General features: G+C 42.5%; 2 protein-coding genes across 2 annotated transcripts in view; one reads left to right on the top strand and one right to left on the bottom strand.

Moving 5' to 3' along the window:
- The window catches only part of BCL2 (BCL2 apoptosis regulator), a 258,110-nt gene extending 251,436 nt beyond the window's left edge, over nucleotides 1-6,674 (top strand). The window contains exon 3 of the mRNA XM_040353606.1: nucleotides 5,392-6,674. Within this exon, the coding sequence (XP_040209540.1) occupies nucleotides 5,392-5,526 (135 nt within the window). The 3' untranslated portion in view covers nucleotides 5,527-6,674. The remainder of the gene's footprint in view (nucleotides 1-5,391) is intronic.
- A 30,706-nt stretch (nucleotides 6,675-37,380) lies between these two features.
- On the bottom strand, nucleotides 37,381-136,363 carry LOC120940634. Its single transcript, XM_040353605.1, has 5 exons — nucleotides 136,346-136,363; nucleotides 123,523-123,610; nucleotides 103,102-103,272; nucleotides 102,267-102,401; nucleotides 37,381-37,577 (listed from the first exon to the last, which is right to left on the bottom strand). The coding sequence occupies exons 2-5, from the start codon at nucleotides 123,608-123,610 to the stop codon at nucleotides 37,441-37,443; spliced, it is 531 nt and encodes a 176-aa protein (XP_040209539.1). The 5' UTR covers nucleotides 136,346-136,363; the 3' UTR covers nucleotides 37,381-37,440.
- Nucleotides 136,364-144,179: the final 7,816 nt, after the last annotated feature.

The raw sequence follows: 144,179 nt of genomic DNA, 5'->3' as shown, positions 1-144,179 counted from the left end.
GGCTTTGGCCAATTATGGCTCTTCGTTTTTTGAGCGCTGTGATTGGGCAAGCATGCGGGACATACAGCATGCTTGGCCAATCATCAGCGCTCAACGCCCCAGTGAATTATGGGACGTTTAGTGTCATTCGAATTTGGCGCGAACGACCCGTTTTGTTCGATTTTCGACGAACGATCGAACGACCGATGTTCGATTCGAACATACGTTCAAATCGAACGCGGAGCTCATCCCTAGTCACCAGGCTAACTGTGCTTGTGGTAGGTCTATGTAAATCTACAACTTGAAGGAAGACATATGTATTTCAACCATGTTTTTAGCTCTTTATCTGGAGTTGAGCCTAAAGTAGCTAAATGGAGTCATATAAAGTTCTTGTTTATTACACTAGTTATCTAATCAAGAATTCTATACATTTTATTAAAGTTTTCCTGCAGACATAACATCTAAGATCTTCTTCTGTTACTTGGTCATCTCATTATATATCATCATAAAATTTAAACATGGAAAATAAATGTTTGATCTATTTACCCCAAGCAATGTACAGAATATTAATTTGCCTTATGGTATGGTTGTTAATATGAATAATATAGCTTATGCTGCTCATTAAGTGCTGGAGATCTGAGGTTAGTATCAGCTATAGAATGATTATGGTTGTATGATTATTTTTCCATATGAGTTTTCAAGTATTCCGCTGTAGGCAAACATAGCTTGCCACATGCTGTGATCTAAGATATTTTAAATACATTTCCTTCAAATTATAGCAAATAACAAGCAAGGACAATATTCGGTGTGTACATATCATATATACAGTGATGGACACCAGACTTCTGTAATAACATGGAAACAAGGATCACGTGGGGGGGGGGGGGGGGTGCATAGTCCTTCTTGGCCTGAATTTTTTTTCTAAGCTATGCGTTTTTATCCACAGAAGCTTCTGCAGGAAGAGGGGCACATAGTATATAATAACATATGGTATGTACCGTTGTCCTGCACTCAGCAGATGCCCAGAAGTCCCAGGAAATGTCATGAAACCTTTAGGCTGGGTTCACACTATTGCAAATTTGATTGGATGTGGGTTTCCCCGCATCCAATCACTCCGGTTCAAATTGCTTAGGAACCCTTTGCATCTATTGGTCCATTTCATGTCTGAATTCAGCCAAAAATTCGGGCTTAAATCAGACCTGAAATGATGAATGGATATGCACTGGACTCCTGCCGCGAGCCGCTGCGATCTCTAGTGTGAACCCAGCCTTAGAAATGCTTACTAAGCCTAATATGTCCATAGGTCATGGTGTTTGGATTTATTTTTGTGTTAGTGTTAAAGCAGTATTAAAAATATAATATTTTATGGCATACTAATCCTTAAATGGTGGTTGCGTTTTTTAAGTATTTTTGTCTTCTTTAGTTTTACCTGAAAAATCAGCACAAAGGACATAACTTATAGCTAGTAGTATGTGTCCATTGTGCTGATCCCTTTTCACACCTCCCACCCCCACCACCGTAGTCTTCTGGTGCGACAGAGGTTAAAAGAACTAAGGAGCTATCACAGGTTCTCATCAAGAGTGCCAGACTATGGTCACCTTTTCCACCCAGTTGCTCCATTCATGGAAGCCATACTACTGCTTCTATGAATGAAACAAGATCTATGAATAGAGGGATTGACAGCTTTACCCCCTCCATTTGTGAACATGATTCATTCATAGATGCTGTGGTACAGCTACCGTGAATGAAGGAGTTGGGCGGACAGGTGGGCATAGTCAGGTTCTCTTGAAAGGCCTTTAGATGTGTTTACCCCTTCTGCAGAGGAGAAGAGGAGGAATCAGCAAAAGGGACACATCCTACCGACTGTACGTTATGTCCTTTGTGATAATTTTTCTGTTTTTTATTTTAGCTAAACTATTTTAAAGGGAGAGACAGTTAGGACCACTGTCAAGTCTGTGTTCCATTCCCTTACTTCCTTTGTATTAGACAGAACAGGAAGTGAAGGGCAATCTCCTTGAATAGGATAAAAACAGCATTTTAATTTTGAGTTCTAAGGGCACGTTCACACCAGTGGGTTGCAGTAATGACTTTTACCACAATGGACGGTGCAATTTGTGCTTTGCCATTCAATTTGAATGTTGAACAGCTATTGCATTCACTTACTGCAGTGTTGGCCGTGGTGTTTTTTCATTTTGAATGGCACTCCAACACATGTATATACATAACATACCTGCACCATAGTACACTTCAGTTAACCATAACACATAATGTGCGATGTGCTGTGGTAAAAAAAAAATATATATATATTTTTTTGTATTTGGGACCCATTTAAAGAGAATATACTGTGATAATGCAGCGTGAGGAGAAGCATGATATAGAGTGTTATAGCGCATGCTTTACCACATTAATTTCTATTGTAAATAGGTCCCCTTTTCCGCTTTCTCCAAAACAAAACCTTGCCTGGAGTTTGTAAAAATGCTGTACTCTGAGTTGCTCACAAACCACTGTGCTCTTTTTTTCATCTTGTTGAATATATAGTCCTTAACCTCATTTCCATGACACATTAGAAATCAATTTTTTTTACATTAAACGTAATGGAAACTCTGCCACAATATGTTATAGCATTTTAACCTTTTGAGCCAGGTTGATCTCAGAGACTCTATTGAGGGGAACTCCCTTAACTTCCTGTCCAGTCGGTGACCTCACAGGAAGTATGTTGACATTACTCCAGTAGGGACGGACAGTAATAAAAATCTTAGAAATGTTAACCCCTCCCCTCACTAACTTTCTGTCCTGTGACCATACAGGCAGTGATGAGAAATCTCCCTAAAAGGAATACATCAGTTAAAACGCGAGAGCAGCCAAAACGAATGAGAAATTTTGTCTGCAGTTCTCCATTAAAAATGTAATTAAAGTTTAGAAAATGTATTTAATCGAGGGAATGCAAAGGTAAGTAAGTCGGATTGGATGTGCTAGCAACTACAGTTTTCCAGTCTTTGTAGTATCTGTAAACAAACTGATTTCATTACAGCAAACCAGTCATTGTCATCCTCCTGGCTTAATACAGAAAATAGTAAACTTAGCGCTTTCATTTTTTTTTGTGCCACGCTTTAAATTATTTTAGTCGTAACGGGAAATGTCTAATTATAATAAGGCGTCCAGATGTGGTTGGAATGATAACCCGGTACAACATTATCTGGAAATACTGCAGACATGCAATTAATTAGACAGGAAAGAGGAGGCCAATGATATTGCAAGTTTCCATTTTCATAATAATCAGGTCTCAGAGTGTTGAGTAAAGCAGTCAGTGTAGCAGATTCTCCTTTGTATAAGTATCTGTAGCCATGTTAGGGATTTACCTTTTAACTAAGACAGTTCTTTTACACCCTCTGCTGGCAACTTTGTGATTTAGATTTGTTAAAGCTGGAACCCGATGAAAGGTGCTTAAAATAGGATGGCATTTGTTTTATGCTTTACCGCTGACACCTCATATAAGTAAACGTAATGCAAGAGAACATCTGACCTTTGAATTATATATTCACTTGGTTCAGGCTTATCTTTGATCTTATAAGGCTGACATGAGAACTTTGTTTGTTGTCGTTGTTTGGCAGTCTTTGCCATAGTAGCCTGTTCACCAGAACACCTCTTTTAGAAAATGCACAGTGGGCCAGATTCACAAAGGAGATACGACGGAGTATCTCAGATACTCCGTCTTATCTCTCAGAGTATCAATGCGACTGATTCATAGAATCAGTTACGCATAGATATCTCTAAGATCCGACAGGTGTAATTGTTTTACACTGTCGGATCTTAGGATGCAGTACCGCGGCCGCCGCTGGGGGGAGTTTGCGTCGTAAACCAGCGTCGGGTATGCAAATTAGGAGTTACGGTCTACGATACGTTACGCCGCCGCACTTCTAGTATATAAGAAAGAAGTATATTATTACGATCAATATAATTTATGCTTCATAGGAAATAGATATTGTCCAGTGTTTTTTCTGTTAACTTGGTACTTGATATTATTTTCATCGAGTAACAGTTTGTCATAAAAACAAAAAATGACCGAAGTACCAACTCTTACTGTTCCTTGCAACTCTGGGCCTAATAAGAGCTGTTTTAAGGATGACTGTACTTTTAATTAAATTCCTGCCAACCACCTTCTCCTCCAGGACTCCTAGGCTAATATTCACGTATGCCAAGCTTTTTGAATACCCCGGTGAAAGCAGTGCCACGGTGCTACGTAAGCAGATGGAGTGGGAAGAATGGCTTGAGATCTGGAAGGGGAGGGGGGCAAGGGAGTATCTATATTTTAGGAAGTGGAGCTGTACTTTAAAAGGAAAATAGCTATTATGCCTATGGAGACCTGTGAAGCACTTTTTTTAGAGCCGGCTCCATTGACAACTAGAAAAAAACTCAAAAGCTAGGCACCAGCTGTAAATTTTAGGAAGCATTGTTTACCTGGCTTTTTGGTTTTACTCAACCCTGTTATATATATATAACCCTGCTCGTTAGAACTTACAATCTAGAAATATAATTTTAATGCAGCTTTTTAATTGACTGCTGTGCAGTTTGCAGGAACGTCTAAGACCTGGCTGTGGTGTCTGGCTAAGATGTCTGGATCCCAGGACTAGCTAAACTGAACAAATATTACATATTTTGGATGTGCAAAAGTGATTTACAGTCTAATTACCAAGAATACAATTGGTTGTTACATAAATTTTATCTTGATGAATAATTTATATTTCATGTTTTATTTCATTATTTATATTTCATACTACTATTTTTAAATGTGACGCTAAGGCCCCGTACACACGACCAGACATGTATGCTGAAACTGGTCCGCGGACCAGTTTCAGCATACATGTTCGGTCATGTGTAGGCGCGAGCGGGCAGAATTCCAGCAAACATTTGCCCGCCGGGCCTTTTCCCAGCGGGCAAATATTCCTGGACTTGTTTTAAAACCGTCCGCTGGAATCCTGCCCGCTCGGACATGTATGGTCGTCAGTACAGACCTACCGTACATGTCCGAGCGCCCGCCGTCCCTCGCATGCGTCGAATGACTTTGACGCATGCGTGGAAGCATTTAAAAGGCAGGCCCACCCACGTCGCCGCGGCAACGGCGCAGACACGCCCCGCGTAAACGCGCGGACTTCTGTACGATGGTTAGTACAGCCATCGTACAGAAGTCCCCGGGCAGACATGTACGGTGAAAACGGTCCGACGGACCGGTTTCATCGTACATGTTTGCCCGTGTGTACCCGGCCTAATGTGTAGTCATGTGTTTAATTCTGTAGAAATGTATAACCTATACTAAATTATGCAGAAAGATGTATATTTTTTAACATTTTATATATTCACACCTTTTTTTCTGTTAGTATATTAAACAAAATGTTTTGTTTTGCTGTTTTGCAGGAGGCTTTTGTTGAACTGTATGGCAGCAGTGTCCGGCCACCATTTGATCCTTCATGGCTGTCCATCAAGACCATCCTAAGTATTGCCGTCGTTGGAGCATGCATCACTCTAGGTGCCTATTTGGGACACAAGTGATAATGTGCACGGCCTCTAATCTAACGTCACGTATTTAAAGGGACACTTCTACGTATAAGACTAATGGACCAACTGTCAAATCAGCTATGACTGCCAAAGGAGGATTTGTTTCTTTCTTTTAGATGTGTTTTCTTTTTGTAGTTATATTTATTAAATTTGTTTGCATTTCATGTTAAGCCTCACCATCAGAGTATCATACCTGTTGTGCTAGAAAAGTAACTAGTTGCTTGTCACTTTAATTTTTTTTTCTACCTTTCACCTCCATTACCAGGCTGGTCTGGTTGCCAGAATATTTAGTAAAATGCAAATCTGTATCTAAATCAAACAAGTTTAGCCAGAACATGAAAAGAATACAGACTAAAACTCTATCTGACTATTTTGGCTATGGCTGTCATAATGGTTTTATTGGATCATCGCTTTTAAGAACATCAGTGTTTTTTAAAGGAAGCCATGATTAAATCCAGGATTCAACACTGTTTAAAGAACAGCAAAATAAATATAGACATAGGCATATTCTAATCAAAATGAATGACCTTTTCAGTACCTAAAGGACAGTTTTGGTAAGAACCGTTAAGTGGAGTAGAACAGATGAGTACGATTGGCCAATTTGCACATGTGTCTAAGAGATCAATGGGCCTTAAAGGGCAAAGAAAGGCACAGATTACATGACAATTAACAGAAAAACCCCTCTGCCCACTCCTCTGATTGAGTCTTACTGAAGTTGCCTTAACTATGCCATATTTATCATATGTAAACAGCATATTTTCTAAACGCCTTTCATTTCCAATTGGATATTAAGATATTATTAGCCCAATTAAAGCAATGATGTCAGTATAGTGTTCACGTGCAACGCAACTTTGTTGAGCTCTTTCAGACAAAGCTGTGACCCTTGTGATTCCATCCAGTTACCAAAATAAATTGTTTGTAAAGAATGTCAAACCTCTGAGACCTCTGCCTTTAGCATCGTTAACATGGAGGTAATTGTTTCTATAATGATCACATTCAAAATGGGATCATAACTTTGTGTCAAACTTTGTGGTGCTGTCAGCTCCAGTTGGATTTATGCACAGGGTTTTTTGAGTTGTAGTATCCAAATCTCTGGCTTTGGTAGGAAAGCCAGGCATATCTGGCAACCAGACAAAAAAAAATAAGCTTATGTTTTGTTGTATTACATCAGTACATCATTTTAGGGTTTTTAGAAGTTATTTTTGAACTCTTTCTTTTACGTTTGCATTATCCATTAATGTTTGATTGCTAGTTAGTCTATATTTGCAGTGAAAATGCAATTTATTTTAATATAGGTCCAATCGTTCTTTAAAACTGATTCTGACTGAGATTAGCTGTTTAGCTAAAAAAAAATGCACCTTGTTTGTTGAAGGGGGTTTCCATTTTTCATATTATGATCTGGACTCTAGAACAACAACTTTCCAAGTAGCAGTATTGTGGGTTTCTTCTCCCCTAAGTTCCTCTTATCTGTTGCAACAATACAATGCTTGCAGAGGTCATCTAGCAGGCCTGCTGTGGTGATATAATGAGGCACCTGCCAGTGCTATATACATAGCTCCCCTTGTCTAATATAAACAATTTACTAAAACTGCAGCGTGGAAAATCTGGTGCAGCTGTGCATAGAAACCAATCAGCTTCAAGTTTTTATTATCAAAGCTTAACTGAACAAGCTGAATTTAGAAACTGATTGGCTACCTTAGACATCTGCACCAGATTTTGCACTCTCTGGTTTTAGTAAATCAACTCCGAAGTGTCCAAAGGATGCTACGAGAAGGTAGCGATTTGTTGCTACACAGAGAGATGTTATTCAAGTTCATTTCTAATAGAAGGTGGAACTTCCTTAAAGGGACACTATCATAAAAAAAATGTTGCTTTTTGTAAACTAACACATTTCCAATAACTATATATTATATATTTTTGTTATTTGTTTAAAGATGACTCTGCTAAAAACTGATATTTCAACTGTAGTGGATGTTGGAAGGCTGTATCACCTGCCATCTTCTTTTACCTTGCTGGGATGCCTCTAGGAGAACTTCCTATTGCCATCTCTGTCTCCATTTTCTAACTTGGCCAGCAAACAAGCCCTGCTATAGTCTATATTGTTTACTGTATATAATCCATTAGCTTGAGAGTGACAACCCCACTCTACCTAAGGCTGAAGTAATTAATGATGTTTTTAGTAAGGGTTTGAGCTGGGAACACCAGTGGGAAAAGTAAGAAAGAGGGTGGCAGCTGATTTTACATAAGAATTTCAATATTCCTTATGGTATCACTGTAGATTTCATTCAACAGGATCATTTTTTGTCACTGTATTGCAAAGTAAATGTCCATTGTTGTCTCAGATCCTCTCATGATGCTTCCTTTAACTCAGGCAGACTTTACTAAAATAGTTGAGTGGAAAATATAAACAACATCACAAAGTCAGAGTTAGCTGCTGGTTTATGAAAAGTCAGCGTCTGCATGGAGTGATTACATTCACTGATTTAATATTTAGACCTTGTGTAGAATGTAAATCAACATGTAACAGCACATGCCATATAACCAAATGATGGTGTCCCTACAATTTTATGTCAAACATGGGGATCAATGTGTTTCTTATATACTACGGTACAGTAATTTACCTAGGGGCAAGAAGAACACATCAGGTCCATAGATCTTGATGTATACTAGCCCTGGACATTAGATTTATTTCAGTTAATAAATACTATGCTCCACTTTACGCATACAGTATTTAGAGAAATTCCTAGACTGTATGTGTCTGTGTGGTTTGTAAGGACTGACACAGGGAAATTCTGAATTAGAACATAACGTTGAGATTTTTGAATTGTTAATGAGAATACAATGTTTTTTTCTTTGTTCTTATATTTGTAACATTTAGAAAAACAATTGTGCAATAGGACAGATTGTATGCGCTCAAGTGGCAGTTTTCCACAGAAAGTATTTGTTCTTTTTGTATGTCAAGGCATACACATTGGCCAATGCTTCTGCTGCCCCATTTACTCTCTCGTCCTAATAGAAGACCTTACTTATTTTACTCTGAAGCATACTATTTTTCTTTCCAAAACTAGTATACATATATTTTTTTAAGAAAAAGCATATTTTTGTTAAAAGCCTTTAGTTGTGCCCTTCGCGAGTAGTAGGGTCTAAATAGCTTTCATTTATGAAAGTCTAGGTTCTAACTAAAGTTGACTTAGCACTCACTGTAAAAAAAAATTCGCCTGACGCCATCTCTAATACACATGGAATGTAGTCACGTGTAGAAGAGAATTAACCAAAAATTCAAGAAGCAATAAGGACTTGGAAGAGTAACCGAAATGTTCAGTCCGCATACATAAAATTAATCTTCTACATTCAAAAGATTACTAGACATAAATCTGGGTAAACTATAGTAGCTCAAAGAAGCATACAGATTACCTATCTTATATACTTTGCTATGTACAAAATAAAAAAATACCAGTGGTTCATTCTGAAATATGGTGTAAGAATCCATTTGGTTGAATTAATGACTAATAATGCAAATATATTTGTGCATGACTGAACACCACTAAAAGTTTGTCCTCGTTGTATTGTTATGTTATACTAATGGTAACCACAGGTAAGAAAGGGGCTGTGAATCCAATGTATGTGCATGCTATCTTTGTATGATATAGTAGCCAAAGGTTGCAATGTTTCTCAGGTTCCAGTCATAGAGAACCATTGGCATGCAGTAGTAAAGAGAGCACTATATGTACTACACAGCCCCTAACAAGCATGTACTAATTTTGTGATGGTGTTGGCATTGTAAGTATAACAATCAAAAAATGTAAAGGACCTTGTTTTAGCTATGTAGAAACAATGCTGCTTCCTTCCTACCAGTGTGCATCTCAGCATTTATGTTGCTTTCGATTGTTCCAAGATTTCACTATATGTATTACATTTGTACTATAGAGTGGCAGTTTTTTTTTTATTTGTAAAGAATGTTGTGTGTTCTGGAGGTGTGGGAATGAAGTGTACATACTGTTTTCAGAATTGGGCAATTTATTATATTTTAACTGTTAGAAGAAAAGTGAATATTGGGATGGCTGGTAATCATGTTGATTGTAATTTTCTGTAGGTCTCATATATAGAGATCCGAATATGTACCTGAAATGTAACCACAACCCATACTGGTGTTTACCCCAATATTAAACGCTTATCGGCCATAATAATATATTTTAGTGGATTATACAATTTGCATAATATTCCATAGGTAGAGGTTGAGCTGTAGGGGTAAAATATGGTCGCATAACTCTTGCTACCATACCAAGTTAGAAAAATGCTTGTTGCCTGATATGAAAGGGCTACTATTGATGTTTGCAGACTTCAGAATTGTTGAACACTTGTTGCAAGCTGGATTTGCGACCCTAACTACATATAACTGACAGTACTTGTGCAGTTGTTGAAACCCAAATCCATTGGCTCACTGTCCATTATATAGGGCTGACAGCATATGCAATGCGCAGAGTGTACCATAGAACCCTTTATGCAAGTCTCTTACAATATGTCAACAACTTCCATTTTCCCCTATAGTATATATTAAAAGTATTTTAAGGGGTTAGCCATTTTGGGGCTTTTGGTAAAATATCTTTGGGTCTGAACAGCACATTAAGCAAGCCATATGTTTTGTTTTTTCGTCATCAAAGATAATAGGTGGTAAGAAAATTGCCAGTGTTTTTTGTGTTTTCAGAATACTGGGATATTCCATTATTTTTATCTTTAAACAGACTGAGTTGCAATTCAGGCGCAGTAAAAATCTTGTTTTCTCTTTTAAAGAGAATTTAGAGAGCAATCGCAGAAAGTAAAAAAACATGTGTTTACGGTAAAAAGAGTTCCTAATGGCTCTTTCACACCACAGCATTTGTGCCACAGCATGTAAAACATGTGCATTTTTTTTTTTTTTTACATTTTTTAGTGTATGATATGTATTTTTCCAGACTTAAGCACATGGGGTCACTGTTACGTGTGCTTTGGGACAATACTGTGTCCTTTAGTGACGTTGAGGTCAGCTGGAGGAACCAGTGAGCACAGTGGGGGCTCAGGAGATCGCCACTTATGGAAGCGTTGGTTTCTGCAGAGACTTCAGGGACCATGTCTCCTCTTTGTAGTGGTGATCGATGACTTTTAGCAGTGGGAAAAGAATTAGCTTTTTCTCTGGGAAACCTTTTATCCTGGTATTTATTTTTTTCTAGAGTCGCTTTAATAATCTATGCATGTAACCTTTAATTTATGCCACTTTTATTTGCCTTTTAAATGTAAATTGAACTTAAGTAGTGAACTAAATATTACTAGCTTTTGAGCTGTGAAAAGAAAAGTTCCATTTCCTATCTCTGACAGTCTTTTGTACATGTTCACTATTTGTCAAACTAAACCCAGCCCTGTATGATATCATTAGAAACTGTTATATAAGGCAACAAGCATTTTAGAACAGACAAGTGACTGAGATGTGATTTTTTTTTCCCCCATCGTTCCACTTTCCACTTGAAGAAGAGATAATGATCAGGCAGAAGCTATTCAGTTTTGGAGAAAATTAAGCATCATTATGTACACACCAAATGGGCAATAAGGGGAGACGGGGAGCTGGATGAAATTACAAAATTTCAAAAGACCCTTGTGGCTTTAGTTAAAGTGTTACTAAACCCAGAACCTGCATTCACTATAACTGGTCTCCCACAGTACATAGAACATTGAAATGCAACCATTTTAGTAAATATAAACTGCTAAATACCTTGTGACTTATATTGGTGCCTGGTAAAGTTTGTAGGAGGAAGTTTCATACTGCATTAGCTGTCCTATAAGGATGCAGGACCCCTGGCCCTCTGTCTGGACAGTGCTGATTGGCCCTGTGCTGATCACATGCACTCTCCCAAGAAACAAAAACTCTCTAGCAATACACACCAAACTAACCATGTGCAGCCTGACTCTACTAACTCTGTCTTATCCAGACTTGTTTTGAAGTCAGTGGAAGAAGAGAGGATCTGTGCATACAGGATCAAACAGCCTGTTTACACAATGCAGAGGCTTAATCCCTTTGGTTTCACAGTGAGTATAACCAGCTTTAATGCATATACAGACTGATTTTACTGTTTAGTAACACTTTAATACTAAAGCCATGAACTTTACTTCAAAACATCAATATAGCCTAATTATCCACTAAAACAATCATAATTCTTATTTCACTTAACATTAGGATGGGTTAATATGATATGGCAATAGATTGTATAAGCCTTCCTATTCTTACAAAAATAAAACCAAAACACCTTACCCCAGCTTGTTTTACTTGAGAAAGCTGCATATGAACTGTTGATTTAAACAGGAACAGTCTGAGACCCATGCCATTATTCAAACTTCTTATTGGTTAGCTACCTTACCTTATTATCTGTTTGGTGTATGTACCAGCTTTATCAGACTGAATGCTGTCTACCTTTTATGCATCTTTTTTTGTGGTTAGAGGGTAGGATGACAGATGGGAAAACATATCACAACCATTAATGTGCACAGTACCTTAGTGACCATGAAGAAGAAGGTGAACTGATAAACCTGTACATCGCATAACTGAATATAGGTTTGCTGCTCTTTCACCATTAGGAACTGGATTTGTGTTTTGGTAATATAAAGTGAACGGTTCACCACAGTATAGCGTAAACTGGTGATCTTTCACATTAAGTTGTAGAAGATTTTTGTAAGGGGTAATGTAGGAGAATATACTGTATATGTTCCAGCAGTATCACTGAGGCTGCAGTACATAACCAAAAAGAGATTTCTAATAGACTCTTACTTGGCTGGTCTTCCACGTCTTACTGGGGGGCCAGGATCTTGGCGGCCCACTCGTATCAGTGTCTGGTAACTTAAAATAATTATTTATCTTTCAGTTGTTCTAATATCAGAGTATTCTTTATTTTGTTACGTTTTTATAGCTAAAGATTTGTAAACTGTGCTGCTAAACTGCCAATATAATTTGAATTTATACTGATGTATATTTTTAGGGACAGCCAAGGAAGCTGCTGAAATTGGTTAGTGTGAAGTACATTACTCTCTTGTCATGGATGCAAGGCAACCATCTTGTTTAGGTTTAACAGTTGTCGTGTCATTAACTGAAAATTTTGACTAAATCACTTTTTTTTTATTTGACACCTTCTATTTGAGTCTCATAGTATAGCACACCGAAAATTATAACTTAATTCAGATCCATTATTATACATTTTATGTATTTTGGTTTTAATTAGCACCAGTGTTTATGAAAGGAGAATTTCACAAAGAGATTATTGGTGGAGCGGTTCTAAGTTACAGTTAGTGTTATGTCAGGACAAAAAACATATAGGCCCAGATTCTCGTAGAATGGCGTAAATGTCGGCGGGCGAAACGTATCTCATTTACGTTACGCCGCCGCAAGTTTTACAGGCAAGTGCTTTATTCACAAAGCACTTGCGTGTAAAGTTGCGGCGGCGTAGCGTAAATCACCCGGCGCAAGCCCGCCTAATTCAAATTAGGCGGGTAGGGGGCGTGTAACATTTAAATTAAGCGCGTTCCCGCGCCGAACGTACTGCGCATGCGCCGTCCGAAAAATATCCCAGGGTGCATTGCTCCAAATGACGTCGCAAGGACGTCATTGGTTTCGACGTGAACGTAAATGGCGTCCAGACCCATTCACGGACGACTTACGCAAACGACGTAAATTTATAAATTTCGATGCGGGAACGACGGCCATACTTAACATTGGTTGCCCCTCATATAGCAGGGGCAACTTTAAGTCGGAAAAACCTAACGTAAACGTCGTAACTTCACTGCGTCGGCCGCGCGTACGTTGGGGAATTCGTGTATCTAGCTAATTTGCGGGGAAAACGACTGAGGCGACACCTAGCGGACAAAAAAAATTGCATTTGAGATCCGACAGCGTAAGAGCCTTACGCCTGTCGGATCTAATGGATATCTATGCGTAACTGATTCTAAGAAACAGTTGCATAGATACGACGGCCCAGATTAGGACTTACGACGGCGTATATGGCGTTGCGCCGTCGTAAGCCCTTTGAGAATCTGGGCCATAGAGATTTGTAAAATAACAATACTTGGATTCTCAGAATGTGAAGAAAATCAACTAACCGCCAATTAGTGTTTCTGAAATGTATTCAGCTATACTGTTATACAGTTATTAAGGCCAGTATTATTTAAAATGAACATTTACACTGAAAAAAAACATTCACCCTCTCAATCCAACACTCCGCTACATGAAAACCCCCCTTTCTTTTTCATTGTTTGCCTTCTTCTTTTTTACATATTCCATTGCAGGGGCCCACTTGTATACTGTAATCTTTCACTTGGGCCACATATTGCATGTACTCATATACATACAGTATTCTAGCCTAAACCTTTCCAAGGGTAGCCACGGCTCTCTATGTTTAAAGTAAATGCCTAGGTGCTCACCCACAAAGAAATCCATATAAATGGCAAGACTTCAGAAAGATTGACTGAGCTTCATCGAAGCATTGACAATAAAAACACTACTGCTTTTGATCTTCCTCCTCTGCAAAACCCACAAGTGCCTCCAGTTTTAGCCTACACCCTTTCATATTGCCATGCATTTACACTTTAAAACAAAGCTGGTTTACTATAGAAATCACTTCTCTTACCTCTGTTCCCCCCTTCCTCATGCTCATTTACCATTATAAACCCTAATTCTAATGCCCTGTACACACGAGAGGATATCCGTTGGAAACGGTCCGCCGGACCGTTAACAGCGGACATTTCTGCTCCCGATTTTGATCTGATGGGCTGTACACACCATCAGATCAAAATCCCCGCGGAAAACATACGCGGTGACGTGCCGCGCCGTCGCCGCGACGATGACGCGGCGACGTGCGCGACCCTGGAAGGTTAATACTTCCACGCATGCGTCGAATCACTTTGACGCATGCGAGGGATGGGGATCGCTTGGACTTATCCGGTGAGTCTGTACAGACGACCGGATCAGTCCGACGGACAGGTTTCCAGCGGATAGATTTCTTAGCATGCTAAGAAATTTTTATCCGCTTGAAAACCGTCGGCTGGAGAAATCTCCGCCGAAAAATGTCCGCTAGGCCGTACACACGACCGGATTTGTCTGCTGGAACTGATCCGCCGCGGATAAATCCCAACGGACAGATCCGGTCGTGTGTACGAGGCCTAATATATGCTCAGAGTCTGAAACATCTCACTGACTGGGTTTTAGAAATTTCTTAATGAGCTTATATGGCACTGAAAACCTATGATGAGATATACCTATATACTAAAGTATTGTTAAAATGCTCAAGAAATAACAACTTAGTAGCAGATCAATAGATTGGGTATGGTGAGTATATAAAGCACTTTGCTCACAACCAATAGTTTTTATGGCGTTCTCCTCTAAAAAGCACCATTACATATTTTCATACACAATGTTTTTTTAAATTACCCTGGTTCAGCTGTGGGTTTAGGACTGGTCAGTCCTACTATAAATGTAATGGATCACACCCCAGTGTCCACATGCCATCACAGATAAAAACTTCAATAGGTAGATCATAAGGTCCTTATGTCTGGTTGTACGACTAATTCAGGAGAGCTGAAGCTAGGGTAAGAAAAACAATACCTGTTCTTCTGGAAGACTTGCTGAAATTAACATTAGGAACATTTTGAATTATTTATAAAAATGCACAGGAAAGAAGTGTCCATGTCAACAGTAACAACCAATCATATTCCTTGCAGACAACACCATATGCTTTATTTCCTCCCATTTTTTATGAACCATTCCCATTGTCAGGTACTCCACTGTGCATTTGATGTTCTTGCTTTCAAACCAAATGCAATCAGTTCCTCATTACAGAAACAGATAATGATATACTGGTCTACTGTTAAACCTGAACAAATAATGTTTCCCTGTAGCCATAAACCTCTCTGCTTAATAAAACCATGTATTTTAACACAGTGCAGGATGATAGGTTTGTGTTTGTCTATGTCTATCAATCATTGTTGTATTATATACTGATATTATCTCTTTCTAGTAGAGAATAAATATTCTGGTGTATGTAACAGCATCCTTACAGTTATATTGCCTGTTTCTGACACAAGTTAAAAGCACTTATTTTTCCAAATGTGGATCTGTCAGGCTCAGCTTTTTAATGTACCATACCGTCTTTTTCTCATGATCATTTTACATTTGTTAAAGAAAAATGTAATCTTTAGCTTCATTGTGGACTACCTGCTTATGGCATATTTCTTTTACTGAAACATGTTATTGATCTTTTAACTGACAAAGGTAGTAACCTGACTCTGTTGTTTTCTAAGGTATATATATTAAAATAGCTCAACCCTTGTATCTGTTCAGCACCTAGCACTGGCTCTCAATCTAGTAGGTGGTGAATCTTAATAATTGGCTTTTTCACTTGAGAGATAATGAAGCAGTAATGTATGAAACGCCTGGGGATAAATTCATTAAAACATAATTATTATGCAATTTATGTTTAGGATAAGTTTACACTAAATTATCTGTGTACAGTTGTTAGTTTACAATGACCATAACTGACTAATTTGCTATCATCGTTCTGCTCCAACAGGAGCCGCATAGTTTAAACATGATGGACATGGATTTTTATTTAACCTTGTTTTGTAATAGATGCGTGCTAAAAAATGTCACTTTGCAAATTGATAACCCTAATTCTGGCAATGCACTTGGAGATGTGTCTATTCTAAAAGTTTTCAGTTGACTTTTGTTTAAAAGTACAATTTCATGAACTTCAACTGTTCTCAGCCATTTGCAATTCATGGCTTTGGCCTTTTCCCAGAGTGACCACATAATCGAAATAAGAATATATTTAACAATTAAAAAAATATGCTTAACATACCTTTCAACTGCCATTGCAATCGCTTTGATTAAAAACCACTGTTTATCATTTCATCACTTAAAATTGGGGAACAATTGAAACAGTGGGTGAAGGACTTCTCTTTTAACCATTAGCTCCAAAATTGTCATGAAAAACGCTGTGTGGGGATTGGTACATGCTTATTATAGTTAAATTATCACTGTGTTGAACCCCCATAAGATCAGTCATCTTAAATTTGTTGCAGTTAATGATAATTGATGATAATTCAATGCATTGGTATGGCAGCAACCACTATGGAAATAAATTAATTAAGAACTCCACTAGGACCAATTTGTTTCTAAACTGAAAATTAGGACTTTTGTTTGGCCACATAACCACAACATGTCATATCTGAGTGGTCAACTCCTTCAATGCAGTAGGCGCCTCTACTCTTTTGCTCATTTTAATTGTGAATTACAATTTTTCTAACAGGTATGAGAAGATGAATGACATTTAATGGAGATTAATGATTGTGTTCATACAATGTGACTGTCACATGCAGAGACCACCAGAGAGCTTTTTTAGAGTCATACAATGACAACTCACACTACAACCCAATCATATGTAAGGAAGCATTTCTGACTAGTTCAACCACTTTTCATCCCTGGCAAACACAATGCTGTATTGTATATTTTCACTGACATATTGAATTTTCCGATCTAGTACATGATCTGGTTATTATAAATGTGGACAACTTAGCATTTCATGTTTGCCTTTTTATTTTTTATACACATGCACTAAGAAAATACCTTTTGTGGTCACTTCGTTTTAAGTCTCAGCTTGCATTTGTTTTTTCTTTGATATTTTGTATATTAATTTTAATACCATAGACGTGCTTACATATAAATGTGGTCACCTGTCCAGGCAATTCATTTCTAAACATGGATTTGTTGCTGCTTGGAATAATGTAATTAACTTCAAAGTGTGCCTACAGAACCAGTAATCACTCTTACTGAAATGTTACATCAACAGGCATAGTTTACATTTCTGCTTCATTGTTCAATTTTTGTAGTCTAGTCCCCTTTCAGTGAGTCTGTGACACCAGACCTGGTCCTGTGTTTGCAGGGGGAAACACCATTTCATTTATGTTTAACCATGTTAATTATAGTAAGTCATTAATAGGATAACATTTGCAATGCAAACTGAACTGAGAAGCAGGTTGTTTGACAAAATGACAAAATAAATAGCCCACTCTCCTTTCAAAGCCAGTGCCTTTATTAGGTTGTGTGCCTTACACGATAGTTTTAAAGCGGACCTGTCACCTAAGCTCAGTGATGGTAGCCAGTACTGTTGAGGTGAGCTAACATTTATTAAGTCCTCACAAAATTCACTGAAATGATTTGTGTTAAGTGAATCTTCTAATAATGTAAAGTCCCGTTATGCCATTTTCCAGGTCCTACCCTCCTTCAGCTTCATAACATGGTTTTCCAACATGTTGCATAATCATTTATGGGTCTGACCACCGTATAAAGGTAGACCAACTGGGGGAAGTTCACATGTGGAAGTCTTTGGCCTCCAAAATTGAACATCCCTGGAACAGGGATTCAGAAGTCATATAACTAACTTGTGTTGCAGCTTAATGCCCAGATCATTTTCTAGGAGCAGCTTATTTAACAACATAGGGCCAGATTCTCATAGAATCGGCGTTTGCGTAGTGTAAGCCATTTACACTACGCCGCCGCAAATTACTGGAGCCATTGCCGTATTCTCCAAGCACTTGCTCCGTAATTTGCGGCGGCGTAGTGTAAATGGCCCGGCGTAAGGCCGTGTAATTCAAAGGGGGCGGCTTGTATTTAAATTAAGCGCGCCCCCGCAACGATCGAACTGCGCATGCGATGGGCATAAAAATAGCCCAGTGCGCATGCTCCAGCTCACGAAGGAAAACGTCAATGACGCCGACGTGAGCGTCATTGATGTAAAGTCGTTTTCACGAACGACTTACGAAAACGATGTAAACGACGGAAAACGACGACGCTGACCCGACGCCATACTTAACATGCATACGACGGACCTTCATAAACTTGCCCCTCATATAGCAGGGGCAAGTTTACGCTTACGGAAACATTGTAAATTCACTGCGTCGTCCGCGCGTACGTTCGGGGATCGGCGTAAATAGCTAATTTGCATAGACGACGGGGAAAACGACGAGGCGACACCTAGCGGCGGGAAAAAAAATTGCATTTAAGATCTGACAGCGTAAGAGCCTTACGCCTGTCAGATCTAAGGGATATCTATGCGTAACTGATTCTAAGAATCAGTCACATAGATACGCCGGGCCAGATTAGGACTTACGATGGCGCAAATGGCATTGCGCCGTCGTAAGCCTTTTAAGAATCTGGCCCATAATATCTAGGTGGATTTTTTATTGATAGCATTTTCTTTGGGTATTATATTTGAGCATATTTTATTTCAGAACTATGGTAAGCTCATCAGGAGGTGTTACAGTTGCTGGCTTCTTTCTGACAATAGCAGTTGCCTTACTGTAATGCTAATCCACGGCCTTCAATACTTTTCTGGGCCACTGACCATTCTGAGTTAATGGTTCAACATTCTGTAATAAGCCAAGCATGTTGACAGCTATACTAGTTATACAGCTATACTGGCTATCTAGTATTCCCAGAAAGAAAGGTCAGCAAGAGCAGCCTTATGTTTATCCCAATGCCTGATTTCTTCCTAACCCAAACTACAAGAATAGAAAATGTGTTTTTGTGAAAACTCATTGCTTTCACAGCAACAAGACCCATGCTAATAAGTTTGTGGCCTCTTGAATGAAGGTGGATGGTACAATATGGCGATAACGTGACACACTCCCTGCATCACCACCCACCCAAAACAGTTCAGTAAATCCTGTGTGGCATTGTCATTTAAAAATTGATAGGTGAAATATTGGCCACCCCCAAGTATGGCTTTCTCCATTGTGTGCAGGTGACGGGTGTAAATTAAAGAAAGGAATTACCTTGTCAAGTGTTACAGGGGAAAGAATATGCAGGTTTAAGCTTATATACAAACAAAACTGATCAGTAGTAAATGTACATTGTATTGTCATCACTAACATGCTGTAACTGTGTAGCGTCACTTGTATCCTTCTATTTGTGTGTACATATTTATATATTTTTTGTAATGTATGTACTGTGTAGCTATCATTTGCATTTTAAATGTAAAGCTAGACTTTGCTTTATGAAAATGTCTGACATTACGCGCTTTGTGACCTTAAGTAGCAATATGTAGATTTTGTTTTTAAGTACACAGTCAGTTTTAAAATGAGAAAATATTTCATTAAAATTGTGTTTGATCACATAACCGTGTGTTTTGTGTACATTATTTGTGTTGATATATTTCTTATGCTTTCAGGTATGTTATTTGTGGAAGTGGATAAAATATTACTTAGTTATGGTTAATTAAACAGGACAGCTACATAACTGGAAAATTACAGGTATATGATAAATTGACCTGAAATAGCTAATAGATTCATTATCTGTATTAGTTATTGCAGTCATGTTACTTACCTGTTCTAGCTATTGTTACTATCCCCTCCATAGATGACGGCAATTGGGGCTTATGATTTATATAAGAACAATCACTCCCATGAAAGATATAGTTTTTAGTTATGCAAGAAAACTGTACATTTGTCACGTATCAGATAAGACCAGAACTGTGTGGACTTCAACAGAGTAAACCCAGACGTGTTTAAGTGAAAAATACAATTTATTAAATATAAGTGAAATAATATTAAAATAACAACCTCCAATACCACACTGCGCACAACAATCAATACCAACAGAACCCACAAGTAATAATAGTAAGAGACCAATATGTACAAGTAATGGGGAAAACCAGAATCATAACAGGGCCAGGCCAGGGTCGTCAATGGGAGGTCAGCAGCTGGGGAAAGGGAAAACAAACAGGACAAGGAGAGGACGGATGGATCACAGGGGGGACAGGTATAGGTACAAGGCACAGGGTACAGGATTTCAGGTTCAGGTAACAGACAGACAGACAGGATCAGGATCAGATGCAGAGCTAAACAGGGTCAGGGCGCATGGAGCGATACCAGGGAAAAGTCTGATTGTCACTGCCGGGTATTTGTACACATCTCCTGCAATCAGTCTCAGGTGACGCCTAATCGCAGGAGATGTCGACTCCACACTGCCAGGAACCCCCGCTGGTGGACGCCAGTACTGCGGCCCAAAGATCACATAATACCACCACCAGGGGAGAGCTCCCCTGGCAGTTCCAGACTGCCAGGAGACACCTGGTGGTGGACCACAGTACTGCACGCCAAATATCAGGCAGTGTCACCAGCGGAAGGAACCTTTCCTGACAGTACCCCCCCCTCAAAAGAGCAGCCTACGGACGCTAAAACTAGCTACTGCTGAGACAAGTCCATGGAATCAAGTCGGGCAGCGGGCAGAGTCACAATAAGCTGGGTATGAAGACAGTCCAAAGTATCAAACCAGGCGATGGGCAACTCAAGCTTGACAGCAGGCGTTTCAGGCAGGGCATCAGGCACATCAAACCGGACAGCGGGCACCTCAGGGCAGACAGCGGGCACCTCAGGGCAGACATCGGGCACCTCAGGACAGACAGCGGGCACCTCAGGGTCATCAAGTTGAGCAGCAGGCTCCGGGTCGTCGAGCTGGGCAGCAGGCTCCGGGTCGTCGAGCTGGGCAGCAGGCTCCGGGTCATCGAGCTGGGAAGCAGACAGGAACACCTCAGGCTGGGCAGAAGACAGGAACACCTCAGGCTGGGCAGCAGACAGAAGCTCATCAGGATGAGCAGCAGACAGAAGCTCATCAGGCTGGGCAGCAGACAGAAGCTCATCAGACTGGGCGGCAGGCTCCTCAGGCCAAGAAAAGGGCACCACAACCTCAAGCCGGGAAACGGGCACCACAAACTCAGGTGGGGAAACAGGCACCGAATCTTCAGGCGGGGACACCGGATCTTCAAGCTGGGACACCGGATCTTCAAGCTGGGACACTGGCTCTGGCACTTCAGGCTGGAACACTGGCATCCTGGGCAGGAACACCGGCACCTTAGACGGATCAGGCTGGAAGGCAGGCGCCAAGACATCAGGCTGGAAGGCAGGCGCCTAGACATCAGGCTGGAAGGCAGGCGCCAAGACATCAGGCTGGAAGGCAGGCACCAAGACATCAGGCTGGAAGGCAGGCGCCAAGACATCAGGCTGGAAGGCAGGCGCCAAGACATCAGGCCGGCAGACTGGCACAGGATCTTCAGGCCGGCAGACTGGCACAGGATCTTCAGGCTGGAAGGACGGCACCAGGACTTCAGGCTGGAAGGATAGCACCAGGACTTCAGGCTGGAAGGACGGCACCAGGACTTCAGGCTGGCATACAGGAACTTCAGGCTGGCATACAGGAACTTCAGGATGGTCAGCAAGTCTTGGTACATCAGACTGAGCAACAGGCACTGGTACACCAGGGACATAAGACTGGGGCACAGGAACTTCAGGCGGAGGCACTGGCTGGATAGCAGGCAGAGGTTTGGCAGAATCAGGCTGGTTATCAGGTTCAACTGGCATGCAAGCAGACTGGAGCAGGTTGATTGGTATGGAGGCAGGTTGGGTTACTGGCAGGATTGTTTTGGTTGGAAAGAACTTTTGTTTTTTCTTTGGCTTAGCCACTGAAGCTCTATAGGTAAGGGGTGCAGCAAGCTGGAAAGGAAGACAACATTGGCATATGACAGAGAAGAGGTAACAGTAGCTGGGGAAGGTTCTTGTGGGTTTGCAGGCAGCTGAGAAGAGGCAGGTGGGTAGAATGCAGGATAGGTACAGGGAGCAGAGACTGGATATGAGTATTTGGTTAGGAGCAGTGTATACTGGGTTGCAACTGAGGTTGACATGGGAGATGGGGAAACATACATTTGGGTAGGCTGGTGTCTGATGGCAGAGGTGGTTTGTTTGGCTGTGGCTGATTGCACCATGTCAGACCATGCTGAGAGTATTGGTTGTACAAACTGTCGTTTTAAATCTCCCTGTCTAACAAGAAACTGAGTAGACTCAATGCACTCAGCAATCACCTGAGGCTGAGTAGTGCTCACAAAAAACGGTGGGGTCATCTTCAAAAAGCTGTACTAGGGATACAACCTGATTCATATTGAAAGGAGGAGTGAAATCATCATGGCCCTCTGGAATACAGGGCAGGGCCAGCTCAGTACAGATCTTGATCAAAGGCTGCACCTCCCCAAACAGTATATAATCCTGATCGACCAGGGACTGAGCCAATTGTATAGCTGCAAACAACTGGTCACTAGACCATCCTTTCAAAGTCTGGCGGCAATAATCACCACTTTCAGATGCCAGCAGAGACAAATAAACAATTTCATCAGCATTCATGTTGCAAACGAGCTAAACCAAAATGTTTTTTATCCTGCCTGGACTTCCCCATCCTCCTTCTCAACTTGGTCTAACAAAGGGATAATACGAATGCACCAACGCTATTATCCCCCTCCCCAAACTCAGTAAAACCTTTGATATATCCAATACAGAAGCCTTCAGGTATCTACAAAAAAATAACTTTATACAACTAAACAATCCCCAGAACATATTCACTAATAGCTGCACCCTCTTTGAACAAACCTGTATTTCTGACCCACACAGACGAGGCTTAATCTCAGATTTCTACAAACAACTACTGTCTCCCATCTCTGAGAATGCTCCATAATATACATCAAAATGGGAATCTGACTTGAATCTCCAACCTGGAGACTTGGATTGGCCTCAAATATGGAAAGCAACATTTACTGTAAAAAAAAAAAATATGGAAAGCAACAAACTGCTACACCTAACATTGCCTCTCTAGAAACAAATTACAAGGTTCTAACAAGATGGTACTTAGTTCCAGCTAGGATTGCTAAATTTCACCCACAATATCCTGCCCAATGCTTTAGAGGTTGCCAAGATATAGGTACACACCTACATATTTGGTGGACCTGCCCTATCGTTCTCATCTTCTGGAAAAAAATATTTGATCTACTATCCACCATGTTCAACACTATCCTATTACCAGATCCAACAGTATCCCTATTGAACAGTAAACCCCAAAACATTACAAATCGACAATTTAAACTTCTTTTATATGTAACAACAGCTGCAAAGCAATTAATTGCTGCAGCATGGAAAACTTCCACTTTGTGTATTGAACATAGAATTAACCAGACAATGATTCATGCCAAAACAGAAGCGATTTACCTGGACAAAATGTTTAAATTCAAATCATTATGGAGCCCATGGAAAAATCATCACTTACCGCAAGGCTTTAACCTTGCATTAATTTTGACTTAGATACAAATCTTAGATCACCTCCTCTTCCAATATAGTCACATTATTATCACCACCCTCTGGAGTATTTCCCAATTCTACCCCCCATTTTCTTCCCCATGAATTAAGAAACATAATACAGATTTATATAATCCATTACTATTTACTTAATTAGATATACTCGCACCACCAACAAAAAAAGTTCTTATGATTCTGCCACTTGTGTATTCTGTTTGCTTTTCATACCTGCATTCTAAACAGTTGATGACCTTTCTCTTGACTTCAGGACGTGCCAAGCCACCTAGCCGGATCTTGGCCCCTGTTATGCTATAAACTGATCTCGACTGTCCTGTGACAGATAGTTTATTTAATCTGATTTGCCTCACCCTTTTCATGTTTAAAATTATACCATAATTTATGAGTACACAAATGGTACATTTTAGACTACATCTTATTTGGTACATTTTATTTCATTGTTACTCTATTTTATATATTATATTTATTTATTTTTGACAAAAAGTTCTTGTCTTATACTTGTTTTATATTTACTTCTACACAATTGTAGAGAAGATACAAGTTATATATATACAACTAACTTAATTTAAAATTTGTATAATCAATATGTACTATATTGTACAATCTTCAATAAAATATTTGAACCAGAAGATAAATTCAGCGAAGGAGATACATCTAGAAGGTCCCAGAACACTGCCATGTTATATGAACCATTCACACTGATTTGTTGAACCCATGTGTCTTACAAGTTCCTGGTGTGATGTATATTACCTGCATATGACTAGGTCTACTTATAATGGCTTGCTTCTTTAGCATCTAGAAACCACTACTTTCAGAAGAGAATCTGCCAATGCAGCTTAAAACCTTTCAACTATTCTAACATAACATAATATCAGTCCTATTGGTTTACAAAGGAGTGCCTACCATGAGAATAGATTTTGTCCCAGTCAGCAACTTAGCTGTTGCCTCCCATTTGGTTAACTCCTACCCAAGTACTGCATCATTGTACAAAATGTGTGTGCCTACACTGTTTAATCAGTGTACACAATAACTAGTACAGCAACAATTGCAAGAAATGTAGTTTTTCCATGGGGCTTTTCATGGTGGGCTAACATTTCAAGGTGCCTTGGTCAGAAAAAAGAATGGTCTTGATTGCACCTCGACTTCTAGCTCACGAAAATTATATTCCATGGTTGTTGAAGGAACTAGGAGATGAATATTAAGATGCCATACCTGGGCTGTCTGCCAACTGTGTAGATGTTACTATATGTATGAGACTTCCTAATTTATAAAAAGGTAATACAACCTTGTTTTGTGTTTTTTTCCCTGCATTGATTAATGCTAATGCACTTCTCAGAAAAGGACCTGATCTTTACAGTAGAAGGTAAGTCCTGATGGTCAACAGTGACAGAAAATATCACCTGGAATTATTATTAAGCTTTCAAAACAGTCTTAAACCATTAACAGCAATCATTACAACACAGAGCTGCTTTTATCTCATTAAAATACTCACTTGAAAAGTTGTCAAATTACTGTCAGAAGACAAATTTGTTATTATCAAACGTAGGAGATAAAATAATTGTTTGACAAGATTTAGACATGCGTTGGAAAGAAAGGCTAAACGGGGGCTGATGGGTACGCGGTAGTGTGGCTAGGGGAAGCTCATTATGACAGCGAAGACATCTGCCCACCATGATAAGTTTGTGCTTACTCTGTACTGAACAGTCCAATTAAATGAGAATAGGAGTCCCTGGGCTCCAACTCATCAAACACATGCTGTCACAGGCTTTAAATTACTTGGCGATTCTCTGAATTTCAAGGGCAAATGCATCTTTGCTATATTTAGAACTGTAGTATTTACTGATTTTGCAAGTTAATGTTCATTAGCTCGGCAAAGACTTTCTGCATTATCTCAATGGGAGGATGTTTCATGCTTCTGAGGCATGGATGTGATCCATCTAGGTCCATTAATGTCAATGTGGCTACTCCAGCTTTAACTCCCATTCAAATTAATGGGCTAAGCAGTGTAACCACTAATGGACCTCAATGGATCATCTTCACAGGACATTTAAATTTAGGCTTGTTCATGCCAAGAAAGATTAATTAATGTTACTAATAATGCAAGACAATTATTTAGTGATGTGAATATGTTTTTACCTTTTTAGTGTAAAATAGCTTCAAAACTGTTTGAAATACAAGTACCGTATATAAAATACCTAAACTGATAAAGATGGACGGACCTTATGAAAAGGTATAATCAAGTAGGGCTCGACTCCAAAAGGTACAAAGACAACGACAACAAACAAAATGAAATAGTTGGTTATATAATGATATGGAATAAACACTGATTTATACCAACAACAAAAAAAGTGAGGCAGAATTTGATGGACAACTTTGTCTTTTTCTGTTGCTCCTCTTCTATGTTTCTTGCACCAATTGTTCTCCTGCGATCAGATGGAGTAACAAAGTTTTAACAAAAAAACAGAAAAAATTTGATGGTGTATTTTGGAAAATTTGGGCCATTTTTGTTAGTGTTGAGAAATGTACTGTGTGTATTACGTGCTCAATGTATTGTATGTTGGTAAGACTATTGCCTATACAGACGTACCATGCAATGGCTATAACTAACTTAAAACTAACCTAAAACTGAACATTTTAGTTTTGGGTAGAATGGAGAAGGGTTAGAACCTCTATCAAAATTGCATTCTGTTCGCATTCCAATTAAGAAGATTTTCCCTCTTTTCCCATCTAAGTGACCACACAGGAAGTTAAATCTACACAGAATCAGAAGCACTACGCACTTCACCGCATATTAAATGTCTCCGTATAGGGTTGCTGGAGGAGAGGGTAGCCCTGTATGCAGATGACATATTGCTCTTCCTCAACGATGCTGGTCCATTGCTGCAAGGTGCACTGACTGTTCTAGACACCTTTGCTGAGGTCCCTGGACTCAGGGTCAATTGGTCCAAGTCCCTGCTCTTCCTGATCGATCGAGCGGCCATGTCTACCTCCCGACCTGATAATCCCCTTCATTGGGTCGACTCTTTTAAGTATTTAGGAGTGCACATCTCCACCTCAGCATCAGATTATATACCGTTGAATCTGGCCTTGGTGCTTCTGGAGGCCCAATCAAAGCTTAAATCATGGAGTAACCTCCCTCTGTCCATCTGGGGGCGAGTGAATCTCATTAATATGAAGATTGTTCCCAAGCTCACTTATCTTTTCCGCCATTCCCCGCAATGGGTACCCAAGTCCTTTTTTTGTAAATGTAACCAAATTTTTTCCTCTTTCATAAGGGGCCCTTCACTGCCCAGATACCGGCTAACAACATTAATGAGGCTACGGACGCAGGTTGGCATGGCATTTCCAGGCCACTTGGCCACGCAGCTGGTAAATGCGGCTTGGAGGTTGCGGCCGGACAGGACGAATTCGTCCACTGTGCTGGAAGCTACAGTGGTTGGTTCGCTGGAAGCCCTCCAACTCTTGCTATACCAGGGCCCTTGTGCCCCGTATCCTCTGACCCCCTCCATGCTTACCACCCTGCAGGCATGGCGAGCTGGCCTGGCCATTGAAAAATGTAAACCCTCTGAAATCTCCCCAAATGCCCCAATTTGGATTATTCCTAGCCTATCGCACATCTACAAACTTTTAGACCCCTATGCGTAGACAAAACACGGTATCAAACTCATATCACATATAGTGTCAAAAAATGCCTTATTGCCCTTCTCTGATCTTGCCTCCAATTTTAATTTGCTCAATCACTATCTTTTTAGATATCACCAACTGTCTCATGCATTTACAGCTCAGTTCCCGCTTTCCTCCTGCATCATGGCCCAGTCGGAGTTGGAGAGAACACTCAGGTTTAGCTGTGATGAAAAACCCACCTCACATTTGTACTCGTATATGCTCTTTGTGTCTCTCCCGCCCCTTGACAGGCTGTGGTCCAGCTGGCAAAGTGACATCCCCACTTTAGACACCGACGACTGGGATGATGTCTGGGATCTCCCGTTTGGCTCTCTAGTCTCTGTCCGTGACAGGTTGGTGCAATATAAAATTGTTCATAGGGCATATTTCACCCCGCACAGACTTTACATGAAATGTGGCGCCTCCCCAGGCGACTTTTCCCATATTCTCTGTCAGTGCCCCAGGGTCCGACAGTATTGGGGGACAGTGTTAGATTTGATTAATAAAGTTGCTATGGTCAATATACATAAAAATACACACATACCCCACTTTTAAGTACACAATGGAGTTTATTTACTAAAACTGAAAAGTGCAAAATCAGGCTCACTTCTGCATAGAAACAAACCAGCTTCTAACCCCAACTTGTTCAATTAAGCCTGGTAATAAAACCTGGAAGCTCATTGGTTTAAACGCAGAAGTGAGCCTAATTTTGCACTTTCCAACTTTAGTAAATAAGCCCCATTGTGTACTTAAAAGTGGGGTATGCCTGTACATATAAAAATTAAATTGACCTGCATCTCTACCTGCTGAAATAAAATCATTTTACATTCATTAGTTAAATAAACATCATTTACTTTTGGAGGCACTGGTGATGTAACCAGGACCTCACAGATGCATTCTGAGAAGGTTACATCACCAGTGACTTTACCTCAGATGAGGGATCATCACATGTTCCAAGAGGCAGAGCCAGAGATCCAGGTAGAGGGATTTATCTGCCCTTAGTGAAAATGGCCACTATGAGAAGAATGTGAAAAAATATGCTATGCAAAGAATTAAAAGCCTGCAATTATCTTTACGTATCTGTAGATTGCAATAACTAGGCATTTCTAAAGTTGCCTTTGTTGTGATTTTTAAGATAAGAGTGAACTTCCTCTTTAACAGGGTTACAGACCACTATTTAAAAAATAATAATTGCTAACCCTCATATATAATTAGTTACCATTCTACGTTAAGCCGAACTCCAAGCAGATATAAAAGCATAAATGTATATTATATTTTTAAATGCAACTAGTATAAGTATCTGACTTTGACTTGTTATCAGCCCCCTGTTATACCCTGCACAAATGCACAACTTGGAGCTCTGCTGATACGCAGGCTTCAATAGAGTTACTGATTTCTAAGGATGCATTCACATCTGCAAATGTACCCAACAATGCTTACATGCGAGAATACCAGCAAAGGTTATTGGTGATTAGCTGCAGGAGGCAGCCCCATTGAAAGTGACGGGAGGCAGTTGACTCCCGTAGCTAATCGTGGCCACTTGCATGTAGTCGCTCAGGCAGCGATCACGGTGAGTGATCAGCCCTGGACATAGACTGCCTGCATCCAAGGCTGATCACTCGCATGCGATCGCTGCAAGAGCAAATTATATTCAAGTGTCTGTGATTAGCTAAGCAAGCTGGCGGCCTCCCTAGATGTATTCAGATAAGGACTTCTTTCTTTAATCTGACTGTCCTAATCTGCAAACAAGCTCTGTATTTCTCATCTTTCTCTACTTTACAGTTACAAAACGATATAAAAATACCCAAAACAAAATCCGTTTTAAATAATTATTAATAGAAACGTTTTTATTTAACCCCTTCCCACCAACGACTCCCTTATAACAGGATCTAAATGCCAGGAAGCAGAGGCAGGCATTCTGATCATGTGACCACAGTGATTTGCAGTCACAGTGGTGGTCACATTATCGAAAAGATCCTGATTGCTACTATGGATCAAGAGCTTTTCGGTACCCACTCGTTACTGTGCAGTACACTCTCAGCACAGGAGAATGTTTGTGTAGGAACACATATATGCAGCCGCTCACCCACTAAGAGGTCACATATGTATGCGCCAGGTTGGTGGGAAGAGGTTAAAGAAAAGTACGCAGTATTATAAATGGCAAGCATGCCTTCTATGCTAAAGTCATGCATCACCAAGATCCCCACTCCAGAAAAAGCTGTTCCATTATCAACTGATCAGTTGATAATGGAACAGCTTTTTCTGGAGTGGGGATCTTGGTGATGCATGACTGGTGATGCATGACTTTAGCATAGATGCTGCTCAGCTGTCAGTTTTTTACCAGCCACTCGTTGTTTCCACAGTTTCCCTGTTACCATTACCTGCCTCATTAGTCCAGCCTACAGCCAGACCCTTTTGGCTATTTAAACAGCTTTTCCCATTTCCTCTGTGCCCTTGCATGGTCTATGATCTCCAGTGTGTTCCTGTGTATGACTTGGGCTGACTAACTTCTCTTCCGATACCTGTTCCTGTTTTTTCTCCTTACTATGCTGACTTCTTGCTTCATGACCCCTTCTCGTCTGATTACCCCCTCTGGCATCCAAACCCTGGCTTCCGTTTTTGACTATGTTCCTCAACTGTGTTATTTTTAGCTATTTTATTAAGGGTGTGATTTTAACTGCATTTCCTGTCTTCACCTGGTTTTATGGTTCCTGACACATCACAATGGTTTGGAGCATTAACAACAAATTGACTTATGAAAATTTGGAAAGTTCAGGACTGGCCTTATTTTTGTTTTACTACTCAATGAGATAATGGCATGAATTAAGCATAGGGTCAATAATGTCTTGATTGACTGGACACTTGTTCTGCATACTTGACCTACTAGGTATTGACATATGAGGATGAGGGTCTCAGAGCCTGCAACAAAAAAAAAAGTATGACAGCTTTCGCATATCTATATTCATATCTTTCCTTTTAAAGCGGAGTTCAACCCAAAAGTGGAACTTCCGCTCATTTGCCTTCTCTCCCCCTCCGGTGCCACAATTGGCACCTTTCGGTGGGAGGGAGAACAGGATACCTGTCTTTTCCAGGAGTCCCCGCTGTGGCCCATTACGTCACCGCAGGGCTCCCTCCTCCTCCCCCTGTCGCTGGGCCAGTAGGAGAGAGGAGCAGGCCTCACGCATGTGCAGTAAGGTTCACGGTGTGAAGCCATGAGGCTACACTGCTGGGTTCCCTTACCCGTAATGCCGGCGGCAGTACCTGACAGCTGATGTAAACATCAGCTGCGGTGCCGACATCGCTGGTCTTCAGGAAAGGTAATTGTCCTATTATTAAAAGCCAGCAGCTGCAGTATGTGTACCTTTTGGCTTTTAATTTTTTTTGGGCAGACCCCTGCTTTAAGTCCAGATTCAAACTTATGCATTGTGATAATGAGCAAGGTAACACACAGTGACCTGCCGATTGGACAAAAAAGGAGCACCTGCACACTGTTTTTTTCCCCCTCCAGTCAGTATGTTAACTGTAAACTTAAGCGCAATGAAGCAGACCCTGAATGGCTCTTAGCACTTACATTCCTCGTCTTAGTGTGAGTGCAGGGTATTACAGGAGGTTGTGTGACAAACAGACCCTCACGGTCTAGGGCAGAATCAAGGATGAATTTTACCTGCTACCTAGACTCTGGCATTTTGTATGATAATCTGATGATAGTGGTAGATCTGTGAAGCAGTGGGTAGAGGCTTAAAATGGATTTTTAATCACCTTTTGCCAATTGCATAATCTCAGCATGTACTTGCTCCCACTTACTCATTTCTCTTAGGCGAGGATGTTGCAATGGGTCCAATCCCCTCCTCCCTCCTCTGCTCGCAGCAGATAATATCACAAATCTCAGGAGGCTTATGGACAGTCTTCTGCAGTTGGCGCATCTCACGCATGTACAGTAGGGGTTATTTGTGTCTGATCAGAAAGTTACAGCTTGTTCCTGAATCCAATATTTCAGCATGGGAATGAAGACAGCGATGAAGACTTTGGGTTGTAGGTAGCGCTGGCCACACCATGGGGTATACGTTTAATCTTCTTTGGGATGATTGGTGTAGTGTGTGTTAGGAAGAGAGACTATGCACAGGCTGTGCCGGAACAGCCTGCAGGTCTAAGTTGACCCAAAATGTTTCATACCTAGCTAAATGTTTTGTTGTATACTTGAATGTGCTGACACAGTCCCCTGCGAGGGAAGCATTATTGTCCTGTCAGTGATGTGACGATGATGACTAAACACAACCAAAAAGTCCACACTCTGGCGTCCGGGCTACCTCTTTGCAACCTCTACATCTGAAGCCAACCCCTACAGTTGATATACAGTAAAGACTAGTATTTAAGTATAATACTAATACTAGCTGCATTGAAAATTAATGTAATAATACTTCAAATAAATATATAACTAAATAAACAGAGTTCAGTTTATAAATAAAGAGTGTTATGACTTTTGTGATTATTCCGTAAACTAGTGTAAAGTAAGATGAAGACAGATCAGGGCAAAATGATTGGCTTCTTTGAGTTTCTGTATTGTTGCTGTTACTCTTTCCCTTACCAAGCCTAATATTGTAATGGAATAACAGTTTTAACTCTAGGATGGAAGATGGGTATGTGAAATGTAATAAAATCCAGAATTCAGAAGATTTCATATAAGACTGATGTGAGACGATATAATATGCTGATGTTTGCTATTTCTATAAAATACATATCAGTGATCCAGTATAAAAGAAAATGGATTAAACTGACATTCTGTGTTGGGTTTCCACGAGGACATAAGTGATATGATCCATAGCCTTTATTTAAGCTGCGTATCCTGTATCTGGTGTGCTCTTTCCTGTGGGGAATTCCCAAACAGCAGCAGCTGGTCAACAATATTTTCCATTCATTTTAGCATGGAACTATGTAGTCTTTTGACTCAAAGGTAAATAAAGCTTAAAAGAGCAACCAGACAGAATTAATCTTCATTCTTTTGAAAACTATAAACTAAAACTGAGTTGCTATGGATTTCCTCACTTTGTATCATTGTTCTTTCATTGCCTTATTGCATTTGTGCAACCTCTATCTGACATTTTTCTGTACATCTTTCTAAGGGCATGTAGCAATGAGTTTTTGTAAGAACAGATTCTCTCTATACAAAGTTAATAGGAATGCACCTGAAAGAAAGACAAGCCCCAAAGCCTGTTGACACAGCAGGCCATACACTTTGCCATGGGCCTAACTGTAGCCACAGCAGACTATGCAGTCTAGGCCGCCATTGGAAATCATGGGTCTCCATACAGACCACTCTTGGGCACCCAGAGGGGAATATACGTATATGGGTGTGAAATTGCACAAATAACACACTACCTGGCAGGGCCCACTTTTGGGCACCCAGAAGGGTAAATACGTATATGGGTGTGAAATTGCACAAACAACACACTACCTGGCAGGGCCTACTCTTGGGCACCCAGAAGGATAAATGTGTATATGGGTGTGAAATTGCACAATTGAGAGCGGGAGGGGCTAAAAACTTGAGCCCTCATACAAAGTGCAGGGATCCAAAGTATATCATGGATAGCAGGGGTGTCAAACTCAATTTAATCGTGGGCCGCATCAGCATTATGATTGCCCTCAAAAGGGTCGGTTGTATCTGTAAGATTAGATGTCCAGCGTATCCCCTCCCCTTACATTAGATGTCAAGAGCCACCCCACCATCAGAAGTTGAGTCCCCCACCCTCCCTTACATCACAGTGCACCCCCCCTTACCTTATGCTGCTGCTGGGAAGAAGCTGGATGCATGCTTGAAAGCACAACGTACAGGGTCTGGAGGAGGACCATAGGAGGGCTGGAGCTCTCCTGCAGCTACAGGAGAGGTGCAAGGGCCACATGAAATGGCCTGGAGGGCCTGATTCGGCCCGCAGGCCTTGTGTTTGACACCTGTAATGTATAGAGTGCGGGTTTCAGATGTGTGTAATGTACATAATAATACAGGTGTAAAAATGTAGTGTAGGGCTCATGAATGAGTAACGCACAGAGTGCTGGGGTCAGGAATGCGTAAAGCACAAAGTGCACAGTCATCTCAGGGTCTTTATATGGACTGTACTTGCAGACAGATAATTTTCCCCCTTTTGAGACCTCTTTCACACAAGTGATCAAGGGGTGATAAAAACAGGTAGCTGAGCTGCGTTTTACCCCAAGACCACCCACCTAAAGTCTAAAATACAGCTGGAGGAGGCTGTTCACATGATGCGGCTGTGATGGTCTGCATTACGGCCGTGGCAAATTTAATGCAGCCTAGTGAGTTGACAGGCATCTCCTGTCAAACCTGACCATTTAGGTCATTGGGCCTATACTGCAACTTTGAGTCAAATGCTTGGCTTGCAGTTGCATCTCATTAGCCCCCATTATAAATTGTCGCTAAGCACCAGGAGAAGGCAGGATCATCTCCTGATGCCTGAGATCGCCTGCTTAGCCACACTCTAAAAAGCGATCAACTGTGGAACGCTCTTTAGACCACTGATTTAGACCACAAAAAAAAAAAGTTGGCACCCATATTCTTGTCCTTTTACCATGGTGATAGTAAGCTGCCAGCTGTGCTGCAAATGTGTCAGGTTACCGTCACCTTGGTTAAAGGAAAATAATTTGGGTGGCATTACAATGACTGGTATTAAAGGGGCATACTTATTGATGGGGAGCATAGGTTATGCACTGCTCAAGCACTTCTAGCAGCTCTCCATCTTGCCCTAATTACTACCAGAGTACAAAAAACTCTCTCACCTCCCCTCCCTCACTTTGATCATTGCAAAAGCTTCATTGCAGGCAGTTCAGGAGCTCCATTGCAGGCCTTTCCTGCATCAGAGCTGCTCTATTCCACATCTGCACCAAGACAGGAAGCCTACGTGATAAAGATTTAATTGCAGTGATGGACAGTGCAGTAGGCCTCAGCCAATGGGTAGCTGAAGTTCCCTCATAAGTCCCTTCCTCCTGACATAATTGAGTCCTGGCTTGCTTGTTTAGTATGTGGGTGGGCCAGGAGAATATATATAAAAAGGAGAGGGTGGCAATGTACAGCCTCTCTAAACAGATCTCCTCCTGAACTCGAGCAGCAAGAAATGGATTTCACTTTTGTGACATTCATGCTCATTCAGTTTTTTGCTGCGGACCCATATCGGATCTAACGGCAGCTGGATGATAAAGGATTTACATCTGTCTGCTACACCCGATCCTTCAAGTTTAGGTCGGACACAGACTCGTTTTTTTATTTTTATTTTCGCGACTTGGGCTGGGAGTGGGCTGGGAGTAGGGTTGCCACCTCATCCCCAAACACATATGAGTTACACAGGTTCTGTAGCTAATTTAATGCAGAAAAAGGCACCAAGCAAATTTAATTACCACCTTAATCAGCCACAGAACCTGTGTAACTCATATGTGTTTGGGGATGAGGTGGCAACCCTAGCTGGGAGGTAATCAGATATAAAAGGACACACATCCATTTACTTCCTCTATAAGCACCAGAAGCTTACGTGAAGCTTTTAATAAGGTTTGCCTGATAAACTGACAGGTGGACCTCATTGGACCATCTACGTCAGGGGTGCCCAACCTTTTGAAGAGCAAGGGCCACATAAGCAAGTTGGTAACCAGTCGAGGGCCACAATGAGCGGGCGGAGGACAGGTCTATACTCTATAGGCCCCCTTCGATCCGCCCAGATGAAAGGGGACGAATTCCCTTCTGTTTTTCTGATTGGAGGTAGGCAGGTGTAAACAGGTATTTGTCGCTCTATAGAGGTTAATTAAGGGTCCCATTTGGTCGGGCTGATCGTGTGAAAAGGGCCTAAGACTGCTTTCACGTAGTGTTGAGCGGAATACGCCATATTCGATTTCGCGATATATCACGAATATATAGACGAATATTCGTGAAATATTCACTAAAATCGAATATTCGTGATATTTTATCAAAAAAAAATTTTTTGCAAAATTTCGCTAATGCGAATGCGAAATTGATTGCGAAATTTTGCTAATGCGAATGCGAAATTGATTGCGAAATTTTGAAACATTCAATTTCACCTGCCCTTTGGAAAAAGTGTGGTTTTACGTAATGGACCCTGCAACTAACAACAAGGTATTAATAAAATAAATACATTATTATATAGATTTGAGGGTTTACTTTGACCAATTTGTATATTGATTAGTTTAATAAATATTGAATAACCATAGATTTGGAAAATACAGATCTCTCCTCTAGACTGACCTGTATTGAGTTAGGTAAAGATCAACCGCACACTGGGGCCCCTGATTCTGTTGAGTTAAAAAAAAGCCAAGTAAACCGTTTACGTTGACATCTCTTAAATGTCTTTATGTTAAACAGTTATTATTCTCATTAAAGAGGTGAAATGCAAATGATGACACGGGACAAAAGATGGAAAATTCTTTGAAGATGTGATACACTGGAAAAACGCACAGAAACACTCCACTCTCTCCTATGACAACTGTGGTAGGAGAACTCTGATTGGCTCTGATGCAAAAGAAAGGCGGAGAAAGTATTCGCGAATATTCCTAATACGAATATTCGCGATTGCGAATATTCGGCAACATAAAAGGATCGCCTCAGCTTAGCTACTCGGCCCAGGGTCTCTAATCATACCAGCAATGCTTTTAGACGTCGATGGAGATCACTAGGATGTGATCTGTTTTAAAAATAAATTTGAAAAAATACGAATATTCGGAATAGCGAATTTTGGCCGTGAAATTCGAGTTATTCGCGAATATTCGAATATGCCATATTCGTAAGGAATATTCGCAATGCGAATATTCGTGAGCAACACTACTTTCACACTGATGTGCTGCGGTTTACCCAAACCGTGGATGCAGCGTAGTGCACCTGTGTCTATCCTGCGGGTTAGTTGAACTTTGCCATAGACTCCACCTGTGGCAAAAGCCGGCGCTGTAGAGGAAGCATTGGCTCATGGGACTCTGTTCCGCAGCCGCTATCTTCCTCTACCTCCAGCTTCATTCACAACACTGATGCTGTGGTATGATGGGTCAGTAACCTGCGATCTGGGCTTGCCAACCCACCATTCCAGAGCAGGAGGTCGCGGGCCACATCAAAGGGCTCCGCGGGCCACATGTGGCCCTCGGGCCACTGGTTGGCCACCCCTGATCTACGTGAAAGGGGCCTAAGGCCTGATTCACACCTATGCATATTGCAGGTGTATTTTGCGTTTTTCAATACATGCTTTTCATCCATTGAAGTCTATGGAACCAAAAAAACAGAACAAAGTCCCTGACCCTTTTCATAAAATGCACAAATGTGAACTACATCCATAGGAAACCATGTTAAAGTGGAGTTCCACCAGTTTTTTAGCTATAAGTTGCGGTAAACTTGAGATGTCTGTTATTAAAAGTCAGCAGCTACAAAAAGTGTAGCTGTTGACCTTTAATAAACAGACACTCACCTGCCCATGGTCCAGCGATGTGGCCGCCCGAAGCCTCGCTCCTCTCCCCCTCCTCTCCGTGGTGCCATCATAGCAACTGTGCGCACTGAGTTGTGACAGGTTACGGCTTCACAGCCGGGCACGCACTGCACATGCGCGAGACGCGCTGCACTCTGCTATTGGCAAGGCAATTTCCTGGAACCTGTGACATGTCCCAGAAGATTGCAGGGAGGGAGGGGTTGCCTAGCTGGCCGAGAAGCGGAAGGAGGAAGTGGGACAGGAAGTCCCTCTAAAAAGAAGATAACTCCCCCCCCAAAAAAATGACAAATGTGGCATGTAAGGGGTTGAGCACAGTTTAAAGCAGAAGTTACACTTTTGGATGGAACTCTGATTTAAAAGGACTGAAGTACAGTTCTGCAAAACTGAAAACGTGCTAAAAAATGCATAAGTGTGAACCAGGCCTAAGGGAGGATGCACAATCAGATTGTAACCTGTATGATCTAAGTTACTGTGTAGTTAATTGAGACAAATGCAGTTCTGTTCCGTGTAAAGTATATGTAATTTATTGTAATGTTCAAACAGTTCCTCATCATACATAGCAAACAATTTATTTTTTCCATTCATTCTTTTCATAATCCCAGTGGGAAGAGAATCCAGTAATAGGATTGACTCTCATGTCGATCATCCTCTTTGTTTGCATCGCTATCCAGTCTTCAGAAAGGGTGTGAGGACATGGACCGTACACTGTAGAGAAAAAAAATACACTATTAAATGAGATCAGAGGTTCAAAAGTCTACTTCAAACAAGTGATCAAGTAAATGCCATAAAGGGCAAACATTGCTGAGTAAGGAGGCTGGTATGTCAGACCGATCACCCACAGTCCCTGGCAGTACTTCAGAGATTGTCACTATCGGTGGATGGCTGCAGCTCTTGTACCATTAAAGTGAATTAATCCATTAAAAGTATCTGAGCACAACTCTCTGACACATGGTGGGTTAAGCAGGTCTGCAAATGTACTTTGCTTTTTGCTGTAAGGACATCCATCTGTCTATTAAGAGCCTGGTACTTTATAATACGGCGTCTAATGTAATAAAATCACCATGTTGAAGATATCTTATTCAACAACTGCTGGCCAGAAAGCCCAAACTGGAAAAAAAAAAATGAAAATGCTGCTTGATGGTTTTCAGACACCAGAGCTCTCCTCTGCATTTGCTGCTGGTTTATTAAATACTGTATATTTTGTGGCAGACCAAATCTACATTCCATTTTAAGTCACGTACAATTCATTTCATTGGTAAAGTCTGTACAAATAAATAAAAATAAATAAAAACGTTTGTAAAAAAATATATATATAAATTGTTAGCAAACATTTACCATAAATGGTTCATTCTTCATTTACTTGTATAACATTACATCCAGCATACTAAGGACATTTACTGTATGCAGGTAATTTTTTTTTTCTCTGTACATACCGTTTTATTGTAATTTTGTCCAGGGCTTCCGGGTTCTGATGAATGCGGGACTGGGCGTTCCTATCCTTCGGTTAGATGATTGACGGCTTGTGAAACAGTTCCCCTGTCGCACAACGCGCATCACCAGATTTCCGTAAATAGCCGAGCTGCGAGTCGGCACTATACGGCGCCTGCGCCCGCCGTGTAGAGCTGACTGCGCAGGCGCCGTATAGTGCCGACTCGCAGCTCGGCTATTTCCGGAAATCTGGTGACGCGCGTTGTGCGACAGGGGAACTGTTTCACAATCCGTCAATCATGTAATCCAAGGATAGGAACACCCAGTCCCGCAGTCATCAGAACCCTGAGGCAGGGATAGGAACGCCCAGTCCTGCAGTCATCAGAACCCTGAGGCAGGGATAGAAACGCCTAGTCCCGCAGTCATCAGAACCCGGACGCCCTGGACAAAATCAGAACATAACGGTATGTAAGGAGAAAAAAAAAAAAAGACCTGCATACAGTAAATGTCCTTAGCATGCTGGCTCTAATGTTAGAAATTTGTTTTTAGGGTGAACCCCCGCTTTAAAAACAGTTTTGACACTTCTCTCATGACAGGTCCCTTTTAAAGTGGACTTTATTATTTTAAACATTACCAAATTATTAGTTTATTAAATTGATGAAGTTAAGTTAAGTACCTCTTCCTTGTCATGAAAACAACAAAAAAAAAATTGTGAGGTCCCTCTTGTGATCTAAAACCTATGAAATTAAATAACTTGATCTTGGGCTACTAGGAGAATTGTGGGACTTTCAGATCATTAGGGAATGCGGAGAGCCTATTGTTTTCAATCAGACAGGCCCTATTTGTGAAGTAGAATCAATGAACAGCACTTGAAAGGCCAGAAGCCCCCCACCAAGATAAAATGAACATTGAAGCCCAACTCCATAAATTAGACAACGACCACCCTTTTCAATGGATACCACTGCCTTCCACTACAAGTGTTATATGCTCTTTATATCTAGGAGATATAGGAATAGGCACTATTACTTATGCTAAACACTGCTCTGATACTGCTCTGGTGGGCTCTGATACTGAACTAAGCCCGCCATAACTGGTGACCATCTGGTCATCAGAAATCTCTATGGTCGTCATCTGACGACGGACGATTCTTTCTCCAGTTCCCCAATGGCACGGGAGAGCCCGGAGAAGCACCAGATGGCAGCGGGAGGGGGGATTTTCCCTCCCGTCGCATGTAAGAACGATCAAGCAGCGGAACTGCTGCTATGATCATTCTAATGGTGCACATAATCACTAGCTGAAAATAAGGATATCTGAATGATGCTTGTAGCTGCAGGCATCATTCAGATATTCTCACTGAAATTGCAGGATGTCATATGGCAGCCTTGGGCTGGAAGTGGTTAAACTACCGACACTCCCTGGTGAGACCACTGCTTGTGGAAGAGAATTCCACATCCTTTCCACTCTCACAGTAAAGAACCCTCTACCCAAATTAAGGTAAAACCGCTTCTCATCCAATTTCAGTGAATAACCGCGTGTCTTTTTAACTACCTTCCACCCGCCGTATAGACGAATGACATATGACGACACCCCAGTCTCGCCGCACTCACACGCCCGTGGGGCACACAGTGCGGGCGCGCTGCGTCCCAGGGACCTCGATCTCGGTAAGCAGCCAATGATGCAGCTCTTTTTGCATGTAATCAGCTGTGTCCGTGGTCATGAAGGGGTTGAAAAGTGTAAATGAAAGACATTCCTGAGATGAAATCATGTAAGCTGCACATATTTCATAAAGTGTGCTACATTCCTGGCCGTGTGCAGCCTGAGCTGGAAGAATTTTGCTGAGTGACACATCTAATTATGCTGACGCTGTGTTGACAGTGCTATCCATAAACCAGCATGTAGACAGTAGAAGTGAGGCATGATCACTGTACTTTACTACTAGACAGGAATTACAGCTTGCATATGTAATTAAGTCATAAGTAAAGAGTTCTCTCATGCATGTATAGTATACCAAGAATAACAAGAGAGCAATTGTAAACCTTTATTATGTGTTGATAATTGTATCACTAATATGCTGATCATACACTTATATCTAAAACTGAACAAAGAGTGTAGATTTCCCTTCTTTCATTTGTTTTTCTAAATTTTTGGGGTTTTTTTTTCAGTCATTTCTGATTTTGCTCATTACTTGTAATTGTTTTTTTTTTTCAAGACAACAAACCCAGATGGTGTTTTCAACAGCATTAATGAGGTGGATCAGATTTTTCCAATGCTTAGCTTGGCTGGCACCTTCACTAGCAATATTAAATATATCTAAGGATTGGAATAAAATAACTACTGTTAAAAAAGCCTGTTCCAGAACAAACAGGCACGATAATAGTGAGACTCAAACTGTTCAGACTAATGCTGCACAACTAAATGCACTAAATGTAAAAACATGTATCTTCTTATCATCTATGTAGATTTTAGATATAAGGTGCTGCTTCTACCTGCTTTAAAGGCACTCCCTAAATTAGCAATGGCAATGCAGAGAGGTGGCATGCCAACCCACAACCTGGCACCTGTACACTACCATGGGATAGTCTCCATTGTTCTGAACAAAGATCTGTAACGCACACAATAGAGCTGCTTTTCACACAAACTTTCCTTAAACTGGAAAACATGAAAAACGTAATTTAGACATTAAAGACATTGGCAGATCAAAGCCATGCGCAAACTTAAGAATGATTTACAGAGACATAATTTCCTTATTTGTGAAACTCTTTTGTCCAAGCTGAAACTACAAGCATTATGCAGAAAACAATAAGTGCAGCGCTAAAGTTGATATTGAGTGGAAAAATGTTGCCAAAATCACATATCATTGGAAGTGAGAACAACAGAGGACTGTGAGGAATGTGAATGGGAATTCACTCAGCATGGGGGCAATGCTTGTAATGAGTCCATGTGTGTATAACCTAACAGGTGAATGGAAACACCGACCAGGTGCAATGAACAATGAAAAGTTCAATGAACAAATGGAAACAGTTCATAGGTATGCTTCCCAGTGGAAGGATAAAACACTTCAAACGTAATGCTGGTTCAGATAAAGAAAGTAGCAGTCATGGCTTGTCTGTAGCAATCTTCAGAAAATCATATAAAGAGGGTGGATAATCTTACCAGCTAAGGTGGACTTGCATGTTAGTACTAACATCAAGTCGGATACAGCATGGTGGTCACAGCGGACCCTGGGCTCTGTACGGATGGATCTGTGGGATGGTCTCTCCAACTGGAACGATGGAACCGATCTTTTCAGATACCTCTCTCAGGAACAGAAACCCAAATGGACAGGGCCGATGACTCATGGATCAACACAGCATGTGTGGAAAGGAAAAAAAAAAAAATGCTCCAATGGTGCAGGTCAAAAAAAACCGTGAAGGCTTTATTTGTAAAAAAATTAAACAATAAAATCACGTGAATAGTTATAAAAGGCAGTATGGGGTACTAAGCATGTTACCCGACGCATGCCCCTGTTGATGGCTTAGAGCCGAAACGCGTCGGGTAACATGCTTAGTACCCCATACTGCCTTTTATAACTATTCACGTGATTTTATTGTTTAATTTTTTTACAAATAAAGCCTTCACGGTTTTTTTTGACCTGCACCATTGGAGCATTTTTTTTTTTCCTTTCCACACATGCTGTGTTGATCCATGAGTCATCGGCCCTGTCCATTTGGGTTTCTGTTCCTGAGAGAGGTATCTGAAAAGATCGGTTCCATCGTTCCAGTTGGAGAGACCATCCCACAGATCCATCCGTACAGAGCCCAGGGTCCGCTGTGACCACCATGCTGTATCCGACTTGATGTTAGTACTAACATGCAAGTCCACCTTAGCTGGTAAGAGTATCCACCCTCTTTATATGATTTTCTGAAGATTGCTACAGACAAGCCATGACTGCTACTTTCTTTATCTGAACCAGCATTACGTTTGAAGTGTTTTATCCTTCCACTGGGAAGCATACCTATGAACTGTTTCCATTTGTTCATTGAACTTTTCATTGTTCATTGCACCTGGTCGGTGTTTCCATTCACCTGTTAGGTTATACACACATGGACTCATTACAAGCATTGCCCCCATGCTGAGTGAATTCCCATTCACATTCCTCACAGTCCTCTGTTGTTCTCACTTCCAATGATATGTGATTTTGGCAACATTTTTCCACTCAATATCAACTTTAGCGCTGCACTTATTGTTTTCTGTTTATACTTGACTTTGTTTGTTTGTGTGCTGGCTGCTACATGGTCTAAATGTCTCTAACTAGCGCAATTTTTTTCCCCACATTTTTTTTTATACAAGCATTATGCAACACTTGATTTAGGGTAAAACTCTAGCCAGATTTTTTTTTCCCCAGAGAAGAAGTGTTAGAACCACGGTCAGGTTTTTATTGTGTACTCAATAAGATGATTTCCCCCTCCTTGTTGTTTCAGTGACAATAGGAAATCTGCCCAAAGTGAGAGAAGAGCCCACCATTTGGAGTTATCACCAAAATAGTTGCCCTTTTGGAGATTTTACCTTGGCTCTTGTGTCAGTGACTAAAAATGTCCTCCTTACTTTATGTATGTACTGAAAATGGAAAGAATTTCCATAACAAGCATACAGACAGCAATAAAAACCTGACAGATCCTGATCTACTACAAACAGAGCCTAAAGTTTTCCATCTTTGTTTTTGGAGGTACAACCAACCAACTTACTTTTTGATTTCCCTGCCTGACTGCGACACATTTACACCCCGTACTTCTTTGAGGAGAATTGCATCAAAAACAGCCAACTTATAGTTGATGTAAACCATCTCTTATACCCAGTAAAGTGAAGTGCCTAAGATGATACACAGAGATCTTGGCTTATACTGTGTGACAGCTGATTGGAGAAAAGGCGCACACACCTCCAAACACACCCCCGCTCCACATAGGCAGAGAAAAGAAGATACATTCAGAGCTCTGCTGTGACAAGACAAGCTCTCTGATGATCTATTTTTAGCACCCACCCCCACATACATTTCAGGCTGGTTTTATTTCCTGTCTCAGAGAACTTGTCAGAAGTTATGCTGATAACAGAGGAACGAAACAGCAGAAATACACGGGACATAGGACTTTGGAGAGAGATAAGAAAACACTACAGATATATGTGCCTAGGTCAAATTTCATGAATCAGGTTTACGTCCACTTTAAGGGGACCTTATAGGTAGGTACAGTAAGCTGGCTGGCCACTAGATGGCTCTGTTCCCATTATAGCCTGTATAGAGGAAAGATATTAGAAAGATATACGTGATACCATCTCTTATAGCTAGAGCCCTCCTGCAGTGATGTCATGGGTGAGTCAGTGCCCATACATAAGCCAGGTTGGGAGGAGCCCTTGGGACATGAAATCTAAACAGCTTACACCAGTAAGGATGTAATCCGCATGTGTAGGCCCTGTGTAGAGCAGGAGGCTGGGAGCTGGCTGTGGTCTTTCTGGCCCTAGGGCATATTGCAAAAGGCCTTTCAGGCCAGGCCAAGAGTTCCCTGTGTGAGGTTGCTTTTCCAGAGGGTCCTGGGAGAGGTGTATCTAAGGAGAAGACTACAGAGAGAACAGCCCTGTGAGTACTAATGACCCTGGGGTTGAGGAGAGACTGTTGGAGGAAGATGACTGCCAAGGTGCTGCATATGCTTTCACATGTGACTACTGTGGACTATCCACTAAATGTTCTTGATTATGTTATGTCAAGTGACTCCAGGATGCATGTGATGTGATGTGACTGTTATGTCATTTCCTGAATTCCATCAATAAAGTGCAGTAAACTACTTGTATGTATGTACATCCCTTCCTTGGGATATAAAGGTCAATGTCCGGGAACGTCGTGTGGAGGCCTCTGGCATAGAGTGGGGCACAATAGGTTGGATAGTGTTCAAGCAAAATGACAGGAGCAAGGAATGGACTTGTTCTTTGGTGCCAAAATCCAGCTAATCACATAGCCCCTCTTACAATCCTGTGTCACGATCAGGCGTCAGGCTAAGAGGCCAGTAGCTATAGCAGTTGATGACAGGTGTACAGACAGTCACTTCTGGCAGATGACACAGGGTCACCTGAGGTGCGGAGTCTAAGCGCTACCGGTGTTCACCAGAGCTCCTGATGGTGGAGATGGATTTTGCTGCGTGTTAGCACCAGGTCGCAGTCCTCAGAATCGCCCCACCAGGAGGTGAGCAAGCCGGGGTACAATAGCGGATGAGCAGGTAAGGATCAAACAGAAGCGTGGTCGGTAAACAAGCCAAAAGGTCGGTAATGAGTATTTGCAGGTTGGGATCAGGCAGAAGCGTAGTCGATGAACAAGCCAAGGGTCGATAACAAGCAGTAGAAAATATGGACGGCAGCAGGGAAGACAGGAGCGAGATACAGGCTGGAGATAGCACAATATTCTGGCAAGGAGGAAGTGCAGAGCCATGGCTTATATCAGGAAGTTCGTGGGAGGAGCAAAGAGTTCAAGCAGGGGTCAAGTCCTGGGAAAAAAAGTGTGGGAACTCCCACCCAAGATCCACTTCCCCACCAAAAAAAAAAAAATGATACGCTCATATGCATAATTACTAAACCGCATGTTTGTCATTGTTCCCAGGAGACATTGCGGAGGTCTGCCGCAAGTTATCACGGGATCTAGAAAGAACTTTAAGCAAGTTATTTCTAAATCCCGCGATAGCTCGCGGCAGCCCTCCGCAATGTCTCCTGGGAACAATGACAAAAGCTCCCAGGAGACATTGCGGCATTAAGGAAGTGACGGAATACCCGCACGCTACCCGATAAATCCATATAGAGGAAGCCAGTAACATAAAGGATTATTAAGGTTCGCCTGCCCCTGACAGTGACTTGAGCTGGGCTTCGCCGATTTAGTGAAGGATTGGCTCGGGCGGCTCGGCTGCTCTAGTCCTGCAAAGGGAACTGCGTTCCTGCTGTGAAAAAAGTGCAGGAACTCCGTTCCCACGCGTTCCTGCAGGACTTGAGCCCTGGGTACAAGGCTGGGTTGTCTAAACCAGTGGTCATCAACCCTGTCCTCAGGGTTAACTAACAGGCCAGGTTTGCAAGATAACTGTAATACATCACAGGTGATATAATTTGCTGCTCAGTGATTGCAGTATTCTGGTCTGCATCTCCCCAAGGTAATACATAAAATCTGGCCTGTTAGTGGGCCCTGAGGACAGGGTTGATGACCACTGGTCTAAACGATCTGACAAGGTGCAGTCCAGCACCTCAGATAGCTCAGTTTGAAGGTATATTGCCAGACACAGCTCAGGTCCCAGGTTCAAGTCCAGGTCCTGACATCTTGTCTACCTCAAAGCAAGTAATCTTAGCAGAACCTAAACTACCAATGGGATCTTTCCTAGAGGAATAAGAAAGAGACCTTAAAGCTTTTGTTACCACCCCCCCCCCCCCAAAAATGGATCCTGTTCCTTTAAAGCATGTTATAAAGCACAGTGCTTGTGCTGTGTCATCTGGCCCCTTCTTGCACCTGTAATACCTGACTGATCCTGCCAGGTTCTGCTTTCCCCCCTTGAAAACTGACCACAGTTTATCATGGCTGCTGAGCCCTAACACTGTGATCAGTTTATGCGCCTCCATCATCCCTATCCCCCCCGCCTGTCAGCTTGTACCAGTGTCTGCCCCGCCCTTCCCTCCTGCTGTTGAAATAACTGTAATTGTAATGCAATCCCCTATGTTCCAGAATGCTGTGTGCCCCAGTGTATCCGCTTTATTAAAAGAATGACGTTCTTTACCTTATTTCCTAGCACCACTCGGCACTCACGTCACCGGCCGCCTCTCTCCTTTCCTTCTCCCTGCTGACGTCAGCAGGGGATTATCGGCCCCTTCCACTGTAGCTGTCAGATCAAAAGAGGAGAGAGGCGGTCGGTCACGTAAGCACCAAGCTGCGCTAGGAAATAAGGTATACAGAGGCATTTTTTTATTAGACATATAGATACACTGGGGCACACAGCATTATGGAAGACAGGATTGCATGAAAATTACAGAGTGGGGTTACAACCACTTGAATACTTAATTTTCTTAGGAATTAAGGAGAAACTGCAGTCTGCTCACATAATTTGTAATAAAAACATCTTTGCCATTCTGAAGCATCCCTCCAACCACTTTGCATATTGTTTTATATATGCTGTGATTCTGTACTTACCAAATATGCTGCAGAAATCTCCCTCCACTGAGTCTGGCTGCATCCATTTTAACTGTGGGCAGGTGAAGCTGCTGCCTGTTCACTTCCTGGATTTACACAGACACACAGAGGCACACCTTCAGCTCTGCAGCTCTCATTGGCCCTCTTCTGACTCACCCCCTTCTCTTCCTGACAAACTCTCACAAGAGTGAGAGAGAGAGCTGTGCATGATGTCAAACTCCTAGGCATTTTACCAGACAAGAAACAGAAAGTGGGCTGTATAAGGTATTTACTGGCAGAAAAAAAATGTTTTACTTTCCGAAGTTAAAAGATTTAATAGATGGAAAGATGAAAAAATGACTGAAGTTCTGCTTTAATGAACCATTTTATTCATGTTTGCAGCATGCATTCATATGTAACAAATACCAGGAAACAAATTACAAAAGTATCACAAGATGGTATAAAACCCCCACCATCCTCTCTCATATCTATCCAGCCTCCAGTGTTGGAGATGCAGAGAAGTCAAAGGCACTCTACTTTTTAAATTAATTAATTTATCTTAAAAACCAAACCCGTGGTTTGCCTACTTCATCTTACACCCATCCCTAAGGTCAAGAGATAGAAAGACCTTGTCTGTCCATCCTCTCAATGCAGCGAAAGCTTGTATTCTAGGTACCTGGAAAAGGAACTCCTTTCCTACACTTGCGCATTGATTTTCTAGAGTAAATTATATTATGCCTATAGTTTAGTTTCAGTTTGGTTCTATTTGATCTAGTACAAATATTGCATATAATATATCTCAACTCTCGTGACAGTTTCCCTGAGCCCCTCTTCATCCTAATCCCTGCCTTCGTCAAACTCAGGACTGAAATTTGCAAATACAGATTTCTAAAGACAGCAATTCTCAGTTCTGGGGTGGGAGTACATCACTCTCTAGTCCTCCCCTGTCCTTCCTAACTCCCCTCCCCTGCTCAATTCTTTTTTGGTCCATCATACTTCTTTCCCTCCCCAGCTCACCTCCTAGCTGGTTTACTCTTTTTTTATATTTTCCTTAACATTTTTTTAATTACAATATTAAAAGTAGATATGCACCCAGCAAAACGTTGTTTTGCAGATAAACCTTTAATACAGTCTGCCCCCTGACATTGGAGGCCCAATTAGAAAATGTGTATGAAGTATCTATGAAGGCAGCCAATGAGGGTGTTGGGGTGAGTCATTGCTCAAAATAATTTGCTTGTATGTATTTTTAGCTTAAGCTATTGATCTCTGTAGATAACACGTTTTTGGCAATAAAAGAGCTAAGGAGAGCCTAAAAAAAATGTTAGTTAGCCAAAACCTCCATCTTATCATATATATTATTTTATGTTTACCCACAAAATATTTTACAGTAGATGTAAATGCTTGCATGCAAATTTGTGCCAGTGTAGTGCATGTTGAGCACTATGCTGACATTCACACAACACTGCAGCACAATCTTAAAAATACCTTTTATGGAAGCTTTTTTAGTGATTACATGACTACTTTGGCTCTATTCCCCTCTAGTGCATCAGTGGATAGGGGCATACAGTATATGCTTGGGTGCCTCCACATCACTTCCATCACCTTCTCCAATTCAAATAACAATTCCAATATGTTTTATTTTTATTTTTTAGTGAAGGGAAGCCAAAAGAAAATCCTACAAAAATGTAATAAATAGATATACAGTACTAATGCAGGTATAGCCCTTGTCAGAACTCAAAACCTCAGCAAACGCAAAAAGCACTATTGTGCAGTAGGGATATAACAGCAGACCTCTAGTCTCTTGTTGAGGCATGTAAGTTGTCTGCACGCCTTCCCAGCAGGTAATGTCTGTCACTGTTCCCCTCCTCATAAAACATCTGTCAGCCCAGAGCTGTGGTTCCTTCTTTTCCCTGCAGCTGCTATTGTGTTTGAATAGCAATTTCACTGAAAACACCTCTGACTCACGATTCAGACAAATTTCACCGGCAGCTTCACTGCCACTGAGTCTGAGATCGCAACTTGCTGTTTTAGTTATTATAACGGCAACATAATTGCTATTTATTTAGGGCACTTTTTTTTGTTAAGCAGAGATTGTAGTCAGTGGCCCAAAACAATGTTTTAAAAATGTTTGTCTTTTTAATTTTCACTACAATGCTTTAAGAATCAAAGTGGTCTACATGCTAGGACATACTTTGTAGCTCGCACGTTTGTAGTATTGTACTGTTAGAGTTTCTGTAAGCGTTCCTCACAATTTTTCATACTTTATTCACATTAGTGCATTGTTATAGCAGCAATTCATCCCAATCTCTTCTGGTGATCTCAGTGCCCATGCTTATGATTATGATTCTGCTTATGATTCTGGATAACAATTCTCAAACACAGCAAGCTCCCTTCTGTCTCTCCTACACATGTAGCCAAGTCCCAGGTCACCTTTGATCTAATGAGAACCTCCAGAGTTAGGAATAGCTGACATCCTATGTAGAGTGGGTTACGAGGCATGGTGGGTGTAATGCAAGGTAGATTGATGGGCGCCAGACACTTATTGAATGCAAAGAGGAGATTTATTGTCTCTCAAGCAGAACTATGGGAGAGAGGGTTTAGAGACAGGGCACCCTTTAGTAGTTGCCATGTTAATTGGCAGACTCAGAGACTTCTTATGCCCTGATGGAAAAAGGTCCGTCGGAAATCCCGAGGGGAAAACCGAGAACCTGCTCTCTACTTTTCCCCCCATACACATGTTCGACTTTCCCATTGGGAAAACTCAGATGAGAGCTTTTCCTCGGCAATCCCGACCGTGTGTATGGTCCATCGGTCTTTTTCCCAATAGGAAAACTGCCAAAAACTTCAGTTTTCCGGCGGGAAAGAAGAGAGATTGTTCTCTTTTTTTGATGGCCAATTTCGGCAGTTTTCCTGTTGGAAAAACTGCGATGGAACATACACACGGCCGGGATTCCCGGCCAAAAGCTCTCCTTACAGTTTTCCTGTCGGAAAACCTGGTCGTGTGTATGGGACACCAAGGTAGACAGCCATGCAGGGAAAGGCACCCAGCCAGACACCACATCTGCACGTGTAGACACACTTTCTCCTATGGCAACAATCTTGAACAGTTTCTAACAAAGGTTACAATGAACTCTTTTACTTCCTCTACAATCTCCTATTGCAGATCTTCACTCTACTGAGCTCCCAGTCTCTCTCATTAGACTTGCTGATCCACTGCCACTGGATATTCTTGAGCTCTTTCAACCACTCTCAGTATCTTCCTCAAGCGCCACCCCCACTTCCCTGCTGGGTCCCTAGCTTGGCATCCAAGATAATCCTCAAGCGTCACCCCACTGGCCTACTTGGTCTTTGGCTTGACACACGAGGCTGCTCTGCAAACGTCACTTTCGCTGGCTGGGTCCCTGGCTTGACTCCTGCTGAAGTTTCCCAATTCTTCACTGTCTCCGGTTGGTAAGAATACTGCTCTGGTACTTGCATCAGCTACTCACAGTAGTCCCCGGTAATAAGGTGGATAATGCCTTAGTGGCAACAGCTTCCCCTCTACCTCCGACCACGACAGGTTCTTCCGCCAGCAGAATCTGCACTTCTGGTTGGACTGCAAGCCACAGTCCCAACCTTACGTTGCTCTCTTGCTTCTGGATAGGCCTTCAGATAGCCTAGCAGCCAGATGCCCCTGGGAAAGGCCGTAGGCTTTGGCCTAGCAGCCTGGGGCAGCACAACACACGTCCATCCAGACATCCATCCATGTGACATAGAACCCAATCACCTGAACCCACCCAAATAAATAGGCTCTCTTAGCAGGCCAAGGGACCAAAGAAGATCCCTGTCCATTGGCTGAGACACCCCATCTATACCTAATCTGTCCTTGCATGCCCTTGTTTTATCTAATGCCACCAAATACCGTGCCATCCAGTGACAGAAGAGAGAATTGCAGCAATTCCAGAATTAGGGTGGAATCAATTGATCCCCCTATCAATTGGCCAAGGCGACTAAACCTGGCAGGTACATTTAGTAGAAACCCTGCTAAACATCAGGGTGCTACATACAGATATCTTAATGTAAATGCAATAAAACAAAACAAAAAAACTAAGATGGTTAGTTGAAAAAACAGTAAAAATGCATATGCATTCTGGACTCCTGACTCAATCATGCACCTGTGAAACTAGAACATGTGACTCAAAAAAATAAACTCATCAAAAACCCAACAATGGCCCATTTTTGATGTATTTTTGGTGTGTTTTCTATAAAATTCAATAAGAGATATGTTTTTGGTTTGGTTTAAAAACGCACCACACCTGCAGCACACTGGTCTTACCCAAGAAATGCATCAAAAACAGATCATTGTGAAAGGGCTCCGAGGCCTGGTTCACACCTATGCAGGTTGCATATTCCAGGTGCATTTTGCATTTTTTAATACATGTTTTTGATCCTTGGAAGTCTATGGAACCAAAAACCTGAAAAAAAGTCCCTGACCCTTTCCATAAAATACACAGATGTAGACATGACCCATAAAAAAACATGTTAAATAGACTGTAGTGTGTTTCGGCAAAGCGCGTTTTCAGTGCTTCTTATTTTAAAAAACTCTAGATTGTGCTTGCAGATTCGTAAGGTTCTTCTTTAAGAATTAGGTTGGGTTCCAGGTGAATCCTACAGGTTTGAGATTTAAGGCCCCCCTGGGAAATTTTGCCTAATCATACTAGTGATCTCTCTTGTGCCTCTTCTAAACTAAGCAGTTATTTGAATGCTTTAAGGCTGGATTCACACCTATTCAGTTTTAGTGCTTTTTGCAGATTTGCACTACAGTCCATTTACCATGGTTTCCTATGGAACAAAGTCTGTAGTGCAAATCTGTAAAATGCAAAAAGCACTACAAATGCATAGGTGTGAATCCAGCCTTATATCATGCAAAGAGCCAGGCTGGCATGTGAATAGTAAGTTTATTGTTTTTATTAAACTAAACACACAACTCTTTTTCAAAGACTGAAATTATCTGTTCTATTCTTCATCTCTTAAGCAAACATTAAAAACATTTGATGTTTCTATACAGATACAGGTTTTCATAGTTTGTTTTGTTTCTAAAGCAGCTACAGCCTGAATAGAAAAGTATGTCAATGCCAGCAGTTGCAGATTGGAACCCTTAGGCCCCTTTCACATGTATGGATCCCATGAGAATCCGTACATTTGTATCCGCTTGCTTAGCGGGGATCGCTCCGTTGATCCTTCCTGAGCCGCCAGATGACAGGGCGGTCCCCACACACAGTGGAATAACGTCCTTGCAGGATGTCTCCAATTTACAAGCCGACCTCAATGCTCTGTCTAATTGGGCGACTAAGTGGCAGATGAGGTTTAATGTAGATAAATGTAAAGTTATGCACTTGGGGGCTAAGAATATGCATGCATCATACATACTAGGGGGAGTACAACTGGGGGGATCTGTAGTGGAGAAGGATCTGGAGGTTTTAGTTGATCATAAGCTCAATAATGGCATGCAATGCCAAGCTGCGGTTTCCAAAGCGAGCAAAGTCCTTTCTTGTATTAAGAGAGGTATAGACTCCAGAGACAGAGATATAATTTTGCCCCTGTACAAATCATTAGTAAGACCTCATCTGGAATATGCAGTTCAGTTTTGGGCACCAGTTCTCAAAAAGGATATCGGAGAACTGGAGAAAGTGCAGAGAAGGGCAACCAAACTGATAAGAGGCATGGAGGAGCTCAGCTATGAGGAAAGATTAGAAGAACTAAATTTATTCACTCTTGAGAAGAGGAGAATAAGGGGGGATATGATCAACATGTACAAATATATAAGAGGTCCATACAGTGAACTTGGTGTTGAGTTATTCACTTTACGGTCAACACTGAGGACAAGGGGGCACTCTTTACGTCTAGAGGAAAAGAGATTTCACCTCCAAATACTGAAAGGTTTTTTCACAGTAAGAGCTGTGAAAATGTGGAACAGTCTCCCTCCAGAGGTGGTTCTGGCCAGCTCAGTAGATTGCTTTAAGAAAGGCCTGGATTCTTTCCTAAATGTACAGAATATAACTGAGTACTAAGATTTGTAGGTAAAGTTGATCCAGGGTAAATCCGATTGCCTCTCAGGGGATCAGGAAGGAATTTTTTCCCCTGCTGTAGCAAATTGGATCATGCTCTGCTGGTTTTTTTTCCTTCCTCTGGATCAACTGTGGGTATGGAGTTGGGTGTATAGGATTTTACTGTGTTTTTTATTTTGTTTTTTAATTTTTTGTGGTTGAACTGGATGGACTTGTGTCTTTTTTCAACCTGACTAACTATGTAACTATGTAATTTCTCTGCTCTTTCCTATGGGGGGATCGGATGAACACGGACCCTCTGTAGGATTTTCCTCCGTCTGCACAGAATTGGAGGATTGCGGACACTGATGAGATAGGGTGTCAGTTGATGTTTATCCGCTGACACCCGCGATCTCATAGGGATTAATATATGTCCCTTTTTCATCCGTAAACGGATGGATGAAAAAGCGGACATACGGTCCGCAGGTGTGAAAGCGGACTTACTTTCTGTAGAGAAGCAGAGGTCTCATTGCTAAGGTCCGACATGCCTCCTATTAAGTTAGACCCATAGCTCTGCAATGAGCAATGTACAAGCTCCTTGGTCATTGGAGTGTTCCAGTTCAGCAAGAGGTGTGCTTTGCACAACTTGTGTTTTGATTTGCCTGGAATATATTTAGTGAATTTAAACTGAAAGTTTAAGTGGGCTTTAAATCTTAGATAATTAGCTAACAGGTCCACTTTGGTAAAATAAATGGCCGTATTCCAACAAGTTATAATCCAGCTGAGCAAACTCAAAGACAAAGAGACTCAGGGAAGAGTATAATTTTTAATAAAAGTCTTCGTTTTGGCAGTTGTATAGGAAATTCGTTGAAATAAAAAGTGGCTGGCAGGCATAAAGTCTTTCATCAGTGTAGAGGGCGGTTTCTTGTGCAACACAAACACTTACACCAGCCCTCATTTTATCTCTCATGTCAGTTTAACTGACAAAAAGCGGCTTGCTTTAACAAGGATGTGTAATTCATAGAAGCAGTCTCCGTAAATCATTGTGTCCCAGAACAGAGAAAAACCAACACACCACTATAGGGACACCTCGGCTGACCCCATCGCAGTAAATAATAAGCCATTCAAACAAAGCATCTATCACTCAATCCACATCATCTATATACCAAAATCATTACAAGAACAGAGAAACACGTTACAATGTACGGGGTGTATAGAAGGTCAAAATTAGAGACATATTTAAAAAAAGTGGGGAAAGGGAAAATATTATAAAATTCCAATCTGCACTAAAGTAGTAAAAAATGAGCTAGACTACCACCTGCCCTTTGTTAACCACCTATTCCCTTATGAGCACAGAAGAATGCAATTAAAGTGGACTTATTAAAATTTACATTTCACCTGAATGAATGGGGCACATGGTATTACCAAATTAAATGTATTTTTATATTGTGAAAAAGAGACCCCGTTTTATTGGAATTAATAAATACACGCTGTTCTGAGTTCATTTAGCCTAGACCAGCCTATAATAATTTATTAATTTAATAATAAATTTAAGGTCTTGGGGAACACCTCTTATACATGGTTACAACTATATCTCATTGTAGAAAAAGAGGGGGATAGAGACACCCCTTTTTACCTGCGCACCTCAAACAATGTGTTATGAATAAATCTATGATAAAGCAGCTCGTAATAAAGCTCAATGGCATAAGTGATAAAAAAGAAACTGTGATTTCATACCGCACTCAACACAAACATCAAATACAAAACATATAAATAGGCAATAAGAATAGCAATGAAAAAAATGATATATTGTACAAAAATTGTGCAATGTCCATACACCGCCACCAAAACAAGTCCAAACAAGTGATAGCGATATATTCTTAAAATGGAGGTTCACCCGGAAATATCATTTTTTAACCTTAGATTCCTGCTCATTTTGTCTAGGGGAATCGGCTAGTTTTTTTTAAATCAAAGCTGTACTTACCGTTTTAGAGATGCATCTTCTCCGCCGCTTCCGGGTATGGGCTGCGGGCCTGGGCGTTCCTATTTTGATTGACAGTCTTCCGACAGGCTTCCGACGGTCGCATCCATCGCGTCACGATTTTCCGAAAGTAGCGAACGTCGGTGCGCAGGCCCAGTATAGAGCCGCACCGACGTTCGGCTTCTTTCGGCTACTCGTGACGCGATGGATGCGACCGTCGGAAGCCTGTCGGAAGACTGTCAATCAAAATAGGAACGCCCAGTCCCAAAGACCATACCCGGAAGCGGCGGAGAAGATCGCTCTCTAAAACGGTAAGTACAGCTTAGATTTTAAAACATCTAGCCGATTTCCCTAGACAAAATGAGCATCAATCTAAGGGTAAAAAATTTTTATGGGTGAACTCCCACTTTAACAATTAAAGGGGTTGTAAAGGTATGTGTTTTTTCACCTTAATGAATGCTATGCAATGACGGCCCCCCCAGCCCCCCCCCCCGTTTTACTTACCTGAGCCAGTTCACCTGCTGTGCGCGTCCCTGGCATCCTCTTCTCCACGGAGTCTGGCCGTTGATTGGCTAGATTGGATAGATTTATAGCAGCGCAGCCATTGGATCTCGCTGCTGTCAATTACATCCAATGACGCGGCGCACTGGGGGGCGGGGTCGAGTGATACAGTTGGCGGCTATATTCGCTGGCTGAATCACAGAAGCGCGCCTGCAAGCTAACCCCCTTGGGAGAGCGCTTTCCATGAAGGGGGATAGCTCTTGTGGGGAGGAGCCGAGACAGCCACAGAGGGATCCCAGAAGACAAGGATCGGGGCCACTCTGTGCAAAACAAACTGCACAGTGGAGGAAAGTATAACAAAAAAAACGAAGCCATACAGCCACTTTAATCCAACAAGTGTGTAATCACGAGTGCCTTCTTTCACCAGCCCCTAGGCAAACATCCTACTCACCAAAGGTATATGACACCCATGACAAGAAATAATAACCACCATGTCAGACAGAAAACTCCAGGGTAACGGTTCACAAAGTAGAACATCTGCTAGGTAGTAGTATGGTAAACCATAGGTTCAAAAAGAAACAAAGGAACTCCTCATAGTGTAGTGAGTTTTGAAAATTTTATGTAAACAGCTAAAATTGCAATTACGACAAAGTAGATCAAGATACGCTCAAAAAGCAGGGACACCGATTGTGGTCAGGCCCTGAAACCTTTTTACTGCTTCACGTTATTAGAAACTACAAAGAGTCTGTTCTCAATCAAACAGGCCTTGTCTGGAAGACTTGCATGGAGATAAGAGGATCATCAGTAAGTAGAGCCTGCATATGGTAAGAGCAAATACCGTATTTGTCGGCGTATAACACGCACAGGCGTATAACACGCACCCTAACTTTAAGAGGGAAGTTTCAGGAAAAAAAACTTTCCACAGCCCCCTGTGTATAACAAGCAGGCACAGTTTACCCTCTATTTCCAGGGTAAAAAAGTGAGTGTTATACGCCAATAAATACAGTAACTCTACCCCATAAGTACAAACACATATTTTAAGCATTAATACACATTAATAGGGCACTAGGACAGTGCATTTGAAAGGTTTCCTGTTGGTATCCTGTTTTGTGTCTATTCCATCTGTTAATGACTCTGACCTTATTCCGCTTCCTGTGTTCATTTATTAGTTGCCAGTCCAGACTGTTTGCCTGTAGTATGACCTTGCCTGAATGCCAACTGCTATAACCTCTGCCTGTCAACTAATTATGCTTGTGATTGACAATTTAGTAATTTGCTTTGGATGCCAGTGAGAGACACCAGTATGGCAAGCCCTGGTCCACTTGGCATAACCCAAACCCTATTGCGCGAATGCCTGTAATGATCATGAATACATTACTTCTACAATTAGGGATGTACTTATGCTAAAAACTATTGATTGGCAGGGACAGAATTTAGCATGATGACCCTGCATTTCTGCAATAAGAACCAAGGCTTAGAGTGTCAGGGCTGTCATGGGGGGCACACAGCCACACACGCATCATGTTGCTATCAGTCAGTATCAAATTCCTATGTGTGATAAAAGATTCCTGGCTGACAGTTTCCTGGCAGTGCAAGCCAGCTGCATCTTCATTGTAGCTTTCCCTGTACAGTCTGTTCATGTCTGTTGGTAAAATATTGTAATGTGAACAAGGGCTACAAAAAGAGCATGCTGATCTCTTTGATGAGGTGCAAAAATCATACACTTATCACACCTTTGAAAGTACAGACAAACAGCTTAAATGTATACGAACAGTTCTATCTTGAAAAAGATATAGAATTCTGTTCAGCCAGTCTTGCGATTAGGAAATCTTCCCCACCTCACACACACACCCATGGCTAATTGGACAAGGAACGAGCAGCATGCTCATGTGGTCTTCAAATCTCTCACTCTGCTTACTTATTCTAAAAGCAAGCTCTCAATGTTGGCTTTGGGCTGGATTTTCATTGGTTCATACAGCTGGCCCTTCCTGTCCCATCCCTGTTGTGAAGAGGATTGCAGTAAAGAATGATTCAGGAATTTACTGTAGATGTATTTTAAAAATGCATTTAACCGCCTTAGCCCCAGAGGATTTGGTTGCCCAATAACCGGGGCCATTTTTTGGGATTCGGCACTGCGTCGCTTTAACTGACAATTGCGCGGTCGTGCAACATGGCTCCCAAACAAAATTGGCGTCCCTTTTTTCCCCATAAATAGAGCTTTCTTTTGGTGGTATTTGATCACCTCTGCAGTTTTTATTTTTTGCGCTATAAACAATTTTTTTTACAATTTGTAAAAAAAAAAGCAATATTTCTAACTTTTTGCTATAATAATAATCCCCAAAAAAATATATAAAAAAAATAATTTCTTTCTCAGTTTAGGCCAATATGTATTCTTCTACGTATTTTTGGTAAATAAAAAAATCGCAATACACGTACATTGATTGGTTTGCGCAAAAGTTTAATAGGTAGATTCAGTAAGAGTTAGGCCGGCTTATCAGTAGATAAGCCGACCTAACTCACAATCTACGCCGACTTATGTTTAAGCGTATGCTCAAACAGAGATACGCTTAAACATATCTAAGATAAGACGGCTTGCGCCGTCCTATCTTAGTTTGCAATTTTTCGGATGGCCGATAGGTGGCGCTTCCATTGCGGTTGGCGTAGAATATGTAAATTAGTTGATACGCCGATTCACGAACATACGCCCGGCCGCTGCAGTAGATTTATGCCGTTTCCGTAAGGCATTAGCATGCGCAGTAAAAAAAAACGTCAAAAACGTGAGGTCAAGCCTCATTACCATAAAACACGCCCCCCTCCAACACATTTGAATTAGGCGCCCTTACGCCCGCCGCATTTACGCTACGCCGCCCTAAGTAAGGAGGCAAGTACTTTGAGAATACAGTACTTGCCTCTGCGGCGTAGTGTAAACACGCTAGGCTACGCCGCCTTAGATTTGCGCGCCCCTACCTGAATCTACCTAATAGCGTCTACAAATTACGGGATAATTTTATGGCGTTTTTATGGCATCTACGATTTTTATCGTGACTGCGATATAATGGCGGACACATCGGACACTTTTGAAGCAATTTTGGGACCATTGTCACTTATACAGTGATCAGTGCTATAAAATGCACTGATTACTGTGTAAATGACACTGGCGGGAAAGGGGTTAACCACTAGGGGGCGATGAAGGGGTTAAGTGTGTCCTAGGGAGTGATTCTAACTGTGTGGGGGCTGGGCTACCAGTGACACGACATTGATCACTGCTACCGATGACAGGGAGCAGTAGATCACAGGCATCTCCCTGTTCTGCAGTTCGCCCGCGCAGGGGCAAATTCAAATTCAAAGCAACGTACCTGTATGTTGCTTTGCGCAGCCATGCCATTCTGCCGATGTATATGTGCAGGAGGCAGTCGGCAAGTGGTTAAAATAGAATTCCAAACGAAACCGAGCTAGTCCCACCATTTTCCCACCACCCGCTTAAGATATTTGCTGACTAACCTGTGTAAAAAAGTATACCTATTTTCATCCTGGGGAGAGAAGAGAACGCTCAACACTGGCTGTGAAATCTGGGAGTGGTGACATCAGTGGCGTACTAAGTGGGGGGCGGGGGGGGGGCAGGTCGCCCCGGATACCACACACTGGGGGGGTGTCAGGCCGGCACCCCCCTCCGCGATTATATAGCGCCGCAGGATTTGCTGTGTAATGTAAAGGGGTCCAGAGGTGCAGGGTGCTGTGTAATGTAAAGGGGACCAGAGGTGCAGGGTGATGTGTAATGTAAAGGGGTGCAGGGTGCTGTGTAATGTAAAGGGGACCAGAGGTGCAGGGTGCTGTGTACTGTAAAGGGGACCAGAGGTGCAAGGTGCTGTGTAATGTAAAGGGGACCAGAGGTGCAGGGTGCTGTGTAATGTAAAGGGGACCGGAGGTGCAGGGGGCTGTGTAATGTAAAGGGGACAAGAGGTGCAGGGTGCTGTGTAATGTACAGGGGTCCAGAGGTGCAGGGTGCTGTGTAATGTTAAGGGGTCCAGAGGTGCAGGGTGCTGTGTACTGTAAAGGGGACCAGAGGTGCAAGGTGCTGTGTAATGTAAAGGGGACCAGAGGTGCAGGGTGCTGTGTAATGTAAAGGGGACCAGAGGTGCAGGCTGATGTGTAATGTAAAGGGGTGCAGGGTGCTGTGTAATGTAAAGGGGACCAGAGGTGCAGGGTGCTGTGTAATGTAAAGGGGTCCAGAGGTGCAGGGTGCTGTGTAATGTAAAGGGGACCAGAGGTGCAGGGTGATGTGTAATGTAAAGGGGTGCAGGGTGCTGTGTAATGTAAAGGGGACCAGAGGTGCAGGGTGCTGTGTACTGTAAAGGGGACCAGAGGTGCAAGGTGCTGTGTAATGTAAAGGGGACCAGAGGTGCAGGGTGCTGTGTAATGTAAAGGGGACCGGAGGTGCAGGGGGCTGTGTAATGTAAAGGGGACAAGAGGTGCAGGGTGCTGTGTAATGTACAGGGGTCCAGAGGTGCAGGGTGCTGTGTAATGTTAAGGGGTCCAGAGGTGCAGGGTGCTGTGTACTGTAAAGGGGACCAGAGGTGCAAGGTGCTGTGTAATGTAAAGGGGACCAGAGGTGCAGGGTGCTGTGTAATGTAAAGGGGACCAGAGGTGCAGGCTGATGTGTAATGTAAAGGGGTGCAGGGTGCTGTGTAATGTAAAGGGGACCAGAGGTGCAGGGTGCTGTGTAATGTAAAGGGGTCCAGAGGTGCAGGGTGCTGTGTACTGTAAAGGGGCCCAGAGGTGCAGGGTGCTGTGTAATGTAAAGGGGACCAGAGGTGCAGGGTGCTGTGTAATGTAAAGGGGACCAGAGGTGCAGGGTGATGTGTAATGTAAAGGGGTGCAGGGTGCTGTGTAATGTAAAGGGGACCAGAGGTGCAGGGTGCTGTGTAATGTAAAGGGGTCCAGAGGTGCAGGGTGCTGTGTAATGTAAAGGGGACCAGAGGTGCAGGGTGATGTGTAATGTAAAGGGGTGCAGGGTGCTGTGTAATGTAAAGGGGACAAGAGGTGCAGGGTGCTGTGTAATGTACATGGGTCCAGAGGTGCAGGGTGCTGTGTAATGTAAAGGGGACCAGAGGTGCAGGGTGCTGTGTAATGTAAAGGGGACCAGAGGTGCAGGGGGCTGTGTAATGTAAAGGGGACCAGAGGTGCAGGGTGCTGTGTAATGTAAAGGGGACCAGAGGTGCAGGCTGATGTGTATTGTAAAGAGGTGCAGGGTGCTGTGTAATGTAAAGGGGACCAGAGGTGCAAGGTGATGTGTAATGTAAAGGGGTGCAGTTGTGTAGAGGGGGTACACAGAAGTGTCAAAGAGATATTGAAGGATGCAGAGGTATGCAGGGGGAACAGTGGGTGTTTTTACATTTTAATGTGTGTGGGGGGGGGGGTGCCAGATATAGGATCCCCCCGGTGCCAAATTCTCTAGGTACGCCCCTGGGTGACATTACCCATAGGCTCCCATGTCCCAGCCGTTGACAGGCTCCTTCCTCTCCTCTGCAGCCACTGCTGGCTGACACAGTGGAGCAGTGATCGGACCAGAGCGGGCTGATAATAGGGAAGTATATTCATCTTTTTTACACAGGTTAGCCAGCATAGATGTTAGAAGAGGGGAGAATTTTTTTTAAGATTATCTGTGTTTAGGCTGGAATTCTACTTGAATTGCTTTTTGATGAACGCTACTGTAATCATTTGTATGTTTTGTTTGTCTGTTATTCAGCAAAGTGTAAATGCACCTTTGGGGCAGATAAACATATTTAGTAGCTTGTCGTTCCTCTAGGGATTTTTGTTGGTAATATATTCACCTGTCCCTGGTCCAGCAAGATATCACCAGGGAAGCTGTAGAGCTGCTTGTCAGAATTTTCTGAGCAGTCCCACACATTTGTTGTGCACTCTTTTTTTAATTTAAAGAAGAGCGGCTGTCTTGCCTCTTTGGTCCGATTGATGGTTTTCTTCCGCCGCCTAACAGGACGCTCCTTGAGTTATGCTTTTTCCTTTCTTATCTAGTTTTTTTCCTCTTTCCCTTCTCCATTCTTTCTATTTTTTTTATTTTCCTCCTTTTCTCCCCCACCCCTCTTTGGCTAGTTTGGTAATATTACATCTTCCTTTTACGTTTATTGGGATGAAGATATAAGGTTCTAATGTGTTTATGGACTGTATCTATTGCTTTTGGTCATGTTCACACAGATTGCTCTCTGACACTGGTCATTGTGTATCTGTTTAAGCCTTGCTACTTTGAACCACTTATTTTTGGTACCACCTTTGCTGGCTCCTTGGAAAAGCCCCTAATATGTAATATTGTTGTGTTTTTCTTGAGTGTTTTTGTTGTTTTTTATTTTAATTTGTACTTGCCCCAGATTGTTGGGGCTTATGTCTTGTGCTTTGATACTTGGGGGTAGATTCACGTAGAATGGCGTAACTTTGTGTGGGCGTAACGTATCCTATTTACGTTACACCTCCGCAACTTTTACAGGCAAGTGCTGTATTCTCAAAAAAAAGTTGCGGCGGCGTAGCGTAAATAGGCCAGCGTAAGCCCGCCTAATTCAAATTGTGAAGAGGTGGGCGTGTGTTATGTAAATCAGGCTTGACCCGACATGATTGACGTTTTTCCCGAACGGCGCATGCGCCGTCCGTGGAATTTTCCAGTGTGCATTGCTCCATAGTACGCCGCAAGGACGTCATTGGTTTTCGACATGAACGTAAATGACGTCCAGCCCCATTCACGGACGACTTACGCAAACTACGTAACTTTTTCAAATTTCGATGCGGGAACGATGGCCATACTTAACATTGGTACGCCGCACTTACGCCACCATATAGCAGGGGTAAGCCTAACGTAAACGGCGTAACTGTACTGCGTCGGCCGGGCGTACATTCGTGAATTCGCGTATCTAGCTGATTTACATATTTCGACGCGTAAATCAGCATACACGCCCCTAGCGGCCAGCGTAAATATGCAGTTACGATCCGACGGTGTAAGAGACTTACGCCTGTCGGATCTAAGGGAAATCTATGCTTAACTGATTCTAAGAATCAGGCGCATAGATACGACGGCGCAACTCAGAGATACGACGGCGTATCTGTAGATACGCCGTCGTATCTCCTCTGAGAATCTGGCCCTAAGTGTTTTTAAATTTCCAGTTTTTTCAATAAAATTAGATTGAACATAATTAATTGAGGAGTCCTTGTTTTGTACTCCGGTTTATGTTTAGGGGAACAGTATATGCATGGGTCTGACTCAGAAGATTTTGTGGCTTCATAGGTGATATTTAGCTGGATTAGCAATAAGTGAGTAAAGGATAGGCAGGGGTATAGGGGGCAGGGCAAGTTACAAACTAATGAATTGTACACACAGTGCAAAAGTCCGCCGTGAGTCCGTTGGAAGTCAGACGGAAAGAAAGAGAACAGGTTCTCTAAGTTCTGTCGGACTTCCGAAAAAAAAGTCAGATGGAGGCTACACACGGACGGACTTTCCTAGAAAAAAAGCCCGTCTGACTTTTCTTCTCGGAAAATCCAGCCGTGTGTACGAGGCATTAGTGTAATTTCATCAATGGTTACACTCTAATTTTCAGTACATCGAAAATAGGAATATTTTGACCGAATATATTTTAGAAATATATTTTAGAAAATATGCACTGTGAGGTTTCAGACATACATGCAAAACATTCATACATTTCATTTGATAACAAGTAGTTAAACCTCATAATAGTTATTGTTAATGTAATAGTATTTGGGTACATTCCTAGAATTCTTGCAGTACTGAAACACTGTCCAAACATGTGTCTTTTATTATCTTCAACAATGGATCAGAAAACCAAAAATGACCACGTTACTTCTCCAGTATAGTTATTTGCCGTGTTATATTAAATCAAACCAATAAATACATACAGTAAATTATTCACACTGTAAGAGGAACCGACTCAGTTGGTATTGGTAGTCTCTCATGGACCCAGAACAAGACTTATTATAGCTAAACTCCAGACTACAAAAAAAATACTCTTACAGCAGGGGCCCCCCACCCAGGCTTCTTATATTTAGGGCTACAAGATTAAAGAATAATACCTTATTCCTGGCTCCAGCAGGCTTCTTCCATCCATGTGACTGGTCCAGTGCTGTTGTCTCTCTAAGGAGTTCTCAGCTGCAATTGCATGCATGCCTCCTTCAGGTACTATGCAGGGCATTGAATGAGATAGGGCTGAAAGACCATTTACAGTCTGAAGCACCAGGAAGGTAATGAGGCTGACTGGAGCTGTATGGTAAGTAATACAGTCTCTTCTGATATCCTTAAAAATACCTAACATTTTCACTACAAGAATTAAATGCTAAGTATGGTAAGAGGAAGTGCTAGTCATTTCCATCCATCTCAAACACTTTCACCTTTTTTCAGCAGTTTAGGTGTGGTACGTTACGATGTGTAGGTAAGTAATTTTTAACAAATCGACAGCTTTGTGGTTGCCTTTGAAAGGAAAAAGGTTCCTTTGATCTGTCACAATTTCCTTAGGAATAACAGTAAAAGAATCTTGCTGAATAGCTTTTTTACTGTAACCTTACCGGATGTGTTTTCCAGAGGGATTGCTTCTGCGGTACAGAGTGGTATAGTCATTGACTAATATGTACGGTCTGTCTTCTGGCAGACGTTGACAGTAGCCTAACCAGATCCATAGAAAACGTAAGGGTTCCCATGGACAGGGAAAATGTGATTGGGGCGCATTCATTTGACACTTAGGGCAAGATTTACAATACTCCTCAACTGCTCTGTAAATACCTGTGCTGAAAAAAAGCTGCCCCATGCAGTATGACCTCCCAACACATGAGAGTGGATCTGATGCAACACCATCCTTGTGTGAGACTGGGAAACTACCAGCTGCTCCACAACTTACTCCTATTTCTTCTTTACATGACATAGTAAGTTATGGTATACTGTAAAATTAAAATATACAAGGTCTTGGGGTACCCTATTACTACCTTTACATTTTTCCATGCATTTGCCAAATTGAGATCCTGCAACTGTGAGGTGGGAAGCTGTCAGGTACCTCTGATGTAGGGTTCTCAACACCCCCGTCAAGTTTAGGCAACCTAGTGACATCATACGAGATACGTTTTTAGAACAGGTTATCTGTTTTTCTCCCCAAATTTCCCAAAACATCAGGAACATTGCAACCACACCCATACCATGCTTTACAGTTTCAATTGGTGTATCCCTTGAGAATACCACAGTAGGGTAATCTTTTGCATTGCAATTTATACAACATACTACATTTGGTCTGAGCCAAGTTTGGAGGGGTCCACCAGACTATCATGGACCAAGGTGACAAATATTCCAGAGTCGAATACGTCACCTAATATGCCGTGTCTAACCCATGGAAGAGACTCATATATGTCACCCATGGGCGCCTCCTACCCCATCCTCCTTTTGGAGTTTGCTTATCTGTTGACATTTTTCTTTTTCCAGGGGTTAATGGCTTGGAGGGCAGATCCCAGAAATAGTCTTTAGTAGCAGTATGTAACTCCACGTGGGACAACAGCTCATCCACACTTTTGAGATCTGTATGCTAATAAGCAGCTGCATCTTAAAGTGGAGGTCTGCCGACCATTCATTTTTAATTTTTTTTAACCATTCTGACACTTTGCTAAACACAATATAACACTCACTTGTTTGGTTTAATAATTCTCCCGATGTCCGTTTTTGAATAAAAAAACAACTTATAAAATGTTATGATGGCCGGTTCCATCTTGCTTGTGGGCATGTGAAGCCTACAAGCATTGATTTCCAGGATGCGGTGAATGCTGAGCTCCCAGCATTCACCTCTCGTTCCCGCGCATGCGCATTGTGTACGACACTGTTCGCCGTAAACTTCAAGGTTGCCATCAAGCGTTACTTCCGGTTTCACGATCTCTCGGGATTTCGCCGTGGCGTTCTGCACTGACTCATGGGAAGCATGACACTCAGCTCCCAGGAGACAGTTCGCCTAAGGGGAAAAAAATATAGACACGCCTACTCCCGCCGGGGTGACGAACAGGAAGTGCCACTATAAAGACAGATTCTAAGGTAAATACAGCACCAAAAAATGTTTTACTTTTCATTTGCGCATCTGTTCATAGCGCTGATGGGGATAAGGTTAAGTTATTAAATTGTGTGGACCTCCGCTTTAACTGGCAAGGCCCTGATATAAAAAATTGCAGACCACTTGCTTCACAGTCTGAGAAAGTTGCAACCTCTTGTTTGTAAAATGCAACAAAGCACACAGTTTCCTTACAGTCATACCCTTATGTGATCACATTCTGTGCTCAAATAGACATGGTAACCCTGAGCCTTGCTAGGATTTTTCATCCGAGTTTATGATACTCCTTAGAATTGTGAGGTTACAAGTCAAAGTAGGTATTTTGGAGCTTCTCCCATTAAAAAGGGTGCTAGCAGATCAGCACACTGCTTTTCATACTGTATATGTTCTAAATTTCTGTGACTCTCTCAAATATGTTAAAGTAGGCTTTATCATCATCCTCTGGAGACAATTTCCATAAATCATTTTGCACCAGCTGCCGAGGCATAGACGTTGGCCTCTCTGCCATTATTTGCCTCTCTGGCAACCTGCCAGCCTGACAGCCTGTATCTGTTGCTGTAAAGACAGGTTCACTTGCTATTTTCCTCCTAGGTTTGGTAAGTTGCTGCATCTTTAGGGCAGTTATGTAGTTTAAGTGTTACTAAACCCAGGACCCTGCAGTCACAATATCTAGTCCCCCACAGAACATGAAAATGCAATTATTTTAGTAAATATAAACAGCTAAATATCTGTAACAGTCTTGTGATTTCTATCAGTTCCTGGTGAAACTTGTAGGAGGAGTTTTCATAATGCATTGAACTGTCTTATGAGGCTGCAGGGCTACTGACCCACTGTCTGGACAGTGCTGATTGGCCCTGTGCTGATCACATGCACTCTCCCAACAAAAAAAACCTCTCTAGCAATATACACCAAACTGAGCATGTGCAGCCCGACTCCAAAGGCTCTGTCTTATCCGGACATGTTCTAGAGTCAGTGGAAGAAGGGGAGAATCTGTGCATACAAGATCAAGCAGCCTTTTTACACAATGCAGAGGATTAAACCCTTATGCCGCATACAAACGATCATTTTTCGGCATAAAAAAAATATGTTTTTTCGGCATGTAGAAAATGTTTTGTTTTTTCCAACTTCATCATTAAAACTACATTGGCCACACACTATTGTTTTAAAAAAATGATCTAGCAAAGCGCAGTGACGTAAAACATGTACGACGGTACTATAAAGGGTAAGTCCCATGCGGATGACGCCACCCTTGGGGTTGCTTTAGCTGATTTCCTGTTAGTAAAAGACGATTTGCGCTTTTCTGTCTGTTACAGCGTGATGAATGTGCTTACTCCATTACGAATGGTAGTTTTACCAGAACGAGCGCTCCCGTCTCATAACTTGCTTCTGAGCATGCGCGGGTTTTTAACGTCGTTTTAGCCCACACAGGATCATTTTTTACAACCCGAAAAACGACATTGTTTATAACGTTGTTAAAAAATGCAGCATGTTCGGAATTTTTTTTTTTTTCGTTTTTCAGAACCCGAAAAATGATGTGAAGCCCACACACGATCATTTTAAATGACATTTTTTTTAAAACGTCCTTTTTTTTAATGCCGAAAAATGATAGTGTGTACTAGGGATGTCCCGATACCGATACTAGTATCGGTATCGGGACCGATACCAAGCATTTCCCCGAGTTCTTGTACTCGGGGAAATGCTCCCGATGCTTCACCCGATACTTGAGCGGGCAGGCAGGGGAGTTGCAAATCTTCTCTCCCCCATGGTCAGTGTTGTCTTCCCCTGTCCGTGCTGCTCTCTTACCTCCTCCCGTCCGTCCGTGCCGTTCTCTCTCCTCCCCTTCCCCCGTCCGTCCGTGCCGTTCTCTCCTCCCCTTCCCCCGTCCGTCCGTCCCGTTCTCTCTTCCCCCCCCCCACCGTCCATGCAGTGCTCTTTCCTCCCCTTCCCCCGTCCGTCCGTCCCGTTCTCTCTTCCCCCCCCCGTCCATGCAGTGCTCTTTCCTCCCCTTCCCCCGTCTGTCCCGTTCTCTCTTCCCCCCCCCGTCCAAGCAGTGCTCTTTCCTCCCCGTCCGTCCGTCCCGTTCTCTCCCCCCCCCCCCCCCCCCGTCCGTCCCTGCAGTCTCTCTCCATCCATCCCCGTCCGTGCCGCTCTCCCCCCTCAATCTGTCAGGGGGGAGAGCAGAGGTAGGAGCCGCTAAGCCCGGCTCCTACCTTTTCTGAATGAACAGAGTCAGTGATTACCGACTCTGTCCATTCATATAACTGAGCATCGTAACCTCCTGTGTTTACGATGCTTCAGTTTATGAATGGAGGAGCTTCCCTCCATTCATTTCAGCTGAAGCTGCTGAGAAAGGGACTGGGGAATCTGTTTCCCTAGTCCCTTTCTCTGTCTTAAAGGGGAGATGCCAGAGGTCTGTTAAGACCCCTGAAATCTCACCAAAGCCCCCCAACAGGGCTGATTAAAATTAAAATAAAAAATTGCAATAAATATTAAAAAATAAATAAAATGTAAAAAAATAAATAAAAAAAAACCACACTGACAATTCACCCCCCACCCCCCCCCTAAAAAAAAAAAAAAAAAAAAAATCACTGTAAAAAAAAAATAGTAAAAAAAAATAGTAAAAAATAAATAAATACTGCCACTGTCACATGACATTAAAAAAAGTATCGGTATTCGGTATCTGCGAGTACTTGAAAAAAAGTATCGGTACTTGTACTCGGTCTCAAAAAAGTGGTATCGGGACAACCCTAGTGTGTACACGGCATAAGGTTCCACAGTAAAGCATGTGAAGCATGCTTTACTGCATATACAGACTGGTTTTACTGTTGAGGGTTTGGTAACACTTTAACCTTTTGCAGTAGCTGATTAGTCTTCTGTTGGCTAGCATTTGCCAATAAAAGCTATTTTACAAGCTCAAGAATAGGTGTTTGCTTTTGCCCGCATCCTCCACCAAGCTGTCAGGGGGAAAGGCTCAACTGGTATTGGCAGCAGTAAACCATGAATGAGACAGTCATAAACAGTCCAAACAGGTTTGTTCTGCTCTTTTATTCAGCATGGCAGCAAACAGACACAGTTTTATTTCAGGAGGGCTTTGTACAGCAAATTCATGGCATAAACAAAAAAAACACACATTTTCCCCTCTGAGCTACTAAGTAAACTCAGTTCAGTTACTAACTAACAGGGTGCCCCCAATGGGTTAGACAAAACAACATAGCACACCTACCTTACAGTATTAGTGTTCTATCAGAACTCAGCCTTTTCACTCAGCAGCAGGTGCCCACAGCAAAGAGTGTGAGTGAGCCCTGAGCATCAGTCAGCTCACATATACAGTGCATCTGGAAAGTATTCACAGAGCTTCACTTTTTCACAATTTTGTTATGTTACAGTCTTATTCCAAAAGGGATTAAATTCATTATTTTCCTCAAAATTCTACAAACAATACCCGATAATGACAAAGTGAAGGAAGTTTGTTTGAAATCTTTGCAAATTTATAAAAAAATAAAATAAATAACATGTACATAAGTATTCACAGCCTTTGTTCAATACTTTGTTGAAGCACCTTTAGCACTGCTTACAGCCTTGAATCTTTTACAGTTTCTCCCATTCTTCTTTGATCTTCGTCTGATCACTTGGCTGTTTGCTGCAGCCCTGCATGCTGCAATGTCTTTTGGATTTTTAATTCTCACTTAAGGGGTTCTACAGTGGGGGTTTTGCTCCCCTCTTCTTTGCCCAGCCTACGGGTCATCAGCTGCCCTCAGCTCCCTGCTGTGGTTGTCCGCAGCTTTTGAAATCTAGATGCCATTTCTTTTCATCTCTGGTTTTGAACTGTATCCATTTTTTTTACATACACATACAAACTGCCTGCCTCTGTCTCCTGATGAAGTGGGCGTTGTCCCACGAAAAGCATAGCTATTACAGTGTTCGCAAGGTAATAGTGATCCGTTTATCATTATGTCAGCATCCTGAATGTACATTGTTGAAATGGTGACCTTACTCTTACACAATGAATGCAAATATGTACTTGATATTTTTTATGCAAATCAAATACATTTTGTATTTTTTATAAATTTAATGTACTATTTTATAGAGCACCACTCCCCAAAGTTCCATAGAGTTGTCCCATAGTCACTCCTTTGTTATCTTGGCTGTGTGCTTAGGGTCGTTGTCCTTTTGGAAGATGAACCTTTGCCCCAGTCTGAGGTCCAGAGCACTCTGGACAAGGTTTTCATCAAGGATGTCTCTGTACATTCATCTTTCCCTCATTCCTGACCAGTCTCCCAGTTCTTGTCACTAAAAAACGTCCCCACAGCATGATGCTGTCATTTACATGCTTCACTGTAGGGATGGTATTGGCCAGGTGATGAGCGGTGCCTGGTTTCCTCCAGACATGACGCTTGCCATTTAGGCCAAAGAGTTCAATCTTTGTTTCATCAGACCAGAGAATTTTGTTTCTCATGGTCTGAGAGTCCTTCAGGTGCCTTTTAGCAAACTCGTGCGGGCTGTCATGTGCCTTTTACTGAGGAGTTGCTTCCGTCTGGCCACTCTACTATACAGGCCCGATTGGACATTTAGTGCTGCAGAAATGTTTCTGTACCCTTCTCCAGATTTGTGCTTGGATACAATCCTGTCTCTGAGGTCTAAAGACAATCCCCTGGACTTCATTGTTTTGGTTTGTGCTCTGACATGCACTGGTGACTCTGGGACCGTATGTAGACAAGTGTGTGCCTTTCCAAATTATGTCTAATCAACTGAATTTACCACAGGTGGACTCCAATCAAGTTGTAGAAACATCTTAAAGCGGAGGTTCACCCAAATAACATCTATATAAGACCAAATTCTTTATATTTCTAACATGTACAGTAGGCACATTTTTTTTAGGCTGTACATACCTTATTATCGCTATTTTCAATTCGGCTTCCGGGTACTCACTCCCGCGGGAGTAGGCGTTTCTATCCTGAGTCGCAATGTAATCTGGGAGTTTGCCCAGATGAGTGATGTCCTTCAGAAAAAGTTCCCCCCAGAAATAAGGCCCCCCCCGTATTGCGTAGGCGCGTCACGAGAGTCACGGAGTTTCCAAAAGTAGCCGAACATGTAGAGCTGCGAATCAGCTCTATACGGCGCCTGCGCAGTCAGCTCTACACGGCTCCTAGTCGGTGCACAGGCGCCGTGTAGAGCTAACTCGCGGCTCTACATGTTCGGCTACTTTCCGAAACTCCGTGACTCTTGTGACTCACCTACGCAATAGGGGGGGCCTTATCCGCAGGGGGGAACTTTTTCTGAAGGACATCACTCATCTGGGCGAACTCCCAGATTACATTGCGGCTCAGGATAGAAACACCTACTCCCGGGGGATTGAGTACCCGGAAGCCGGATTGAAAATAGCGATAATAAGGTATGTACAGCCTAAAAAGAAAAAAGAAAGTGCCTACTGTACATGTTAAAAGTATAAACAATTTGGTCTTATATAGATGTTATTTGGGTGAACCTCTGCTTTAAGGATGATCAGTGGAAACAGGATTGGCATTATTGGGTATTGTTTTTAGAATTTTGAGGAAAATTATTAATTTATTCCATTTTGGAATAAGGCTATAACATAACAAAATGTGGAAAAAGTGAAGCACTGTGAATACTTTCCGGATGCACTGTAAAAAAAAAAAAAAAAAACCTGTGCACAACTGAGACTAGTAAGAAGCTAAGACTACCAGGTAAGATTTGAGCCTAGGAATACAGGCTTTATTTCACCCAATGCTCTACAAAATCTCTGGGTGTCAGGACCCAGACCAAAAGATTATGAGAAACCAATTTCTTTTTTCCATGCCACCTTGAAGCCCCTCACCCTGTGTAGGAAATCTAGGTGACATACACATGATCATAACCCTGCCATCCAGTGCCTCACAATGAACAAAGTAAATATGGATTCTGATGTAAATAGATGAAATTTACTAATTTCTTACTCTTGGAACACTTTCGCAAATGTCCAGCTACTCCTTGAGGTTTTTATTTAATTTACTCTATGCATTTATTTTTTTCTTGTTTCACATATTTATTTTAAAGACATTTCTACCAACAATATATTACCTGGTAGTATTTGCAGAAACAGAGTATATTATGAAAGGCATAAATATAGGTTTTCTTTCACAGAACATAAACTGGAAAAAAATCAGTTTTCTTTGATTTAAATCTCATGGCAAGATCTAAGATCCATTTACTCTTTCATAGATAATATGGTGTCTGTGATGTATGATTTTTCTTCTATTGCTGTAAAAAAATTCAGAAGCACAGTGCGCTCTGTGCCAGTAGATGGACTCAGAATAGAACTGTGACTACAATAAATACTCACTGCCTTTCAACAGCTGAACATTTAAAAGCTAAACCGGTGTAAGCAATTTAGATACATTTGGCTAGAAAAAAAAAAAAAGAATTGGATTTTATGACTTGAATAGACTTTCTGTCACATAGGGGTGCTACCCTGTAACTAAAATAATTGGATACATCATTATGGCTTTAAAGGAGAACTCCAAGAGTCATTACTTTTACATTTTCATGGTCATACACCAAGCTGCTTGTTGAAAAATAATAGAAAAGTCTCTTCTGTTCCTGGCTCCCAACGCATAGCCTAATTCATTCTTCTAATCTTTATGGTTTTGCTAATAAAATGTAACCCTCAACACCAAGATCAGTTTTTCAGTATGTTTGGCATGATTTCTCACTGTATATTTATATATATATATATATATATATATATATATATATATATATATATATATATACGTGATTCTGCACTTCCGTCTAGGGGGCGCGCGCGCTAATGGCGCACCATTTCTGCTGTGATTGGTCACAGTAGAAGCTGATCAGCGGGTGTCGGCCAATGAATGACTTCTGGCAACTGCTGATCATCTAGGAGACACGCTGGGTAGAACTCTGTCTATGTAATCAAGACAGAGCTCTGTCCTGTAAGTGGGGATGTGCTGGATTTTGTTTCCCTGCAAAGCAGGGAATAAAATCCAGCACATCCCTTAGTAAAATCACCTAAAAATACATTAAAAAAAAATGGCACATAGTTAACCCTTTGATCGCCCTAGATGTTTAACCCCTGTCTGCACTCTTGACAGGTGTTGTGACAGGTCCAGGGGCTCATATAAAAACCCACAGCACCAGAAGATTAGTGGGGGGTTATTGGGGAAGGGGGGTGTTGACAAAGGTCAAAATTTTTCAACCAAGAAAGCAGTCATTCAATGCAAGCACTTCCCCTTGTTCTGATTTAAAAGAATAAAATAAACGTAAGTTTAAAACGGGATCCCAATTTATAATATGGTCTTTTACATAGTATAAATACTCCAAAACTATCATTGTGCAATATCTAAATTGTTCATGTGTGTCACTTTAAAAACACATACCTGCAGGGGCTATCATTGCCCATTGGCAAATCTGAGACACTTGCTGATAGTATGTGTCAGCCCTTACCTGTTTGCTGTTCACCAGAAGGTATTTGTCATGCCGGCAACACCCCATTCCTAAATGAATTGTGTTTGATAATGTGTACTCGTACCCAAGCACCATATACACAGGCAACTTATTTATTAGGTAAACTCATGTCATATTTGGCAATGAAACCTTGATTTGTATACATGGAGCACAGCCTACCTACATACTGTGTCAGTGTTTCATACATGCATCGCTGTAGAGCAGCAGTTAACCTCACAGAACACCTTGTTGGTAAGACGGTGAAAACCCCTGCTTGTGAACCGAGTGATCCCTGAAAACAACCATATCCTGCGACCGTTTTTCGAGTTCTAAAAAATTACGTTTTTTTTATGTCATTAAAAACGATTGTGTGTGGGCTTCAGAGCATTTTTTGGGTTCTAAAAAATGGGCAAACATTTTTTTTTCGACCTTGCTCTATTTTTTCACAAAGTTTTTAACGTTGTCGTTTTTAAGGTTGTAAAAAAATGTTGTGTGTGGGCTTTAACGACGTGAAAAATCCGCACATGCTCAGAAGCAAGTTATGAGACAGGAGCGCTCGTTCTGGTAAAAATACCGTTCGTAATGGAGTAAGCACATTCATCACGCTGTAACAGACAGAAAAGCGTGAATCGTCTTTTACTAACACAAAATCAGCCCAAAGGGTGGCGTCATCCGAATGGAACTTCCCCTTTATAATGCCGTCGTATGTGTTGTACATCACCGCTCTTTGCCAGAGCATTTGTTTTACAGATCCTGTGTAGGCAAGGCTGTTTTAATGTCCGGGTTAAAAAAACTTCGTTTTTCTAGACCCTTAAAAACGTAATTTTTTAGAATCCGAAAAACGGTTGTGTGTATGCATAAGACTATGCTCACAGCCACTAACTAGATTCAAACCTGCTTTGGAAATTAGAATAACTAGTGATGCAGGCAGCAAAACAAGAGGAAATTAGAAAACACACACCGAAGAACCTGTCACCAAATGTAATACAATATCAAGTACCTTAAAATGTTCTCTTACGGCAGTTTTCCTTAACATAAACATTTTTTATATCGATTTGCAATGTACCGCTCAGCATGCAAGGAATTGACACTCCAAAAAATGACGATCTCTAGCACAGCCCTCCCTTTTCCACACCACAGCCCTCTACTTTTAAGTGTCTATTTACTCTTTGTGTTGGCCTAGCAACTCTATCCCTCCCTTCTCCTCCCTACATAACCCTTTCATTTAGCAGCCAGGGAAGAAACGAGAAGGAATACAGTGGAGTGCCCCTTCAATGACAGCTCCATTGGGGCTTCTAACATCACATCCAAGATGGCGGAACCCATCACCAGTCTCAAGGCTTTTGGATGTCTATGCAAGGGAAGTATTTACAGATAATTAACATGCCTATAATATGTTAAATGAACATATAATCGTATGAGAACATTTTACACATGAATGGTCTGGTGATAGGGTCCAGGTTAAGGTAAATGAACTGGTCTTTCTGATTTTAGCCTATTCGCAGTGTTTTCTAGACAGCATTGGTAACTCATTGATTGCTTTAACTTTTTATTGAAGTTGCTCTTAAGACAACACAAAATTGATGAGAGTATGTGCGAGGTGCAGCCAGTAACTCACAGCAATTGGATTTAACCTTTCCTAAGTTGGATGCAAACACAGCAATTAAAGATCCATCTTGATCGATGGGTTGCTGCACTTTGTACATTGCTCACCCCCTTATTAAACAAGGCCACATTTTACAAAGACACCGTCCTAAGGATGATTTATACAACTGCCAATAATGATAAGCAGTGGAATGATTCATCTGGGAAAGCAGCTGTGTACAACATCTCAAAAGCTGACCAAAAATCTGAAGACCATATACCCACAGCTAACCTACATTATATAAAAAATATCCTAAAGACCTCAGAGCTATATGTTGAAAAGTCCCCATACCTGTACAGAAATTGAGACTTACTATTGATAGTTTTGTAGCTTATTGATCAGTTGGTTGCCATGTTAGGTATGTAGCAAAGTCTGAGGGCCCCTGAGGTCTAATGGTGACCTCCAGAGTTAGGGACAGCTGACATCCTTCAGTGTAGAGTGGGTTACAAGGTGTGATGCAAGATGAAATGGTTGACAGACACTTTTTCAGTGCAAAGAGATTTATTGTCTCTTAAACATAACTATGGGGGAGAGGGTAAAGAGCAGGACACCCTTAGGTAGATGCAATGTTAATTGACAGACTCCAAGATTTCTATAGGTAGACAGCTATATAGTTGAAGGCCTCCAGCCGGACACCACTTCTGTATAGGTAGGATCATTGTCTCCTATGGCAACAATCTTGTAGACGTTACCAACAGTAAAGGTATTCAACTATCTGCAACAAGAACAGTTCTCTTTACCTCACACTTACTCACTGTGGGTCTTCACACAATGAGCTCCCAGTCTCTTTCACTAGACTTCAGATCCACTATCCACTGGATCCCCTGATCAGTATCAGTATCAGTATCAGTATCTTCCTCAAGCGTCAACCCGCTTCACTGCTGGGTCCCTGGCTTGGCACTTACAGATACTCCTCAAACTTCACCCCTGCTGACACGTTAGGTTCCTGGCTTGGCACTCCACAAGCATCACCTCTGCTGTCCCACTGGGTCCCTGACTTGGCACTTGCTAATGCTTTCCTACTTCTTCATCGTATCCGGCTTGCGAGAAGTCTGCTCTGGTTCTGGCCTCAGCTTACTCACAATGGTCTCTGGTACCAAGGTGGATGGTCAGTTTGTGGCGACAGCTTCCCCTCTACCTCTGACCACCTAGGAATGGTATGGTAGTGAGAAGCATTGGAAAAGACGCATAAGGGTAAATAAATAAAAATATCAAAATCGCATCTCCATCCCTGTAATATGACATAGAACATGGTTTGGGACTTTGAATGAGGCATGTAGACTGCTACACCAGCACATGCCTCCATCCCCGAAATTGGAAAAAGAGAAGAAATTGGGACTTTAAATGAGATGCAATTTGATGCAAACAGTAGTAAAGTAATAAATGCGTAATAACCAAGCTCAAACTTACCACCCAAACAGCAAGCATTGCAAATGTGTGCAACCAATCCTCTGCTTTCAACATACAAGTTAGACAGTTGAATTTGGCTTGCTGTTTGGGTGGTAAGTTTGAGCTTGGTTATTACGCATTTATTACTTTACTACTGTAAACTTCTTCTCTTTTTCTACCTCTGACCACAACTTGTTCCCCGGCTGGCCAAACCGTTACTTCTGGTTGGACTACAAGACCGCAGTCCCAACCCTGCACTACTTCTGGATAGGCTCTCAGCTAGCCTAGCAGCCAGATACCCCCGGGATAGGCCTTAGGTTTCTGGCCTAGCAGCCTGGGGCAATATTACACACATCCACCCTGACAGCCATCCAGGTGGCACAGAACCCCGATCACCTGACTCCACCCAAATAAATAGGCTCTCCCAGAAGGCCAAGGGACCCAAGAAAATCCCTGCCTATTGGCTGAGACACCCCATCCATTCCTAATCTGTCCTTTCAATGTCCTTGTCTTATCTATTGTCACCAGATACCAAGGCCATTGAGTTACCAAAAGAGAGAAGTGCAGCAATTCCAGAATTAGGGCGAAATCAATTGACCTCCTAATGCCCGTACACGCGATCGGTTTTCCTGTTGGAAAAAGTTTGATGAGAGTTTTTGGTCAGGAATCCCGACCGTGTGTATGCTCCATCAGACTTTTTCCAACAGAAAAACTGCTGGAAAAAGATAGAGAGCAGGATCTCTTCTTTCCCGTCTGGAAAAAAACTGATCGGAATTTCAGATCGCGTGTACAAATCCCAACGCACAAAATTCCTACGCATGCTCGGACACATTTCGACGCATGCTCAGAAGCATTCTATACAGAGCTGCACTAGATTTTGCACTCTTCTATTTTAGTAAATCACCCTATAGAATTCATTCACATGGGCATATGCGTATTTTCTGCACGGTATGCAGACTCTTCAAAAAAACACATGCCTAATATCTGCAGGTTAAGGATGCCCCACAGATGCTCAATAGGGTTTTGGTCTAGAGACATGCTTGGCCAGTCCATCACCTTTACCCTCAGCTTCTTTAGCAAGGCAGTGATCATCTTGCAAGTGTGTTTGGGGTCGTTACTGCCTTGCAGCCCAGTCTCCAAAGGGAGGGCATCATGCTCTGCTTCAGTATGTCACAGTGCATGTGCCATTCACGGTTCCCTGAATGAACTATAGCTCCCCAGTCCTGGCAGCACTCATGCAGCCCCAGACCATGACACTCCCACCACCATGCTTGACTGTAGGCAAAACACATTTGTCTTTGTACTCCTTACCTGGTTGCCGCCACACATGCTTGACACCATCTGAACCAAATAAGTTTATCTTGGTCTCATCAGACCACAGGACATGGTTCCAGTAATCAACGTCCTTAGTCTGCTTGTCTTCAGCAAACTGTTTACAGGCTTTCTTGTGCATCATTTTCAAAAGAGGCTTCCTACTGGGACAACAGTCATGCAGACCAATTTGTGTTCACTGTTGTCAGATGAAAAGATATAATAAAATATTTACAAAAATATGAGGGGTATACTAACTTTTGTTAGATACTGTAAGTGTGCTTTTATGCTTTTATTAAATGATATATGCTTATATTGATGTTTTTGCGCTGTGGCCACTTTTGTGGATTCCCAGACCTGATGAGCTCTGATACATCACAATCTGAGCCCTCATCCATCCATCACCACTCACAACCTATCCTGTGATACATCCCACATTGACTTTCACTAAGGCTGCTGATTGATGTATTGTACCCTGATCCATCCCACTGGAACCAAGACTCCATAGTACTGGACTCGGAGCCTCTCTCTTATACCTTAAAGTGGATCCTCATTCCCGGATTTAATGTTTGGTGAGCCTGAACCTAGAGCGCAATGAGACTCTTTCTTCTTGTTAGAAAGAAAGCAGAAAAAAACAGGTGTTCCATAGTTGCCACTGTCCCGAATTTCCCGGGACATTCCCGGGATTTAGACCCTTTTTCCGATTTTATTGCATCCAGGGAAATTCGGTTTTCCTGGTTTTTCGGCGCCGCCGCTAGAGGTCCTCGGCCAGCAGAGATAATGTCATTTTTAAGAAGACCAGAAGGATGTGTGGCTACAATAGAAATTAAGCTGCTGCGGCCACAGCAGTTTAATTTCTAGTTTAGCCACGCGCCCGGCTCCGCATCTATTTTGTTCACCCTCAGGGGAACAGGAAACAGTAATGGCGGTGGAGACACCGCTATACGTGATGTAAGGAGGAGCTCCAATGGGGGTACGCCTGATGTAAGGTGGGGCTCCACTGGTGACACCTGATGTAAGGAGGGACTCCGCTGGGGACATCTGATGTAAGTAGGAGCTCTGCTGGGGACACCTGATGTAAATAGGGACTCTGCTGGGAATGCCTGATGCAAGGAGGGGCTCCGCTGGGGACACCTGATGTAAGGAGGGGCTCCGCTGGGGACACCTGATGTAAGGAGGGGCTCCGCTGGGGACACCTGCTGTAAGGAGGGGCTCCGCTGGGGACACCTGATGTAAGGAGGGAATTCACTGGGAACGCCTGATGTAAGGGGGGCATAGGCGTGCGCAGCCTATTGCATTAGGGTGTGCACCCCAAAGCTCAAACACACGTGTGTGTGTATATATTTTTTTAAATATATATATATATATATATATATATATATATATACACACACACACACACACACACAGCCTTATAAATAAATGTGAACAAACATTTTAAAATGCAATAAAGCATTTTTATCAATGTCATCACTTATCAATGTTAAAAAATAAAAATAAAACACTTTATTTTTTACTTATTAAAACATTTAATTGTTTACACTAGAGGTTGAGAGGCAGGACAATTCTTTTACCACCCCTCAACCGCTACCACCTTTTAGCTGTAGAGGCAAATGCAGCAGCTGCAATTATACCCCTTTTTGCTTTCAGCAGGTGTAGCGTCCGTTGACTTTGACCCAGTCAAGTGAATGACGGCACTTTGCAAGCTCCCCGCAACTGTGTGCAGTGTGGGGTTCAAGGGTTTAAAGCAGGTGGTGTGGAGGCGATACAACACCTCCTTGCCACCTCTAAAATGCTCTATGAAGAGCGATTTGTTTGCGTATCGCTCTTCAGAAATCAAAGCATTTGTGAATGTGCCCCTACATATGTCACAGTTCCCCCCTCAAATCTGAGTCCTCCATTACATCAGAGTCCACAGCATTCCTCCTTACACCAGAATCAATAGTGTTACATCTTATCTCACAGTTTCCCCGTTTACATCAGAGTCCCCCTTTAAACTGGGAAACCTGATGTAAAGAATGCTGTGGACTGTGGTGTAAAGGGGAACTGTCATATAAGGCAGGGCTCGACAAATCCTGGTCGCCAGGTCGCCATGGCGACTAGAAATGGGGTCCTGGCGACTTGGCTTGGAAGGGGGGCATCTGGTGGTGAGCCGTTGGTATTGCAAGTTATTACCACCAGATGTGTAAGCTGGCGCCATCTGGTGGTGGCCGTTGGTATTACAAGTTAAGCATTACAAGTTAAACAGCAATTCTAATGTAATTTTTCACTATTTTCACTGCCATCTTCTTCCCTCTAATTAGAACCCCCAAACATTATATATATTTTTTATCCTAACACCCTAGAGAATAAAATGGCGATCGATGCAATACTTTCTGTCACGCCGTATTTGCGCAGCGGTCTTGCAAGCGCACTTTTTTTGGAAAAAAATTACACTTTTTTAAATTAAAAAATAAGACAACAGTAAAGTTATCCCCATTTTTTTTAATATTATGAAAGATAATGTTACGCCGAGTAAATTCATACCCAACATGTCACGCTTCAAAATTACGTCTGCTCGTGGAATGGCGTCAAACATTTACCCTTTAAAATCTCCATAGGCGACGTTTAAAAAACTCTACAGGTTGCATGTTTTGAGTTACAGAGGAGGTCTAGGGCTAGAATTATTGCTCTCGCTCTACCAATCGCGGCGATACCTCACGTGTGGTTTGAACACCGTTTACATATGCGGTCGCTGCTCACGTATGTGTTCGCTTCTGCGCGCAAGCTCGTCGGGACGGGACGCGTTTTCTGGCTCCTAACTTTTTTAGCTGGCTCCTAGATTCCAAGCAAATTTGTCAACCCCTGATATAAGGGGGTCTTAGGTCACTAGAGTCCCCATCATTTCCTCTTATATCAGGATTTCCCCACTTTCATCAAATTCCCCATTTATATACACTGTAAGGGGGGGCTCTGACACAAAAGGGAGCTCCTCAGACTGTGATGTAAAGGGGGGGGGCTCTGATGTGAGGGGGTCTCTGGTTACCACAGAGTCCACTGAGATCCCACTTACATCAGAGTTCCCTTTTACCCCAGAGTCTGCAGAGTTCCCCTTTAAACCAGACAATAAGTATTTCTAGAAGGGGGCAGTGACGGCTGGTGCTCAAAATGTTTGGGGGGCGCGAAAAAAAATGAAAAAAAAAACATTAAATTGAAGCCACTGTGCCCATCAAACGCAGCTACTGTGCCCATCAATTGCCGCTACTGTGCCCATCATATGCTGCCAGTCTGCATCCCCCACCCAGCACTTACCTTGTCTCATGGGGCAGAGGTGTCCTCCACGCTCCTCGATATCTTCTCCTGTCCTCTGCTATGATTGGATGCCTGATAGGCATCCAATCACAGCGCCTGTCGTTTCAGCCAATCAGGTGACAGGTAACAGACCTGAGCACCTGATTGACTGAGAGGCGGTTCAGTGTTAGGAAAGCGAAAATTCATTCGCTTTCCTAACACAACGCTGAGTGAACAGCAAGCGCCCAGCATGGCGCCCACTATTCACCCTTTTGGACGCCTATTAGAGCCTTTGGCTCTAATCCGGTGCTTCCAAAAAATACCCTGCTGCTGTAATTCAGGTACCTGGCGCCCAAAAAGGGTCCGGGCACCTGAATAGGGGGCAGCAGCAGCGACCATAGATAGATTCATGCAATTCATGAATCTATCTATGGTGATAGACAGGTGGCAGGAGAGAGGGGGCGGCGCCCGTGCGCCCTTTAAGGTCAGGTCAGCCATAGCAGCCCCTCACAACACAGATTATTTTACTCTATATGACCAGCCCCCTTCCCCAGTATGTGTGTATATTGAAAAAAGAAAAGTTAGGTCAATCCGCGCTAAGGGTAGTTGAACAAAGCTGCTGCCTCCCTGAGCAATTCCAATAACAAAACTGAATAAGATAACACTGAAAATAAGGGGTAGTTGGCGCTGCTGGTGGCGGAAGGGATGCCAAGTGCAGAGAGAAAGGGGCGGGTCCCAAGGACAGAAGTGCCTGTGTCGAGTATCCTATAGTAGGGCCCAATCCAATGGGTTATGGATTCCCTATACGCACCCACCGGGTAAAAATGGGTGTGTGTATACCCTAGTAATAATAAAGGTGAAAAAATATTTATATGTATATGTGCCAGGAAGTGGTGGCTACATCTGGATCAACAGCCTCCGCTGGTTTCCAGGTATCGTGTGCCACGTGAGAAAAGAAAAAACATAAAAGTGATAACTGTGTAAGTTTTCTGGTGTGCTGCTATGTGCAAGGTCAGGATCCTGTGCAGGCCAGCAGTGGGCTGAATGTATTGGTTATCAGTGCTACAGGAAAAAACCTAGTGCACAATGGTACCTACTTCTAATAATTCACAGACACAAATACAACAGTTGAAACAAACAGTATTGATAGTGAACTGTGTGAATAAAAATTAACCAGTTAGATTGGACAAATGCACATAATGGTGCAAGATGCATGCCACAGATATAGAGACAATAAACTTTAAAAGTTTGCTGCAAGTCCCATTAGTCCATGATACACTTTCTATGTGTGTATATTGCCCTCCCCTCAATGGAACTACAAATCCCAGCATAGTAGGCTGGACTCCCATTTCTCAGCAGTTTTCCTGGTCACACACACACACACACACACACACAGTGTGACTTGCACTGCAGGAGAGGACATGCTCTCTCCCTCCCTGCCTGCTGTAGTGACATCTGCACACACACTGCCAGAGTCTGTTCCCCCTCTCTCCTTACCAGTGACATCTCCTAAGTCCCATGTCCAGGCAGGTCTCCTTCATTGTTGGCAGACTCGAACTGCAGGGAGGAAGCTGGGAGGCGGGGCACTCGGAGGCAGAGCAGGGAGGAAAAAGTTACATCCCCTGCCTCTGCCTGGGACGATCCTGGAGTGGTTTTCTCGGCTGCAGACAAAGTACAGTGCTGGGCTGCGGGCAGGACTGCTTTAGATTACCATCAGATGACATGACAAAATCAGGGGGTTAATCCAGCGCTGATGCCTACTTCTACAGTTTCAGCTACAACATCCCTGACAGCAGGCAGCGGAGTGATATTCAGCTATCAGGGATGCTGTAGCCGGAACTATAGAAGTAGCATCGGAAAATGCGGCCACCTGCTTGCTCAATCCGCGATCAGTGGCTGCATTCACAAGAGTTACACAGCCAATGAAATGATGGTCCCAACTGCGGAGTAGCAGCTCAGCCATTGTTATTAACCAGAGGTGCCAAAATAGAGATTCTGCTGGCAAAAAAGTCCTGGGGTGTGATGGATGTGCCTGGGCATTAGGGTGTGCCCAGGCACACCTGGCACACCCGTGGGCACGCCTATGAAGGAGGGGCTCCGCTGGGGATGCCTGATGTAAGGAGGGACTCCGCTGGGGATGCCTGATGTAAAGAGGGACTCCGCTGGGAACACCTGATATAAGGAGGGGCTCCGCTGGAGATGCCTGATGTAAGGAGGGACTCCGCTGGGGACACCTGATGTAAGGAGGGACTCTGCTGGAGACACCTGATGGCATCTGGTGGCAGGTGACATGGCAGGTGACACGCTCAGGGCTTCCACGGATTCTGCATTATGGTGAGTTGAATAATTTCATTCTATATTACAATGTAATAAAAGAAATAATGCACTTCAATCATCCTGACACCATAACAAGCATGGTGCTGGGATGATTGAAGCGCTAACAATAGGTGTTTGGAGTATCTTTATCTGCTGATTTGTTAAACTTTCTGGAATACACATATTTCTATTGTGATGTAGGATCTGGGCCTGCTGTCCCTCCATCCCTCTTTCTTTTTCTCTTTCTCTCCCTCTTTCTTTCTTTCTTTCTTTCTTTCTTTCTTTCTTTTCATCCCTTTTTCTTTCTTTCTTTCTTTTCATCCCTCTTTCTTTCTTTCTTTGTCTCCTTCTTCTTTCTTTCTTTCTTTCTTTCTTTCTTTCTTTCTTTCTTTCTTTCTTTCTTTCTTTCTTTCTTTCTTTCTCCCTCCATCCCTCATTCATCTCAGACTCTAACCACACACCCTTTCGAGCCACGCCCATTTAAGCCGTGCCCACTATTTTGTGTAAACCACGCCCAATTTTATGTTACGTTATGTCACGCCTACAAACGAATGCCCGTCCCCTAATTATAGCAAGGCTCCGCCTACATGCAATGTTGGCAACTATGGTGTTCTAATTCATCTCCACTCTATTTAAAACTAAAAAACGTTCTACCTTTAGTTATACTTCAAAAGACTGCTCCCTTATATGTATTTTATGTGTGCATTTGGCTTTTTACCTGGAGATCACCTTTAGTAATGAACACAGCGTTGCATTAACTTGTGCCTTTTATATCTGCCTGGGGTTGCACTTTAATTTTGATGGTGGTCATTTCATAGCTGTGTGCAATAGAAAAGGTTATTTTGCTCTGATTTTATGTTCAGCAATAATGTAAACTTTAATGAGAGGGCACCCTGCCATTTTACACACCAAAAACAAAGCAACGCTTCATGGCTGTTTGTGCCAAGGTATTTTCTTTGTTGAACAATGCTACTCCTTTTTCATGTCTCTCCTGCCCTCCTCTTTATCCAATCTCCATCACACTTACATCAGAGCAAGCTGTTTTGTAAACATGGCTTTTATTTTCTTGTGCAGTAATTGAAATTCAGGCTTTTGCCAACAGTTTGTAGGTATTCCCACGGTGCCAACACTTATGTCAGCACTCCACAGAGACTGTATGGGAAAACCAACCAAACTGCTTTATTTGGCATACACGGGGAAGAACATAACTCTGCCATAGAAACATAACATAGCTGTACAGAAACCACTTTTTAGTTTACTTGTGAAGCAGATGGCATTGTTAGTGGCTTAAGTCCTGAAATAGTGATTTGTTTCCAGTGCTGGCATTCTTCCTTGAATTACCTACTTTAAAACAATTATATCACTATCATGTTTATTATTTTTCACAGCTGTGCTGGCATCATCACTTATAAATGCAAAACAGGCAACAGGCTGATAAAATATCAGCTTTAGAAAAAGGGTGTCAGTACAAAAAAACACACATATATATATATATATATATATATATATATATATATATATATATATATATATATATATACACACAGGCCTCAAAATCTCAAGTCCTGAGCTACTAGCCAGGCCTCAAGGGTTACTCGCCACCAGTTGTTCCACCCAGCCGTCCCTAATTCCGCCCCTAAACACGCTCTCATAAAATGACATCAAATGTATTATGCAGAATTAAGTTATTAAAATAAATATTAACAACAACTGTATCCGTGCCCACCAATGCAGGCTGCGTGTGTCCACCATGCAGCCTTGTGCCTAGTGTCCACTGGGGATGAGCCGAACACCCCCCTGTTCGGTTCGCACCAGAACCTGCGAACAGACCAAAAGTTTGTGTGAACTTTAGAACCCTGTTAAAGTCTATGGGACTCGAACGTTTGAAATCTAAAGTGCTAGTTTTAAAGGCTAATATGCAAGTTATTGTCCTAAAAAGTGTTTGGGGACCCAGATCCTGCCCCAGGGGACATGTATTAATGCAAAAAAAAGTTTTAAAAACTCAATTTTTTTCGGGAGCAGTGATTTTAATAATGCTTAAAGTGAAACAATAAAAGTGAAATATTCCTTTAAATTTCGTACCTGGGGGGGGGGGGGGTGTATAGTATGCCTGTGAAGTAGCGCTTGTTTCCTGTGCTTAGAACTGTCCCTGCACAAAATGTCATTTCTAAAGGAAAAAAAGTCATTTAAAACCACTCGAGGTTATAATGAATTGTCGGCTCCCGGCAATACAGAGAAAAATCATTGATAAAAAAAAAATGCGTAGGGGTCCCCCCAAATTTAATTACCAGGCCCTTCAGGTCTGGTATGGATATTAAGGGGAACCCCGCGACATTTTTATTTTTAAACTAGGGGTGGAGTTCCCCTTAATATCCATACCAGACCTGAAGGGCCTGGTAATTGAATTTGGGGGACCCCCATGCATTTTTTTATCGATGACTTTCCATGCCTTTTCTCTGTATTGCCGACAATTCATTATAGCCGCGAGTGGTTTTAAATGACTTTTTTCCTTTGTTCAGGGACAGTTTTAAGCACGGGAAACAAGCACTGCTTTACAGGCATACTATAGACACCCCCCAGGTACGAAATTTAAAGGAATATTTCGCTTTTATTGTTTCACTTTAAGCATTATTAAAATCACTGCTCCCGAAAGTGCATTGATACATATCCCCTGGGGCAGGACCCGGGTCCCCAAAAACTTTTTATGACAATCCCTTTTATATAAGCCTTTAAAATTAGCTCCCATATTTCTCCCATATACATTTACAGGGTGTTCCGCGGCTTTTCGAATTTGCCGCGAACACCCCAAATTGTTCGCTGTTAGCGAACAGGCAATGTTCGAGTCGAACACGAGTTCGACTCGAACTCAAAGCTCATCCCTAGTGTCCACCAATGCAGCCTTGTGCCTACCAATGCAGCCTTGCGCCCACCATTGCAGCATTGTGCCTAGTGCCCATCAATGCAGCCTTGTGCTTAGTGCCCACCAATGCAGCCTTGTGCCCACCAATGCAACCTTGTGCCCACCAATGCAGCCTTGAGCCTAGTGCCCACCAATGCAGCCGTGTGCCCACCAATGCAGCTGTGTGCCTACCAATGCAGCCGTGTGCCCACCAATGCAGCCGTGTGCCCAGTGGCCACCATGCAGCCTTGTGCCCACTAATGCAGTCTTGTGTCCACCATGCAGCCATGTGCCCAGTGGCCACCAATGCAGTCTTGTGTCCACCTTGCAGCCGTGTGCCCAATGCCCACCATGGAGCCCTGTGTCCACTTTGCAGCCTACCTGTGCAGCCAAGGAGAGGAACAGGAGAGCCGCCCAGGTGATCAGAGTGCAGTGGGGGAACACAGAGATAACAGCTTTACTGTAATTTCAATAGCCGTGCTCCCGCCGCACAACGTCATATGCAGCCCCGCCCCCTGGCCGGGGAACTTTGTTAGACAGATCACCCGTCCAATCCCGGAACCAGGGGGCAGGGCTGTATCTGACAGCGAGAGGCGGGGAACACGGCTATTGAAATGAAAGCTGTTATCTCTGTTCCCCCCGCTGAGCTCTGAACACCTGGGCGGCTCTCTCTTGCTCTTTTCCCCCTCTGGCCTCGGTGATCGCTGGGAGAAGGACTCCCATTTGACAAAGGCTCACGGCTCCCCCCCCCGACTCGCAGGCAGCCCTTCCTAGCCAGACCTCAGAATCCACTCGCAAAATGCCAGCAGGCGAGTGGATTTTTGAGGGTTATATATATGAAGACCAGTATGGTGGCCTGAATTTATGGGAGGGACGCGGAGGGTATTTAAGCAGCCCACTCGCCCATGCTCTTTGTCAGTTCCAGTGCGCAATTCGTTACGTCAGCAGGCTGACTCTTCAGCTCACTTTGTGTTAGTGAGTCTGTTGTTCCCGAATACAGTGTGTTACAGTTGCGTATTCAAAGCTTTTCGTTCAAATCTCGCTCGCGGTCGCAGGTAGGACTCGTTACTTTGCATTCGTATCATGTCCTAATCGTTGCAATTTGTTGTATCCCCCATGTCATGTGTTCAGTTTCTGCCGCGGAACTTAAGAATCGTTCTTACATGATTCTTCCCCCTGTTACTTGCCAAAACAAGTTATCTTGTGTATGTCATGCACAGCGCCACACCACATTCTTCGGATACGTTGCATACCTACTACAGATCGATGCGGACCCAGTCACACGGCCCTTGTCGCAGGTAGGTTTCCTTACCATGTTTTGTCATGTCAATTCGTAGCCACTCACAGTATCACGCATACCATTTGTTCGGATCCCACAGTGGAACTTCCGAATCATTCGTACGCACTTCTCTCATTCTATTTTTAAGATCAAACTTTTTTGTTTTGCTTTGTGCAAGGCATCACGCCACACCTTCCCGTTACTTTCACTCCCGCTACAGCCCGTTGCAAACCACTCGCATGGCTCACTGTCGCAGGCAAGATTCGTTACCACATTCTTTACATTGCATCAATGAGTTACCATTCGTTGTCTCCCATGTCATTCGTTGGTTCCCCCTACAGAACCTATAAATTAAACGGACGTTGTCCTTATCCCTTATACTGCCTGCTCAGGGGTATGGTAAACCACCAAACAAGCCAGGTGTTTCTATCCTTTTCTCTGTAACCCAACTCTCATTCATTAAGGCCCTTGCAACCATGCAAATCGTCTCAGCAGACCCTTGCAAAACGCAACTTTGTTTCAGCAACATCTCACTTGTCAAAAAAAAACTTTGCCACCTTGCAATCTCGGCCCAGTAACCTGACACCTGTTGAGACCCTTGCAACCACGCAAAATCATCTCAGTAGCCTGGCACCCTTATTAAGACCCTTGCAAAATGCAACATCGCCTCAGCAACCTCTCACTCAAAAAAAATAAAACCTTTGCCGCCACGCAGTCTCGGCCCAGCAACTGACACTTGTTGAGACCCTTGCAACCATGCAAAATTGCCTCAGCAGCCAGATACTCATTTGAGACCCTTGCAAACGCAATACCGTCTTTGTCAGCCTGACACTCGTAGATACCCTTGCAACCACGCAATATCGTCTCAGCAAACCAGACTGAGACCCTAGCAACCATGCCATATCATCTCAGTAGTCCAGACTGAGACCCTTGCAACCAGGTAATATCATCTCAAAAACCAACATCATACACATCAAGACCCTTGCGACCACGCACTATCGCCTCAAAAACCAACATCATACACATCAAGACCTTGCAACCACGCAATATCATCTCAGCAGCCAGACACTCAACGAGACCCTTGCCACCACACAATATCATCTCAGCAAACCAGACTGAGACCCTTGCGACCATGCGATATCGTCTTAGCAGACCAGACTAAGACCCTTACAGCCACACAGTTTTCGTCTCAAAACAACCTCATACTCATAACAAACCTCATACTCATCCAGACCCTTGCAACCATGCAATATCGTCTCACACAACCTCACACTCATCGAGACCCCTGAAACCATGCTATATTGTCTCAGCAACCTGACACTCATTGAGACCATCGTCTCAACAACCTCCAAGGCACACTTCAGGTCTATTTATGTTGTAAGTCTTGTCGCGTGTTTATGTGATCCACATCTCTCATGGTCATAGGGCCACGACCATAAATATATGTATATATATATATATATATATATATATATATATATATATATATATATATATATATATATATATATATATATATATATATGTATATATATACACACACACACACACACACACACATATGTATATATATATATATATATTGATAATAATAATGTTTAGCATATTTTTTAAGAATAAGGAAAGGGGAAATATGGCTAAGTGCCATATCCAGTTACCAGTCATATTGAAAAGCTAAGTCAAACCAGACAGAGAAATTTTTTTTTGGAAAGAGAGACCATCCTGCCCAAAAACACTTGTGGTGCATTCTACATAGAGAAAACAAAGCGTACCTTTGGTCGATTAATTCAGGACCATCTATATTACATTGAGGTGGGTCTATTGTATACACCTATATGTAAACATGTGGGACTCTGACATAATTTTGATCCATCAGTGATCGCCTTCTTTGTCCTGGAAAGTATTTTCCAGAACTCACAGGGAGGTGACTTTGATAAACAAATTTTAAAACAGGAAACAAAATGGATATACAATCAAAAAGCGACCTCACCCCGGGGTTAAATACAGCACTGACCTTCAAACCCTTTCTTTAACTGATAGTTTTTCCTTTCCTCCCGTTTGGGCTCAGTTTAATCTGGGCCATGTGGGTATTTCCCCTACAAGTGTATGTTTTTTTTTTAATTATTAAGGTAGATATAGTAAAAATAGCAATAGTTATAGGCTAATCATGTGTTAAATTGAATTGTGAAATGTAATTATGCCGTATACACGGAAATTCCGTCAAGAAAACCGTGGATTTTTTTCCAACTGAATTTTGGCTCAAATTTGTGTTGCATACACACGGTCACACAAATGTTGTATGAAATTCAAACCGTCAAGAATGCGGTGACGTACAACACTACAACGAGCCGAGAAAAATGTTGTGCGTCGTAATTGCATATAGACGATTGGAATTTCCGACAAGAACTTTTCCCGTCTGAAAATTTGAGAACCAGCTCTCAAATTTTTGCTGTCGGAAATTCCGACAGAAAATGTCCGATGGAGCCTACACAATTTCCGACCAAAAGCTCACATAGAAATTCCGTTCATGTGTATGTGGAATTAGGTACTTTTTTAAGTTTTTGGTGTGCAGTTATGTTCTTCCCTTGGCTCTGCTGTATCTGGACTGTTTGTTTTAATCAAAGTCATGCAGCAGACACTCAAGCGCCCAGAAGAAGCACAGTGCTGCCATCGCAGCCCTAGTGTCTTTCTTTTCCCATGGAGTTTCTCCTCCGTATGGGAGAGGAAGCTGTGTGTGCTGGATACAAACCCGTTTACATCTGTCCGGGTCTGTGAACATGTGCCCTATTTGAGCGCCCACACCCGGACGTGACACTTATGGGCCGTGCCTGGCCTTTGGTCTGCATAGTGATCTTTATATGCTAAAGGCTGATGAACCATTTGTTTCTATAAGATAATAATGCTGACACTTCTGTAGTGTGTAAGGTGTGTGAGTGATTCGTGGATGTAACAATGGGGAAACTTTTGACAGGTGCTATTTATGTATACTAGAGTGGGAGGCTGGGCCCGGGGTTGGACCAGTTTGAGTTTCTCAGGGACCTGGGCATTAGTCTTTGGACACTGCCATAGGGTTCTTGGGAATATCTATTTGGAGGTGTATGGTTTGTGGACCATCTGTGTTATTCTAGTTGGAGATAGGTAATTACATCCCTGCCATCACTGAGTAAATGATCTCCCATCTCACTCTTATTATTATGATTATTGTAACGTATATCTGGACTACCCATTGAGACAGTACGTCTATGTGATGTTCATATGCCTTCTGCTATTTTAGTCATACATTGAGAACAGGTAATGGTGGATATATGGGTAGCGTTGTTCTTGGAATAGTTAGAGATTATACACACACTTTCCTTCCTTCACAATACTTGATGTAGGACATCTTTTCAGCCTTATCCATTACCACATGATCTGGTGTCCGCCAGACAAGGGTCCTAGTTATTTTAACCTATATACTGTGCCTGTGGAAGTGCAATTAGCTCATACGATGATATTGGTGAGCACTTTTGTAATGTGATTTTTCATATGTTATGTAAAAAAATATTTTACAAATTTAAGGATTGTTTGGCATAATGTGATGATAATGATGTTTCTTTTAATTCAATGATAATTAGATGTTCTGAATTTCCCTGAAGAAGCAGAGATACTACTTCGAAACACATCGGATAATTATATGAATTGTTATCAAGCACTTGGAACAAGTATCAATGTTACATATCATGTTATGCTTTTGTTTACAATATGGGATGTGACTATCTTTGGATGTAATTTTAATAATTTGTATAAATTAAAATGGCTTTTATATTGACTATTGTTTGCTGACCTCGGTGTCAGCTCTGCATCCTTTAAAGTCCTATTCCTATGGGATTTATTCCCAATTTGCACATAAATGCCAAGGTCGCAATGGGGTTGATTTGCTAAAGGCAAATAGGCTGTGCACTTTGCACATGCAGTTGCTCCAGAGCTTAGCAAATGAGGGGAAGCTCTGCCCTTACATGTGATTGGGTATTCTTTGTAAAGTGAAGCTTTTCTGTATTTACTAAGCTCTAGAGAAACTGGACTTGCTATTTGCCTTTAGTAAATCAAGCACATTATAATATAAAACTGTTTCTGTAGCATTTTTCTATCCTAAATAAATTTTTAGTGCACATGGATATTTTTGTTTTTGTTTGTTTGTGAAAATGTTTGTATTTGGACATATTTAATTAAAAAAAAAATTCACATTGGTTAACCCAGTTTTAACTTTTAACTAAAACCTAGGGAAACCTTGGCTTTTAATAAAAAAAAAAAAAGCCTAGCACTACCTTTTCACATGTTGACTGCCTCATGCCATAGGATCTAGCAGGAGTACTAGACTAATAACGAAAGAGTGCATTTACTTTTTTTACCGTGTAAACTACTACTAAATGCTTTATCATTGATCAGGCTCTTAAAAGCATTAAGACTCCATTCACACCTAATGCGGATGTGGCTCCCAGCAGGGGTCCAGTGCATCCTGGTTCACGTTTCAGGTCCGATTTCAGCCCGAATTTTGTGCTGAATTCGTACCTAAAACGGACCAAAAGACGCACAGTGCTCCTGTGCAAATTTGCATCGGAGATATGTGAACCGGCTCCACAGAGAGCCATTCACATTCTCCTGCTATTGCATCTCCGCATCCAATTCACAATAATGTGAACCCAGCCTTACAGATGATAACACCTAATATTTTGAAATCTTAACTGACCATGAGCAGTAGATCTAGAAGCCTTCCATACCTGTAGGATCCCTAATGGTATACCTTACCAGGAATTAGGCTAATATTGGCTTAAATAAAGCACATCTGTCCCCAGTAGAAATGTGTAATGTAAAACATTGGTCTTAAAGGAGTTATTCAGATCTCCTGCCACCAAATGTGACATACTCAAGCATAAACAGTAAGGCCTGGTTCACACTTATGCATTTTTTTTGTGCGTTTTCAGTTTTGCAGAAACATACTACAGTCCATTTAACATGGTTTCCTATGGATGTAGTTCACATCTGTGCATTTTATGGAAAGGACCAGGGCCTTTTTTCTGGTTTTTGGTTCCATAGACATCAATGGATCAAAACTGCAACCTGCATAGGTGTGAACCAGGCCTAAAGTAGTACAAAGAGCAGCGTACAGAGTGTTGTAACATATTAACATTTCAGTTTAGTACACCCAGATCAATTATAATTAGGTTGGTTCTCTGTGTGCCCTTCCCTGCAGCCTCTAGTGCAAACAGGTACAATCAGGGTGTAATATTTCAACAATTTCCATTTTATGGTTTGGATAGAAAATTTGAGCAAATATGCATCATTATTCTGTGTTATCCTTAGTGAATCATTTGTAGATATACTTCTTCAATTAATATGGCAGGGAAGTTAAACATTTTAACAAAGGTCAAAGCAAGAAACAGGAAGCTGCTGCCACCTTGTGGCAATATTGTACATTGCAACTGACACCAAATCTTATAATACAGTACATGTGAAAGGTTAGTCAAAGCACCAACAAACATTTCTGAAGATTCAGCTTACATTAACTAATTGCTTGTTCATAAAATAATGGCTATTTAATTGTAAACCAGCTGATAACTACAAGAAAGTCAGTGAAGGTTTTGGAATCTATTCCTCCTTTTCTTCAGTGACCATTATGCTGGAATTGGCTCTACATAATGTTTCATTTAAGAATTAAAATGTTGCCCAAAAGTCTATACTAGGACTAAGCTATAAAAATATTGTATAAAAAAGGTTGAAATGAAAAAATAATTAATAAAAAAATAAAAATAAATTGTATTCTTGCTGGTGGAATGTTAGGCTTCTTATCACTTGTTTCCTAGGGTTATCCTTATCTGTATGTAGCGCCTGTGTACTTTCGTACAGGTGCTATATTTAAATTTAGTAGGGAAATGAGAGCGTTATGTTGCTCTCATTCTTTAATTTGTTAAATTTGGCTGTCGCCAAATCAGGATTGTCCTGTGGGTCAGTCTGTGCTCCAGAGATACAGTCTTATCTCTGGGCGGCAGGTGGCACCAGAGGGGTCCAGGCAGAGCCGATTCTTCCCAGCAGCCAATTGGAGGTGTTTTTTCCCTCGCGGGGCATGCTGGGAGGGGGTATTTCTGTGGCAAAGGCTGTTATTCGGGGTTTTTCGTGGGTTCCTGGTTCCAGGTGCGGCACCCCCCTTTAGGGGGTGCGCACATCACGGGCCTCACCGCTATGGCCTACCAGGCCGGGGTCGCGTGCTACGCGGAGTTTCTGACTCTGGGCTCTCATAGCCCGGAGCAACTGTGGCTGCCAGGGGACCCCAGTGATTTTCTGGGTTCCTATACCTATTGAGAAGATCCCAAGCTGGGTGCTATTCGGTGGGGGGTCGGTCTGAGGAGAACCCGGAGGCAGGTGATCCAACAGGACTTGAACGAACCATCGGGGATCTGGGTGACCGGACACTGACAGATTACAATTCAAACTGTCAGTTGGTGACCCCGAAAGACATTCTGGGAGGATTTGCTCTATTGTTCTAACTCTCAAGTACTAGGCCTGTGGCAGAGGTCCCACCTTAACACCTCAATTCAATTGGAGTCAAGTCGGTGGCAGAGACTTGTTCCTCCCAGAAGTTTTAAGTGGCGCTCTGGCTGCCAGGCCTGGAGAGAGGTCTGTCCAGGGGCACTTCACTCACTCCGGCTGGAGTGGCGACGAAACTAATACAATTGCTAAAGGGCAGGACTGCCTTTACTATCCATAGCCTGATTCTGTGAAGTAGCTCTTCCTTCACCAACCTGTCCTGTCTACCTCAAGTTGACATGTTGGTCATGTTTGACCAGAAAATAAAGCATTGAAAACCGCAGCCAATGGTTTGCCGTGAAACCAACCGCCAAAGCTCTTCGGGAGTACCGGGTGAACTATATCACTGGGGTCAATACCGCGGAGGAGGAAGCCACATGGCCGGAACCCTCCCCATCGGTAGAGATCGTAGAGCCAGAGGCTCTAAATCCTGAGGTCATCTCCATCTCATCTACCCTGACCCTGCCGTCGGCTACCTCGTCATCTCGCTCACCGGAGGTAAGCCCCATAGATGAAGATGAGCATCCGACCAGTACACAGGCCGAGGCCACATCTGAGACCACCACCTATACATCGGTCTCCGTGCGGCGTGCCTCTATAGTAGAGGGCCCTGCTCAGGCATCCCGCAGCCGCGGTCGAGGCCTACCTGCCCATCGCTCCTTACCAGACTGGCCAATAGACCCTAGAGCAAAGGCCTGGGGCTACCTGCCTGCAGAGGAGCTCAACTCCTCCGATTTTGACTCTCTGTCGGATGACGAAGATACCCTGGAGAGTCTATTTGATCCTATGTTTCCGGAGTCTCAGGAGTTCGGAGGATTCCGTGCCCCCTACATTAGGCAGAGGAAGAAACGCTCCGGCCGGAGCGCACTGCGTGTGTCCCAAGTATCGTCTCAGGACGTCCCGCAGCTGACCTGGGGAGACGGTGAGTCAGTTCCAGTTCTTTCCCTCACCGCTCCCATGCCCCTTGCCGTGCCAGCTCTTAGAAGGGCACCGGACACTATAGTGCTACCGGGACGTGGAGACGCACGCACGCTGCCCAATTTGGCCAGGCTACAGCGCCTGATAATCCAGAAGGTCGCCACCAGATACGGGTATGAGTACCCCTACGTGCCATCCCCTCTCCTGCATCAAGTTGACCAAGAGCGGGAGGCATGGAGCCATGAAGCTATTTGGGCTCATCTAAAAGTAACCCGGGTCATGAAGAGCACAGACTTATTGTTTGGCCCATTTAAACCCTCGGTTTGAGCGTTGTCTCCGAGAGTGGAGCTGGGGTCGACACATTTGCGGCGACCGGGTTGTGTTAAAGACCAGGTCTTTTCGGTCACCACTACCACTGCAGGGGGTGACATTGTTATCTTGCCACGTTTTTATAAGTAGGTCGTATGCCTGTACTACCTGGCCTACTCTTTTTAAGAAGTTCATGGACAAGGGTTCTCGCCCCCACTCACATTTGTTCTTTTGTTTTGTTTTTTCTGCCTTTCCAGATCCACATCATTTTATATGTGAAGAACTTCGGGGGGTGGGTTTAGTTAGTTAGAGTGGGGCCTTGCCAACTTCTTCACAGCATCGAAAGAAGACTCAGCAAAAAGAACAAATTACTTTATTAATTAAACCAAATAAAAATCCAGCGGTGAAAATAGACGATCGATGCTGCTCGCTACTCCATCGTTGTCTCTATCCAGTGTCGGGTGATCTCTCCAGCGACGGGTGATGTCTCCAGCGACGGGTGATGTCTCCAGCGACGGGTGATGTCTCCAGCAATTGGTCCAGCGATGAGAACATCCATCCATTCAGAGCACAGCTCAGCGAATGACGCGCCGATGCTTTGACGTTTCTTTTATCGGGGAGGTGGCCCAGGCGTCACGTGACCCCGTCCCCCTCTGACGCACACTCTGCTACGTCACTGGGACAGCCCTTGCGTCAGAGCGGGATGGGGTCACGTGACGTGTGGCCCGCCTCCCCTATAAAAGAAACGTCAAAGCATCGGCTCGTCATTCGCTGAGCTGTGCTCTGAATGGATGGATGTTATCATCGCTGGACCAATCGCTGGAGACATCACCCGTCGCTGGAGAGATCACCCGACGCTGGATAGAGACAACGATGGAGTAGCGAGCAGCATCGATCGTCTATTTTCACTGCTGGATTTTTATTTGGTTTAATTAATAAAGTAATTTATTCTACGGTGTGTGTTTTTTTTCTCTGAAAACTACTATTTACACTTCTACACTACAGTGTACCCCATTACCATTTCAAACAGAGGGGGGCCAGGATCTGGGGGTCCAGGATTTGTTTTGGTCTTCCAGATTCTGATAAGCCCCCTGCCCGCATACCCCCACAACCACCGGGCAAGGGTTGTGGGGATAAGACCCTTGTCCCCATCAACATGGGGACAAGGTGCTTTGAGGGGCACCCCAAAGCACCCTCCCAATGTTGAGGGCATGTGCCCTGGTGCGGTTCAGGAGAGGGGGGGCCGCACTCTGTTCCCCCCTCTTTTCTGCGGCCGGCCTGGTCAACGTGCTCGGATAAGGGGTCTGGTGTGGATTTTAGGGGGAACTCCACGCCATTTTTTTTTTAAATTTGGGGTGGAGTTCCCCTTAAAATCCACACCAGACCTGAAGGGTCTGGTTATGGATATTTAGGGGGAACCCTACGTCATTTTTTTTTTAATTGACGGCGGGGTTCCCCTTAATATCTATACCAGACCTAAAGGGTCTGGTTATTGAATTTGTGGGGACCTCCGCGCATTTTTTTTTTTTACTAAAAGTCTGTGTCCCATTGACTTTAATGGGGTTCGGAGTTCAATTCCAGATCAATTCCAGCGGATAGATCCTCTCGTGTGTACGGGGCCTAAGATTTTGCTTATCAACTTGGTACTTCATTGCCTGCATGCTCCTGACTTTGATCCTGCATCCGATTTGTTACTTTGCTGTTTACCTGCGGCCAACCATGCTTGTGGCCTAACTCTGATCATATCCAAATTTGGTGTGTCCCTGGTGCATTGTTAACTGTACTCAGGGCCGATCCACCCTATAGGCTCACTATGCAAGCCACTTAGAGTCCCGCAAAGCTGCAGGGAGCCCCCAAATTACTAGAGGCCCTGCCTGGTGAGAAGTCATTTTTGGCCCCTCAACCTGCTTCTCAACTCGCTGGCTGCATGGGAGAAGAAGTAAGAAGTCAGCACCCCCACCTTCTCACTTTAATGTAAGATCTCAGTTCCGATAGCAGAACACCCTCTCCCCCTGCTTCTCAACTTTAATATTTAATGTGACATGTCACTGTTGGCAGTGCCCCCCCCCTCCCCCCCACTTCTCAACTTTAATGTGACATGTCATTTTGCTTAGGTCCCCAGGGAGGTCAGGATCGGCACTGACTGTACCCCTACACCTATGATACCAGCGCCCCTGAGTTTCAGTCACTGTTCTGGCACCCAGGCATTTGTGCCTTTCCATCGCCCTTGCAGGCCCCGTCTCAAATTTCAGGGGTACTTGGACAGGAGTTATTCAAGAGGACACCCTCATAATCTTGGGATTCTCATACAGGTATATGATGCTAATTTAGGAAAATGTAAATGTTTTTAAAGAGGATGCAAATTTTTATTGTGAAAGCATAGGGACCAGAAGTATCCATTATTAGTTTGGGTTAGTTGGTTGGTTGTACATTAATCACTCTATGCGTAATTTTTGAGGGACTCTGTTCAAAGTACCTCTGCAATGCACATACCCCTATTAAGAATATTAGGCCCAGCAGGGCCCCTGAAACATGATAGAAGCACTGCCAGTCCAAGTGTCACAAGCTATTAAACTACTCAGTAACAACTTTGTAAATCAAGTGTTACAACAGTAAAAAATACAATTTAGCAATGAAATTAAAAACAAAAACAATCATTAAAAGTCAAGTAGTATATATTCAAATATAACACCCTGTATGATGCTCAGCCATACCTAATGATACTAGAATAGAAACAACCAGTAATGACTGACTTATGCCAAAAAGTAAAATCTAGTCGTAATGTATTTGAATTTTGTAGGCTTTTGTAGGCTTGAAAAATTATATGTACCCCCTAACTTTGCTTAGTTTGCTTTAGGATTGCTTTTGATATTGTATGACACTTTAAATCTACTGAAATATAGTACATGCATATTATCAGTATCATGATATAATATTTAATACTATCTAGTGTTCTGGGTAAAACATAAAGCTGGTCCAAATCTCACTTTATCTGTTATATAACTGATAATTCCCTTTTCATACATAAGTTAATAAAGTTTATAAAAATGTGTTCTCTGTTTTGTGTGTTGTATTGTGATGTGTTGTACAAGGTGTTGTATGTTTCATAAAATCTTTAATAAAAATTGTTATTTAAATAAATTAAAAAAATTCTCACCCTTCACTCACATTACTGTATATTCCATGAAACCTCTCTGTTATTATTCTCCCAGTGATAGGAGATACACATCTATGAAATTGGTTTAAAGCAGCATGAATGCAGTAAATTGAAGGCTTGGACTTTGGAGCAAGGTTGGGCTTTTATTCTCTGTGGTTAAAATTTACAGTGTTTTATGGGGCGATGCCAAGTTCATTAAAGGAAAAAAAAGCCTGTGAACTTTCAATAAATCTTCAGAAAGCATTTGTGACATGGCCTTTATTTGTATTCAACTTGGCTCTAATTCTAAAGCTAAGATCGGTTTGTCCTCTGAAAACCAAACGATGGACTGTTTTCATCGCACAAACCGATCGTGTGTGGGCCCCATTGTTTTTTTTTTTTCCATCGATAGAAAAATCTGATCGTCTGTGTGGAAGTCTATCGGACAAAAATCCATGCATGCTCAGAATCAAGTCGACGCATGCTCGGAAGCATTGAACTTCATTTTTTCGGCTCGTCGTAGTGTTGTACGTCACCGCGTTTTGGCACGATCGGATTTTTGACTGATGGTGTGTAGGTAAGACTGATGAAAGTCAGCTTCATCGGATATCCGACAAAAAAATCCATGGGATTATATCGTGTTTACAGGGCTTTACTGTCATTAAATTATATTTTTTTGAGGATAGCAAGCAAGATATGACCAAATACGATCAGAAAATGTTTTTTTTTAAAATAAATATAATGAGTTAAAACCTGCATACTATGGCCCGGATTCACAAAGCACTTACGCCGACGTATCTCGAGATACACCGCGTAAGTGTAAATATGCGCCGTCGTATCTATGCGCCGTGCCCACAAAACTAGATACGTCTGAAAATAGGCTTCATCCGACCGACGTAACTTTCCTACGCCGGCATATCGTGGGCGCATATTTACGCTGGCCGCAAGGGGCGCTCCCATTGATATTCTATGCACATATGCAAATGAGGGAGATACACCGATTCACAAACGTAATTACGCCCGGCGCATAATAAACGCGCTTTGCGTAAGTCGTACGTCCGGCGTAAAGTTATTCCCCATATAGAAGGCGCAAGTCATGCAAAGGTATGGACCAGCTGTCGTATTTTACGTCGTTTACGTAGTACGTGAATAGGGCTAGGCGTAGGTTACGTTCATGTCGTAGGCAGGGATTAGACGTAATTTAGGCAGTTGTTTCAACATGATTCTGAGCATGCGCACTGGGATGCGTCCACGGGACGGCGCATGCGCCGTACGTTATTCGTATCTTTATGACGCTCAGTCCATCATTTACATGGGGTCACGCCTCATTAGCATGGCTCACGCCCACTTCCACCTACGCTGGCTTACGCCGAGGAAACCCATCGTAGATTTGGGGGCGAGTGCTTTGTAAATACTGTGCTTGCCTCTGTGCGCTGCGTCGACGTAGCGTATATTCGATACGCTTTGCCGGCATAAATATGCGCCGATGTATGTGAATCCGGGCCTATATATCTATCTCAGAAGACTCTGGAGCTGTCATTATAAGTCTATCTGGAGGGTCACGGTCTTGGAGTATGGGGGGTTAGTGATCGGCGACATCATGTAACAAGTGAAAAGAAGGATCAACAGTCCAGTGACTTTAAAGCCAAAGAGCAAAGTGGTTAAATTCATGGCTATGATTCAACAATCAATTTACTGGGTCTGACTATAGCAGACTCAGCAATATTGAAGTCTGATTAGTTTCTCTCTAAAGCCGAACTTCAGGTAAGCATCTAAATACAGAGATGAAATACATATAACATATAGACTTCAATTTTGCAGTTTGCTGTTTTACCTGCCAAAATAATTACGGTACATCTTGTCCAGAGTTTTACACAGCCCTGTCACAAAGTACATTAAGTAGGATGTCAACACCATCTCTAATACAGTTAGGAATACAGTGGCCCCATTTCTCCACCCCCAGCCTGCAGATTGGAGAGTGAGGAAGTCATTCCTCTGTACTCCTCTGTTAGCACATTTACATGCAGCACACATTATTGGCTTCCAATGCTACTCTTCCTTCTCCACAGTTGCCTATCCCTAGATGTTTAGAGTTTCCTGCTTTCTGCGTGGTGTTTCGAACCTCCATTTGCATTCTTCATTTTATAAAATTAATACCAAATACTATAATAAATACTGTAAAGGTGGTCTAAGGAACTCAAGGAAATAGATCCCATCACTGTAGTCCCCAGGAGAAAGTAGTCTGTCAAAACTGAGATATCAATGTTGGGTAAAATGGCCTTTAACCGCTATGGCAGCTGCAGTGATTATGTGTAAACAAACTTCAGGATGCTATAATAGTCAGTAGTTTATTTACCTTTTTGGTTGCGCCTGACAGCTTTCTTGTAGTGATTTAGGAGACTGTACAGCCATCCAGTCACTTCTACATGTACAGTTAGGTGATGCCCACTATAATCCCTCTTCTTACATTCCCCTGCCAACTGTTCCTCTTGGGTGCCCAGGACGTCCATGATCAGGAAGATCAGTAAACACCTGTTAGTATGAAGTCGGAGGTTCAGAATTGTCAAACCCCAGCTGCTCTGGCTGGGAAAGAAGCTGTCCTCGAATCAGCTTCATCAAAGTATAGACATGACATTAGGGGGCTAATAAACCCCTGATGTCTCCTTAAAGAGAACCTGTCACCTGTATAATACTATCAAATATGTGGCTTGTCAGCCACCTGTGATAGAATAAAGTTAAAAAGTTTTATAAAAACAATTTTTTTAAACAAGCACATACAAATGCAAATGTAGCGCTCACCCCCGGAGGAGCCGCTGATTGATTTTGGGATTGGCAAATTAAGTTACCCTGACATGGCTCCAAGGGGTGCGGTGGTAGAACAAATAGTGAGCGAAGGTCCAGACAGTGATTGAAAAGTTTTCAATGCTTTATTTCCGGGCCAACACGGCCAACATCAACATCAGTTTGGAAGGACAAGGTTGATGAAAAGGATAGGAGGAGAGAACCTTGCAGTATCAGGCCTGGATATTGGATGGAGCAGTCAGTACTGCTCTGCATAGCACCAACTTCTATAACTCGTCGCCACTCTACTTAGAGTGGGTAAAGTGCGGCCGGACAGACCCCTATGATAGGCCTGGCAGCCGAAGCATCACTCTGAACTGTCTGGGAGGAACAGGTCTGTCTCACAGACCTGGCTCTAGGCCCTCTGCTACGGGCCAATTTCAATAAAGGACTTAGGTGAATAGAGAGCATCTCCTCCCAGCAGACTTTTTCCTAAACAGGCCCCCGGATGACAGCTATAATACCTGTCAGAGATCCGGACACCCGATCCCAGAGTCCCCTTTCTCCTCAGGATGAGGGTCAATGCAGTCTCGAGCTTCGGCCAGGCGGGCCGCGCTGGCGGGGTCCATGGATGCTGGTACCCTGAAGGTGGGTACCGCACCTGGAACGGGACCCCGCAAAAAGTTTCTTAACACATGACCCCTGTCACAGATATACTCTCCCCCAGCATGCCCTGCGAGGGAAAAACCCCTCCAATTGGCTGCTGGGGAAAACTCGCTCTGCCAGAACCCCTCTGGCGCCAACTGCTGGCCAGGGGTGGTGTTACACCCCTGGACCACAGACTGACCCAGTGAACATTTCTGGGGTGACAGAGGTCCCAGAATTTGGACAAATCACTAATGGGAGCAACATAACTCTCCCATTCCCCACTAACTTTAGCCTAGTGCCCATGCTGAAAGCGAGGGGGCGCTACACAAACATATGCTTCAGTGCAAACTTGTGCATGCAAAAACTACAATTACACCCACCCGTACTAGGTATTGCTGCGTAAATTGTGTGTGTGTGTGTGTGTATTAAATTGAGTGTATTTTGACTGAAAATATATATTTGACAAACAGTAGCGCAAGTAAAGCATGACCTAAAAAATTGCAACTACAAATTGATTTGTAAAACAGGGCTACTGCCTAGTCTCTGAGTATCTCAATTAAAAATAAGGGAGACATGTATGATACGTTTTCTCTTTTTATTAATATTTACCAAATTTTCTTTAATTTCACTGTATGAACGAAACAACATTCCAATATAGGATGTCTATGACTCCATATTTGTTAACTGCCTGTAAATCTCTGATCCCACTATATTGAGGAAAATGCTTAATACCTATTATCCCACAGTGGCTACGAAGGGTTGACCAGCTCCATCTAATGGAAGAAATAACTTGTAGAAATAAAGGGCTGACCAGAAAATATCTTAAGACATGGGCAATATGGTTTGAATTTAAAAAATTTAAATTATAGTATGAAAAAATTTCAGAATACGATTTATTGATTAATACTAATTAATCCTACTGTGTATGCATCCTCACGATAGTTTTACATTGTCTATCCTACTCTTCCTCCTCCCCCCGGTTCTAATTTATGTTTTTGGGATTTTTGCTTTTGTTTTTTCTTTTATGTTTCTTTTTCTGTTGCTCCCGCCCTACTCCCTTCCCTCCCTGCTATTGGAGGGAAGGGGACGGGAAATCACAAGAATTAACCAGATAAATTACATGGTATATGTTACAAGATATTGTTTGGAATTTGCCTAATTGTTGAAAATAAATATTAAAAAAAAAGATACATTTTCTTAGTTTGGTTAATGCCACATTTGAAAACATATTATTTGTAAAAGCGCCTTAATCTCTGTAAAGAAAAAATTAAGTCGTAACTAACCATATTTACGATGCCACCAAAGATATAGTCCAGAAAAGGCCATAAAGTAAAATGCAAATCCCAATACGGTTTTCCACTCATTGGGTGCACCTTTCTTCATCTCTGCATAGGATTGGTTAAAGTTGATACGGTACACTAGAAGATTGAGGATAAACATAACAACACAAAATGTTTTACTTCTCCAAGTGTTATTACTACTGTAGGCATTTAACCTATAGTCTATTTACCCCATCATCTACATACAGTAGATATTATTTCATGAGCAAATACAAGAGTGTAGTCAACCTCTTTAGTGAGCATATGACATAGAAAATGCTAACCTAATGCAAAATAAAATAAATATACTAATGTTAATCTAAGTATCGCCTTCAGTTCAGCAAGATCTATGCAAAAAAAGAGCAGATAGTTATAGGTCCAATTCAAAAACCTGTAATAATGAATATTTGCAATAATGTATGTTATTTTCAGCAATGACAGCTAATGAGAGCTGGAAAATAATGATCCTTATGGAAAACATTATTAGTAAATTGGCATTATTGTGCTGTAATAAAAACCCAAAGATTGGAAACCATTGCTGTCAGTGATGAATGCAATAGTCCAAAGTGTTTGGTGATTTAATGTACTGTACACTCAACAGCATGCTAGCTGTTCTCCCATTGACAGAAAAAAGGGCAAAAGTAGTGGTTGGTTTGTCAAAATTATTTCAGGATTTCAATTCTTCTTTAAGATGGCTTATTGTCTTATTCAAAAGACCTGAACAGTTCTGAGCTTACAATACAAAAATCTATTCTATATATTGTTTATGAAAAAAATTAAGATAGAGCAAATTACATACATGCAAGTTTCTCGTCTTTGGTCAGTTGAGTCCAGGATCCTGCTTCCTTTTGTTTCAAAGCCTGTTGCTGCGCTGTCAGCTCAGATGCAAATGGTACATCAGGCAGTGGCAATGCACGGGTATCATAGTACCTGGGCTTTGTGTAGTAAGGTACTTGGTCACTTGAAACATCTGTGCAAAACATGAAACCAATCAATTAAAACCACACACTGAAAAGGAACACTTGAAGATACACTGTGAAATTTATGGGAATTTATTTAATATGTGAAAAAAGAAAAAGGTACTACAGCGCTACTACTTAAAGGGGTGGTTCCCCTAAAAATAAACTTTTAACATTGCATTTCCCACATTAATCACAATTAGAATCGGCTGGTTTTATTTAAAAAAAACGTCTGTATGTACCGTTTGCTATATATGTTCTCACCGCCACTTCCGGGTACGATGCTGGGGCTGGGCGTTCCTAATTGATGGACAGGCATCCGACCGACGCATACATCGCGTCACGAGATGCCGAAAAAAGCCGAACGTCGGTGCGGCTCTATACGACCCATGCGCACCGACGTTCGGCTTCTTTCGGCATCTCGTGACGCGATTTATGCGTCGGTCGGATGGCTGTCCATCAATTAGGAACGCCCAGCCCCAGCATCGTACCCGGAAGTGGCGGTGAGAACGTATAGAGCAAACGGTACGTACGGACGTTTTTTTTTAATAAAACCAGCCGATTCTAATTGTGATTAATGTGGGAAATGCAATGTTAAAAGTTTATTTTTAGGGGAACCACCCCTTTAAATAAATCACAGGAAAAAACACACAACAAAAATACCCAAATGGTAAACCTGCATACACAGAAGCGGTGTACAAAACCAATAGTGAAATTCAAAAATATGAGTGTTGCGCTGATACCAACATTTGTTGCTGTGAATACAATAAGTGTCAATGATACCAAGTACACAAATTAAATAAAACAATAAGAGGTATCAATCAATATGTGCAAAATGAAATGCAGAGTGAGTAGCCTTCCTAATATTAAAAACCATATACAGGTATCAATGAAAGGAAAAAAATATATATAATAGTGTATATATATATAATTCCAAAAAATCCTTTCTTCAGCTGCAGTTCAGTACAATAGGCTTGGATAGGATGAGAGAGAAGGAACCAGTCCTTTGCTGTGCTGAGAATGTTGTCAGTGATTGTTATGCTAAACTGACACTCCATTCATCCAGAGAAACACAGTTCATACAGGGAGAAAAAGAGACAAAATATAGTGCAAAACTGTGGGTACAAGGGGGAACAATGTAGGCAGTGTTTGCAGATTCACTCACAAAACCCCAGATCAAGACCAGCTTAAAAAACAGCTTTAAAACTGCTGCTCAGTGTTGCGATCTCCTCATTCGGACGGATCTCCGATGATCGCGTCACTAGGCTCCTCCCCCACGCGGTGCGTCACTCGGCACGTGAGTTAGTCATGTGCCTACATTGTTCCCCCTTGTACCCACAGTTTTTCACTATATTTTGTCTCTTTTTCTCCCTGTATGAGCTGCGTTTCCCTGGATGAGTCAGTTTTGCAGCATAACAATCACTGACAACATTCTCAGCACAGCAAAGGACTGGTTCCTTCTCTCTCATCCTATGGTTTTTAATATTAGGAAGGCTACTCACACTGCATTTCATTTTGCACATATTGATTGATACCTCTTATTGTTTTATTTAATTTGTGTACTTGGTATCATTGGCACTTATTGTATTCACAGCAACAAATGAAGGTATCAGCGCAACACTCATATTTTTGAATTTATTTAATATACCGTGTGATCCATTCACACTGTGATATGGGGACAGTGATACATGGAGTAAATGTAATATAAATATAATGTAACTTGCATAAGTAATTATATTATAGTCTGATTGAATACTGAAACTAAAATATGGCAATATGACTTTGTACGACCGCAGTGTGGATCCCAATTGCCGGGAGGCCATCTATATACGGCCTCTGGCCTCCAGCCACTGGGGGGGCGCGCGAGCGCCGCCGCATCACTGAGATGATGATGCGCGTGCCTGGCAGCCGCGATGTCCGCCAGGCACCCGCGATCGGCAGTTACACAGACAAGGACGTGGATCTGTGTGTGTAAACACACAGATCCAGGTCCTGTCAGGGAGAGAGGACACCGAAGCTGTGTCCCTTGTACATTGGGACACAGATCGGTCACCTCCCCCAGTCAGTCCCCTCCCCCTACAGTTAGAACATTCACTAGGCTACACATTTAACCCCTTCCTCACCCCCTGGTGTTAACCCCTTTCCTGCCAGTCACATTTATACAGTAAATGTGAATGGTGCCAAAAATGTGTCAAAAGTGTCTGACGTGTCCGCCATAATGTTGCAGTCCCAATAAAAATCGCAGATCGCCGACATTACTAGTAAAAAAAATGTTTTTTTACCAAAAATATGTAGACGAATACGTATTGGCCTAAACTGATAAAAAAAAAGTTTTTTTAAAAAAAAATTGGGATATTTATTATAGAAAGTAAAAAATATTGAATTTTTTTTCAAAATAGAAGCTGATTGGTTACTATGCACAGCTACAGCAGATTATGTGTGTACCAGTTTTGGTAAAACTCCCTTATGCATCGTACACAAGATCGGTTTTCCCGTTGGGAAAACTGCCGTGACAGCTTTTGGCCGGGTAAACCAGCCGTGTGTATGCTCCATCGCAGTTTTCCCGTCAGGAAAACTGCCGGGAATCCCGGCTGGAAAAATTAGAACATGTTCTCTTTTTTCCCGCCGGGATTCCCGGCGTTTTTTTAAGCCAGCAGTTTACCTATGGGGAAAACCTGCGGTGGAGCATACACAGTGCCAGGTTTCCCGACCAAAGCTCTCAGTTTTGCTGCCGGGGAAACCCGGGTGCGTGTAGGGCAAAAAAGCTACTGAGCGGACTTTTTTACCACCGGGAAAACCGATCGCGTGAACAAGGCATGAGAGTAACAAGTTCCTACCCTTGCTGGTGAAATCCCAGTACTTCATTACTATCTGCAATGGCCTGGCCAGACTGTATAAGAGGCTGCATTATCTGTTACCCAGGAAAGCACAGAAGGGCTTTCTTAAAGCAATAATTAGCAGGGTGTCTCCTTTCCATCACATATAACAAATTATTCATACCTCATTTTATGCAAATCGTAATTTTTTTGGGTGAACTGAACCCACTGGTCTACAGCACAGATACAGCTACAGTAGTAATAAAAAAACATGTTTTCCAAACCACACACCAGAGTTTCAGGTTTGCTGGCCATCATCAGTGCAGTGTATGTCAACCATGATTTGTATAAAATAGGGCTTGGGGAACAGCAAGAAAGTAATTGCAATTCTACTTCCTCCACTCCTCTTCCTTTCTCCGTTGGGGTCCCCCAAGTTTCTGTTCTTGGACCTCTCCTATTTTCAATATACACCTCCTCCCTGGGTCAGCTGATAGACTCTCATGCCTTTCAATATAATTTCTACACTGACTACACTCACATCTATCTTCCCACCCCTCAGCTCACTCCATCAGTCTCCTCAGCCATGACTAATTTACTAACAGACATATCAGTCTGGATGTCACACCACTTCCTCAAACTCAATCTGTCCAAAATGAAAGCTCATAATATTTTCTCCCCCACGTGCCTCGTCCCCTGACTTCTCTGTCAAGATCAATGGCACAACCATCCACCCATCCCCGCATTTTAGGGTGCTAGGTGTAGTCCTGGACTCTGAACTCTTCTTGTGGCCCCACATCCAATCACTTTCCAAAGCTTTCCGGCCTAAACCTCTGCAACATCTCCAAAATACATCCCTTCCTAACCAATGAAACCACAAAGCTCCCGATTCACTCCCTGGTTATCTCTTGCCTCGACTACTGCAAATTCCTCCTCATTGGTTTACCTTTAAATAGGTTATCCCCTTCAGTCTATTATGACTGATGCTGCCAGACTCATCCACCTTACAAACCGCTCAGCGTCTGCTACCCCTCTCTGCCATTCCCCCTATTGGCTGCCACTCACCCAACAAATTCAATTTAAAATACTAAAAATAATTTACAAAGCCATACACAATTCTGCCTCCAGCTACATCACTAATCTAGTCTCAAAATACCAATCAAATCATCCTCTACATTCCTCCCAAGACCTCCTGCTCTCTAGCTCCCTCGTAACCTCCTCCTATACTGGGCTCCAGGTTTTTTCCAGAGCCTCTCCAATCCTATGGAACTCCCTACCACAATCTGTCCGACTATCTCCAACTTGATCCACTTTTAGGCGATCCTTAAAAACTTTTCTCTTCAGAGAAGCCTATAATTTCTCCACCTAACAACTGTACTTTCATTTTCTTCATCATCTCATCCCCCACAGTTATTACCTTTTGTATCACTTGACCCTCCCTCTTAGATTTTAAGCTCTAACAAGCAGGGCCCTCTGATTCCTCTTGTATTAAATTCTATTGTAACTGTACTATCCGCCCTTAACATTGTAAAGCACTGTGCAAACTGTTGGCACTATATAAATCATGTATAATAATAATACTATACAGGGGTTCTAACCCCTCCCCATTCTTTTCAAAACTGAATTTTTTTTTAGGAGGAGATACTCAGAAACAAAAATGTTTACTAAACCTGTACATAAAATAACCATATTTTAAGGGGGCTGTACTGTGCTACGCTTCATCAGTTCATCCCCCACAGTTATTACCTTTTGTATCTCTAAGAACCTGCCACTTAAATTGTAAGCTCTAATGAGCAGGGCCCTCCTATATTGAATTGTATTGTTACTGTACTGTCTACCCTAAAGTTGTGAAGCGCTGCCCAAACTGTTGGTGCTATATAAATCCTGTATAAAAATAGTATTAATCAGGGGTTCTAACCCCTCCACATTCTTTTCAAAACTGAAAAAAAAATTGGGAGTACATATTTAAACAAAAAAGTAATGTACTAAACCTGTACAAAGTGTAGCGCTCACCCCCGAAGGAGCCGCTGAATTATCGGGTCTTCTGTCTCACCTCTGTGACACACCACAAACAATGAATCCACAGCACACCAGCACACCTTGTGAAGCTTTATAACAGATTTAATAACTGTGGGATAGAGCAAAAGCCCTTAATGTCTCCCCACTCTAATATAATACAACAAATAACAGGATGAGATAATACATTTAGATTGAATGCAATGAACAGTAATATATATATATATATATATACTTAGCGGTATCTACCCCACCCTAAACTACTGGCCAGTAGTACTGTCCTAGGCTAGCCAACGTTGGGGCCCTGGTGTAGGAAGTACACTTGTTGCAATGGCCAAAGGCCGCTTACCACTTCTAGTGTCTCTTTGGGAAAGGAGGATGATTGTCTGCGGAAGCGAATGTCCCTCTCTCCTCAGACCGACTTCTGTGAAATGGATGCAGTCTTTAAAAGCCTCCAGCAGGACATCTCAGATCGTCTAGGGGCCGTCTGGGGAATCTGGCAATAACCTCTGTCAGCTGTACTCACTCAGTTGGGCAAGCTGGATTACTCCGGTGGCTGGATCAGCCCTGCGACCAGGCCTCAGTTCTATCGCTCAAAACAGTCTCTCTCTGACACAGTAGACGAACATCAGTCTCTCCAAGAACTATTGCATAGAGCCTGTGTCTCAGTGGCAAACACACAGCTCTGACACAGGCCGTCTTAAATCACCCTCTGATGCAGATCTGTCTTGCCTGGGTCCTTGTTCCAGACTCCCTCTCCTCACTACTTCCTCCTGACTCCTCTCTCTCCTGGAACTTCCTGTCTCCCAGCCTCCTGGGAAATGCAGTTTTCCAAATCTGTGCTCTCTGGCTCCACCTGCTGCAATATATATATATATCTACATCCTCTTAAATGGCTGAAAATCACAACAGGGCTACATTCTCCCCCTACTTAAAGTCTTTGGGGTCCCCCCCAAAGGGTAAACTGTATTTGTAAGTTCTACAGACAATATATACAGTATGAAAGGCACATATAAAGTTTATACTAGACCATCTGAATACCTTTACTGCGCATAGATAGATGCAGTCTATGACAACGTCTAGCAAGTGGAGGGGGCAGAGGAACACTCCACCAAGGTGTGCTGATGGTCGGGATTGGACACAAGTCCTTTGATACCTCTGTGGTTAGGGTGGACACTTTGGGTGATCTGCATACAGTAGTGATAGCTTCCTCTGTGCTGTTCCCTGGTGAGTCATAAGTGAGTCTCTGAGGAGGTCGCACCAGTCGTTTGGACCTTGATTCTAGAAACCCGGATGGGCCTTCATCTGCTAAGTCCTCTTCTATTTGCTGTGTTAACTGTTCAGTTTCCTTTTCAACTGGCTGAACAGGGGCATCTTCTAGCACTGAGGTTTCCGGCAAGAGACTTTCCACTTGAGAGGGTACAGAATTATCCTCGTTTGCTTGAGGCACAAATTCAGGGGCATCTGGTCTCAAATTGCTCAAATCCGGCTCAGGAGTCATAATAGTTGGATGAACATCCATAGGTTCAGATGGCCACATCCAACTCGGACACACATCTTCCTCATCGCTGTCGTCCTCACTTTCTCTTGTAGAAGGTGGCTGTTGGGACCGAGTAACAGGTGCTTGACGGGAAGTGGATGGAATGGGTGAAGGAGACTCATCTCTATCTGGTACCCGCACAGCTTCATTCAGAGGTAGGAGATGATTCCGATGCCAATTCTTCAGTGGCCCGGTCTTTCCCTCTGGTCGAATCTGGTACACTGGCAGGCCAGGCAATTGTTTACAGACGATATAGATCTGAGAGCTCCATCTATCAGCTAGTTTGTGCCTGGCCGAAGCACCCAAATTTCTCAATAGAACTCGATCACCTGGCTGTAAATCCTGTACCCGAACCCTCAAGTCATAGTTCCGTTTGTTTCTTTGTTCTCTACTCCCGGATGTCAAACGGGCCTTCTCAAATGCAGAAGCCAGGTTTCTCCTCAGTCTATCCACATAACCCTGGTGAGAGGCAATAGACGTCTGGTCAAGGGAGAGGCCAAAAGCTAAATCTACTGGTAATCGGGCTTCTCTTCCAAACATGAGGCGGTACGGTGAGTATCCTGTAACATCACTTTCTGTGCTATTGTAAGCATGCACAATGGTAGAGATATGCCGACTCCAGTGCTGTTTCTCCCTGATCGACAGTGTTCCCAACATATTGAGCAGAGTCCGATTGAATCTCTCTGGTTGTGCATCACCCTGGGGGTGATAGGGGGAGGTTCTTGACTTCTGAATCCCCAATAGATCCAAGAGCTGCCTGATGAGTCGACTTTCAAAGTCTCTGCCTTGATCAGAATGGATCCTCTGAGGTAGACCATAATGAACAAAGAACTTTTCTACTAGGACTTTGGCTACAGTAGGAGCACGTTGATCTTTGGTTGGAAAAGCTTGAGCATAACGGGTAAAGTGGTCTGTCACCACTAGGATATTTCCCTGTCCACTAGTGTCAGGCTCTAAGCAGAGGAAGTCAATACACACCAGGTCCATAGGCCCTTGACTCTGCAGATGGCTCATTGGAGCAGTCCTAGAAGGTAAAGTTTTCCTCTGGATACATCTTAGACAGGAATGGCAGTAGCTTTCAACTTCGGATCTCATGCAGGGCCAATAGAATCTGTCTCGGACCAGTTTAAAAGTTCTCTCTGCTCCTAAGTGACCATGGTCATCATGCAAAGCTTTCAGCACATTTTCTCTATGCTTCTCTGGGAGGAACAACTGCTGCTTTTCTTCTAAGTCATCCGAGGGGCCCCTTCGGTAGACCACCCCGTCTAGCAGTTTCAACCGTTCCCACTCTTTGTGGACCAGACGAGCCTCTTTTGGTGAATCGGTTAGTAGGAGCCCTCTTTGACCCGCTTTCATTGCTCTCAGAGTTAACCCGATCAAAGGATCTTCAGCCTGATCTACTCTCAGGTCCTTCTTCGTGAAAGTAGGCAGGCCCTCACTCCTCAGCTGTGTAGGGTTACAATACATTTTAGGGACACCGGCAGCCATGACTCCTATGGCCTCTGCTCCAATCATTCCTTTGGTTCGGCACTCCACCCCTTGGCATAGGGCTTGAACTCCATCTGGAGTCAAATGAGTCCACTCTGTTTCTGGGACCCCTGTGCTATAGGGTCTCCTGGATAAGGCATCCGCGTCTTGGTTATTGACCCCAGGGCGATATTTGAGGCTGAAGCGGAATCCTGACAGGGCAGCCAACCACCGGTGCCCAGTGGCATCCAGTTTGGCCGTAGTGAGAATGTAAGTGAGTGGGTTGTTGTCAGTTCTGACCACGAAATTGGCCCCGTACAGGTAGTCTTTTAGTTTGTCCACCACTGTCCACTTCAAGGCCAGGAACTCCAACTTGTGAGTGGGGTAATTCTTTTCAGAAGGGGTGAGACCCCGACTCACATATGCCACCGGTCTCAGGAGGCCATCATATTCCTGGTATAGTACTCCTCCTAGCCCTTCTCTGCTAGCATCCACATGTAGTTCATAAGGCTTGGCAGGATCAGCGTAGGCAAGGACAGGAGCCTGTGTTAGACTTCCTTTCAATTGGAGGAAAGCTTTTTCACATTGGTCGGTCCATTCCTCCTGGATTGATTCACGAGGCTTCCTAGTTCCGTGGGCTGATGAACCCGGCTCAAAGGACATTGATTCATCTTCTGCTCCTTCCATTCTTAGAAGCGTGTTCAGAGGCTGAGCTATCTTGGCAAACCCCTCTACGAACCTCCTATAGTATGAGCAGAATCCTAGAAAGGACCGGAGTTCAGTAATATTACGAGGTCTCGGCCATGAAGCCACAGCTTCCAACTTCTTAGGATCAGTTGATATGCCTTCTGCTGAAACAACATGTCCCAGGTACGTGACTGAAGGCAGACAGAACTGACACTTCTCTAAGGAAAGTTTCAATCCTTCTTCATGCAGCCGCTTCAAGACCTTTTCCAACCGCTGCTCATGTTCTTCCAGTGTTCTTCCGAAGACTATTAGGTCATCTAGATACACTAGTACCTCGATCAGGTGCATGTCTCCCACCGTCTTTTCCATTAGTCGTTGGAAAGTTGCTGGGGCTCCTGTGAGGCCTTGGGGCATTCTATTAAACTCAAAGAATCCCAGTGGACAGATGAAAGCAGTCTTCTCTTTATCTTCAGGATGCATGGGTATCTGGTGATATCCACTTCGCAGGTCAAGTACACTAAACCACTTTGCTCCTGACAGACACTGTAAGGCATCTTCTATTCGAGGAGTAGTGTATTGGTCGGGAATGGTTCTTTGGTTGAGTGTGCGGTAGTCTATGCACAAACGGATGGAACCGTTTTTCTTGCGAACTACCACGATGGGTGAGGCATAAGGACTCCTGGATTCTTGGATTATCCTGGTCCTTTTCAATTCAGCCAGCTGTTCCCTTAGGTCATCTAGATCTCCCAATGGGACTCGCCGTGACCTTTCTCGAAAGGGCTTGTCATCTTGGAGGCGAACGCGGTGCTGAGTGCTCCTAGCACACCCCACATCAAACTCATTCTTGGAGAATAAATCTTGCCACTTGAGGAGCTGAGACTGAATTCGCTTCTTCCACTCAGGCGAGATAGGGGCATCTTTAGGATAGAATCGTTCAGCTGGGATCTCTCTGTCTACTCCCTCTATCAATTCAGTGGGTGAGAGGGGTGTGGCAGTGGCCACTTGTCCAATCGGCATCCGTGCCTTCAAGGTCACTGGGGAGTCTGACACATTGCATACACTTACAGAGACTCTCCCACGGGCCCGCTGTAGAGCTCTGATGGATATTATCTCAGGCACCAATTCCACTCCAGATCTCTTCATATTTCTGGGATCAGTTTCCAGGACCACATAGGGGCCTGGTTGTGACCAATTCAACTTGACTGAGGCCCGGAAACTAGTCATTTCGCCTGGCTGTAAGACCTTCTCTGCTCTTTCTAATCTCCAAAGCCGTCCCACTTCTGCAGGGGCCCTCTGTTCTTGAATAATCCGCTGGTAGATTGGCCGCAACATCGGGTGCATCTCCTCTGAAGTAGAACTCTCTTCCGTCACTAATGGAGTTATAAGGCGTCTCACCAAGTCAGTATTTGTTCCCACAATCATAGAACTTCGATTAGCTCCTGGTGGGCGGGGACATACAATGGCTAAGGCGTCACAGACCCCTGGTTGTCCAACAGTTGCCGAACTGAACTCCAGCTTCACTTGTAGACACCCATCATATGGAAGCTTCTGAGTCCCAATACCCCAGATTTCGAGATCCTCTAACTCCATCAGGGGTAGATGCTTCAAATGCTTCTGGTAGAAGTCCCGGTAAATCAGTGTTACTTGAGCACCTGAATCGAGGAGAGCCTTCGTGTAAACCCCTTCTACTTGAACTGGGATAATGGGTGAAGGGCCTATCAACTGGTCAGGGAACTTCTTCGGAGTAGTAGAAGGCATAGACCCAGTCGGCTGCACTCTAGCCCTCTTCCTCGCTTGTGGTGGTTGTTTTCTTCCCCCTTCCGGGTGTTTAGGTTGTGGGTGTGCCTTGCCTCCCTCTGACACAGGACCAGACGCCAGGGGAGGGGATCTTTTTGTCGTAGCAGGTGAGGCTCTGGGTAAAGACTTGGGCCTCTTATTGGTATCCTGGGAATCAGAGCAGTCTTCAGTAGTTGGGCACCCAGTTTGCTCCCTCACTGGGGCCCTCTGTAGTTTCCCGCCGGTCGATAACTTCCTCTTGCATTCGATGGGCTCGGACAGGTATTTCGGTAATGACCCACTCCTCCGCAATTATAGCAGATGTTTGACGGTTTCTTGATAGGCACCACCTGAGTAGTAGATTCAGGAACTGGTTCTGAAGTGACTTTTTCAAGGGGCGACTTGACACCTGCAGACAATAGGGTTAGCATTTGCATCAGCTGGGAAACTTGAGCCTTTAATTGGTCCACTTCTGAATTCCCATTCGACACATTGAGCGTTCGAACCTCAGCAGCAAATGAAAATCCTGAGCCCTTCTTTTTCTCCTCTAGGATAGCCTCTTCCTCCCTTACCATCTTAATGAGATCAGAGTATTGCAAAGAGGTACCCCCTTGTAAGGTCTTCAACTGGATCCAGATGGGATCGGAACTCAGAGCGCCTCTCAGGATCTGTTTCATTCTAACTTGATCCATATCCCTGGCTTCTATTCCTTTCTTTAGTACAATCTGGTATAGCATTTTGTTTAGTCGTCGAATATACTCGGAAAGCTGCTCATTTTCCCGTTGAAACATGTGTTCAAATAGGAAGATTAGATCTGTAGCTTTCTCTGTGCGCCCAAACTCATCTTGTAGCATGCGAAGATAGTCATATGCTGTACAAGACTCCTGACTGAATTTCAAATTTCGGATGGCTTCTGCTGCAACGCCTTTCAGACTTTCAGTAATGCGTTGTTTCTTTTGAGCCTCTGGAACATCCCATTCTTCCAGTGCTTGCATAGCCTGTTCCATCCAGGTTTCATACTCTTCTTCTCCAGGAGGTACAGGCTGCACTCCAGAAAAAATTCTCAACTTCCTGTAGCCATAGTTCACAGATGGCGAGGACATTTTTCTAACGCTCTCTACCAGTTTTCCTATGTCCATGAAGAAGGAAGCTGGGGGGTAGTTAGTGGTTGGTACAGAAGTGGTAGTTACTTCCACTGTGTCTGACATGGCCTGGCTTGGTCCCTCCAGACAACTTGCTGAGGTGAGTAGAGGGAATAACCGTGCTTTAACTTCTCCGGCTAGCTGGATGCTATCACCCTGGAAGCAGGTTGGGACTCCTTTCTTCCATTCTAGTAGGGCATAGGTATGGGAGACTTTTTGATCTATTTTCGTGTCTATTACAAACACTTTCTGGTCAGGTGCTAGTGTAGTTACTGCTTGACGGATCTGTTCCTCTGTCCATTTGTCAGCAGGAATGTCCATTACTATACTCAGCCCTAATTGGCCATTTTGTTCTTTGCACCACTCTGCTGCGGTGTTTGGATCCATTGCTGGCTCGTTTGTGCGGTTATCACTTTGCGAGAGGTATCAGAAGAAATCCCGGACGAGCACCCCACGTGTAGCGCTCACCCCCGAAGGAGCCGCTGAATTATCGGGTCTTCTGTCTCACCTCTGTGACACACCACAAACAATGAATCCACAGCACACCAGCACACCTTGTGAAGCTTTATAACAGATTTAATAACTGTGGGATAGAGCAAAAGCCCTTAATGTCTCCCCACTCTAATATAATACAACAAATAACAGGATGAGATAATACATTTAGATTGAATGCAATGAACAGTAATATATATATATATATATATATACTTAGCGGTATCTACCCCACCCTAAACTACTGGCCAGTAGTACTGTCCTAGGCTAGCCAACGTTGGGGCCCTGGTGTAGGAAGTACACTTGTTGCAATGGCCAAAGGCCGCTTACCACTTCTAGTGTCTCTTTGGGAAAGGAGGATGATTGTCTGCGGAAGCGAATGTCCCTCTCTCCTCAGACCGACTTCTGTGAAATGGATGCAGTCTTTAAAAGCCTCCAGCAGGACATCTCAGATCGTCTAGGGGCCGTCTGGGGAATCTGGCAATAACCTCTGTCAGCTGTACTCACTCAGTTGGGCAAGCTGGATTACTCCGGTGGCTGGATCAGCCCTGCGACCAGGCCTCAGTTCTATCGCTCAAAACAGTCTCTCTCTGACACAGTAGACGAACATCAGTCTCTCCAAGAACTATTGCATAGAGCCTGTGTCTCAGTGGCAAACACACAGCTCTGACACAGGCCGTCTTAAATCACCCTCTGATGCAGATCTGTCTTGCCTGGGTCCTTGTTCCAGACTCCCTCTCCTCACTACTTCCTCCTGACTCCTCTCTCTCCTGGAACTTCCTGTCTCCCAGCCTCCTGGGAAATGCAGTTTTCCAAATCTGTGCTCTCTGGCTCCACCTGCTGCAATATATATATATATCTACATCCTCTTAAATGGCTGAAAATCACAACAGGGCTACAAAAGCATAACCACATTTAAGGGGGCTGTACTGTGCTATTGATATATACTGTATATAGTATGATGTCTGTATTTGTCTTAATCTACAGAGAATTTATTTACAGAAAGACTTAACCATAAAATAACCTGCTGCTAGTCCAGTTGCTGTTTTCCTATTAACCAAGGCATCCATTGATTGTTCACATAGAGTCATATATTCTGTGCATATATCTTTATTGACGCACATTGAATTTTTTTCCCACTTTGACACGCGTGTTATATCTTTCCTGCCCTTACATCCATAGAGTTTTTTTAAGGTGCAGAATGCTGATAGACAGGTCTTCAAAGGCTATAAAATAGGCAATACCCTTTGTTGATCATTCTTTTTTTGTGTGTACATGGTCTTCATTGTAAGTGGAAAATATATGTTTTATGGCAAACCCTGGCTTTATTGTACTTAGTACAGGTAATAAGCGATACAATTGTAAAAGTTTATGAGCAGTTTTACACAGGGATTCATCATAATTACGTTGCCAAGACTAGCAAGAAAAATGTGATTTAGGAGCAAAATGAAAGCATGCAGAATTAAGAATGATATAACTTAAATGTAAGCAAAATGAAAGCATGCAGATTTAAATATAATATTACTAAAAGTGATTGTAAACCCATATTTTTTAAATAACAAACATGTTAGGGAATGCATTAAGGTAAAAAAAACTTCAGCCTTTAAAACCAAGTTAACTAATTGTAAGCAAACACATAACTGGCAAGGGTATTCTCATTATTACACCAAGGTCAAGAGTGTGATAGCTGCAACATTTTCTTCAATGCTCTTTTTGGAGTGCATCTAAACTCCTTTGCAAAATGTAATACATGGAATTATGATACAAGCCTATTATAAATAAACCCTACAGCAGGGGTAGGCAACCTTTGAGAGATGGAGATCTACCTGAGCAACATGTAAGAGACCAAAGGTCATGAGCTGCAGCACCCTTCTTTATTTCGTTTTATTTTATTTTAAATAATCGAGACAAGGCCCCAATAAAAAGGAAGAAAACTCCTCTCCCCTGCTGGATCACACAGGTGAGATAACATGACCAGATTGGAGCAGCCTAAAAAATAGGTTAGTCAGCATAGGTGTTAAGAGTGAGGGGGCAGTATATTTTAAGGATAGTGCCAGCTGGAATTCTACTTTCAAACTACCCTTCCTATTGGTGGCTTGTAGCAGTGTTAGGCCGCGTACACACGACCGGTCCAAACCGATGAAAACGGACTGAAGTTCAGTTTCATCGGTCCAAACCGACCGTGTGTACGGCCCATCGGACTTTTGTCCTTCAGACCAAAGTTTTAGAACTTGCTTTAAAATCGAACCGATGGACGGCTGACCGATAGGTCAAAACCGATGGTTAGTACACAAAAGCATCGGTTCAAAACCCACGCATGCTCAGAATCAAGTCGACGCATGCTTGGAAGCATTGAACTTCATTTTTTACATCACCGCGTTGGACTTGATCGGTTTTTGAACTGATGGTGTGTACGCACATCAGACCATCAGTCTGCTTCAGCGGTGAACCGATGAAAACGGTCCGTCGGACCATTCTCATCGGATGGATCGACCGTGTGTACGCGACCTTAAAGTGGAGCTCCAACCAAAAGAGCAAGCTCTGCTTGTTTGCACCTACCCCCCCTCCACTGCCACATTTGGCACTTTTTGGGGGTGAGGGGCTAGAAAATACCTGGTTTTGACAGGTACCCGCTCCCACTTCTAGCTCAGATCGCCATGGCGATCTGAGCTGGAAGTTCAGGCCCCCTCTCCTTACACTGCAGTCTTTTGGGACACATCACAAGTCCCAGAAGACTATGGGACTATTTATAAGCCACAGTGTGGCCCACGCAAGTAGGAAACAATGGAGAGGCCAGTGCCTACCCTCGAAGCCGATGGAAGAATTAGTTCGGATGAGAACATTGCTGGATCCCTGGACAGGTAAAATGTCCTTATATTAAAATATAACAGTATTTGTAGTGTCTGACTTTACATTTTTGGGTGAAGCCTGGAGCTTTTCTTTAATTAACTCTTTCATGCTGCACATTACTAATCTAATTTTTAATGAACCCCTTTATCCCCCCTTCACAACCGCCCCGCGCTGCCACTGTAACACAACATTACAGTGTCAAAAGTAAATCTGCCACCAGTGCCTGCTGTCTTTGTCATTACTTACTTGCATTAATTTCATACTCCCTCGTGGTGCCGGCGTCACTCTCTGTTTTGCTCCCGATTCCTGGCCTCTGAATGATAGGAAGGCAGAGGCCGGGATTTGAAATCTTTTGTCTGTGGAGATCACTCTGCCTGACAGAAGTGTATGCATGCTTTCTAGACTGGTGTTGGGTGCAGGAGTGCACTCGGCACCGTGCTGCAGCTCTGCTTCAAACGCGGCTCAGTTTACAAGTCGCAGGAGCTGTCAGGAGCTGGTGGGCATGTCATGTTGCGGTCTACCTGTCAGCTAGCCATGATCGTCAGGTTGCCGACCCACGCCTTAAATTATGCACAAATACCTCACTTAAAGTAATGAGCTTCGAGTTTGAGTTGAACATTGCCTGTTTGCCGAACAGCGAACAATTTGGGGTGTTGACAAAAAGATAATACCGCGCTAAAAATAGTAACTATAACTAAATAAAGGTGAGCTGCAACACAAAAGTGATATACACACAAAAATACATAAGAAAAAAGATTGTAGTTGCGCTAAAAGGTGAAGATTGAAATTGATAATCAATATTGACAAGACCAAGCTATAAAGTTAATAGATTCCAAAGTCCTCAAATAGCTTGGAGTATAATGGTGATAAAAACAAAATTGCAGTGAACCAAAAATATAACCACCACCAGTGATGAAACTATGTAGGGTGTGCGCTTACCAAAAGGCAAGCATAACAAGCTTGCGGCTGAACCCCAGCCAGGGTATTTAAAATAGAACCGCCATCGACATCAGGGATGATGATCCTCCAGATTGGCGAAGATGGTATAAGAATCCCAAAAAAAGAAAGGCTCACAATAGTGATGTACCGTAATAATTAAAACATAGACCATATGACACACTGGAGAGAAGAGGACCACCACCGATAGAGAACACCGTATAAAATGCACGCTTCCCAGACAGATAAGCTTTATTGGCTTGCGGCTGAACCCCAGCCAGGGCCTTTAAACAGGACTGTCTCCAACCTTGCAACCTCAGGGCTCTCACAGTGTCCGCAGCAATGGTAAAACCACCAAAAAAAATTGAATCCACAATAGTGATGTACCGTAAAAACTATTTGCATTTAATAAAAAATATATTGCACTTACAGGAGAACTAAAACAAATGAATACACCCATATATTGTATTCATTTGTTTTAGTTCTCCACTTTTTTTATATATGATGGGACAATTTGAGGCCCGATTTTTTGACTCAAGTCGAGGTTTTTCTTCTCCCTTTACATAATTTGTATGCGATCTGATGGAACCCTAAGGGCCACCGTAGATGTTTACATCGATACCTGGTCTTGGAATGAGGCTTGGCTCCGTTTATACCATGTGACAGTTTGTCACTCGGAGACCGCTACTCATAGCGAGGCTTGGTCTTGGTTTTTTCCCCAGACAACGTCATTATTTGACGAAACGTACGTCGGGTAGGAGACGCTCTGACGTGTAGCGTTACGCTCCATGAGGACGGGCGTTCGTGGAAGCCGGCCGTCTCATCTTTTTAGACTTCTTGAATGTTATTCCTGTAAGTGCAATATATTTTTTATTAAATGCAAATAGTTTTTACGGTACATCACTATTGTGGATTTAATTTTTTTTGGTGGTTTTACCATTGCTGCGGACACTGTGAGAGCCCTGAGGTTGCAAGGTTGGAGACAGTCCTGTTTAAAGGCCCTGGCTGGGGTTCAGCCGCAAGCCAATAAAGCTTATCTGTCTGGGAAGCGTGCATTTTATACGGTGTTCTCTATCGGTGGTGGTCCTCTTCTCTCCAGTGTGTCATATGGTCTATGTTTTAATTATTACGGTACATCACTATTGTGAGCCTTTCTTTTTTTGGGATTATTATACCATCTTCTCCAATTTGGAGGATCATCATCCCTGATGTCGATGGCGGTTCTATTTTAAAGACCCTGGCTGGGGTTCAGCCGCAAGCTTATTATGCTTGCCTTTTGGTAAGCGCACACCCTACATAGTTTCATCACTGGTGGTGGTTATATTTTTGGTTCACTGCAATTTTGTTTTTATCACCATTATACTCCAAGCTATTTGAGGACTTTGGAATCTATGAACTTTATAGCTTGGTCTTGTCAATTGTGTTGTGTTGTGTTCGCGGCAAATTCGAAAAACCGCGGAAGACCCTGTAAAAGTCTATGGGAGAAATCTAAAGTGCTAATTTTAAAGGCTTATATGCAAGTTATTGTCCTAAAAAAGTGTTTGGGGACCTGGGTCCTGCCCCAGGGGACTGACTTTTTTTCAGGAGCAGTGATTTTAATAATGCTTAAAGTGAAACAATAAAAGTGAAATATTCCTTTAAATTTCATAACGGGGGGGTGTATAGTATGCCTGTAAAGAAGCGCGTGTTTCCCGTGCTTAGAACTGTCCCTGCACAAAATGTCTATTCTGAAAAAAAGTAATTTAAAACCACTCGCGGATATAATGAATTGTCGACTCCCCGGCAATACAGAGAAAAGGCATTAAAAGTCATTAAAAAAAAAAGTCATCGCTGGATCCTGGACCTGGATTAAGAGGAGATCATCTCATCGCTGGACTCCGGAGAGGAGATCACCCATCGCAGGATACTGACAGCGTTGGAGCGGAGACCAAGAGTGGATTACCACCGATGGAATCTTTTTTTTTTTTTAATAAAGGACTTTCCCAACGGTGTCTGTGTTTTTTTTTTTACAATTTGTTACACTTTCTTTGTGAAATGGTAGGGCTACAATGTACCCCATTACCAATTCACATGGGGGGGCGGGACCTGGGGGGGGCGGGACCTGGGGGTCCCCTTTGTTAAAGGGGTCTTCCAGATTCCGATAAGCCCCCCGCCTGCAGACCCCCCTAACCACCGGGCAAGGGTTGTGGGGATGAGGCCCTTGTCCTCATTAACATGGGGACATGGTGCTTTGAGGGGTCACAGACCCCCAAAGCATCCTCCCCATGTTGAGGGCATGTGGCCTGGTATGGTTCAGGAGGGAGGGGGCGCTCTCTCGTCCCCTCCTCTTTTCCTGCGGCCTGCCAGGTTGCGTGATTGGATAAAGGGTCTGGTATGGATTCTTGGGGGGAACTCCACGTCTTTCTTTCTTTTTAATTTGACACAGGGTTCCCCTTAATATCCATACCAGACCTGAAGGACTGGTAATTGAATTTGGGGGGACCCCCACGCTTTTTTTTTTATCAATGACTTTTAACGGCTTTTACTCTGTATTGCCGGGAGCCGACAATTCATTATAGCTGCGAATGGTTTTAAATGACTTTTTTTTCCTTCAGAAATTACACTTTGTGCAGGGACAGTTCTAAGCATTGTAAACAATTGCTACTTTACAGGCATACTATACACACCCCCTAGGTACGAAATTTAAAGTAATATTTCACTTTTATTGTTTCACTTTAAGCATTATTAAAATCAATGCTCCCGAAAAAAACTCAGTTTTTAAAACTTTTTTTCGCATTGATTCATGTCCCCTGGGGCAGGACCCGGGTCCCCAAACACTTTTTAGGACAATAACTTGCATATTAGCCTTTAAAATTAGCACTTCAGATTTCAAACGTTCGAGTCCCATAGACTTTAACGGGGTTCTAAAGATCGCACAAACTTTTGGTCTGTTTGCTGTTCTGGTGCGAACCGAACAGGGGGGTGTTCGGCTCATCCCTAAGGCCCCATTCACACCTCCGCGACAAAACGCCCGACGCCGGACGCTCGTGCCGCTGGAGGGGAGAATTTCCATTGCTGTCTATGAGATAGTTCACATCTCAGAGACGCCGTACGCCTGAAAAAAAGTCCCGGACCCTTTTTTTCAGGCGGCATTGGCGTTCGGCCATACAAAGCAATGGGAAGACTTTGTAAAAAAAAAAAAAAAAAAGTTACACACTCGCGGCAAAATACGCCGCGAACGCGGCGTATCTTGTCGCGGAGGTGTGAATGCAGCCTTACTTAAAGTATTACTAACTATAACTTTTTTTTTAGTTTTGGATATAGTGGAGAGGGATTAGAACACCTGTCTGTTTTTTGCCATCTGTGCCCCTGTCAAGGAGATTCACCCTCCTCTATTTGTCCTGTTTACCATTATCATTAAAAGTGAAAATAAAGAATTTAACAAAGTATTAGAGGACAAATCTTCCAATGGGTACACTAGTTCTGATGACCTGGGGGTTCCCAAGGAATTCTGTTAATTTATATGAATTCCCTCTCGTTTCCTGTTTGGCTATGGGACAGGATGTGAAGGAAAATCCCTGCAATGGGACACACAGATGGCGAAAAAAAAATCTGACAGGGGTTATAACCCTTCCTTGCTCTATTCAACATGAAAAAATCTTGTGAATATGAAAGCACAACAGGTGAAAAGAACTCTTTTTAACTGAATAAAGAAAAGAGTTGGACCCTCCAGAGGTGTTGGGTCTAAAAATAGTTGTTAGATTTGCTAACCTCTGTTGTTACACCAGTGCATATTTTTCGAAAATGAACATATTATAGAGTTCATGTAAAAACAATTTATTATCATATATTTTAATTTCATTATTATTAATGTAAGAAAATTATGGATTCCTAAGTTTAAAAACAGCTTTGATTTTGTGATGGACATCACTGCATGGGCTCAGGAATATTTCCAAAAATCACTGTCTGCACAGTTTTTATATTGCAGTACACAACAATGTACATCATTTAAAATGCAATACGTTAAGGTAGCCCATACTAAATGATTGCATGGTAATGGACAAAAAAGTTCAGGTACCTTTTTTTTTAAATGTAGTGCACCGCAAAGTACAACATGTGCATTGTGGTGCATTACAGAATGAGTCCATTGGCACTTACTGTACTTGTGCATTGGGGTGCCATCCTAAATAAATGGCACTGCAACACATGCAGTGTGCCATGTTTTATCATGCAATGCAGTAACATTTGACAAAAATTTGTGTTTTACCTCATAGGTGGAATTATAGCAACCAGTTTTGTTTTCAACTGTGACTGTAATAACAGGTGAAATCTGACCTATACTTTTCTTCGCTTTAGATGATACAATGAGCACAACATGCTAGGTTTCTGTTTGGTTTCTGCAGGTATTACCCATTAATTTAGTCCATTGTAAGGTACCAGAACTCGTAACATACAAAAGCAAGGTATTGGTAATGAAAAACACAAATGTGTTGCAGAGCAAAATTACATGCCAACTAAATGTAACTGATTGAATAAATACAATTACAGAAATTCTTTACTTACCATGTGCAGACACATAACTACTTGTGGAGAAACTCTTCCATAAAATGGATTTTGGGCCACGAAGAGAGCGTGCAACACTAACTAACATCTAGAAAATGAACAGACATAAATATATACAATTTATTAAGAATTATGGAATAGAGTGTAATAGTTTTGTAATGATAATGAAAAAAACAGTGCCTAAAATTCATAAGTTGCAAGCTGTTTACATTTCCCTAGTATGCCTCTGATAATTTAGTTTTTGTAAAATAGTATAAAAGAAAAGTATGGCTAAAGCATTTTTTAGCCAAATACCCCCCCGATGCCCCTTTTTGGAAAGTAGACATTCCAAAGTATTTAGTAAGAGGCATAATGAGTTTTTTTAAGTTGTAATTTTTTCCCACAATTCTTTGCAAAATGTATATATTTCTTTCTTTTTTTCCCAAAACTGTCATATTACCAGGTTATTTCTCACACACTGCATATGCATACCACAAATTACACCCCAAAACACATTCTATTATTCCTCCTGAGTATGGAAATACCACATGTGTGAGACTTTTACACATACAGAGGCCCTACATCAGGGAGCACCGTCCGGCGTTTTAGGGACATAAATTACACATATAATGTATTGACTACCTTTTGCACTTTTTAAGGCCCTGGAATACAAGGACAAATTAGACGCCCAACAAAATTACCCCATTTTTCAAAGAAAACACCCCAGCGTATATTCTATGAGGCATAATGAGTCGTTTGAACATGTCGTTTTTGGAAAATGTGGAAAGAAAATGAAAACGCATTGTTTTTTACACAAAGTTGTCCATTTATACATTATTTCTAACACATAGCATGTACATAGCCAAAATTACACCCCAAAATATATTCATCTACTCCTCCCGAGTATTACGATACCACATGTGTGAGACTTTTACACAGCCTGGCCACATACAGAGGCCCAACATGCAGGGAGCACCCTCAGGTGCTCTAGGGGCCTAAATTTCAAATCTAATTTGACTACCTATTACACTTTTGTGAGGCGCTGTAATAGCACTTATGGGCACTGTAGTGGCATGGATGTGGCACAGATGAGAACTGATGTGACATGAATGAGGCATGAATGAGCGGTGGATGGGGATGGATGAGCTGTGGATGGAGATGGCTGAGCATGGGTGGGGATGGCTGAGCATGGATGGATGTATGAGTATGGATGACGTGGCTGAATATGGATGGAATGCTGAGAAGGGTTGGATGGATGACTATGGATGGCATGGCTGGGTATGTATGGCTGGCTGGCTGAGCATGGATGGATGAGGCAGGAATTGGCACAGAGCAGTGCAGCGGGCACTACAGTTCCAGCCCGCCACGCCGCTGCAACCGATCTCGACCCCCCTCTCCTCTCACACTGTACCGATCAGTACGGAGTGGGGAGAGATGAACCGGGCATGCGTCGGCTTGTTTACAACTGATTGCTCCATCATTTGATGGAGCCATCACATGGTAAAAGGCCGCTGCCATTGGCCCTATACCGTGATCCGTGATCTGCTGGGTCACCAGGGGCGCGTGATTCTGGGAGGACATTATAGTATGCCCTCCCAGAGTTATCTGACCGCCCTGCAGCCGTTTTTTAGCTATGAGCGGTCGGCAAGTGGTTAATATTCAAAGGAAACACACCTATTCATCCAGGTCTCCATGCTTTATTTTGTTGAAAAATCATAAAAAAAAAAACCCCACCCCCAGTAGTCCTAGCCACAGTCATCTAAAGTAAGGTCAGATGATTTATGTAGCATTTACTCCCTGGAATCTGTCTGCCCTGAAACCTTTAGTTATATCACTTACATAAAGATTAAACTGGTTGTAAAGGTTAAAGGTTTTTTACTTTCATGCATTCTATGTATAAATAACCTTCCGTGTGCTGCTCCACCCACAGCCCACAATACTCACCTGAGCTCCCTTTCGATCCAGTGATGTGCATGAGAGCCTCTGCTGTTCTGAGACGCCCTCTCCTCTTTGGATGAGCCAGCGGCTGGAGCCATTGGCTCCCACTGCTGTCAATCACAACCAGTAAGCCTATGATGAGAGAGCAGGGGTGGGGCTGAGCCGCGGCTCCATGTGTCTTATGGACACACAGAATAGGGCTCAGGAGCGAGCATGCACCAGTGCCCCTATACAAGCGGCTTGCTATTGAGAGCACTGGTCAAGGGGGAGGAGCCAGGAGCACCGGTAGAGGACCCGAGAAGAAGAGGATAGGGGCTGCTCTGTGCAAAACCATTACACAGAGCAGGTAAATATTACTTTTTTCCTCATAAAGCTTAACCTTTAATACCACTTTAAATAAAACAGGGCCTAGTACCGAGCCTTGTGGTGCACTGCTAGTGATTTGGCTCTGTTCCGTGTGAACCCCATTTACAACCACAATTTGGTATCTATCCTTAGCCAACTGCATATCTACTGACCCACCCAAGGGTTAAGTCAGGGCTGGACAAATCCCGGTCGCCAGGTCGCCATGGCGACTAGAAATAGTGTCCTGGCGACTTGGATTGGAAGGTGGGCAAAAAAAAATAAAAAAATGTTGTTCCATAGGACCGGCGCTCCGCGGCCTCGCCTAAAACATCCTGCCCGCAGCTCGCCGCGATCCTGGGCCACGGCTTCGGCCTAGTCCACGGAGCGCCTTTTCCCCAGGATCGCGGCGGACTAGGCCCCCGCTGGTCGATCGCGGGGGGCCCGTGATGTCCGGTAATTGAGGCCGCGGCTTTGCGGCCTTGTGAAGTCCCCAGCTCTTCCTTGTGTGAGCTGGCGCCATCTGGTGGTGGCCGTTGGTATTACAAGTTAAGCATTACAAGTTAAACAGCAATTCTAATGTCATTTTTACTATTTTCACTGCCATCTTCTTCCCTCTAATTAGAACCCCCAAACATTATATATATTTTTTATCCTAACACCCTAGAGAATAAAATGGCGATCGTTGCAATACTTTCTGTCACGCCGTATTTGCGCAGCGGTCTTACAAGCGCACTTTTTTGGGGAAAAATTACACTTTTTTTTTATTAAAAAAATAAGACAACAGTAAAGTTATCCCTATTTTTTTTAATATTATGAAAGATAATGTTACACCGAGTAAATTCATACCCAACATGTCACGCTTCAAAATTGCGTACGCTCGTGGAATGCCGACAAACTTTTACCCTTTAAAATCTTCATAGGCAACGTTTAAAAAAATCTACAGGTTGCATGTTTTGAGTTACAGAGGAGGTCTAGGGCTAGAATTATTGCTCTCGCTCTACCAATCGCGGTGATACCTCACATGTGTGGTTTGAACACCTTTTACATATGCGGGCGCTGCTCACGTATGTGTTTTTTAGCTGGCTCCCAGATTCCAAGCAAATTTGTCAAACCCTGGGTTAAGTGATAGCATGTACAACTTTTGTATTAGATTATTATGTGGAACTGTATCAAATACCTTGCTGAAATCAAGATATGCTATGTCTACAGCACCACCCTGGTCCAAAACCTTGGTAATAGCTATATAAATCATAACTTTTACACCCTTATGCCTTGCACACACGGTTGGACTTTTAACCGTGCAAAAATCCACTGCAAGTCTGACGGAAGTCCAACGGAAAGAAAAAGAACAGGTTCTCTATCTAAGGTCCGTCAGACTTCCAGTAAAAGAAGTTCAATGGAGGCTACACACGGCCGGACTTTCCTAGAAAAAAAGACAGTCTGACTTTTTTCTCTGAAAATCCGGCTGTGTGTACGAGGCATAAGTTAACACTTTCTGAGTTTTTGTATGAGCTCACACCCATAAATAATGTAAATAAGGTAAATTATGTATACAAAATGTGTTTATATTATGTTCCTTCTTATCAGCCATTTATTATCCTGTGCTCTTTACTTTTTTGTACTCGCATACATTGTACATTTTTCCTTTTGGAAATTCAACAGAGATAAAGAATAAAAAAAAGAATTTAAGTTAAAGTTCATTTAACTTCCTGCTTTGGACCTTCATTAGTGCATTCTATACATTCTTCCCTGGCTGTGCAAAATCTCAGTCTGTTTTCACTTCTTTTTATTGTATGTTGATCATTAACTTATATAATGATATTCTCAAGGCCAGTCTATGGCAGTTTTAATTGCATTCTATGGTAACAATGATAAAATTGATTATCACAAATATTTGTTATGTGAACAAGGTTACTAAAGAGTTCAAAGGCTAAGCAGCCTTTGCACCTGGCTCTGTATAAAGAATTGTATATAAAGCAGCCCAGTCATGATTCCATTTTTTTTTTCATTCAACTAGTGGTTTTAATGAAAAAAACATATCTGATTTCCTCAATAATACAGTCAATGTGGGTGGGTGAATCACTCCCACTGAGCTATTATGTTCTGACAGTGCTTCCCTGCTGTAAAAATAAAGTGATCAGCACTGCCAGCTATAGTAAGCACCGCTGATCGAGTGGCATTTATTTGACACGCTGGTTGTTTAGAACTTCTGTACAACCACTGTGCCCATACATGTATTGAAATTTTCTGGGCTATGGCCAAGGCCATCAAGACAGCCCGGACCATAGCCACCCAAAATCATGTTGCATATAGGAGAACCAACTCCATCTGTCCCCATGCCCTGAGTGACTATAATGTCTGGTCCTGTCAGTGTGGTTCTATAGCTAACCAGTCATGGTATGGAGGAGAGAGACAATGGCAAAAGACCAGTGACCTAGGTGGAAGAAGGTATAAATCCTGATGGTGACCACAGAACACACACATACACACACATTATATATATATATATATATATATATATATATATATATATATATATATATATATATTATATATATATATATATATATATACATACATACACACAGTATATACAAAAACATACACACACAATTTATAAACATACACACACATTTATGTCCCTGCACAGCAGCCCAGTGAGTTTTGCTGTTGTGCAGTTACACGTGTTGCCTACCCAGGGGCGGACTGACCATTGGGACTCTCGGGCACTGCCCGAGGGCCCCATGCCACTAGGGGGCCCCATCAGGGTTGCCAGGCTCAATAAAACCAGGGACAGTATGTACAAATCTGTGTTTTTTTTACATCTGTCCCTGATATGTCCAAAGCCAACATGCTTTTGATGTGAAAATCCTGAGATTTTAGCTGCCCTGCCTATGCAATGCCTCCTGGCGTGGTGGCCATCTGTAAGCCCGGGGGCCCCATAATCTTCTATTGCCCGGGGGCCCCATGAGTTGTCAGTCCACCCCTGTGCCTACCAGTGCTCTGCAGTAAAATGCAGCATGTCCGCAGTTCAATGCACTGCACCTCCGGGCTAATAGAAGTCTATATGGCATTCATTCAGTGCTAAATGATAATGTATTTGGATGGCAAAAATAAGAATACAATCTATACACTGGAGGGAGAACCTCTGAGGGAATCCAGGTTGAAAAAGGACCTGGGGGTCCTAGTAGATGATAAGCTCAGCAATGGCATGCAATGCCAAGCTGCTGCTAGCAAAGCCAACAGAATATTGGCATGCATTAAAAAATAGATTAACTCCAGTACAAGACTCTGGTCCTGGAGTATGCTGTCCAATTCTAGGCACCAGTCCTCAGGAAGGATGTGCTGGAAATGGAGTGAGTACAAAGAAGGGCAACAACGCTAATAAAGGGACTGGAGGATATTAGTTATGAGGAAAGATTGCGCGCACTGAACGCATTTTCTCTGGAGAAGAAATGCATGAGAGGGGATATGATTTAAATTTACAAATACCGTACTGGTGACCCCACAATAGGGATACAACTTTTTCGCAGAAGGGAGTTTAACAAGGCACGTGGTCACTCATTAAAATTAGAAGAAAAGACTGCTTAGAGGGTTCTTTACTGTGCAGTATTCCCTTCCTCAGGCGGTGATCTCAGCAGGGAGCATCGATAGTTTAAAAAAAACTATTAGATAAGCACCTGAACGACTGCAACATACAGGGATATACAAGGTAATGCTGACATATAATCACACACATACGTTGGACTGGATGGACTTTTTTCAGCTTCACTTACTATGTACCTATGTAACTATGTAGTCACTGCAGTTTGTGAGAACAAGCCATTAAACATATTTTGTACATGTATAATATATTGCAATAATACTAACTTAAACTGGCCATGCAGGAATAGCTTGTTTTTCATTCAGCCAGTGGGCTAAAAAAAAAAAAAAAAGATTCCTCCATCCACACACGTAGTGAATGGGAGAATCCCCCTGCCTCTGGATTCTGAAAGCAGCACCCGCAGCTGTCAGAATAAGTGCCTGCAGCTGCTGACCGAGAAAGCATTTCCAACAAGTCGATCAAATGAGCAGCGAAGGGCCACACACTAGTTGAAATTAGGCCAGAAGAACTGGGACCGAATGATCAATGTATGGCCAGCTTTACTGTGATAAGAAAAAAGAGCAAAGCATATAGCCAAGGACAAACGTTTGCCATTTTACCACTTCCTTTTCTTTATAATCTATTTTCAAAATAACAAATGGTTGGCTGAAAGGTTTCATGTAATATAACACTTTTCATAGGTAAATAATACTTTTTTTTTTTTATAGAGATCTTTATTTTACACCAAAAAAAGAGAAACAACTGAGTAGATTAAAGGGGAAGAGGTCACCAGGGAAAGAATGAGGATCCTCGAGGAAGCTCTGGTAACGCTATAACTAGTGCTGGGGGAAGGGAATCCTTTACAGGGATGCTGTCCTTTGTCCTGCATGGCCAAGGTGACTGCATTTGTCTTTCTAGGTTCTCTTTCTCAGGGATGCCATTTTCCTTAGATTGGTATCCTATGTGGATATCGCACATAACTATTATTTGTATAAAAAGACTATTTAGTAGGAATATCTATATTTCTCCTTTTTTTTTCTCGCTCTATCTGCTGCTAACATCTTTATAGTTTTTTTTTATCAGCTAAACAATTTCAATATTGTGTTAATATTTGAAAAATAAACCTTGTTTTTTTGCAGTTTATGAATATATATAGTATGAACAGACGCCAACCATTTTTACACATAAGTAAACTTTCTTTAATGCTGATTTTTGAGTTTTTTTAGTTTTATTTTACTGATAAGATCTATACATATTTTATGCAATAGCCACCCTCCCGAGGAGTCCAGATCTCAATCAGCACCTGACTTGGTGTATAGAACCAGCTCCAGCCACGAGTCTTTCTGGGAGACTTCTTTCTGGGAGACTTCTACATCTCTAAATCAATCGGGTGCTTATCTGGTGGAAGGAAGTGTTTTCTTTGATGTCACATTATCTATGAGAAGAAGGTCCTGGATTCATACATCCTCACTTGGGACTTTTTCTGGCCTTTTTTCACCTAAACTTATCCTATTTCATTAGTAGGATTATTTATTAGTTCACATATACAGTTTGGATTACATGATACAGTTTGGATTACATGAATCACTTATATATCAGTATTCCTTTTTATTTTTATTTTTATGGTTGTAGTTTTGGTAGTCATATACTTTTTCTGCATTTGCATATTTTTCACAATCTCCCATTAGGGTGTTTTTGAAATTATTTTATCATTTTATCAATTTTTTATATTTTGGTGTCACTATCAATTTTTCACTCATTGATTGTTTATGCGCTGTACTTTATATTTTAACACGTTTTTAAATTTGTATCTACAATTTTTGGTACTGGCAGCCTCTTTTTTTAATAAAACGTGTGTAGCCAGGAGCTGGCTATTATGCCTGCAATTCAGAGACATTTTGTTATCAATGTGGGGTTGGCTCCCTCTATGTGTCATTTCCTTTTCTTGTGAAAAAAATCTGAGAAAAGCATTGTGGGATGTGTAGTTCAGAATGCTGAAGTTTCAATGCCAGCAGGACTGATCTGAACTACAATTAACAGAATGCTGAGTGGACAGAACAGACTGCTGGCAAAGGATATAAAAGGGCTGGCACCGGATATAAAAGGGCTGGCACAGCCTAGATCTTTCTCTTGGGATGCCGTTTGACTTTGCTTGCTAGCAGGAGGTCTGTGTGACAGTGAGCCGCTGTTGATTTTTGGCATACATAGTGGGGAGCCGTTCAGCTATACCCAGAGGAACCTCTGTGGACAGCTTCTTCCCTGCAGCAGACCAGAGGGTGTTCCAGGTCATTCAGAGACACCTGCACTTCAGATTCAAAGTGGGCCACAGTGTGGTGTGGCGGATGCCATTTCCCAGAGCCAGGATACAGAGAGAGTTCCTGATGGAGTCTTCTTCATCACCTACATCGTATCTGAGTTCCGATGTGTGTTGAGCAGGCATAGCCTATCTTGTAGTTTTAAGACACTGCTTTCAGACATCATTCACACAGTTCAGCTTGGTGGTACTTGTAGTTCCACTGGGAGTCAGTCTTTATGCTATAACGAACACTGAAAGCAGACATCTATGCCTTGTTCACATTATTGATTCCTATAGCTGCACTGGATAACACCATTAGGATTATATGAAAGGAAGTTGCAATACAACAAGGATACCTTAAAGTTCTGCAAAATTTGCTATACCCTTTTATCAAGGATTACCTTAGTTACAATACAACAAGGCTAGCTAAAGACGTTTGGATTTCAAGGAACACCCTTTTACCTTTTGTTATTCTTTTCCTCATGTGCTTTAATGTCATTGGACTTCATTTAAAGGAATCCAGCTAATTTGAGTATAATAATCTGCACATTGGTTTCTTTATGTTGTGCAAGTGTTAATGACATATGGGTTGAGGAGACTGAAGAGAGGAGCCTGACATGGAAGATAGTGCCAGCTTTCTACCCTCCTGCTGAGCTGTTCACCTAGGTGTCTGTGATTGGGTTAATATCTGTGTTTATTTACAGTTGAAGGAACTTCGGATCACGATGTTGCCTTTTTCATCAGTATTTGATAAAGTATTTGTAAGTGTGCCTTTTTATTATCTTACAGTGTTGAAATATACTAATTTCCTATGATTAAGTGGCGTGTGCAGCCACGTAACGCGTAAGGGAGGAACAGGGAAGAGAGCCGGTGGTGACGTCATCTCCGCTCATGGTCGAGAGCGGAAGTGCCATTGTTATTATTCTGTGAGACAGACGTGCATGCTGTTATCATCTTAACTGTAAGTGTATTACTTTTACTAAATAAACAAGTTTATACGGTAATGCACTATGGAGCCCCTCCATTTCTCATTGTATCTCTGAGAGCCATCCATCCACGATAGAGGTTATTATTGCCATCCAGGTTCGGCGGTCATTGTGGATTTAGAGAGGCTTGTTTACAAGCCAGCCAAGGTGAGAGGCTGGGGGAAACGAGGTCACATGGATTGAAGCACTTTGCACTCAGAATTCATTGTGGATTGGAGCACTGCACACTCAGAAATTGCTGTGGATATTAGAAGATTTTACACAAAAATGTTTTGTACTTTTATTTTACTTATCACATCTATTTATTCATTCTTTGGATACATTTTTTGGACTTTTATTTATTTATTTTGCACAGAGACTCACATTTTGCAGTTTTGCATGAAGTTAGCAATCTTTTTCAGCCATTCATCATTACGATCATATTGTATCACTGTTTTTTTTGGATTTCTCACTTATTGTGGTTGCTTGATCATGTTTTACACTATTTTAGATACGCATTGGATTTTATGCGTATTTATTTACACATTTGGCATTTGCACTTTTGATTGCATGTAGCACTCTACTGTTATGTTTGTATTTTAGCAAGCGCCACAACACCCCCTTTATTAATTTTGTTTAGTGTGAGAACACATTTATGGTTGTGGCAGCTGTTTTATTTATACTTTATTAATTTATTTTAGTTTGGTTTGTGCATTAGTTCCCCCCCCCACCTGTGTCTCACAGGGAGGCACAGGTGTTCCATGCAACCCCATGCGTGTAGTCCAATTCAAGTTAATAAGGATGCAATGGCTGCAAAGACACAGCTACTGCTTGCAATGTGACATCCGTGCTGGTGCACGGTCCCAAATGCACCCAAAGTGCAGGTAAACACGCCCCTCGCATGGAGCAAGGATGCATATGCTTTGTGTGAAGGCCTAAGAGCGAATATTCCCTCGCATTGAAGAAATGTCCTCTCATATCTCCCGATGTGTCTTTGGGACAAAAAGTTAAGAGAAATCTCCTTAATGAGACGCAGATACAAAAAAATAAAAAAAAAATTTGGGGTCTTCGTCCTTTCCGTAGCCTATTCAAAATGAAAAAAAAAAAAAATATGCAGCTTCACATTCACAGTAATAGCCTTTTGTTTACAGCCAGCTTCACAATGAATGGAGGGGGTGGAGCTATCCATCATCTGCCCATCCTTCAATTGTAGATCCTGTTTCATTCATAAAAGCTGTAGTATGGGTTCTATGGAAGGAGTAGCTGGGTGGAAAGGGCGGGTATAGTCAGGTTCTCTTGAAATCCTGTGGCAGCCACTTATGCCGCGTACACACGGTCGGAATTTTTGACAAGAAATGTTCGATGTGAGCTTTTGGTCGGAAATTCCGACCGTGTGTAGGCTCCATCTGACTTTTTATGTCGGACTTTCCGACAGCAAAAATTTGAGAGCTGGTTCTCATTTTTTCCGACAAGACAAGCTCTTGTCGGAAATTCCGATAGTCTGTATGCAATTCCGATGCCCAAAAAAACATGCATGCTCGGAATCAAGTTGACGCATGCTCGGAAGAATTGAACTTCATTTTTATCGGCTTGTCGTAGTGTTGAACCTCAACACGTTCTTGACGGTCAGAATTTTGTGTGACCGTGTGTACAAAAACACAAGTTTGAGCCAACATTCCGTCGGAAAAAAAATCCATGGTTTTCTTGTCGGAAATTCTGATCATGTGTACGCAGCATTAGTTGTGTTAACCCCCTGCATCGGAAGATTACAGTGGCAGGAGTGGGGATGGAGGGATGGGGTCCAGGATGGAGAAAGATTACTACTAAAAGAAGAGGATTAAGCACAAGATTTTAGGCTGCTAAAGTGCATGCTAAAGTAATTCCCTAAAAATATCAATTATTTCTAATTTCGATGCTAAGTTCAAAACATTAAATAGACAGAAGTAATGTAGAATAAAAGTTTACTTCTTCATTTTTTTATAGGCGTCATATCCAAGGTTCTTAAAATAAATGTACCGAGAGAAACCTGGAGGCTGCCACTGTTGGCCTCCTTTTCTGAAAATGCTAGCTGCCTGGCTGTCATGTTGATCTCTGACCTTCAACGAGAATGCAGATCAGAAGTTTTGGCTTTAGTCTGACTTCATCTATGGTTTACAGCTCGGCATGTGTTGAAGTATAAGAATCAATATTACAGCCAGACAACTACCATATATATGAGGAAGTTAGCAATAACAGCCGCCAGGTTTCCTTCAGTACAGGTTTTCCTTAATCATTGTAGGTATACCCCTAAGGTGCAACAGGTTCCAACAGGGGTCCTGCTGGTCGAATTGCATTGTATTATATAACCATGGCTCAGGCTGTACTACGATTTTAGACTCTAGGCACTCCTAAATGATAATTACTTTTTTACACGCTCCTCCCCTTGTGTCATTGTTTTAGTAATGAGTGTGCTATTGATGGCAGCATGCTGTTTGCTTTTTATTAAGGGTTTGTTTTCAAGTGTTCAGACCTACCTACAAGAGAACGTTTATTTTTTATTTTTTTTATTATTTTCAGGACTACAAAGACTTTTGACTCCTCTGAACATCCTCTGCACACTATTTCCCTTACAGGTTCTGTAATTAATTTAGCCACTTCGAAACATACTCAAAGCTTGGAGCTGTCCAAATCTTATCCTGCTTCCCTTGGCACTGGTCCATGAGTGTCTTATTAGAAATTCTGCCCTGAATATACACTGTACTAGTGTGAAGGTTTGGTAAACACTATGGCCCAGATTCACAACCGAGATACGACGGCGTATCTCCAGATACGCCGTCGTATCTCCAGATACGCCGTCGTATCTCTGCGTTGCGCCGTCGTATCTATGCGACTGATTCTTAGAATCAGTTACGCATAGATATCCATTAGATCCGACAGGCGTAAGTCTCTTACGCCGTCGGATCTAAACTGCATTTTTTTTGTTGACCGCTAGGTGGCGCTTCCGTCGAATTCCGAGTCGAGTATGCAAACTAGCTAGATATGCAAGTTCCAGAACGTACGCGCGCCCGGCGCAATAAAGTTACGACGTTCACGTTAGGCTTTTCCCGGCGTAAAGTTGCCCCTGCTATATGAGGCGCAGCCAATGTTAAGTATGGCCGTCGTTCCCGCGTCAAAATTTTTAAAAGTTACGTCGTTTGCGTAAGTCGTCCGTGAATGGGGCTGGACGTCATTTACGTTCACGTCGAAACCAATGACGTCCTTGCGACGTCATTTGGAGCAATGCACACTGGGATATTTTACGGACGGCGCATGCGCAGTTCGTTCGGCACGGGGACGCGCTTGATTTAAATGATACACGCCCCCTACCCGCTGAATTTGAATTCCGCTGGGTGATTTACGCTACGGAGCAAGTGCTTTGAGAATACAGCACTTGCCCGTGTAAGTTGCGGAGGCGTAACGTAAATCAGATACGTTACGCCCGCACAATTTTGCGCGGCTGTACGTGAATCTGCCCCTATATTTTATACAAAATGATCCTGCATTACAATGGTACTTGAAGCATACAGGCACAGACACACGGAAGATTTAAACCATTAAGGGTTACATGAGATAAAAGTGTACTCAAAAGCAGTAGAAGTTGTTGCAAACAAATAAATACAGTAAAAATTTAACACTGTCTGTGCTGCTAATGAATAACCGTAGGCAAACTTTTAACTGATCATTTGTCTTCATCATTACCTTATCAGAAGAATGCGTTACTGGGCGTCAGGACTGCACCTGTCACATTATACTATACATGTTTTAAAGTCATCTGACTTGTGTACATGAATCATGTATGGGAGGTTCAATATGGAAATAGGTCTCATTATTGCTGTGCACTGTGTCACGTAGCCTTACTTCCTTTTTCACCCAGGGAAGACAGTAAAACAGTACTTATCACAGTCAATGTAGCCATATCTGGACAAGCCCATCTGTATCTCTTGTGATCTCTAGTAAATATTCTGCCCGTGGGCTAACACGGGCACTGTTTAAGAAAGACAGCGAAACCTCTTTAAAAAAATGATGTTAACTTTATCACTACTGCAGGATCTTCTGCAGCACACCTGAATTCCGCTAATACTACCAAAAAGTAACTTGCACATTCCAAAATGACCAATTTCCCTATATTTAAATATGGTAATATGTAAGGCATAAAATTGCAAAAAAAAGGTATAAAATCTATATAAAAACTAATAAATGCAATGCCCTATAGTGATTTAAATATTACCTGCCTTTAAAACTAAAATTAATATACACAGTGTATTTAAAGCGAAATCTCTTTTAAAAAAAATAAAAAAAGCTAAACCTGTAGCTCGCAACACTTGCAGTCTTTTCTGTTCTGAGCAGGTGTTTCTCAGTGGTACTGTCTAAGTTTTTGATGCACTACAGTGCCCTTACCTAATGCACCTAGAAACCTAGCAATGTAATCAGCACAGATTAAAACACAGCAACCTGTAACCCAATATAACGTAACACAAAAAAAATTATGTATAAACCAACACGTTTATAAAAGATGTGGATATTTTCCTGGAAATTTGAATTTGCTTAAAAAAAATTTTTTGGAGTGTTTTTATAAGTATGTATGTGATAGTGTGTGCAGCTATTTTTCCAAAACTGTGTGAAGCTTTTTAAGCTGCATTATTTTTCAAGAGGAAGCAATACATCCTACCTTTGTATTGTGAACGTGCCTCAGTCCGAGCTCTGTATGGTGCTCTAATCATTCGAGCCTTATATATATAGTAGCTCAAACAGAAAGTAGGTGTATTTGGCTCAAGGCCAGCTCAGTCTCCACATTAGGAAGTCATTCAAAGACAAGCAGCTGAGACTGCAGGATGTAATACTCTGAATGGTCCAGAGCGCTGTTTATTGAATTGCCAATAATTTTAAAAGTTACCCCCCCATTTTCTTTATTGAATTGGATGAAGGACTGTTGCTATGTCATTCCTGCACAGCTCATGGATCGCAAACAGTATAATTCTAAGCTGTGCTCAGTAAATAACACATATTAACCACTTAACCCCTGGACCATATTGCTGGTCAAAGACCAGGCCACTTTTTGCGATTCAGCACTGCGTCGCTTTAACTGACAATTGCGCCGTCATGCGACGTGGCTCCCAAACAAAATTGGCGTTTTCTCCCACAAATAGAGCTTTCTTTTGGTGGTATTTGATCACCTCTGCGTTTTTTAGTTTTTGCGCTATAAACAAAAATAGAGCGACAATTTTGAAAAAAATTATATTGTTTACTTTTTGCTATAATAAATATCCCCCAAAAATATATAAAAAAACTATTTTTTTCCTCAGTTTAGGCCGATACGTATTTGTCTACATATTTTTTGTAAAAAAAAAATCGCAATAAGCGTTTATTGATTGGTTTGCGCAAAAGTTATAGCGTTTACAAAATAGGGGATTATTTTATGGCATTTTTCTTAATATTTTTTTTTTACTAGTAATAGCAGCGATCAGCGATTTTTTTCGGTACTGCGACATTATGGCGGACACTTCAGACACTTTTGACACATTTTTGGGACCATTGGCATTTTTATAGCGATCAGTGCTATAAAAATGCATTGATTACTATAAAAATGCCACTGGCAGTGAAGGGGTTAACACTAGGGGCGAGGAAGGGGTTAATCATGTTCCCTGGGTGTGTTCTAACTGAAGGGAGGTGGACTGACATGGGGAAATGACAAATCGCTGTTCATACATTGTATGAACATAAGATCGGTCATTTACCCCCCTGACAGGATTGGGAGCTGTGTGTTTACACACACAGCTCCCGGTTCTCGCTCTGTAACGAGCGATCGCGGGTGCCCGGCGTTGATCGCGACCGCCAGGCACGCGCGTCGGCGCCAGGGGCGAGCGGGGGGCGTGCGTGCGCGCCTCCGCCAGTGCGCGCGCGCCCCTATTGGCTGATGGGAGAGGTGACATATAGCTACGTGCTCTCAGCCAGCAGAGCCGACCTGCCGCCGTATAACTGCAGTGGCTGGTCGGCAAGCAGTTAAAACAGTTGCAAAGTATTTGTTTTTTTACTAAAATAATAAACATGTTACACTTAGGCCCCGTACACACGAGAGGATCTATCCGCTGGAATTTATCTGCGGATCAGTTCCAGCGGATAGATCCGCTGGTGTGTACAACCCAGCTGATATTTTTCCGCGGATTTTTCTCGGGCCGACCGATTTCCAGCCGATAAAAATTTCTTAGCATGCTAAGAAATCTATCCGCTGGAATCGGCTCCAGCGGATCGATCCGGTGGTCTGTACAGACTCACCGGATCGATCCGTCCGAAACCATCCCTCGCATGCGTCGTAATGATTCGACGCATGCGTGGAATTGCTTATATGACAGCGTCGCGCACGTCGCCGCGTCATCATCGCGGCGACGGCGCGACACGTCACCGCGGTGTGAATTCGGTGCGGATTTCGATCCGATCGTGAGTACAATCCAGCGGATCGAAATCCTCAGAGGATTTATCCGCGGAAACGGTCCGGAGGACCGTATCCGCGGATAAATCCTCTCGTGTGTACTAGGCATTAGTGTCGGTTTACACAGGGGCAACCCGACTTACAGCGCGACTTTGCAAGGCAACTTCAGCGCGACTTGAAGCTACTTACAAAGCGACTTAAAGTTGCCTCCAGGACAGGCGACTTTGGCTGTGGCCAATCACAGAATAATCAGCTCTGTGGGAGGAAGGGGTTTGCCTGAGTAAACAATTTTCTCTCTCTCTGTAAAGTTGCTTCAGGGGGGTTAGCAATAGATTCATTTTCATTACATATATAAATATATAAATATATATAGATCATTTCTCATCCAATAGCTCTTTTACATAGCCCCACCCTACCTATATCCTCCAGTACAGGCCGGCTTTTTATTTACTTCAAATGTTCCATTAAATCTCATTGATCATATTTCTTAAAATATCAATGCACTACCTTCTCCTCCCCATTTTCCTTCTCCCCCCCCTCTACCTATCCCCCCCCTCACTTCGCCCTCTCCATCTCCTCTCCAGGTCTCCCCCCCCCCCCAGTGGAGCAATCAGGCCTTTCCATTATATTATGGACCATGTGGACTTATTCCCCTCCTGTACTCCCTAGCAGTCTCTTCCATTACATGGTGTCCAGATTCTATTATATTGCTCTTTTATTTCTTGGGCCGAGAGCACCAAGTCCTCTATGGCACCTACATTATATTTTTAGCTCCCAAGTGCATTACAGTAAAACCTTGGTTTGAGAGTAACTTGGTTAGAGAGCGTTTTGCAAGACAAGCTACATTTTTAAATACATTTTGACTTGATATACAAGTGATGTCTTGATATACATGTAGCGTCATGTCACAACTGAGTATAAAAGAGAGGAGAGGCGCCTCCAAGTGTAGCAATATGGTTACATTTAACCACTTAAGGATCGCCTCCTGCAGATATACGTCGGCAGAATGGCACGGCTGGGCACAAGCACGTACCTGTACGTCCTCTTTAAGTGCCCAGCCGTGGGTCACGGTCGGTCCCCGGAGCTGAAGAACGGGGAGAGCTGTGTATAAACACAGCTTCCCCGTTCTTCACAGTGGCAGCTTCATTGATCCTGTGTTCCCTAATATAGGGAAACACGATCAATGATGTCACACGTCCAGCCCCGCCCCCCTACAGTTAGAAAAACATATGAGGTCACACATAACCCCTACAGCGCCCCCTAGTGATTAACTCCTAAACTGCACTGTCATTTTCACAGTAAACAATGCATTTTTATAGCATTTTTTGCTATGAAAATGACAATGGTCCCAAAAATGTGTCAAAATTGTCCGGTGTGTCCGCCATAATGTCGCAGTCACGAAAAAAATTGCTGATCGCCGCCATTAGTAGTAAAAAAAATAATGTATAAAAATGCAATAAAACTATCTCCTATTTTGAAAACGCTATAAATTTTGCACAAACCAAATCGATAAACGCTTATTATGATTTTTTGTATGAAAAATAGGTAGAAGAATACGTATCGGCCTAAACTGAGGAAAAAAATAGTTTTTTTATATCTTTTTGGGGATATTTATTATAGCAAAAAGTAAAAAATATTGAATTTTTTTCAAAATTGTCACTATATTTTTGTTTATAGCGCAAAAAATAAAAACCACAGAGGTAATCAAATACCACCAAAAGAAAGCTCTATTTGTGGGGAAAAAAACGATGCCAATTTTGTTTGGGAGCCACGTCGCACGACCGCACAATTGTCAGTTAAAGCGACGCAGTGCCGAATCGCAAAAACTGGCCAGGTCCTTTACCTGCATAAAGGTCTGGGTTAACCACTTGCTTACTGGGCACATAAACCCCCTTCGTTCCCAGGCGAAATCTCAGCGTCCGGCACTGCGTCGCTTTAACTGACAATTGCGCGGTCGTGCGACGTGGCTCCCAAACAAAATTGGCGTCCTTTTTTCCCCACAAATAGAGCTTTCTTTTGGTGGTATTTGATCACCTCTGCGGTTTTTATTTTTTGCGCTATAAACAAATTGTTGCTATAATAAATATCCCATTTTTTTTTTAAAAAACTATTTTTTTTCTCAGTTAAGGCCGATACGTATTTTTCGACGTATTTTTGTAAAAAAAAAAAACAAATCACAATAAGCGACTGGTTTGCGCAAAAGTTATAGCGCCTACAAAATGGGGAACAGAATTATGATTTTTTTTATTATTTTTTTTTTTACTAGTAATGGCGGCGATCTGCGATTTTTATTGGGACTGGGATATTGCGGCGGACGTATCGGACACTTTTGACACAAATTTGGCGCCATTCACATTTATACGGCGATCAGTGCTATAAAAATGCACTAATTACTGTATAAATGTGACTGGCAGTGAAGGGGTTAACACTAGGGGGTGAGGAAGGGGTTAAATGTGTAGCCTGGGTGTGTTATAACTGTGTGGGGGGAGGGGGGTGACTGGGGGAGGGGACCGATGCTGTGTCTCTATGTACAAGAGACACAGATCGGTCTCCTCTCCTCTGACAGCACGTGGAGCTCTGTGTTTACACACAGAGCTCCACGTCCCTGCTGTCACCTGCCGTGTCACCGACGATCGCGTGTACCCGGCGGACATCGCGGCCGCCAGGTACACGCATCGGGTCTTCGGCGATGCGTCGGGACAGTTTTTACCCGCCGCGCGCCACCCAGTGGCGCGCGCGGGTAATGCACATAAAGGCCGTTTTTAAACGGCCACTTGGCACTTGAGAGCCGCGCTGCGGACGTATTTCGTCTATAGCGCGGATCTCAAGTGGTTAATAAAGGTACAACATTTAGCAACATATTGCTACACTTAGAGTCACCTCTCTTCTCTTTTATACTCTGTAGCTCCTGCTGGATTTTTCTTCTAATCCCAATGAGGAGGCTTCCATTTGTGGTTACACAACCTGGTCACATTTCTATAATCTTTTTATATGGACTGTAAACTGAAGGACCTATGAATAAATGGTTGTGGAACGGATCATTTAAGTTTCCATTATTTCTTATGGGGAAATTTGCTTTGAAATACAAGTGCTTTGGATTACAAGCATGTTTATGGAACAAATTATGCTCGCAATCCAAGGTTTTACTGTACTTTACATTTATTGGTATTAAACCTCATTTGCCATGTAGTTGCCCACCCCTCTAATTTGTTGAGGTCTTCTTGTAAAGTTTCATTATCTTGTTGTGCAGTTATTACCCTGCTTACCTCCTTATCTTCGGCAAACACAGAGATTGAACTATTTATACCAATCTCTATATAGTTTATGAACAAGTTAAACAGGATTTGTCCCAGGACAGAACCCTGGGGCACCCCACTCATGACTTCAGACCATTTGAAAGATACGCAGTTTCTTATCATTCTTTGGATGCGCCGGTAACCAGTTTTCTATCCAGGTATATACACTTGTATCAATTCAAACAAACCTCAGTTTGTAAATTTAGCATTTATGGAGTACTGTGTCAAGCGCTTTGGTGAAATCTAGATACACTACATCCACAGGCCTTCCTTTATCCAGATTACAGCCCATTTCCTAATAGAATGTTAACAGGTTGGTCTGACAAAAAACGATTTTTCATAAACCCATGCTAGTTACTCCAAATGATACTGTTTTCTTCAGCAAATTCCTAAATCTGGTCCCATATCACCCTACAATAGTTTACAAACTATTGATGCAAGGCTGACTGACCTAACATAAGCTGGAATAATGGTTTGGCAATGACTTGGCTAAGTTCTTTGAACACTCTTGAGTGTAAAATGCCAACCATACAGAATATATATATATATATATATATATATATATACACACACAGTATATATATATATATATATATATATATATATATATATATATATATATATATATATATATATATATATATATATATATATATATATATATATATACATATATATGTATATATGCACTGTATGTATTTACACCTATAGGTTTATTGCACTCAATGGATGATTGTCTTTGGGAGAGGGGGAATTGCAATGTGGATTGTGCCTTTGCCATAGCCCCCTCCAATACAGTATCCTCCCCCTGTACTGGTCCAGGACTGGGGGCTGCATTATACCTCTGCTGTGACAGATGGGGAAGTGTGTAGTGTGTACAGCAGTGTGTGTATTGTGTGTGTGTACAGTGTGTGTGTGTACAATGTGTGTACAGTGTATGTATTGTGTGTGTACAGTGTGTGTATATTGAAATGTTATAATATATTACTGCGCTAAAGTCTGACAAAGATAGCAGCCAGCATCAGCAGAAATTGCATAATGAATAAAGTTTAAAAAAGTGCAGCGCTATGTATAACCAAACAAACATCAGCATATATATATAGTGACATTAGCATGTAAACATAATAAAGTGCAATGTACAGTAATAACAATTGGATTTTTTTAATAAAGTATTATTCGGAATTACACTGTGGGAGCCCACTTCTTTCCTATATGAGGATACACTATCAGAGTCATAGAGAAGGAAACCACTACCACCTGACCCAGAGATAACAGCACATCAGAGATTGTGCCTTAAGGGCCTTGAGGCTCTATCTTTCCCAGGACGAGCTATAGGAGGCAACGATCGGTCTGGCACCTGCCGCACACTCAGCACATGCGATTTACCCCTGTAGGGGTGCCAGGATCTGGTGAGTAGCGATCCAAAGGGGGAGCACAACCGTCACTTTATCATTTTAGCACAAGGATTGGAATCAAGCGCAAGTCACTTTGAATATTGCACAAGTCACCAGAAAAATTGTGTTACTGATTTTTATATTGGACTGCCTGTTTACACATACATTTTTATTTTATTATCTTCTGGTTTTTGCACAGTGCTCGGTGAAGCACCAAAAGACACTATATCACTTTGAGCGTGGTCATAAACTTTTGTATGAGGTGAACTTTATCTGGTTGCATTCTTAGCCAAAAGAGGACATTTTAAGAATATACACATTTATAGTAGATGTTAGTAATTTGCTGTTAATGCCATGTAGTGGGAATTTGATAAATTCACAATGGTTTTACACCAAGGTTACAATAAGTTCTAATA

The sequence above is a fragment of the Rana temporaria genome, chromosome 5, assembly GCF_905171775.1.
Source record: "Rana temporaria chromosome 5, aRanTem1.1, whole genome shotgun sequence".
NCBI lineage: Eukaryota > Metazoa > Chordata > Amphibia > Anura > Ranidae > Rana > Rana temporaria.
Note: the sequence above shows the minus strand (reverse complement) of the source record. Positions and strands in the feature narration are given on the sequence as shown.

What these genes read in the sequence shown, in the direction of transcription:
- LOC120940634 (XM_040353605.1), bottom strand. Translation starts at nt 123,610, where the DNA reads ATGTTAGTTAGTGTTGCACGCTCTCTTCGTGGCCCAAAATCCATTTTA. An exon ending in TAGTTATGTGTCTGCACATG is followed by an intron (nt 103,273 to 123,522) that starts GTAAGTAAAGAA and finishes TGTTTTGCACAG; the next exon opens with ATGTTTCAAGTGACCAAGTA. An exon ending in TTGGTGGCATCGTAAATATG is followed by an intron (nt 37,578 to 102,266) that starts GTTAGTTACGAC and finishes TTTTCTCTACAG; the next exon opens with TGTACGGTCCATGTCCTCAC.